The following is a 144,179-nucleotide window of genomic DNA, read 5'->3' as shown; positions in this document are numbered from 1 at the left end:
TAAACCTATCGCTGACCTCACTACCCTCAACCTCCTGTACACTGGAACTACAATTCAGGTTCCCATCCACCTGCTGCATTAGTTTAAGCCACCCCGTCGAATTTCCCCTCCAGGATATTGGTACCCTTCTGGTTCAGGTGAAGACCATCCTATTTGTAGAGGTCCCACCTTCCCCAGAAAAAACTCCAATTATCCAAGAATCTAAAACCCTCCTGCCTGCACCATCCTTGCAGCCATGTGTTCAGCTCCACTCTCTCCCTGTTCCTCGCTTCACTAGCGTGTGGCACGGGTAACAAACCAGAGATAACAACTCTGTTTGTTCTAACTCTAAGCTTCCACCCTAGCTCTCTGAATTTCTGTCTTACATTCCCACCTTTCTTCCTACCAATGTCGTTGGTGCCTATGTGGACTATGACTTGGGGATGCTCTCTCTCCCCCTCAAGGATTCTGAAAACATGATCAGAGACATCATGAGCCCTGGCATCTGGTAGGCGACACACCAATCTCTCTCGTTCCCACAGAGCCTCTTTTCTGTGCCCAATGACAAAAGCTTTGCTTCTCGTCCCCTTTCCCCTCTGAGCAACAGGGACAGATTCTGCACCACAGACCTGTGCCCCATTGCTTACCCCTGTTAAGTTGTCCCCCCTAACAGTATTCAGAATGGTATACTTGTTGTTGAGGGGAACCACCACAGGAGATCCCTGCATTGCCTGCCAGTTCCCTTTTGCTACCCTGACAGTAGTTGAAAAGTGTGGTGCTGGAAAAGCGCAGCAGGCCAGGCAGTATCCGAGAAACGTCAGTCGATTCTCCTGCTCTTCGGATGCTGCCTGGCCTGCTGTGCGTTTCCAGCACCACACTTTTCAACTCTGATCTCCAGCATCTGCGGTCCTCACTTTCTACCCTGACAGTAACCTATCTAAGATCTTCACAGGGCTGTGGGTTAACTACATCCCTGTATCTCCTCTCAATAACCTCCTCCACTTCCTGAATGATTAGATTACATTACAGTGTGGAAACAGGCCCTTCGGCCCAACAAGTCCACACCGACCTGCTGAAGCGCAACCCACCCATACCCCTACATTTACCCCTTACCTAACACTACGGGCAATTTAGCATGGCCAATTCACCTGACCTGCACATCTTTGGACTGTGGGAGGAAACCGGAGCACCCGGAAGAAACCCACGCAGACACGGGGAGAACGAGCAAACTCCACACAGTCAGTCACCTGAGGCGGTAATTGAACCCAGGTCTCCGGAGCTGTGAGGCAGCAGTGCTAACCACTGTGCCACCGTGCTCCAAAGTTCATCCAGCTCCAGCTCCACTTCCCTAACACAGTTCTTGAGGAGCTGGAGTTGGGTGCACTGCCCACAAATTAAGTCAGCAGGGACACTAGAGGTGACCCTTACCTCCCACATACTGCAGGAGGAACATTCAACTGCCCTAATGTCCATTCCTGCTATTCTAAATTTAAAAATAGACTGCCAGAAAAAAAATGATACATGAAAAAATACTCCTGTCACCTTACTAACTGACGCACAGAACTTGTATTTGGTCAGAGGAGTAGGATGGATGGGAAACACTACCTGAGTAGTTTTTTTGGGTAAAGCAACCACCCAAATATGTAACCTCGTGATCTCTCCGACAGCCTCCTGCTCGACACTGCTGCACTTCCTGCTGCTGGAACAACAACAACGGGCCAGTGTTGTTCCCTGGAGCTCATTATCCAGGAATGTTATGGATTTAATTTGCATTCTGGGAATCTAAGATGATTTTAAAAGAAAAAGGCATTTTGTTGGACGAATGGTACTGGACATGTTAGCTGAGTGAGTTTACCTCATGACCTTTTCCACATAATTTACACTAGTCTCTCATTATGATGTATTAGCCAAAACAATTGACCATTTGGGCCTGGCTTGATCAAGGTTTCCCATGTTGATGTGCATGTAGCTTAATTAGTCAAGGCATACACAGACCTGTCAATGAGTTTCTTGGTCATTTTATTGCTGCTTATCTGATTAAGGACATATGGCATTTTTGTAATTTTAATACCAAATTCTGTATAAAGATAGCTTGTTTGTAGCAATAAGGGTCTTAGAGCTCTTCGGGGTAAGAGCTGGCACTGCTCTTAGAACCTTAGCTAAAACCTGGCTTGTAGATATTTAATGTTATCGTGTAACATTGATGCTGTTGGTAAATAAAGGTAATAATTTAAACTAAACTGTCTGTAAGAGTTTTATATTCCAGACTACCACAGAGTACAATCTCCGAGATGAACCAAGAGAGGCTTACAGGTCGAGTCCCTGAGCCATCTCGAACAGGTACTTTAACAGTTATATTTACACCAACATTACCACTACTGAATCATCCATCAACATCCAGTTAGATACCACTGACACAAAATAGATTAGACATAGACATACTGGCTACAGGATCAAGTCAGAGACTTGGACTTCTGCAGTGCTAACTAACCCTGTAACTCCCCAAGGCACAATTCGGGGTATAATGGAATATTCGAGGAGAAAGTGAGGACTGCAGATGCTGGAGATCAGAGCTGAAAATGTGTTGCTGGAAAAGCGCAGCAGGTCAGGCAGCATCCAAGGAGCAGGAGAATCGACGTTTCGGGCATAGGCCTTCCTGAAGAAGGGCTTATGCCTGAAACGTCGATTCTCATGTTCCTTGGATGCTGCCTGACCTGCTGCACTTTTCCAGCAACACATTTTCAGCTATAATGGAATATTCCCCAATTGCAATTGCAACCCATAACCAAACACTCTAACTTTGAACAGTCACTCTCTTCACCACCAGCTCACAGTGGGACTAGTCTGAATTGTTTTCCAGAGGCATTGTAGCAGCTTCCCAAAATTCCTTTGACAGGCCTTCCAAATCCTGGATCTCTACAATCTAGAAGAACACCACCACATGCAAGTTCCTTTCCAATCTACGCACAGAATATTGACTTCATAATGCTTCCTGCCTTCACTGTTGTTGGTTCAAAAGCCTGTAACTCCCTCCCAAACAGCACCGTGATGATTCCTGCACCACGAGGACAGTAGCAGCATGAGAGGATGTCTCAAAATTACTTTCTCAAGAAAAATTAGGAATGTGTAGTAAGTGCCAGTGACTTCACATTCCATGAATGAGAATTAAAAAATAACAGCCATTGTTGAATTAATTATTTTGTGTCTGACCATGAGACTTTAATGATATTTGTATCTGGACCCCCAAGTCTCTTTTTAACTTCATAGTTTCTAAGTTTTCACTGTTTCGAAAGGCTCCTCCTTGGGTTAAAGTGGATGACCTCACATTTGCCACTAACAAAATTAATTTGCCCCAGCTTTCTCATTCACCGAATTCATTAAAGTTACTTTGTAATTTTAAGCTTCTAACTACACTGTGGGTTCCTTCAAACCCAAAATGATTGAGTGAGGATGAGGATATGTGGTCTAATGAGACGTGGCTCATGGTGTAAACAGTATGAGGCCTATTGCATGAGTACAGTTATTTAGAGATGACATGAATATTGTTTTGTGTTTTACCTGCAACAGGGTATTGAATCCAACAGACTCTATTAAAACTAAATATTTTGTACAAACATTACATTCATGGTTACATAGGTAGCTAAGCTATTAAGTTACACATCATTCCAGTACCATGCCTCAAGTAATCCAAGGTCGGATGGAGTATGAAATCTTTATAGTTTTAAGTCACATACTATGACATGTGGGCATGTCTCCTAAAAGCACACTAAAAAAAACTGATTGTGTGACATAACAAAACAAATATGACTTACATTTCTACAGAAAATGTTAGGAGCTCATTATCCCTAGAATTGCCTTTCAACAAAATTCTTCTTTATTCTGACTGGGTGATGCTTACTGAATTTAATCAAGTGTTAACCCTTTCACATCCATATCCAACAACATGAATATGTGGCTTTCTAGCCTGTCATCTAAATCATTAGTGAATACAATGATTTGTTGAGATCCTAATATAATACCTTGTGAGATATCACTAGGGTCATACTGCCACTTACAGTCCCTGACCATTATCACTACCTTTTAACCTCCTTCTGTTCCTTCCAAGTAAATAACTGACCTTCAACTCCACAAGTGTAAACTAGAGCCAACAATCACTCATAGGATTTTACGATAGCCTTCCTGGAAGTCTATATAGAGAATATTCACAATGAAGGAAGTTATGGATAGAATTAAATAAAAGAATAGCTATATAAGATTGTCATAAAGAGTAATAATCCAGAGCATTGGCAAATTTTGAGGTGACAGCAATAATGACCAATAAATTGAGGTAAAAAGTGGATGAGAATAAATTAGAGAAACATGAAAACAGGTTCCAAAAGGAGTTGTGAAAATAAGCTTGGTTCCTTAGAGGCTGAGGCATTCAAATTTATAATGAAAAAGCAGGAAGTGGGAGAGAATTGAAGAAATATTTTGCATCTGTCTTCACAGCAGGTAACACAAGACACACACCAGAAATAGGAACAAACCAACAAGGTCATGAGAATGAGGAACCTAAAGTAACTGATGTTAGTAAAGAAAAGGTGATGGAGAAATGAATGAGTCTGGATGCCAGCAAAGCTCTCAGACCTGATAGCTGTCACTCTTAGGTTTTAAAGAACCAGCTACAGAGAGTGTGGATGCAATGGTTGTGATCTTCCAAAATTCCTTCACATATAGAATGCTGTGGATTTAAAGGCAGCAAACGTAATTCTGCCATTTCAGAAAGGAAGGAGAGAAAAAAACTAAGAACTACACACTAGTTAATGTGACCACAGTTGTAGGAAAACAGAATCCAATTTAGGAAGTGATAATAGGGCATTTTGAATTTCACTACCATTATACAGAATCTGTATCATTTTCAACTTTTGTTTGATTCTTTTGAGCATGAAATCAGTCATGCAGAAAAAGAGGAACTAGATAATATGGTAAAACTGCTTTTTTAAAAGTCACTCAATGGTGCTTTACGGGAAATGTTGTGATTCAAGATAAGGGTTCGTGGTTGAAGGGTAATACATTTAACATTAATCGAAAACAGACCAGGAAAAAGCAAGCTATTTTCAGATTGGCAGCATGTTAGTATTGGGGTGTTGTGAGGATCAATGCCTTGACCTCAAAATTAATAACTTAGATGAAATCACCAGTTCACCAAGTTTGATAATGATACAAATGGATTTAGGAAAGTTGTAGTGAGAACATAAAGATGTTGTAACGGATTGTGGACAGTTTAAGAGATTGGACAAGAAAACAAAAGAGTTTAATTTGGGGAAATTGGCAGTTATACACTTCAGCAGAAAAGGGAAATAGAATTTTTTTTAAATGGTGAGAAATATTGGTGTTCTTAAGCAAGAAACACAAAGTTAACATGCAGGTATGGCAATGAAGAAGGAAACTGCCTTTTTAGATTTTACTGCAATACACCAATGTACAGAGTAGGGAAGCCTTGTTGCAATTATACAGAACTTCAGGAGACTGCATTTAGAGTGTTGTGCATCATTTAGCTCTTCAACAAGCAGAAGAAATTGCAAGGTAACAAGGTAAAGCAAAAGTGCAATTCAACAAGTGAACAGATACAGGGAAAGCACAATCTGAAGTTGGAAATTTGGAGTCTCATTCAATGGCCAAACCATGGCCACAAGCTTGCTTATCTCTACCAGGACCAAAGCTGATCAAATGGTTGCTCCAACATAATACGAAGTGAAATAGGAGACACTTGCTAGTGAGCCTACCAGCATATTTCAGGGATAGTGATTGAGGATGCATATTATGTTTTGCTTAGTAACTGATGTTGATCATCTTCCTCATCAATGTGATCATGTGGAATAACAACCTCAAGTTCATAGATTATTGCACCATCAACAATACCTCAAAGACTATTTCTGTGCTTTGAAAGATGGACATTCTGAACCCTAAGAAATAATGATTTGCAGATGCCGGTGCTGGACTGGGGTGTACAAAGTTTAAAATCACACAACACCAGGGTTTGAGTCCAACAGATTTATTTGGAAGCATAAACTTTTGGAGCGCTGCACCTTCATCACGTGATGAACCTGATGAAGGAGTGGCACTCCAAAAGCTAGTGCTTCCAAATAAACCGTTTGGACCATAAACTGGTGTTGCGTGATTTTTATCTAAGAAATAACTCAGTGTACATTTGTGGTTGAGGTTGGCACAGTTGCCAACTCATAGTGCCAGGGACTGGGGTTCGATTCCAGCCTCGGGCGAATGTCTGTGTGGAGTTTGAATAAGAAGGGTTTAGAGAGACATGAGCAAAATGCTGGTAAATGGGACTAGATTAATTGAGGATATCTGGTCAGCATGGACAAGTTGAACCAAAGCATCAATCATCGCTATGACTCTAAGTCTGTAGGGATTTAAGTGTATAGTTTTAATCGCAAAGTAATAAACTAATAATTCAATTTTTGCCATTTGATAAAGAATGAATTCACAGAAAATTAACTCTGTTTATGGTAATGATGAAACCTGGAATGAATTACTATTGGAGAGAAAGGACCAAAACGCCCTGAACACCACTCGACCTTAAACATTAACTCAGATTTCTCTCCATAGATGCTGCCAAACCTGCTGAGCTTTTTCAGCTATTTCCGTTTCTGTTTATGAATTACTGTTGTTTTCAACAACAGTTAGTCAGGCAAATTGATCATCCTGGTGGCTTAATTGGGTATTTACCAATTTATTTGAAGTAGCGTGTGGAGTTGCTGTTAAAAAATTTGTTACATTGAGGGGAAAATACAAAGAAAATTAAGTAATAATGTTAACCATAGCCTAACATACTAGTTATGCAAACACAGAAGCATAGTTTTGTCTTTTCTCTTCCAATCTCTACCATTCATGCTGCCAAGACATGCTGTCCATTATCTCACATTACATCATTGCAATGCTTTCATAATGTATGAATACTCTGACACTGTATGCATTTCATGTCAACTTCCTCCAAAGAGCCTGGAAACTTGTCACACTGCAATTACATTCTCCTTCCAGTGGAGGCATGAATACACTAGAAGAAAGTAATTGCAGTACGGCAGGTTAATAGGTAGTATTTTATAAATTATGAATGTCGAGATCAGATTTAACAATGGTGATACAACAATAAGGGCAAAAAAATAGGTTTAAGACATGAACTGGATTAGTCTGGGTACTTGGTCCAATTATCCCCCTGCCGTTTAATCACAACTGTCCGAAAGAGGGCATTTAGTCCAGACCCTGGTGTGCCACAATGAAATCCCAGTTAGGTGACAATGGTTTTGTGCTTTGTTTTAGAGGCGACAAGAAATTGATTGGTAGTATATTAAAGGCTTTTCTTAGTACACATTTTCTGTGTGATGGTAATTTCATACATTCTGTCACACCTTGATGATAATACAGCTATTGTTAGAAAACAAAATCTCTGATATACTCAGAGCAGCATGGGTGGGAGACCAGCTGGTGTAAAAATTCTGCCAGGCAGTGTGCTCGTGCTCTTTCAGCACCAGTTACTAGTCAGACAGAACAATAAATAACTCATTCCATTTCAAATACAGCAGACAATAGTTAATTCATAATTAAGCTGTTGGGCTGTGGTCATATCCGTTGACTCATCTTTTAATCAGTTTTTCCAAATGAATTATGTCCATGCAGACCACTGTTAGACAATAACTATCTTATGCTTCTGTCTGCCTTGAAAAAGCTTTGTGCAAGTCATCTAGTTTTCCAATATTTCAGAATATTTATATTGTAGATAATAGAAAAAGAATTGAAGTTTGATGTTGGGAATGTGAACCCAGTTTATGATTTCATGTTGAATTATATTGTCAGATGTGCTTAGTAACAATATGATTGAAGATAAATTGTATATGGTTAATTTCCCTTCTCCTGTCAGACAGAAATGTGTCATCAGGACTAACGAAAGCACAGGAAGTATAGTGAGAAAAATGAGGTAAGCCCGAAAGAAGGATGGATAGTCTCAGCAATGCAATTGTGCAGAATGGAGAGCGCCTACATGTAACCTAACTCAACAGGTGGGAATGGAGTGTGTTTGAGTGTGATTTGTTTTTAGGCATTGTTTGATTTTAACGTGCTGATAAAGTCAATGGAAGGTGTTACAACTCACTTGGGAAGAGTCCATCAGTAAATGAGCACCAATCAACCACACCGCCCCGTGGCCCAACATTTCAACTCCCCCTCCCACTCTGCTGAGGACATGGAGGTCCTGGGCCTCCTTTACCGCCGCTCCCTCACCACCAGACGCCTGGAGGAAGAACGCCTCATCTTCCGCCTCGGAACACTTCAACCCCAGGGCATCAATGTGGACTTCAACAGTTTCCTCATTTCCCCTTCCCCCACCTCACCCTAGTTCTAAACTTCCAGCTCAGTAACTGTCCCCATGACTTGTCCGGACTTGTCCTACCTGCCTATCTACTTTTCCACCTATCCACTCCACCTTCATCCCCTCCCTCACTCACCCATTGTACCCTATGCTACTCTCTCCCCACCCCCACCCTCCTCTAGCTTATCTCTCCACGCTTCAGTCTCACTGCCTTTATTCCTGATGAAGGGCTTTTGTCCGAAAAGTCGATTTTGAAGCTACTGTGATGTCTCTCTACTGATGCTGCCAGACCTGCTGAGTGTTTCTAACAATGTCTGATTTTGTTTCTGATTTCCAGCATCTGCAGTTCTTACTGTTTTTATAAAATGAAAGCTCTGGATTATCTGAATTTATAAAATCAAAGGCTTGGTGGAGGTGGCAATGTAACATGAACGTATGTGTAACAGTGATAGTTATCAGTAGAAAAAAAGTTTGGGAAAGACGAATATGGGTCTGTGAGAGTTCATATTTGATTGAGCGCAAGAACTTACGCCTCCCCACCATCATTGTGATAAGGTCAAGAAGATGGTGGGAGAGTGAAGGATCTTGTGGGAGACAGACCTAAGGCTAGATCCTCTCAACAGTCTTTGCAGGAATATAGAGCTTAGTCTGATGACCTGTGAATAGTTGCAGAGAAGGAATCAGCTCTACCTTATTTACTCTATTAAAATGCTTCTCGCTAGATCAGAAGCTGGCTAGCCTCACACATACTGGACCACATAAGCTCCCAAACAACCCACACATTTAGAAAATTTAAAAAATGATAGCAAACACAAGAAGATCTGCGACGACTTGGCATCCATGTTTAAGGTATAAAGCAAATTACTAAGTGGCTGGCATGTTCCTGGGAGTTAACGATCCAAGCCTAACACCACAGCAGCATCTTGAAAAAAGTGAATCTGAAATCTCTTTCTAATCTAAAAAAATCACATTTCAAGACAATAAGTTTTCACCATGTGGGCAGTAAAAAAGGGACACATTCTTTGGGTACTATGCAGCTTATTTCTCCCGTCAGAAACCTTGTGGGTGCAGTGGAAGAGAGCACGATACTTTCCTCATGCTTAACATTTTAAGCTTTGAAATACCCTTCAAATGACACTTCTGTCTCCAGTAAAGCTTTGATATTTTTTTTCTGCAACGTACATTCATTGTGACTCCTAATTAGGGCCATTATTCTTTTTGAAACATAATTCTCAGGGAAGTGATCGATCAATATGGCTCACGTGGCAAGTTTGCGTTCAAAGTTCTTTTCCCAAGACTTTGCTGAGCTGCTTTATTGATATTCTCAATATCTAACACACTGCATGAATCCAAACCATCTTGTTCAGGCTCTCTAAACCATCTAACTGTACATGTTTGAAGGTCAGAACTAGTCACGGATTGATTTTTCTCTGACTCTCTGCAGCTGTTATATATAACTAGGAGAAGCATTATGTTTGAAATAAATGCTGACTGGATCATGTTGCAATTTTACAAGCGAATCAATATTCCTAGGAGCCAGATAATGGAACGTTGAAAAAATTGTAGTGGGTAATCTGCAAGCATTCAGCAGGGCTAGGTAGACAACAGGAGAAACCCTTTTGTTGGACATTCTTCATCAGTGTCCCTCTACTCACAATCAGCACTATGATAATGTTATCATTATATTTTTGCTGTTTTAGGATCTTGCTATTGTTATGGACCAGACAAGTCCCACCTCCCCTCCCCACCATTAAGAAGACAGTATAGACCCTAACTTTTTCTTATTTTAAAGCAAATGTTACACATGGAACTTAACTGGTCAAATTACTCGACATGAAGCAAAACACTATTTATTCAAAAGATGTCGTTAAAATACAACAAAAGAAAGAAAAACTTAGAATAACGTAACTTTATAAGAAAACTAAACAGAAAAATTGATACAGTAGCTATGAGTAATTAACTGTTCCAATACAGTAACACCCCATAAACACGCTTCCTGATAGAAAGAAAATTGAGAAGTCAGATTTTGTCACATGCAACACCCGCAGGAGGAAGAGGAGCCCCAGGTTCTAGCTGTCACTGACAGAGGGGAAAAAATAGCTTCTACTTCTTCAAACTCCAGCAGCTTCTGCTTAATCTAAAAGCTAAAAGAAAAACTAGAAACTCTGGTCTCTGAGAGCTGGCCACACATATCCAGGCTGCTTCTACTGTTCCAACATTAAAAAACAGACCCAAGGCCTCACAAGCTGTTTACATTGACACAAACCACTCTACACCTCTCATTCAATTTCCCTATTAAAAGAATCCAGGACAAAATACACCTCTTAAAGCCACAGCATTGTCACACTATGCATCATTTGGTTGCTGCATTTCCTACTTTACCACATGCTTGGATGATGTTACAAGGAGGAATTAAACCTTGGGCTATGTGTGTGTTAGGTGGAACGGTAACTTCAGGGGTAAAGGGACGTGGGTGGGAACAGCATCTGGAGATTCCATGGTTAATACAGGAATTGAGGGCTGGAGCCCCAATCAGAGTGAGATTTTAAAAATGGATGGCAGATCAACTGTGTCAAGGGCGGAGGTAGTTCCTGAAGGTTGACAGATTTCAGGTGGACAAGCAGATTTGTGAAATAGGTAGGTTCGTGGCAACCGAAACTTAACTGTGCAGTGATACATTTTGGTAGGAAGGATGAAGTAAGGCAATATAAATTGAATTGTACAGAGTTCCAGGAGTGTATCTTAACACACCTTTGAATATGAAATGGCAAGGTGAGAAAGTTCTTAAAAATCATTCTAGATTTTTGATTTTAATGAATTGAGTCATTGATTACAACATCGAAGAAATTGTGTTATTTTTCTCCAGGTAGCAACCTTGATTATTCAAAAGTTGTCAAGTCACGGTTTATGCCATAATTTTACTATGGCACAGGGCAAAGTGCTTGCTCCAAAATCTAACTCAGTTAGAACATGGATTGAACAATTCATAGTTGGCATTATTCTGAACTACAGATTAGCTCTTTAGCTGAATGAATTAACTTGAATCTAAAGCCATGTTCAGCCTTACTGGTTTACTTAACTAGTACCAGTTAGGTCTCCGTTTCGCATATTGTGGCCAATTCTAGGCTTCATAATTTAGGAAGAAAATAAAGGTTTCGAAAAGATGCAAATGAGGTTTACTAGATTGGTATTCAGAAGTAGTCAAAGAGTTAGGCACTGGGAAAGCACCGGTGGTCAGGCAGCATCCGAGGAGCAGGAGAGTCGACGTTTCAAGCATAAGCTCTTCAACAGGAGTGTGCTTATGCTCAAAATGTTGACTCTCCTGCTTCTCGGATGCTGCCTGACCTGCTATGCCTTTCCAGTGCCACACTTTTTGACTCTGATCTCCAGCATCTGCAGTCCTCACTATCTCCTGGTATCCAGAAGTAATTGTTTTGTTATTCACAATTGAATGACAATAGAGTAAAAGCAGTAAATGAATTTCATGGAGACAATGAAATAATTGAAGATAGTATTACTTGTTTATTAATCTATTTGTACGTAGGTAGTTACCTCATATTATTGGGGATTCGCTTGTATCCTTATAAAAGAGGAACAGATTGAAAATACATGTGCTGTATATGTGTTGGATGAGGTACATTAAAATGTGAATCTCTGTAAATAAATACTTAAAAGAGTAAGGATTGGCTTCAATTATATCCATCAGCATCTAGCTTTCTGGACTGATGTGTGAGCAGAATAGTTCATCAAAATAATGGTTAGAAACGTAAAAAATATCCAAAAAGGAAACTAAATCCTAATGGCTATTGCGTAAAGAAAAAGTATTAAAATCAAATGTAAATTGATAAGACATCATCACAATCCAATGTATTTGGAACCTGTGGAAGAATGAATTAGTTCCGTGGGCATGATATGTCCCCACCAAAGCAAAAACAAGTTATATTCTTAGTATTATCACTCTGTACAAGGAGTAGAATCAGAAACACAGGTATTTTATGAGATTGATTTCTCGTAAATAGATTTGATGAATGTTTTGATCTCTGTTAGAGCTCATGGATGAAATCCACAAGGATGATGATCAATTAAATACAAATGAGGCTTGATCAACTATCAGGTCACAGAGTTTTTATAGCATGGAAAGAGGCCGTTCAGCTCATGTCTGCACCGATCATCAAGCCTCCATCTATTCTAATCCCATTTGCCAGCACTTGGCTTTTAGGGCAAAGTGAGGACTGCAGATGCTGAAGATCAGAGTCAAGAGTGTGGTGTTGGAAAAACACATCAAGGATATGAAGGACTTATGCCCGAAACATTGATCTTCCTGCTCCTCGGATATTGCCTGACCTGCTGTGCTTTTCCAGCACCAAACTCTTGAGCACTTGGCCTGTAGCCTTGTAGATTAGTGTGGTGCTGGAAAAGCACAGCAGTTCAGGCAGCATCCGAGGAGCAGGAAAATCGACGTTTCGGGCAAAAGCCTTTCATCAGGAATGGGCTTTTGCCCGAAACGTTGATTTTCCTGCTCCTCGGATGCTGCCTGAACTGCTGTGCTTTTCCAGCACCACTCTAATCTAGAATCTGGTTTCCAGCATCTGCAGCCCTTGTTTTTACCTATAGCCTTGTATGCTGTGGCATTTCAGGTATTAATCTAAATAGTTCTTAAATGTCTTGAGGGTTCCTGCCTCTAGCACTCTTTTAGGAAGTTAGTTCCAGATACCTACACCCCTCAGGGAAGAAAAATATTTTCCTCAAATCCCCTTGAACCCTCCTGCTCCCTATCTTAAAACTGTTTCCTGGTTATCGACCCCTCTACTAAGGGGAAAAGTTTCTTCCTATGTATCCTGTTGATGCCCCTCAGAATTTCACACACCTCAGTCAAATTCCTCCTTTGTCTTTGCTGTTCTAAGGAAAACAACTCCAGCTATAGGTGAATCGCTCTAGCCCAGGCGACATCCTGGTAAATCTCTTTTGCACTTTCTCCAGTGCCATGATGTCCTTTCTATTGTGAAGTGAACAAAACTGTACGCAGCCCTCCAGCTTAACAAACATTATATACAGCTCCACCATAGTTTCCTTGCTCTTGTATTCAATGTCTTGACTAATAAAGCCAAGTATTCCAAATACCTTCTTAATTACCTATCTACCTGCCATGCTGCCTTCAAGAATCTATGGACATATCCAACAATGTCCCTCTGATCCTTTACATTTCTTAGGGTCCTACCATAAAGTACTCTCTTGCCTTGTTAGCCGTTAAAAATCACATCACCTCATATTTTTCAGGATTAAATTTAATTTGCTGTCGTTCAGCCCATGAGGCAGGCTCATTTGGATTCTTGCCTCCTTGCTATTTGGAACACCAATTTTCATGTCATCTGCATAATTACTGATCTTACCTGATACATTCACGTCTAGATCATTAACATACACAACAAGCATCAAGGGATCTAGCAGCAAACCCTGTGGTATGCCAGTAGATGCAGGCTTCGGGATGCAGTTACAAAAGTACTCTGTCACCAGCACTTTCCACTTTCTGCATCCAAACCAATTTGGATTCAATTTGTCAAATTGCTCTGGATCCTATAGATTCTTAGCTTCTTAACAGTTTGCCATATAAAAAAAAGCACCATTGCGCTGTTGTCTTATTAAAGAATGACTGATGTTGAGTTTAACCTGAAGGTCACCAAACGCCCAGGCAAGATAAAGATTAAGAAGGTGGGACCTTCATGGTAACATAATTTTTCTGCCGTGTAAGACCTTGTGAAAAGCCTTACTGAAGTCGATATATACTTCATCAACTGCATGCTTAATCACCTCCTCAAAAAATTTCAATCAAATTTGTTAGACATGATCTTCCCTTTACAAAGCCATGATGACTATCCTTGATTAATCCTTCCCTCTCCAAGTGGAGATTAAGTCTGTCCATCTGAATTTTCGCAATACTTTCCCTGTCACTGATGTTAGGCTCACCTACCATTCTTCTTGAATAATGATCCCATGTCTTCTGTCACTTGTCCTGTGGCCTGACAGGAGTGAAATTAATATCAGTAACCCTGCAAGCTCTTTCTTTACCTTTCACAACAGCTTGGGATACATCTCACCTGGGCCTGCAAAAACCACTACCACGTCCTCCCTCTCAATACAAATGTATTCAAGTGTATCACAGTCTCCTCCCTGATTTCTACACTTTCATTATCCTTCTTTACAATAAATGCAGATACAAAGTACACATTTAAAACCAAAGCTATGTCTTCCTTCTCCACATGCAGATTTTCATTTTGATCTCAAATGTGCCCTAACTTTTCTCAGGTCATTCTTTTGTCTCTAGTATACTTACAAAATACTTGTCAATTTTCCTTAATTTTACCTGTTTCTTCTCTTAATTTATTTTTCATACAAACTTCCTATACTTTCAATAATCCTCAAAGGCATCCACTGTTTTGAGTTGTTGTACTTACCATAAGCTTCCTTTGCTTTCCTTATCTAATCCTGTACCACCGTTGATATCCAGATTTCTCTGGACATGTTGGTCCCACCCTTCACCTTTACACAAACATGTTGGCCCTTTGAGACCATAAGACCAAAAAACATTGGAGCAAAAGTTAGGCCATTTGACCCATCAAGTCTGCTCTGTCATTTAACCATGGCAGATATGTTTCTCAACTCCATTGTCCCACTTTCTTCCCATAACTCTTGATCCCCTTGACAATCAAGAACCTATCTATCTCTCTCTTAAATATACTCAATGATCTGGCCTCCACAGCCTTCTCTAGCAATGAATTCCATAGGTTCACTACTCTCTGGCTGAAGAGGTTTCTGCTTGTCCCCATTGTAAAGGATCTTCCCTTTACTCGAAGGCTGTGCCCTTGGGTCCTAGTCTGTCTGACTAATCAAAGCAGCTTCCACTCTGTCGAGGCCTTTCAGTGTTCTGTAAGTTTCAATTAGTTCCCTACTCATCCTTCTAAACTCCATCGAGTATTGTCCCTGAGTCCACAAACATTTCTCATCTGTTCAGCCTTTTATTCCTGGGATCATTTTCATGAACCTCCTCTGGACCCAGTCTAGGGCCAGTACATCCTTCCTAAGATATGGGGACCAAAATTGCACACAATATTCCAAATGTGGTTTAACCAAAGCTTTATAAAGTGTCAGAACTACAACCCGCTTTTATATTCCAATCCTATTGAAATAAATGCCAACATTGTAGTTGCCTTCCTAACTATGGACTCAACCTGCAAGTTTACTTTCAGAGAATCCTGGACTAGAACTCTCAAGTCTCTCTGCACTTCAGATTTCTGAATTTTCTCCCCATTTAGAAAATAGTCCATGCCTCTATTCTTCCTATCAAAGTGCATGACCTCACACTTTCCCATGTTATACTCCATCTGCCACTTCCTTGCCCACTCTCCTAACCTGTCCAAATCCTTCTGCAGCCTCCCTGCCTCCTCAGTGCTACCTATCCCTCTACCTATCTTTGTATCATCTGCAAACCTATCCAGAATGCCCTCAGTTCCTTCATCTAGATCATTAATGCATACAGTGAAAAGCTGTGGTCCCAACATTTACCCTTGGGGAACACCACTAGTCACTGGCTGCCACCCTAAGAAGGACCCTTTTATCCCCACTCTCTGCTTCCTGCCAGACAGCTAATCTTCTATCTATGCTAACATCTTGCCTCTAACACCATGGGCCCTTATCTTACTCAGCAGCCTCCTGTGCGGAACTTCGTTAAAGGCCTTCTGGATGTCCAAGTAGATAACATCCTTTGGCTCTCCTTGGTCTAACCTGCTTGTTACTTCCACAAAGAATTCTAACCGATTTGTCAGGCATAACCTCCCCTTGATGAAACCATGCATTTCCAAGCATTCAGAAATCTCATCCTTCATAATGGACTCCAAAATCTTAGCAACGATGGAGGTCAGGCTAATCAGCTTGTAATTCCCCATCTTTTACCTTACCCCCTTCCTAAACAGGTGGATACATTAGCAATTTCTAGTCCTCTGGGACCCTCCTAACTCCACAGTGATTACTGAAAGATCACCAATAACACCTTCACTATCTCTTCAGTTATCTCCTTCAGAACTCTGGGGTGCAGTCCATTTGGTCCAGGTGATTTATCCACCTTCCTGATCTTTCAGTTTTTCTAGCACCTTCTCCTTGGTGGTGGCCACCAGCTCTGCCCCTCATTCTCTTGAATTTTTGGGATATTACTCAAGTCTTTCACTGTGAAGACTGATGCAAAGAATGTTTCACACTGCACTGATTTGGATTTTCTTAAGTAGCTACTCTATGTCCTGCCTTATCTTTTTTTAAAAAAATCAGCCTGGGCCAAATCAGAATCTTTATTTCTGGTCCATTTATGTTCTTATCCATAATTTCATTAAATCTTACTGAATTATGGTCATATCACTGAAATGCTTCCCTACTGCCACATCAACCAGTTGCCTGATGCTGTTCCCTAAAATTAGGTGCAGTGCCATCCCTTTCTTGAAGGATTTTCTACACACCAACTTAAAAAGTACTCCAGCACAAATTTTAAGAATTCTGCACCTCCCACCCACTAAACCTTTCACTTTGTCTATTCCAGTTCATTTGGGAAAGTTGAAATCCCCTATCATTATACTATTGTTTTTACACTTCTCTGAGATTTGCTGACATATTAACATTTTTATCACCTCCTGACTGTATGGAGATGTATAGCACACCTGAATTGTCACACAATACCAGTTGGCTTATTTTTTTCATTTTCCAATAATAACTATACCATCCTCCGGCATTGTTCCTCTGGAGAGAGAAGCATCCTTGCTGTCAGTTTCTAAGGAAACCAGTTGCTAAAACTACTTGTAAAGGATTTGTCATTGTGGCTTCCTTACAGATTGAGCACAACATTATGTTAATTTCCAGTTTGGGAAGTATACTTTCATTAAAATGAGATTTCTTTTTAACTGATCCTTTGACTTAGCACAAATCAGTTATATCTGAACCAGGGTTGTGAAGAAGAGCCATACCAGACTTGAAACATTTACTATCTCCATAGATGCTGCCAGATCTGCTGAGTTTCTCCAGCATTATCTGTTCAGTTCAGATTTCCAGCATCCTTAGAATTTTGCTATATTCAATTTCTCATGATTTCAGTTCTAACTTTCCTTCCACAATCTATAACTTGATCTGACAACAAAGTCACTGTCTGGTTCATTTTTGATTTATGTATACTTAATTAATTCATTACAAGACTGATCATCAAACATTACTTCTGGCTCACTGAAGTAAACAATTGAATTGCTAGAGTGCGCTCAACATATGTTCAACAAGCCACGAAAAGTACAATGCCTGTGGGCAACAAGCAATGACCTACACAGTTTCAAAGTTACAAATAGTTATCATCAGCTGGTTCAATTGAACCTTTTTTATGTTGTAATTTGAAAGATATTATTTGTTTCCCACAGTGCAGTTTTAGTCCTTTATGAAATTCAGAGCGTTTGTTCATTCTTAGGAATAAATTCAAACTTAGCCAGTGCTCACAAATAGGGATTCATATTGATGATCTAAGTGTGTGGGTAGGTCCAGATGTAAATTTTAAAAATGTATTGTTCCTTTCAAATAGATACTGGCAAGATCAAAGCCATTCCGTTCGATTCCCACCGCAAACTTAATTCGTGAGCCAATAGCTCCATCTTCCACTTGGCCACAGACTGGAACAAAGTATCTTGCACTCTCCACAAAATGATACTCATCCAAAACTCTGGTGTTTGGTTCCTATTGTAGTAATTTTAATGAGGTCAGCCAGGTTATCAGCCCCAATCAGGGAGTTCTGGCTGACAGAACCAGGAGTGTCACAGGTTCTGTTCACTCCAGGAGCCAGCCCTGAGCTAGCTGGCTCTAGTTTATCTCTCCACACTTCAGTCTCTCTGCCTTTATTCCTGATGAAGGGCTTTTGCCCGAAATGTCGATTTTGCTGCTCCTCAGATGCTGCCTGAACTACTGTGCTATTCCAGCACCACTAATCCAAAAAAAAGTTGGGTCAGTGTCACGTGCTACTAACATTAAAGAAAGGGTGACTTGGTGATGGGATACTGGCCTTCATGGAGTTATTTCATCTATCTCTCCAAGCCTACTCACCTATCAGTTCAGTACTCAGTGATCTACATTCTTGATTTTAAAAGTCTCATCCTTGCTTTCAAACTACCTAAAGATTCATCCTTCCCCTTTCTGTAATATCCACCAGGCCTGAGGAATCTCTGCTCTCCTCCAACTTTAACGTCTTAAGCATCTCCAATTTTAATTGGTTCATCACTGATAAACATGCTTTCAGCTTCACAGCTTTCGAGTTCCTTCCTTAAACCTCTCGGGCTCTTTACCATGCTCTCCTCCTCCATCGTTATAACAATTATAGGATTTTATTCAACGAATGTTTTCACAGCCCGAAGGCTAAATAGCAGTGTGAATTACATCAAAAACTCACATTTAGTCTAAATAATCAGATTTAAAGGTATGCAAACATATAGAAATATACAAAAAAACCAAATCTTCCAGCTAACACAGAATTGGTGGATGGGATGTGTAAGAAATTAATTTTGGCTGAAATTCACATTAGAATTACAAATTGTTATTTAATTTCTAAGCTACAGGCATTGACATGCCCAAAAAAACCCAATAATTTAAGTATGTTATTGAGAATGCAAACCATTAAAACAATGGAGCTACTTCAGAACATTTTCCCCTGTATCTTATTAGGCTGAATTTAGGCCAACTGCTGAATTGCCCTAATTGTTCGGTTCATTGTCTGTTCTGAAATTATATAAACTGCAAAAGGATCTTGTTGAACTTAGTACTTGTCCTAATAAAAACCTTTGTCTTATTCTCTGTCCTAATATCTGTTATGTGGCTGAGAGGTTTTAACCTTTGTTTGATAATGCTTCTGTGCCTTCAGCTGTTTCGCTTTATTAAAGACACTATATAAATATTTTTGTTGCTGACAAGGGGCTGTTCACTTCATCAGTACAAAGTGTCAATTTTATTTATTACTTTAGCAGGTCTGTTCTTACCAACCGCAAAGACAACTTGTTTTCCTATCATGGGATCCAACTATGTGTAAATAATTCCAGGGTACTCATCTGTATTATCCTTCCCTGAAAGCAATCTCATACACACTCACTCCAAGTCAGCACCTCACAGAATCTGGAACACACTGCCAGAGATTGTGGTAGAAGCAGATTCATTTGTTGCTTTCACAAGGGAGTTGGAATATTATCTGAAGATTCTACGCAGCTCCAGGAGAAAGGCATGGGCATGGCATTAACGGAATTGCTCTTGCCAAAAGACAGTAGAGTGGTGATGGGCTAACTGGTCTTCTATGATATTTTATGACATCAATCCCAAATTTATCTTCCAGTCTGAACCCATGTCTTCTTTTTTGCTTTAAGAGTTTAATTGAAGCAATATTCTTGACCTATCATGCGCAATTTTGACTTTACGGTGGTCTAAAACTGGAAATAATCAATGGTATAATAAAATAAAAAACTGTAGATGCTGGAAATTGGAAAGAAACACAAGAATTGTTGGAGAAACGCAGCAGGTCTGGCAGCATCTGTACAGAGTAAAAACAGTTTTGAGTCCGGTATGACCCTTCTTCATGAGTATGAGTAGATTTTTATTTGTCATTTCTACCATTTACAACTGATACAGTAAAAACGAGACAGCGTTCCTCCAGGACTGAGGGTGCTACATGGACAGCACAAACTATACAATTGTACATAGGTCAGCAGAAAGTGCATAAGAAGTGCAAAACGCGCAAGTTATAGTGAAGTAGAATGATAAATAATAGACATTTTTCGAGCGGCAATTCAAAGTTGTGCAAAGAATTTCAGATGGGAAAGTCTGATCATACTGTGTTATGGAGCCTGGTGGCTTGGGGGAGGAAACTGTTGCATAGTCTGACCACGAGAGACTGAATGCTTTGATATCTTCTGCCAGATGGCAGGAGGGAGGAAAGTTTGATTGAGGGTTGTGTGGGGTCTTCCATAATGCTTTTAGCTTTCAGATGCAGTGTGTGGTGTAAATATCTGTAGTAAAGGGAAGAGAGACCCCGAGGATCTTCTCAGCTGTCCTCACTATCTGTTGTAGGATCTTACAATCCAAGACGGTGCAATTCCCGAGCCAGGCAGTGATGCACCAGCTCAGAGTACTCTCAATGACCCCTTTGTAAAATGTGGTGAGGATGGGGGATGGTCTTTCCTCAGCCTGTGCAGAAAGCAAAGACGCTATTGGGCTTTCTTGGCTATGGAGCTGGTGTTAAAGGTCCAGGTGAGATTGTCCGCCAGGTGTATGCCAAGAAATTTGGTGGTTTTTATGATCTCCATGGGGGAGCCGTCGATGTCCAGCAGAATGTGGTTACTTCATGCCCTCCTGAAGTCAACAACCATCTCTTTCACCTTGTCAACGTTCAGAAACAGGTTGTTGGCTCTGTACCAGTCCATTAGCCACTGCACCTCCTCTCTGTATGCTGACTCATTGTTTGTGCTGTTGAAACCCACTACAGTCGTACCACCAGTGAACTTGATGACATGATTCAACCTGTGCATCAACGGGGGAATAGCAGTGGACTGAGTTCACAGCCCTGAGGGCCCCCATGCTCAGTGTAATGGTGTTGGGAGACGCTGTTCCCAATCCAGACTGACTGGAGTCTCCCAGTCAGGAAGTCCAGGATCCAGTTACAGAGGGAGGTATTTAGGCCCAGCAGACTCAGTTTTCCAATCAGGTGCTCAGGAATGATAGTGTTAAATGCAGAGCTGAAATCTATGAACAGTAGAGTGGTGTGGGTGTCCTTCTTCTCTAGGTGGGTGAGGGCTAGATGGAGGGTGGTGGAAATGGCATCATCTGTTGAGTGGTTTGGTTGATACACAAACTACAGGGTGTCCAGTGAAGGGGGGAGGCACCAGGATCTTAATATGCCTTATTACGAAGCTCTCGAAGCACTTCATGAGGATGGGTGTAAGCGTAACAGGGTGGTAGTCGCTGAGACGGGACGCTGAAGACTTCTTCAGCTCGGGGACAGTGGTCTCAGCCTTCAAGCACATTGAAACTATTTGTAGCTCAGAGAGATGTTAAAGATGTCCATGAGAACGTCTGCCAATATGTCAGAGCATCCTCTGAGCATTCTGCCAGGGATGTTATCTGGTCCAGCAGCCTTACGTGGGTTGACGCTGCATAGGGGTTTCCCAGTCATTTTGGGAGGGGGGGGGAATGGACTTCCTCACTGCTACGTCATTTCATTCCTCAAACCGTGCATAGAAGTTGTTCAACACATCTGTGAGGGAGGCATTACCAGCACAAGCAGGCAATCCTGTTCTGTGGTTGGTGGTGGCCTGAATGCCCTTCCACATGCTCCGCATATTGCCGCTGTCCTGAAAGTGGCTGCGTATTTCCTGTGTGCATGCACGCTTTGCCACCAAACACATTGAGAAACTTTATTGGCAATTGCCAGTGTTAAAATTGAGGGATTAGAGGGAATTGCACAATCCCCTAAACAACTCATGTGGCCAACCCGACACAGGTGCTCAGATGTGCACCTTGCAACAGGTGCCTTATACTCTGGAGAATTGTCATCACTGATATCCTCGCAAGATCCCCCAAGCAACAAAGACAGTGTCCTCTCACAAGCTAACTAGCCCAACAGTGAAACAAGATCACACAAAACCAGTTCTACTGGATAGATAGTTTGTTTGTATTTCTAATAGTCAACTCCTGAAGCAGGTGCTCTACTAAGAACTCAATGACAGCAAGATAGTCCCAGATGGAGAAATATTTACCGAATTAAATCACAGGCGATCCTGACTTGTAAGTGACCAAAATGGAGAAGGTACATTCAGGAAGACACCAAACACATTGAGAAACTTTATTGGGAATTTGCAGTGTTAAAGTTGAGGGATTAGAGGGAATCAAACAAACCCTTAAACAATGCATGTGCCCAACCCCACACAGAGTACCTGCCTCGCATGTGGGAGAGCCAGCAAATTGCTCACTGGACTTATCAGTCACCTCATCATCTATTAAACCAGACGGGAAGCAAGCCATTCTATTATCTGAAGGACCGCCTAAGAAAAAGATGGCTGCCCATTTTATATCTTCCTCCATTTTCATTTACAGCATCATCAAAATAGAAGATACTTCCAAACTGATGGAGCACAAATTTCAGCTCAATGTCATTTAAGGCAGAGGAATTAGAACACAGTGGGGAGGGGGGATTGCTGTTAGGAAAGAGGAGGAAGATCCTGAAATAATTTAGAAACAGTCAGAAATGGAGATGGGGAGACAGTACCTTTTGAAAGCAATCTGTATAGATAGCCTCAGATGGTTCAGGCAAAGCCATGAAGAATGTTTACATTCTGTATAGATTAACAGCTTCTCATTTTAAGTGCCAAAGTCATATTGTTATGGTTTGTGTTCAAATTTTCCCCATCTTCTTTGAAATGTTATGCTACCTTACATATCCCTGCGAGTTCCCTTCTCATCCACACCATTTTGATGATCAGTAAGCTACATTTCAATAGTCCTTTTCTGACTATACAATCCTCTTTCACCAGGGACCTCCTCCTTCACTCTTCTCTGAGAAATCACACAATTAATATTTCATTCCCTGATACTCAAGTACATTAAAGGCTGGCCTAGTCAAAGTCCTTTTTTGACTTATATTCTCTTTCCAGGCTGTAAAGATCCAGTGTACTGATTTACTGATTGTGTATCCATACACTCAGAGGGAAACAATAATGTCAAACAAGAGACCTGCAAATTCCCATGAGACAGAAGGTTGTCTCAATTGCCTTAACATGGGAGAAATAAAGTTTGTACGTGAGTTCAGTCCACATTTCTACGTCCACATCACAATTGAATCTAGTAATGGAGGTAAAGGTTACCACCTGTCTCTCAAAGCAGATTTGGACTAGTTCCCAGTTGATTTCAATAAACAGAATGAATGTTGAGTGCTAAATTCAAGCCAAGTGTTATTTAGTTAACAAACCTTAGCTGAGAAATGAAATAAATTACAACACCATCACCATCCTCCTCCACCCTGCGTTCTGAAGACTTCAAGATTCACTTTTTTGTTCTCTTAATCTCTTCTATCAAAGATGTTTTTGAATGTCATGTTGATAACATCGAGTGCCTGTTAGAACAAAAACCTGCACATTTTTATAGAAGTTTAAATATCGACACCATCGTCAACATGCTTTGCCAAGAAATTGTGACATCATGCAAAATATGTGTGTATTTCATTTTTTTAAAATTCTGAAGGGTTTTGACAAGGAAGTACTATTCTGTTTGATCTAGCCAGTGATGAGGGTCCATCATTTTATAGCTGTAGATAAGAGCAAGGAGAGGGCTCAGCAGGAATTTCTTTTATCAAGTGGTTTATTGGAATATGGCACGTTTGGGGACTGGCTGAGGTACTGATCATTTCACCTGTCAGGAAGGAGCTGACTAAGTATTTATTACTATAGAAAATACAGGGCTATAAGGCAAACACAACGCAAGAGAATTACTATGAACATTTGCTTGCACGAAGTTGGCAGAGATGTGATGGGCTGTGTAGTAAACCTTTAGAGTTCTGTATATAAATTTTCTGTATTTAATAGACTCCTTTTTTTAAACATGCCAGGCAATAACAATTTTAAAAACACAACAGGCTGTAAGTTATGGCCAGAGATGTTATTTTATGAATGCTTAATGTGTTTGTATCAAATTCCTTTGCTCAATATGCTAGGAGAAGTGCTTATCCATTAATTTTAAATAGATTGATGACTGAATTAAAAATGGAAGGCGGCATTTGTTACAGACATATTATGCCGTCATGCTGCAGTGCTCACAGTAATTTTCATGCTAATGTTTCAAACTCATTAGTAGAATTTCTAATGAGCCTTAGTTCCTCTTTTGAAATTCTGTTCTACTTCGATTTTCAAATACATTGCTGTTCTCTTTAAATAGCTTATTTATTTAACAAGAAAAAAACCCAAGGGTGCATTTCCAAATCTGTGTTATACTTTTATGTAAATGTTTATTGAATTAACTTCTGCCTAGATTACCTTTATAAGGGATTAACCAATTTAATATGAATAGCATATAGAAATTAAATTTGGAAAGAAAACACTTCTAATAGAGCAAACAATACCGAGGTGCTTCACAGAGGCATTATTAGAAACAAAATAGGCACTAAGTAAAAGGAAAAAATTAGGATGAGTGATCAGAAACTTGGTCAAGGAGTTAGGTATTTAAAGATACATTGCAACATCAGGCTGAGAATAAGTTTATAACAGCTGGAAATAAGATAAAGCCATCTGAATTAAAAATGCAGGAGAAACATGAGCAACATTTGGCACTGCAGGTAGAAACAGGGCTCAATTAATGATGAAATATAGGGTCAGAATGCTTTGACAGAGAGTGGAACAGCTGAATGCAGTGCTGACTCAATTAAGCTATGAGCAAGGATACTGGAACACAATTTAACATTTTAAGTGACGAAGAATGCACTATTGCTAGAAAGAAATGAGACAAAGCTCAACTCAATAAGTAGATAAAAAGCAAAAAGAAATGCTATAAAAATTGGAAATGTATTAAAACATTCTTGGCTGAACATTAAAATTTGTGTTAAACTGAAAGTATAAAAAAAAGGTAATATTAGTGGTTAGCATTGTTGCCTCACAGCCAAGGACCCAGATTTGATTCCAGCCTTGAGGCAATGTGTGGAGTTTGCATGTTCTGCCCGTGTATGAGTGGGTTTCCTCCCACAGTACATAGATGTGCAAGCTAAGTAGATTGGCCATGGGAAATGCAGGGTTACAGAGGTAGGGGAGTGAGTTTTGGTGGGATGCTCTTCAGAGGTTTAGTGTGGACTCAATGGGCTGAATGGCCTGCTTCCATACTGTCGGAATTCCATGAATCCAGCATCTCCTGGAAAAGAACAACAGAGAATTCCATCACAAAAACTGAAAGATAAAGGTGATTCTGAGTTTAAACATGACGAGATACATTCTAATGTAATGAATGATAATTCAAATGTTCAACTGGTTCAGACTTTCTTCATAGATTTAAGCATGAGAACCTGCAAACCTGGAAGAAAATGGAGGAGTTAAAAACTGAACAGAGTGCTTTAGGAATAAAAACAGAAAGCATTGCAGAAACTTGGCAGGTCTAGTTGCATCTGTACAGACAGAAATAAAGATAACATTTTGAGTCTGATATAATTTCTTCAGAGCTGAAGGGACTGGAAAGGGAAGGGTAATAAAGGTACTATAGATTGAAAGGAAGGAGAGTGCTAATAGTAGTAAAAAGGAACTATAATAGGCGTTAGTAGTAGAAACTAGGTCAATTCCACTGACAGAAACCCTTGTTGCCTCTGCTTCTAAGAATAATTCCCAATGCCTCTTCCACATCCAACATGGCACTTCTGCATGTAATCACAGAAGGTGTAACATTTGTGCCATTATCTCCTTCCTCCGTACTTTTCAAGAGTCCAAGCAGACCTTCCAAGTGAAACTGTAATATACTTCTACTTGTACTTATTTCAAAGTGGTCTGCTGTATTCGTTGCTCACAATGTGGTCTCCTTTACACTGACGGGACCAAACACAGACTGTGGCAACTTTCTAGAACACGAGAATGTGGTGCTGGCAAAGCACAGCAGGTCAGGCATCATCAGAGGAGCAGGAGAATCGACATTTCGGGCAAAAGCCCTTCATCAGAAATCCTGATGAAAGGCTTTTGCCCGAAACATTAATTCTTCTGCTCCTCGGATGCTGCCTGACCTGCTGTGCTTTTCCAGCACCACACTCTGGACTCTAATCTTCAGCATCTGCAGTCATCACTTTCGCCTACTTTCTGGAGCACCTTCATTCTGTATGTAAGGATCACTTTAACTTTGCAGTTCCTTGCCATTTCAATACACTAGCTTGTTTTCATATCAAACTTCCTGTTCAAATCTGCTGCAAGTATTCCTGTGATGTGCAAGCTGAAGGAATAGAACCTTATATTTTAGCTTAGGTATTTTATAGCCTCCAGGATTCAAAATTGAGGTCAATAATTTCAAATTATGGGCTTTGTTCTCCATTTTGATTACCTCTCATTCCTAACCCTGTATCAACCTCACCTCCAATGTGTCTCATTTGTATGGGTTTGCTCTCAGAAGAGCTGACCTATTTTCTGAAAACCACTGATACTAATTGTTTTCCATATCACTTCTTTATAACCATGACCACTACCTTTGCGTTTTTTTGCTGTAAGGCATCTTCACTATCAATTACACTTGCTTCCCCTTCCCCTCTTTACTTCAGCATAAAACTCTTCAATTCTCCAGTCCCTTTCAGTTTCAAAGAAGTGGTAGAGAGTTTCAAAGTTGGTTTTCTAAAGTGAAAAGCTGATGACAATTTACTGCCTGGCTTTTGAGGGGGACAAAGAAAATTCTTGAACACACAGAGTGAGAAATAATATGTAATGATATTCCTCTCTTGATGCCAATTCTCAATACCAGAAGCCACATGATTTGGCAGCACTCAACAGTAATGTTCCCGACAAAGATAATTACACCAAGCAAATTATGAAATCTTTGGAAACAAAAACAAAAATTGCTGGAAAAGCTGAGCAGGCCTGGCAGCATCTGTGGAGAGAAAGCAGAGTTAATGCTTCAGGTCCAGTGACCCTTCTTCACAACAATGAAATCTTTGGGCCCACCAATCCTGTCTCTCAGAATCCTCTCCAATAATTTGCCCACCACCAAAAGACGACTGACTGGTCTGTAATTCCTAAGATTATATTTTTCTTGAACAAGGGAATAACATTTGCCACCCTCCAACCATCTGGCACTACTCCAGTGGACAGTGAAGATGCAAAGATTATCACCAAAGGAGCAGCAATCTCTTCCCTCACTTCCTAAGTAACATTGGATATATCCTGTCTGGCCCAGGGGACTTATCTATTCTTATGTTTTTTTCAAAATTTTCAGCATCAACCTGTTTGAACATATCAGCCTGATTCATGCTGTTCTCACAAATGTCAAGGTCCCTTTCAGTAGTGGTGAGCGTATCACAGACATGTCTCTGCAGCTGATCAAACAAGCAACAGCCCAGCTCTCTGACACGGAAAAGACTGCGGAAGGCCAGGAATCTACTCAGCTCAAGCCAGAATATGGTCACATGGACTTGGATATTAGTGACTTTATCAAATATAGAAAACAGGAGCAAGAGTAGACCATTTCACTCTGAGTCTGTTCCATCTGATCATGGCTGATCATTTAAGTCAATTCCTTGTTCCACCTTTCTCTCTATATTCTTTGATCCTAATAATTATATCTATGTTTTTTTCTTGAAAATTTTCAATGTTTTGGCCTGAACAGTTTCTTCCGGTAGGGAAACACTGCAACAACTTGCAGATTTGCCAGTTGCAGTCAATAAATTGGATCATAAGATGGAGAAGTTTGCCAATGTAAGTACTGTGATGGTTCTAGCATTAATGTATCATGTTGCTTTCATGGACAGGTTGGCTATCTCTGTGGAGACCGAATTGCAGCATCCTGTGTTTGCTGGGTATGTGCATATATGTGCACTCCAATACTGTAACCACTGGTGTTCAATATCAATGGTGAGGCAAGAGAAATACAATCAATGTTCCCTCTAAGTGGCTGCACAGCCAAGTGAGAGGCTCCGCATATATCAACTGATGTAGGAACATACTGACTTTGGTTTTGGAAGTTGCTGCTGGACACAGACCTCAAAGGTTTACTCAGTGGCAGGAAACATGACAGGGAATATAGACATCAGCTTTGAAAATGGCACTGGGCACTAGATTTGCATCTCTGTCTGGATATTATACTCATTTCTCTGGAGTAAAACTTGAAACCACAATCTTTTGACTCCGAGAGAAGAGTGCCACCACCAAACCACAGACTGAGAGAAGTTTAGATGACTCATCTAAGAACACTGAAGCAAGGGTAGGCTATGCAACTCTTTCAGCCTGCTCCACTTTCTAGATCTTGTCTGATTATCTTCAGTACATGCTCTGACTTGCTGTATGGCACTTAGAGGGAACATTAATTGGATCTCTCTCGTCTTGGCAGATGTGAAGATTAGGTGCATTAGTCAGAGGTAGATGTAGAGTGATGGGGAACAGGTCTGCATGGAATACTCTTCCGATGGTTGGTGTGGACTTGCTGGACTGAAGGGCCTGTTTCCACACAGTGGGGATTCTATGATAACACTGCTGGTTACAGTGATGGAGTGTACATCCAAGTATTTACCCAGTAGACACAGAGTGCTGCACCTTGGTGTTATGGTGGTAGCTAACTTGCCCATGGAAGCAGCCAGATACATTAACGCCAGAGCCATCACTGTACTTATAATATTGGTGAACTCCTCATTCCAGTTTACTGACTGCAAGTGACAAACCTACAAGATTAGTTTTTGAATTTAAGTATAATCTAAAACTACACCTCAGAAAATATAGAACTATTTGTTGTGTGATATAAATACAAAAACTAAGTATGTATAATTTTGTCCTCCATTCAACCAAGTATCAGTGTGACACCCGTGACTGCACATTATATGCCAGTGCCTTGAAGTCTGAAACAAAAACAGAAATTACTGGAAAATCTCAGCAAGTCTGGCAGCATCTGTGGACAGAAAGCAGAGTTAACATTTCCAGTCCAGTGATCCTTCTTCAGGACTGATGGCAGTTAAGAAAAGGTTGGCAGTTATTCACAAGATTAGGTGGGGGGAGTTTAGCTTTTAATTACCTGCCACTTCAACACACTACAGTATTACCATGCGACCATCTCTATCTTGGGTTTGCTGCAATGTTCCAATGAAGGTCAATGCAATCTGGAAGAAAAGCACCTCATATTCCAATCGGGTACTCTGCAGCCTTCTGGATTCAATATTTAGTTCAACAATTTTAGGGCTTGAGCAATTTCTCCCATGTCCTTACCCCAACCTCCACATACCAGAACTTGGCATTATATTGGCTGCTTTTGCCCGAAACATTGATTTTCCTACTCCCCGGATGCTGCCTGACCTGCTGTGCTTTTCCAGCACCACTCTCATTTAGACTCTGATTTCCAGCATCTGCAGAGTTCACTTTTGCCTATTATATAGGCTGCTACCACACTCAACTCATTGTCAGCTACTAATAGTCTCTATTAGCAAATATTCATTTTCCTAGTCTAACCTTTACCTACTACTTTGCCTGTCCAACTGTGTTTATCTCTCTGAGTCCCACCTCCACCTAACCTTTACTCCTCTCCTTTTTCCCACCCCATATGGCATAAATAATAACTTTTTCCTAGCTACCATCAGATACTGCCAGACCTGCTGAGATTTTCTAGCAATTTCCAGCAACAATTACTTTTGTTTCTGATTTGCAACATCCACAGTTCTTTCAGTCCCTTGAACTCTGAGTTGGAAGACTGCTACTCTTTTATAGTCCGCTAAGTGGGGATCTGTGAGGTAGATGTGAAACAAACTTGATTACCTTAATTTGGGAGAATGCTGTCTCACAGAGGTATATGGAGCCAAAGTAAGTTTTCACTTTAAAAAAATGATAAAATGTGCTCTTTCTTTACTCTCCATTTACAAGTCGCCAAAAGCCAATGTCTCTTGATTTGACTTTTAGCTCAATATCATTTACTATAGTTGTTACCTCCACTTCAACTCAATCACTTTGTAAACCAACACCTGATGGGTAAGAAATAAAATTCCATTCACTTGTCCTTGAAGGAATGGACTTGAAAGACGCATGATGATTTCTTCCATCGCATCTAATTCCTGAAATCGCTAGCTGAATTCCACTGCTAACTTCCTCAGACATTAGCTAGGAGGAACCAGTTTTTATCCAAAGACACCTGGCTAAGTTCAAAGTAATTGGGCAAAGTCAAGATATTTTTGTCAAAGGGAAGTCATGTTTAATTAATCTAGTGGAGTTCTTTGAAGAAGCTATTTGTGCTGTAGATAAAAGGGAACCAGTAGATGTAGAAGATGCCACATTAAAAGCTACTGCAGAAAATAAAAGCTTGTGGTTTTTAGGGGTAAACAGTTTGGCATAGACTAAAGATTGGCATGCTAATAGGAAGCAAAGAATAGAAAAGCATGGATCATTTTTAGACTAGTAGAACATGGCAAAGCCTGAACTCTTTGCAATTTACATAAATGACTTGGATAAAAGGAACAAAGATATGACAGCTAAAGATATGCAGCTAATTTTTTTGATGACACAAAGGTAGGTGGAAAAGTTAGTTGTGAGAAGGACATAAGGAGATTACAAAGGGATATAGATGGGTTATGTGTGTGGGCAGAAATCTGGAAGAGTACAGTGGGGAAAGTTTGAAATTGTCCAATTTGGCGGGAAAAAAAAAGCTTACTGTACTCTGAGATGCACAAAGATATAGGTGTCCCTATGCACGAATACCAGAAGGTTAGTGTGCAGGTACAGCAAGTAATCAGGAAAGCTAAGAGAATGTAACAGTTTATTATGAGGGGAACTGAATGCAAGAGTAGGGAGTTGTTGTAAAGGGCATTCACGAGACATCTGGAATATTGTACAGTACAGGTCAACATATAGACAGGTCAATGTATTGGACTCAGGTCAGAAAAAGTTTACTAGGCTAATAGAAAAATGAATGGATTGCCTTATGAGGAAAGGTTAGAGTTTAGAAGAATCATAAGTGATTTAATTGAAAGAGATAAATTCTGAGGGGATTTAATCAGGTGGATGGTGAAAGGATGTTTCCTCTTACAGGACAAGTGGAAGTCATTTCAAATAAGGGGTCACCTTTTTAAGACAGTAATGAGGAAACTTTTGTTTCTCTCAAGGAGTTGTGGGGTTTTGAATTTCCCTTCCTCAAACGGCAGAGGATGCAGAATCTATAAATATTTTAAGTCAGAGTAATATAGATTCTTGATTACCATGGAGATGAAAGATCACTAGGGATGTGTAGGATTGTAGAGTTGAGGGTAAAATCATTTCAGTTACAATCTAATGAATGTCAGAGCAGGTTCGAAGGGCTGAGCGGTCTATCCCTGTTCCTTGTTTCTATGCTATACTGTTCTTCCCATAGTTTGCTATAACTTGCTGTTTCTTAGCTCCACTCTGATTCCGCACAGTTTTAAAATTCCTTTAAGGCAATGTGGGCGTGGGTGCGGTTGGTGAGGCCAATATTTATTGTCCATTCCTAATTGCCATGGAGAGAGTGGAGGTGGCGGCGAGCTGCCTTCTTGAACTTGTAGGAACACCTACACTGCTGTCAGGAGGAGTGTACCAGGTGCCTGGTGACCTTTCTCGTTTCATTCTTTTGTTTAGACTGAGTAGCAATTTTGTGCAATTTCTGATTTAAGATTCTTGTTAATTTAAAGGGATTAGTTTAAGGCATTCTCTCTCATTAATGTTCTGATTCCATCTCTTATTAACAGCATCACCCCACCTCCTTTTCCTTTTTGCTTGTCCCTCCTAAATGTCAAATATGTTTGAGTATTCAGTTCCCAGTTTGGTCACTGTTCAGCCAGGTCTCTGGATTGGCTACTGGATCACATCTACCTTCTGCCTGAGGAAAGAGCGGGTGCTCTGAAAGCTTGCAGTTTCAAATATACCTATATCAGGGGCACCAATTCATCTACCTTGTTGCAAATTTTGTGTGCACTCAAAGAATGTCTGTTATTTGTGTATGCTGTGGTACAGAAATGCAATTACACTACACAATGCCTCAATTGATAATCTGGCAGAGATTTCTCGCCTATTCTGTCTGGAATCATGGGTGCAAGTTCTTGTGCTGTCAAACTTTTGTGAAGGACTAGATTATTTAGCTTCTTGTTACCCGCTCAATTAACAGGCACATTTTTACATTACATAACTGTCCACAAATGCTTCTGAATACAAAGGAAATCAACAGCAGCCAACAATTTTATTTAGCGGTCAACATTGTGTCTTGACCCTTCATTACGAAAATGCCACAAATCCTGTGTCACTTTATAGTTGCTAGCTTTGCACCACAAAATAGCTCTCTGTCAAGTTATTGTCATATATTTCCCCCTGTGCAGAAAGCATTCATGTGATGAAATTTAGTTTTGAAAGAGGCATTATTTTTCAGACAAAGTGTATTGTTTGGAGTAGCCATAACAAAGTACTCTACTCAGATGCCAGAGTATACTCACTGCAATATTGAATAGTAAATAGTGACTTAAATCACTGTATGTTTAATTGTACTCTATGGTCCTGATACATGTTGAAATTTTATTCCAGAATTAACACCATTATTAGGTGATGAAACAGCTTTTATGAGTTAAGACCAATATATGGCCTTACAAAGTCCAAATAAGTTACAGAAAATCATTAACATCACAATGATCTCATTGTTAACATAATACAGTGCCTGAAAAGATAATGAAGGAGGATTCAATCATGGCTTACAAAAGAAATTGGATATCTACTTGTAAAGGAAACATTTGCAGTGCTTTCAGGCAAAAGGAGGGGAGAGATATTACTTGGTTTGTGCTTTCAAAAAGCCAGCACAGGCATGATGATCAGAATGCTTATCTATGCTATCTGGCTCAGTGAATTCACATAGGGGAAAAAAAAACTTGTTCAGTGTTAGATACACAAAAGAAAATCAGAAAGTACTCAGCTAGCTCTGTGCAAAATGTTAACATTTTGGATCAATCCCCTTTTCAGAGTGCACAAGCAAAATTAATAACAAACAGCTTTCTAAAAGTTTCAAAACAAATGCAATTGAGAAAATCATAAGAGTTTGCAGATAACACCAAGGAGTAAACAATTAAAGTCAGAATGTTCACAGACAGGCTTTCAGGCAAATTCAAAGTATGCCTCAGAAATAACTAATTAATTTAAATATTGGCAAACACAAAATAACGAGCTTGGGAAAGAAGCAAAAAACAGACATAAAATTACAGGGAATACAGCAGTAAGTTTGTGCAATCTCGCCTCATTACTGAACGCTTGGAATTCAGGTATCATTGTAGCAAATTGTCACTGTGCAACCTGAAAGGTTAGTAAGGGGTCGTGCCTAGAATAGCTCCCAATGACTCCAAGGGCGGGCCAACCAGCACTTTGTACAGTTGAAACTCAATTTTAATTCTTGTACCTTCTAGTTCATGAGTAATCCATTTGCCTTTTAGATTATTTTCATATTCATTCATAAGATATTAATGACCAATTTAAGATAGACCCTCATATCACCAGGGACAACCACGATGTCTTATTTTTCACTGTTTTGAAAGTAGCTCTGTTTATCCTTTATTGGTCCAAAATGGACGATGTCATATTTGTCTATATTGAAATCCATCTGTCACAATTTTGCCCATTAAAATAAGCTATCATTTTTTTTGTATGCTTCTATCTAGAATGCTTACAATGCCACTTACCTTAGTTTCATTGAGAAATTTTGATTTTTTAAAATCCAGTCATCTAAATTACAATGTGGTGAACATTTGCAGTTCTAGTGGAGATCGTCACACATCATCATTAGTCATATTCTGCCAGTTAAAATACTCCTCCGGTGTCTCTCTCTCTCCACTATCACCCCTCTCTGCCAACCTGTTTCCTTCTGCTCAGCCATGGTAATTCTGGAAAAATAGGAACCTGAAGTACACCAAAAATCCACAGGTGCTGATTTTTAAAAAAAATAAGATAAAGAACACAAGTTTTAAAGTTGAATGTCACTGAAGGAAACCAGGGAAAATAATTACCTCAATTTTAAGAGTGACAGTAAATGAGGTAAAATCCGTAAGACCATAAGACATGAGTAGAAGTAAGGCCATTCGGCCCATCAAGTTCACACCGCCATTTAATCTTGGCTGATGGACATTTGAACTCCACTTACCCACACTCTCCCCGGAGCCCTTAATTCCTTGCAAAATTAAGAATTTATCAATCATTGCCTTGAAGACATTTAATGTCGCAGCCTCCACTGCCCTCCGTGGCAATGAATTCCACAGGCCCACCACTCTCTGGTTGAAGAAATGTCTCCTCATTTCCATTCTAAATTGACCCCCTCCAATTCTAAGGCTGTGCCCATGGGTCCTAGTCTCCCTGCCAAATGGAAACAAATTCCCAGCATCTGCCCTTTGTAAGCCACGCATTATCTCGTAAGTTTCTATTAGATCTCCTCTCAACCTTCTAAACTCTAATGAATACAATCCCAGGATCTTCAGCCATTCATTGTATGTTAGGCCTACCATGCCATGGATCATCCATGTGAATCTCTGCTGGACATGCTCCAGTGCCAGTCTGTCCTTCCTGAGGTGTGGAGCCCAAAATTGGACACTGTATTCTAAATGGGGCCTAACCAGAGCTTTATAAAGTCTCAGAAGCACATCGCTGCTTTTATATTCCAACCCTCCTGAGATAAATGACAACATTACATTTGTTTCCTTAATCACATAGTCAAACTGTAAGTCAACCTTTAGAGAATCCTGGACGAGCACTCCCAGATCCCTTTGTACTTTGGCTTTATGAATTTTCTCACTGTTTAGAAAATAGTCCATGCCTGTGGGCGGCACGGTGGCGCAGTGGTTAGCACTGCTGCCTCACAGCGCCAGAAACCCGGGTTCATTTCCCGCCTCAGGCGACTGACTGTGTGGAGTTTGCACATTCTCCCCGTGTCTGCGTGGGTTTCCTCCGGGTGCTCCGGTTTCCTCCCACATTCCAAAGATGTGCAGGGCAGGTGAATTGGCTATGCTAAATTGTCCGTAGTGTTAGGTATGGGGCAGATGTAGGGGTATGGGTGGGTTGCGCTTCAGCGGGGCGGTGTGGACTTGTTGGGCCGAAGGGCCTGTTTCCACACTGTAAGTAATCTAATCTAATCTGTATTCTTTTTTCCAAAATGCAAGACCTTGCATTTGCTCACGTTGAATTTCATCAGCCATTTCCTGGACTACTCTGCTAAACTGATCCCAGCTGATGTTAATTCTGGATATGTTAATACGATCTCGCAACATTCTCATTCAAAGGATCATTAGCTACCACTTCTGTCACCTTCAATGGTATGCTACCACCAGACAACTTTCCCCTTCCCTCCTCTGTCAGCCTTCAACTGGGATTGTGCACACTCGAATGGTAATCTTCCTTTCCAATTGCGGAAGGTGTAACACCAATTTATTTCCTCTCTCCTTACTATCCAAGGCCCGAGACACACTTTCCAGATGAAGCAGCGGTTTACCTGCACCTCACTCCATCTACTCTATTCTTGGGATGTCATGCTGCTGTTGTACAGGACTTTGGTAAGGACTTTTGGAATACTGTGTACAGTTCTGGTTGCCCTGCTCTATGAAGGATATTGTTAAATTGGAGAGGGTACAATAGAGATATACAAGGATGCCACCAGTACGAGAGGTTTTGAGTTATAAGGTGAGGCTGGATAGTGTGGGGCACAATAGGTACCTTGTAGAGGTTTATAAAATCATGAGGGGCATAGATAAGGTGAATAGCAAAGGTCTTATCCCTAGGATAGGAGAATTCAAAACTAGAGAGCATAATTTTAAGGTGAGAAGAGAAAGAGAAAAAACACGAGTGGCCACTTTCTCACAAAGTATGTGGAATGAACTGCCAGAGGAAGTGATAGATACGGATACAGTTACAACATTTAAAAGATGTTTGGACAGGTACACGAATAGGAAAGTTTTGAAGGAATATGAACCAAATGTAAGCAAATGGGACTAGTTTAATTTGGTCAACAAGGATGAAAGGTCTGTTTCCGTGTTGTATGACTGCATATCAGATCCCCAAAATCAAACCGTCAACTTACTATAGCTGAAAGGGTTAACTAACATCACAAGATAAACTCCACCCAACATGATATAAAGGAGTGCTACTGGGAGGACCCAACACATTCTGAGTGTCCAGTTCCACAGTAGCTAACAGCAATGTGTAATTACTGTTATGAAACACAGATACAGTGTAAATAGCTATTATTATCAGGTAATAAAATCACTCTACTCAATAAGACCAATTCTCTCTTCTGCCAAAGATATGGGCATTCTTCCTGAAGCTCATATGGATCAGTTAACTTTCCACACAGGGTCTCTGGATTGCCCTTTGATTAACAGTAAGCAATTGGAAACCAACTGTATGAGTGTTATTTTGGAAAAAGAGAGGTCTGCTCACACAACACAGTCGGGACAAGAGTACACCATTCCCACAGCCTTACCTGGTTAACAGCGTCCCCCACCCACTCCCACAGCCCAGCAGGGTCAACATCACCCTCCACCAGCTTCCACAGCCCAGCAGGGTCACCAGCACTCTTCCCCCCCCCCCCGCAGCCCAGCAGGGTCAACAACACCCCCCACCCGCTCTTACAGCCCAGCAGGGTCAAACCACCCTCCAAAATCCCAACAAGCTAAGCGCATGCCCACCCTCGGGAGCTAGGTCTGCGCATGCTCCCTCCCCGCCACGGCCGCGAGTCCTGCGTATGCTGGGGGCTGGCAGCAGTGGTGGGTAGTGCGCATGCTCCAGGCCTCGCCTGTCTCCGACTCAGGTCTCGCTCCTGCTGTCCCGAGCCAGTGGCTCGAGCACGGGGCCGGTTGGACAAAACTGCTCTGTCTCATGTAAATGGCGTCCGATACTAGTGACGCTGAAGAGTTTTACGATGCGGCGGAAGACGTCCAGTCGGTGCCATCTCCGGCCGCGTAAGTAGCAAGTGTTAGAGCCTGAGGGAGGGGAGGCCCAGCCCGACCTGGGACAGTTCCCGGTCCCACTGGGCGTCTAACCCCAGCCTGAGGAACCGCCTCTGCCGACTCGCTGTAATCTCTGATACTCACCACCCCATAAACGTCGTCTCCAGTCCCACTGTCCGCAAACACAACCTCCCCACACCCCACCCCCCACCACTCCCCACCCCCCACCACCCCCCACCACTCCCCACCCCCCACCACTCCCCACACCCACCACTCCCCACACCCACCACTCCCCACACCCACCACTCCCCACACTCCCCACACCCACACTCCCCACACCCACACTCCCCACACCCACACTCCCCACACTCCCCACACCCACACACCCACACACCCACACACACCCACACCCCTAACATCCCCAAACTCACACCCACCGCATCCCCCCCAACCCACACCCCCCACCCACACAACCCACAACCCCCAAACCCACACCCACCACATCCCACACCCACCACACCCCCCACCCCCCACCCCACCCACATCCCCCCCACCCCCACATCCCCCCCACCCCCACCCCCACATCCCCCCCACCCCCACACCCACATCCCCCCCACCCCCACACCCACATCCCCCCCCACTCCCAAGCCCACATCCCCCCCCACTCCCAAACCCACATCCCCCCCCACTCCCAAACCCACATCCCCCCCACTCCCAAACCCACATCCCCCCCCCACATCTCCCCCCCCACCCCCCACATCTCCCCCCCCACCCCCCACATCTCCCCCCCCACCCCCCACATCTCTCCCCCCCCCCATCTCTCCCCCCCCCACCCCCCACATCTCTCCCCCCCACCCCCCACATCTCTCCCCCCCCACCCCCCACATCTCTCCCCCCCCACCCCCCACATCTCTCCCCCCCCCACATCTCTCCCCCCCCCACCCCCCACATCTCCCCCCCCCCACCCCCCACATCTCCCCCCCCCACCCCCCACATCTCCCCCCCCACCCCCCACATCTCCCCCCCCACCCCCCACATCTCCCCCCCCCCACCCCCCACATCTCCCCCCCCCACCCCCCACATCTCCCCCCCCACCCCCCACATCTCCCCCCCCACCCCCCACATCTCCCCCCCCACCCCCCACATCTCCCCCCCCACCCCCCACATCTCCCCCCCCACCCCCCACATCTCCCCCCCCACCCCCCACATCTCCCCCCCCACCCCCCACATCTCCCCCCCCACCCCCCACATCTCCCCCCCCACCCCCCACATCTCCCCCCCCACCCCCCACATCTCCCCCCCCACCCCCCACATCTCCCCCCCCCACCCCCCACATCTCCCCCCCCACCCCCCACATCTCCCCCCCCCCCCCCCCACCCCCCACATCTCCCCCCCACCCCCCACATCTCCCCCCCCACCCCCCACATCTCCCCCCCCATCCCCACATCTCCCCCCCCACCCCCCACATCTCCCCCCCCACCCCCCACATCTCCCCCCCCCACCCCCCACATCTCCCCCCCCACCCCCCACATCTCCCCCCCCACCCCCCACATCTCCCCCCCATCCCCACATCTCCCCCCCCACCCCCCACATCTCCCCCCCCCACCCCCCACATCTCCCCCCCCCACCCTCTTCCCCCCCCAACCCTCTTCCCCCCCCCAACCCTCTTCCCCCCCCCAACCCTCTTCCCCCCCCCAACCCTCTTTCCCCCCCCCAACCCTCTTCCCCCCCCAACCCTCTTCCCCCCCCCAACCCTCTTCCCCCCCCCAACCCTCTTCCCCCCCCAACCCTCTTCCCCCCCCCAACCCTCTTCCCCCCCCCAACCCTCTTCCCCCCCCCAACCCTCTTCCCCCCCCAACCCTCTTCCCCCCCCCAACCCTCTTCCCCCCCCCAACCCTCTTCCCCCCCCCAACCCTCTTCCCCCCCCCAACCCTCTTCCCCCCCCCAACCCTCTTCCCCCCCCCAACCCTCTTCCCCTCCCCCCCAACCCTCTTCCCCTCCCCCCCCCAACCCTCTTCCCCTCCCCCCCCAACCCTCTTCCCCTCCCCCCCCAACCCTCTTCCCCTCCCCCCCCAACCCTCTTCCCCTCCCCCCCCAACCCTCTTCCCCTCCCCCCCCAACCCTCTTCCCCTCCCCCCCCAACCCTCTTCCCCTCCCCCCCCAACCCTCTTCCCCTCCCCCCCCAACCCTCTTCCCCTCCCCCCCCAACCCTCTTCCCCTCCCCCCCCCAACCCTCTTCCCCTCCCCCCCCCAACCCTCTTCCCCTCCCCCCCCCAACCCTCTTCCCCTCCCCCCCCCAACCCTCTTCCCCTCCCCCCCCCAACCCTCTTCCCCTCCCCCCCCAACCCTCTTCCCTTCCCCCCCCAACCCTCTTCCCTTCCCCCCCCAACCCTCTTCCCTTCCCCCCCCAACCCTCTTCCCTTCCCCCCCCAACCCTCTTCCCTCCCCTCCCCTCGCTCGCTCCCCCTTCCCCCTCCCCCCCCCCCCCCCCCCCCCCCCCCCTCCCCCCCCCCCTCCCCCCCCCCTCCCCCCCCCCCTCCCCCCCCCCTCCCCTATGTAGGTATCATGCAACCCATTAACCTTCTCTGTTTTGTAAATTGATTTGAATTGTGGTATGGGTCAATAATTTGATTGTCTACTGCTGCCTTTTCGGAGTTTCATCACTACTTAAATTTTGAGTGTCAGCCTGATGTTTTGTTTGTTACTGTAGCAGTAGTTGAAGTTGTCTTAGCAGGCAAAATGCATGTATTTTGGAGAGGCACTTGATAACAAACTGGATTAGAAGCTCTTCGTATTGATTTCTTGCTGTCAAGTATAGATTTACAGCCGAATACTGCTTGGACTTGTATGCTGCACAAAATACATGGTTTCTATACTTGAAGTGCTTTAGTAAATATGAGGAATTTCAGCTAATTTCGGGTATTTATTTCACTAACAGGGAAGGAAATCTGACATTCTACCTGGTCCGGCCTTCATTGAGTTCAGACCCTTGACAATGTGGTTGACTCTTAACTGACCTCTGAGCATTTAAGGATAGGCAAAAGGTACTGTCTTTAAGGGCTGTGTCCTTGCCACTGGGCCAGAAGGCTCCAGTTCGAGTCCCAGTTGCTCCAGAAGTGTATCATATGGTCTTGAATTGTAGAGTTGTCACTCTATCTGGACATAGTTTAAAAAAAGTCCTACAACACCTGGTTATAGTCCAACACGTTTATTTGAAAGTACAGGCTTTCAGAGCGCTGCTCCTTTGTCAGGTATCTCGTGGGGTAGGATACATAAGACACAGAATTTATAAGTAAAAGACAAACAAACCAAGATGGCTGTTAAGTCTTTAATCACACTGGCACCTCCTCATCATGTGGGGATGGTATTGTACTCCATCAACAACTTAGGAAGAGAACTTTACGGTGACAACAATTGAATTTCTCTTCCTTGTTTTTGAAAGTAACATATTTTAGTAATTGTGATAATTTGACCTTAATTCAGGGAGCTTTTGTTCCTAGCTGATATGATGGAAGAGTCTATTTTAACAATGTCAGATATTCCCTTTCCATTTCAGTGACTTTACGTTATACACATTATTCAAGCTTAACGTTTTTAGCCCTTCAGTCTGAGAATTGTGCTCAGGAAGCAAGAACTCTGCAGAAGATGGACATTTCTTGACATGCACAGGGATAGATAGGATAATGATACAGGAATTTCTAAGGCCTAAATCAGTACCTTCAATCCTAGCCTTCACAATTCTCTTTTGAGATTTATATTTAGATTGCGAGCTTGTACTATTGGGAGCTGCAAGTTGTTGTGATTTAGTTTTTGCTCTGCCTGACCATGCTGTCAACTTAAGAATTCTAGTTTGAAATTCTATTCCATTGCTTTGTTTATGCAGAGCATTATTGAGGCCACCATTTCAAATATTGTGCAGTTTTGGTCTCTTTATGGAACAAAGGATGCAAATGTTTTGGAACCTTTTCAGAGGACATGTACTGGATTGATATGTGGAATGAGCAGACTGTTTTATGAGGATAGGTTGGACAGGCTGAGTTAATTTCCATTGAATTTAGAAGAGTGACTTGATTTTGATAAGGTAGATGTGAAAAGTATGTTTTCTCTTGTAGATCAGTCCAAAACACTTTTAAAAGTAAGGGTCACCCTTTCAGGACAGATTTTTTTTTGAGGTTTGTGAGACCTGGGATCTCTGTCTGTCTTTGAAGACAGTGGAGGTAGAGTCATTGAATATTTGTAAGTCAGGAGCAAGGTTATCTTAGCCGGGGAGTCCAAGGTTATTGGAGATAGATGAAATTGTGGACTTCAACACAAACAAATCAACCGTGATCTTACTGAATGGCAAAGCAGGCTTAAGCCAACTGTTTTATATGCAATTCCATATGTTTGCATGTCTCCTTGCATGCAGTTACTTAATTTCCATGAAATTACAAGATGAATGTGTATTAGACAATCAAATTTAGCTGACATCTTTTAGGTTCTGTCATGTAGATCCAGCCAAAGAAAAGAAGATGCATGTTCCTTTCAGCTGAACATGCAGGAAATCATCTTTGTTTGGGATACCCTGAGGTTGTACAAGGCACTGCATAAAGCAGATATGATCACATTAAACTGCAGGAAAATGTTACTCACATTTGTAAAGAAATTCTGACCAGTAAAATCAATAGGTATTTCAGTGGAGGAAATGAGAGAGAAAGGTGGCTGAAATCAAAGTGGAGAGATTTACAGGGGTATTCAAAGGCTTTGGCACAGAGAGTATTCAGCCTGGAGCCCAGTTACAATTGGAGTTCTGCAGGGATCAGTTCTGGGTCCTCTGCTGTTTGTAATTTTTATTAGTGACTTGGAAGAGGGAGTCGAAGGGTGGGTCGGTAAATTTGCAGATGATACAAAGATTGGTGGAGTTGTGGATAGTGAGGAGGCTGCAAAGAGACTTAGATATGATGCAGAGCTGAGCTGAGGAGTGGCAGATGGAGTTCAACCCTGTCAAGTGTGAAGTTGTCCATTTTGGAAGGACAAATAAGAATGCGGAATACAGGGTTAATGGTAGGGTTCTTTGTAAGGTGGAGGAGCAGAGGGATCTTGGGGTCTATGTTCATAGATCTTTGAAAGTTGCCACTCAGGTGGATAGAGCTTGTAAGAAGGCCTATGGTGTATTCGCGTTCATTAGCAGAGGGATTGAATTCAAGAGTCGTGAGGTGATGTTGCAGCTGTACAGGACCTTGGTTAGGCCACATTTGGAGTACTGTGTGCAGTTCTTGTCGCCTCACTTTAGGAAAGATGTGGAAGCTTTGGAGAGGGTGCAGAGGAGATTTACCAGGATGTTGCCTGGAATGGAGAATAGGTCGTATGAGGATAGGTTGAGAGTGCTAGGCCTTTTCTCATTGGAACGGCGAAGGATGAGGGGTGACTTGATAGAGGTTTATAAGACGATCAGAGGAATAGATAGAGTAGACAGAGACTTTTTCCCCGGGTACAACAGAGTGTTACAAGGAGACATAAATTTAAGGTGAAGGGTGGAAGGTATAGCGGGGATGTCAGGGGTAGGTTCTTTACCCAGAGAGTGGTGGGGGCATGGAATGCGCTGCTTGTGGGAATGGCAGAGTCAGAACCATTGGCGACCTTTAAGCGGCAATTGGATAGGTACGTGGACAAGTGTTCGGCACAACATCGTAGGCCAAAGGGCCTGTTCTGTGCTGTATTGTTCTATGTTCTATTTTGAAGTTGAGTTGGAGGACTTAGAATGGCATTTCCTGAGTGAGAACTGAAGGTCTGACCACTGGAGGTTGAATAAAGAGAAGATTTTGGGGATGAGAAGGATACTGGGATAGAAGAGATTCCACTATTTGGAATGGAGTAACCACATTGATGGAATAGTCAGTGCCTGAGTAATATTTGGGATGGAGTTGAAGAACATTTTATTTTCCCCAGCTGAAGGAATTTGTAGTCTCTCCCAAGATTGCATTATTTGAGGAGGTAACAAATAGGATAGATAAAGGAGAAGCAGTGGATGTAATATTTTTGAATTTCAGAAGGCATTTGGTGAGGTATTATACTTTAGGCTAGCGAGTTTTGAGAAGATTTGTAGCTAATGAACTTGAAAGACCCTATACAGACGACAAGCAAAACTAATCACATCTAAAAAATACCTTGCAAGAACTGCAACAAACATTATTTTGGACAAATATGCATGGACATCAACTGACTACAACATGACATGACCCTCTCACTAGTATCCTTACATACGGATGAGGAAGGGCACCACTTCGACTAGAACAACACATCCATCCTTGGACAAGCCAAACAGAGAGAGACAGAATTCCTAGAAGCATGGCATTCCAACCAGAACTCTATCAACAAATATGTTGACTTGGATCCCATTTACCACCCTGTGAGAAAAAGAACAGGAAATGATATCACCATAGGAAATGATGCCACCAAGGAAACTCAAACATAAAAACAGAAAGTGGGCTCCACCACCAATGCTTCATTTGGAGGCTCACTGAAGTTGTTTCCTAGTATGGTGACGAAATGTCTGAAAATGAACCTTCCAGCTCAGCGAGCAAACCTACATCCAGAACACTTTAGGCTACTTAATAAGATGAGCACTTGATATTGCAGGTAGTTTTATAGCATGGATAGAGGATTGGTAAACTAAAAGAAGAGTTAGGATAAGAAGTACATTTCCAGGATGGCACCTAACTAGTTACATCTTGGCAACCAGGAAAAGACCTGTTTATTCCAACTCTCTTTCTTTGGTTAGCAGTTCCTCTATCCAAGTGATAAATTTACCCCAGCAGTTATCCATAGTTTTTCTTTCATTGAGGCATGTTGATTTTCAGCCATGTTTTGATTTCAAGTGCTGTGGTGTCCCAATAGAATTTAGTATTTTCCTCTCTAATTTCAAATTTACTGGATAAAAGTTGCCTGTGTTTTTTAACCTTGCTTTCTTGAATACTGAGGCTACATTTACTAACTTCCAATCTAAATAAACTAGTCTAGAATCTAAACAGTTCTGGAAGTTTAAAACCAATGCATTCACTACTTCTGAAATTGTCTTTTAAAAAACCTGAGGATGTGGGTAATCAGGTTTTGGGGACTGTTATTTTAATTAATTTGGATACTGCCAGGGCAGTTTGGAGTTGAACAAGATATTCTGGCTGATTGGTAGGAATGCTATGACTGTGCCACAAGAGGCCCTCAGTTCAGGAGATTTATCTTTTTAAGTCCAAAATACTGTTTATTGACTAATATCCAAAGTTCATCATTTCACTCGACCCTGAGCTTGCCATTGTCTAAGAAATGTTTTTCTTTCTTCCACGATGAAAATGTGAATAGCTCTGCCTTTACAATTACAATTTGTCCTGTCTTTGTCTCTCAGAAACTGTATTTACCTTTGGCTAACTGCTCGCTTGTTTTTTGCGCAAGATCTAACAAATGTTTTCATACCTCCTGTTGATTTTCATTCACACTTCTCTTTCATCATCATTTACTTGGTCATCCTTTATTTTCTAAAATCCTCTTGAAACGAAGTCCTGTTACATTGTAAGCCTCTTCCTTTAACCTAGCATTAATAACATGCAGTAAATTCTTTATCTGCAAAATCACAAATTCAGCTGCACACATCACAAATTAAGTAACAAAAATAAATATATATGATTTTTAATCTTTTTTACCGAGCTCTACAGTCATGAATTTCATCATTTGCAGGGGTTCCCAGCAGTGGGAATAACTGAATCATTTAGAAGTGGCGTAATGAAGATACTACAGTGGTCTTCACTGAAACTTGTGATGTAAGAAAACACTCAGCAGATTAACTTGGAAGAATTTGGAAAACAAATGTATCTACAGTCAAGAGGCAGTAAATTTAAGTCTTATTTCTGAGAATTCGAATCAAGGCAAATTAAATAGTTATCAGAGGACGGTGGCATTCTTTTGAGTGCCCTCCAGAAGTGAATCTCATGCAGGCTATCAGAAGAATGAGGGAGTTCTTGGGGTTGGTGAGGAACAAAGCTGAGTATAATGTATGAAGTTAAAAACCATATTGTTAAGCTAATAGTATATGTTTAGTCTCTTTATCTGTATGGATCAACAACATTTTGAAATTAATTCCAAGAAAAAAGGCTTCGTACAAAGTGGAAAACTACAAGTTTAGGCTTACTATCAGGGTTTGGCGAACACTAAATCCCAAGAATAACTTTTTCAGAACAACAGTCATGGCAAAATGGAATTAAAAAAAAATAACTGACTTGAGCACAATGATAGAAACGATAGTTTTCATGAAAGCACAAACGCTCTCTCCTCATGTTAGGTTTCTGAAGTATATCACTTTCTTTGCGAAGATTTTTGATAAAAATATCTGTTGTAAGGAATCACTGATGACCTGTCTGCTGACAACATGTGACTTGCATACCTTCTTGACTGAATCCAAACTGAAGCACAATTTGAATCCATGCATTCGTGTGTGTCCTTACTTAGCTAATCCTGAAATCATTTTGAGAGTTCTCATTTGTAAGCTTTCAATAATTCAGTTCCTTTGCAATTTGTGAAATTAATGTTATTTGCAAACATTCACATCAATTTCAAGTGCCAGTTTTGTTTGATGTGATTCCTACTGCTGTAGCTCTTCCAATGTACCTGTCTGTGTAACGTTAGAAATATTTCTAATACAGAAGTATTCTTTCTGTTTTGTAGAGTCAAAGTAATATGTGCTAGCCATTGCTACCATTAATACTATAGCTAGTCTTAAAATGTCTCTTGATAGCCTAACAGAATAACATCTCTCTCCTCTTTTTCCTCCGTTCTAGGTCACCCAAAAAGGTCATTACCTCTGCTAAGGTGGGTATTGTACATCAGCAAAATATGATGGGAGGATCATGATGGGAGGATTAGCATTCAGTACCTGCCTCTGTTACACAAATTAAGGCGTTTGGGAGTGAAGGAAAAAGCACATCTATACTCATTGAGTTAATCTGTGGTTCTGCATTCCAGTCTAATTGAACTTTTGTTCTAAGTACAGTTGCTGTTGATGAACTGTGGAGAGATTTGTGGTGTTTCAATGGCAGTTATAATTTGGACATGTCAACTTGGTAATGAAGATGATGTTCTACAGGAAACCCAGTCTTGGATTCTTAGTGTACTTCTATTGAAGTAGTGGCTTATTTAGTAGGAGCCTGTTCATGCTAAGGAGTGGGAGCTGAGCATGTAATTGTGGGTAGTTCAATGCAATAGGAAGCGTATCCTGCATTGTTGTTAGTACAATCCTTGATGTAGCCTGTTTGATTGATGTACTGTCTTCCTGTTCATGTTAAAGATCCTATTACATTGTTAAAACAGTCAACAGTTTTATAGATGCCCTGACCAACTTTCATCCTTCAACTACCACCAAAATCATTGTTGCATTTTTATGTTGTTGTTGTTGCTGCAAACTAACTATCACACCTGCCAATATAAATCTTGCATTCGAAACGGCAGTTCGTTCTCTGAGGCATTTGAAGATTTCTCGAGCTTTGCTTTGTAATTTCAAACTTACTGTTTGTGTTGCGCAATGCTTTTACAATGTGATGCTGGATGCTGTGAAGTGACAAATTTAGCAGTGCTAGGTATTACTGAAGCTGTAGCTATCTAAATCTTGTGTTTTAGATAAAAATAAAAAGATCATAGATGACTGGCTTCTAATTACTTAAGCTAGCTTTCAAATTACAAGATGAAAATATGAAATTAATTATTTGAGGTTGCTTTATTCAAGAAATTTTATTTGTCAAACTGTGGCTTTCGTGGAAATATTTATTATGAATAGTTTATTTTTAAAAGAAGAAAGTAAAATGCATGTGTTGAACACAAAATTAATGGTGATGGACTTTACTATAGGAGAAAACTTGGCATTTCATCTGCCCTGCATAAAGTTATGATTGCGCTGTTAATGTTCAAGCCACTAGAATGGTTCTAGACTAGCTGTTTAAAATATCTAGCTATTTAAGCCCACTTTCGACAGATTCCTCATAGCTTTACACGTCTTTCTATGCAAATGCTTGTTATTTTAAAAGCAATGAATCTGTCTCAGGTGTCATATTTCTGAGCACAACTTTATGAAGTGAAAATCGGCTATGTTGAGCATTGAGAAATCCAAGAATAGATTCAGCAGTAAGTGCTATAACTTTTCACAGTATGTTCTTTGACTTCAAGCTGAATGGTTGTGTAAATTGGTTCATTTAAATATATTCTGCTCCAAAAGGAGAGCTTTTGTTTCAAATGATGGTAAATCATAACTTGTTATAATGTCAAGTAATTTCACTTACTTGACATTATAACAAGTAATTACAAATCAGCAGTTAGTACCTGAACTGGTTTGAAAGCAAAGTTCATTGTGAATTCTAAGAGTCTCTATGATGCTGAAATTTTAGTGTAAAGCAGAATCATTTCACACCATGTTCAATTTAGGTACACTAATGTGTTGTATTTCACATGGTTAAAAGCTAAGAAACCTTGGAGTTGTAGGGGTAGCTATAAAGGAAGGCAGTAGTAATTAAGTTTTGCTACTGTTAAGCAGCTAGGATTAATTTGAATCTGTATTTAACCTGACAATATATCAGCATTACCATTTCCCTCGTTTTTAAAATGTTTTTAAAATGTTTTTAAAATGTTTGTTTTTAAAATATATAATTAATGTATAACCAAATAATTGCAGAGTTTTGATAAATAGTATTACAAGCATCAAGCTGGATATGTTTATTGACCATAAACCACAATTTAATCTCTTTGTTATGATCTAATATATAATCAGAAGGAAAAGAAAGGATTCTTGCTTTAGGGAGAAGACAGAAGGTGTCCGGGTCACTAAAAATAAAGTCATGCAAGATAAAAGTCACATAAAAATTAGATTCCCTACAGTATGGAAATAGGCCATTTGGCCCAATAAGTTCACACCGACCCTCCAAGAGTAACCCACCCAGACCCATTCCCCTACCCTATATTTACCCTGATTAATGCACCAAACACGATGGGCAATTTAGCCTGGCCAATTCACTTGATCTGCATACCTTTGTGTTGTGAGAGGAAACCGTAGCACCTGGAGGAAACCCAGGGGACAGAGGGAGAATGTGCAAACTCCTCATAGACAGTTGCCTGAGGCAGGAATTGAACCTGGGTCCCTGGCGGTGAGAGCCAGCAGTGCTAACCACTGAGTCCCCATGCCACAAATATATTGTATGATAGGGCATATACTGACACATTTTTACAAATTTATCTCTCAGCTGATGATTCATTACTCTTCCATGTTGAACAACAGTTGGATGAAGGACTGAGGTTGGCAAGGGCACAAAATACACGCCTCCAAGAGTGGTTCAACAGTAAGACGACTGCTTGAGCTGGTCAGGTTCAAAAGAGCATAGCTCCTCAACTGGTCTGCAGCAGATGGTGAAGGGACCAGCAAGAGTGAAAATTATAGTTAATCTAATCCTCACCAATCTGCTTGCTTCAGATGCATCTGTCCTTGACTGTTTTGGTAAGTGTGACCACTGCACAGTCCTTTATGGAGATGAAGTCTCATCTTCACATTGAGAATATCTTTCCATGTATTGTGTCACCATACTAAATTGGACAGACCTCAGATCCAGCAACTCAGGACTGGACATCTGTGAGGCACCGTAGGCCATCACCAGCAGGACATTCATACACCACAGTCTGCAACTTCGTGACCTGCATATCCTCCACTCCAACATGATCAAGCCTGGCTCAATGGAAAGTGCAGGAGGGAATGCCAGGAGCATCACCAGGTATACCTAAAAATGAGGTATCATCAAGTCAGTCATAGTTGTACAGCATGGAAACGGAACCTTTGGTGTAACTCGTCTGTGCTGACTAGGTATCCTAAATTGATTTTGTCCCATTTGCTAGCATTTAGCCCATATCCCCCATAACCCTTCCTATTCATATACCCATCCAGATGCCTTTTAAATGTTGTATTTGTACCTGCCTCCTCCACTTCCCCAGGCAGCTCATTCCATACACACGCCACCCTATGCATGAAAAGTTGCCCCTTAGATCCTTTTTATGTCTTTCTCCTCTCACATTAAACCTGTGCCCTCCGGTTTTGACTACCCTGGGCAAAAGACCTGGGCCCTTCACCTTATCCATGGCCCTCTTGATTTTATAAACCTCTGAGGTCCTCCCTCAGCCTCCAATACTCCAGGGAAAATAGCTCTAGTTTATTCAGCCACTCCCAATAGCTCAAACCCTGGCAATATCTTGTAAATCTTTTCTAAATCCTTTCAAATTTAACAGCATCTTTCCTATAGCAGGGTGACCAGAATTGAATACAGTATTCCAAAAGTGACCTAACAAATATCTTGTACAGTTGCAACATAATGCCCCAACTCTGATACTCAATGCACTAGGACAATAAATGCTTGACTAGCCAGTGATGCCCTCATCCAGTGAATGAATGAATTTCAAAAAGGGCATCTGGCACATAGCACGGTGGTTGTGATTGTTGGAGGTCAGGCATCTCTACTCCATCTTTGCAGGTGTTCATCACAGCAGTGTCCTCGTCCCAGCCATCTTCAGCTGCTTCGTCAATGACGTTCCCTTTATTACAAGGTCAGAAGTGGGGATGTTTGCTGATGCTTGCACAATGTTCAAATGCAACAAGATGGAGAGAGTATCCAGGTTTAGGCTGGCAAATGGCAAATAATATTTGTGTCACTTAATGACCATCTCCAGGAAGAGATTATCTAACCACCTGATGAAGGGCTTATGCCCAAAACATCGATTCTCCTGCTCCTCAGATGCTGTATGACTGGCTGTGCTTTTCCAGCACCAAACTCTCGACTCTGATCTCCAGCATCTGCAGTCGTCATTTTCTCTTCATCTACTCTGATACTCGGTGGTGTTACAATGACTGAATTCCCCATGGTCAGAGGCTAGGAACACAGCAGCAAGTATCCCACTTTCTGACTCCCCAAAGTCTGACCACCATCTACGATGTACAAGTCAGGAATTTGATGGAATAATTCCCCACTTGCCTGGGTGAGTGCAACTCCAATATCACTCAAGCATCCACACACTCCTCCACCGATGCTCAATAGTAGCAGGTGTGTACTATGTCCAAGATGCAGTGCAGAAATTCACCCAAGATCCTCGGGCAGCACCTTACAAATCCAAGACCACTTAAATCTTGGAGGTCAGTGCAGGAAATAGATGGGAGTGCCACCACTTGCAAACTTCCCTCCAAGCACTTTCCATCCTGACTTGGAAATATATTGCCATTCTTTCAATGTTGTTGGGTCAACATCCTAGAACTCCCCTATCCAATGGAATTGTAGATCTGCCTAGAGCACATGGACTGCAGCAGTTCAAGAAGATAGCTGATCATTTTGTTCTCTAGGGCAACTGGGGTGGGCAATAAATGCTGGCCGACCAGTGACACGCATGTCCCACGAGAGAATTAAAAAAGTGTTCTACTATTGACATTAGTTGGAACACCAAAGGACTAAATGAAGAAGTGTTGGCAATAGTATAATTGCAAAGCATTCTCTCGGAACTAACTAGAATAGTGGATATAGCTCAGCATAGCTGAGGCAGTTCTTTAGATATTGAAGAACTAAGTTAGATTTTCGGAGTTATGTCTGCAAGGGGGAGAAAATGAACAGAATAAATAAATTTCTATTTTGAGATACTGAGATTGTGGCTGATCAGATTTGCTTTCCAGATCATTAGATGAAAGAAAAGGTAAATAGGGACATTATTGGGATGTTCCTTTGCGTATCTTTAATTCACAAAGAAACTTTAATGTGGGAATACTTTCTCATTTACCTTTACAATGTGTAGATTTTAGTTAATGATTTAAACGTCTTAAAATTTTTGAGAGTTTCAAGAGTGCCAGTTGAGGTGTGAGGAACTGAGATCTTGCAAGAGGAGTATTCTGGGTTGTTTCTAGATTATGTGGAGACTTGAGTCAATGCTGAGTATTAGCAGTTTGAGTCCAGTGATGCAAACCTGCCCAGACTGAGGAAGGCTGAGTCCAGATCTTTAAGTTAAGAGGTTACTGCAATTATTTCTGTTATTGGAAAATGATATTGATGGGTGGTCCCCATCCAGTCATGTGTGCATAGGTGCTGCAGATGTGCACCAGGTAAGAAGACCATGCCTCTGAGACTCTGGCACATTGTGTGCTGTTATCAGCTGAGGATTAGGCTACATTCTAGAGGAATTAAAGCTAACATTTTTTTGAGAGGAAGGTGGAGTTTGAAGGACTGTCTAACTGAATGTGACCATTCGGACGTGCCATTAGAGGAACAAATCCTAAGTTATTCCCAGCTCTACTACAGGCTGATTGCTCCATAACTTAATAGCTTAGAACTTCAGCAGTCTTTTGAACGTAGTTACAATAATCCTGTCTTTTCCTTGTCTGATGCTACCAGCAAGGTCCACTTCAGCAACTCCTTAAATCCCCAAAGCACCTATTGGTACTGTTCCCTTTTCAGACAGAAAACAACTTTAGCATGCATCCTTCTCCATACAGTAGCTGCTTATTTCTCCACAGCAGAATCTGAATTTTTTTATCACTTTCTTGTGTGAAAGAAGTTGACTCCTTTCTGTGGCTGACAGCAGACATGTGTGAAAGCTATCACTTGATTTCACGAGGTTTCTCTTTAAGTTTCACCCCATGTTAACCAGACTACATTGGCCAAACTCTAAGTTGGGGTGCTTAAAAATTCCCAATTTTACCTTTAAGTGTACACTATCTATGTTACTGATTTGGGTTTGGGGGACTAAATGTAATACTCCCAAGTTTTTTGAAGACACATTAGGTGGGAATGTGGGTTGTGAAGCAGGTGCAAGGAGGCTTCCAGGGGCCCTCGACATGCTCAGTGGGTAGACAAGAGCATTGCAGATGGAATATATGTGGAGGAGGAATTTCTTCAGAGGGCGGTAACTCTTTGGAGTTTCCTACATGAGGACTGTGAAAGATTAGCCATTTAGTATATCTAAGACAGATAATTGATTTCTAGAAATTAAAGATATTGAGGGGTATGGGAATAGTGTGGGAAAAGCTGGTGTGATATAAAATCAGCCATGATCTAGTTGAATAGCTGAGCAGACTCAACTTACCCAGATCCTATATCTTATGTTCCTAAGTGAAGGGTGACATTTTAATCATCATTGGCTTGTCAATTTCAGTATTCATAATGCTTAAGTCATTATTAATCAACAAAACACAAATAATTGACATTATTTCAGGAGCAGAGACCAGTTTTTGCTGATGAACGTTCTTCTGACCTGGCAGCTGATTATACCTTGTTTTTGTTCTCAGGTTCTGGAGGAGCCAGAAGAGGAATACCCATTGAAGAGTCAGCTAACAGCTGAACCCTCAGACACTAGTGAAGAGGAAAACAATTTTAAAAAAGACCAGGTTGTAGTTTGTGCCTCAGCTGAAGCTGATCCGCTCAGCAACATATCTGGGCTATTAACCATTGATCAGCCATTGTGTAAAAAGCCAAAGGACTTGACAGAGCAAAGCAGTTCAAATGTACAGACTGAGCAGAAAAACCTGTCAGATACTCTGCCATCTTCAGAAACTGTCACAGCAGTGTCACTAGGTGATGGGAATGAAACACCATCAGCGTTTGTGAGTAGTTTGTGTTTGGATAAGTGCAGTGAAGAGTCTTTTATGTCATTGCAACAAGAAGTGGATAAAGCTGAGGACGTCAAAGAGGTCAAGAAAGCAGACATCTTGGAGCACGTTTCTGCAGATTGTTTCCCCCTCCATGATGTGTCCTCTGAGGAGCTGCAGCCTTCGGAATTACCGCAGCAGATGAATGTAGAACCTGACATAGTAGCTAGCACAAAGAAACCCACACCAATGCGCCCACCTCCACCAGCTTCAAGTGTCCCTCCTCCGAGGCCGCCACCACCTGCACGGCCTGCTCCTCCTCCTCGAAAGAAGAAAAGTGAAACTGCCTTGGATGTGCATGGTTCTTTAGGTCTAGAAGGTTAGTGGAACATCTGTTGCCTTTTGTAAGTTGACAATTGAATCTATGATTACCAAAAATTGAAGATGTTCTCAGAAAAAGGTAAATGTTAGTAAAAACTGCCAAAATAATAATGCAGAAAATAATCCAGCCAATTAATTCAAATCACTTTTATAGTTGATTGTTCTAATTTTGGCTGAGACATCCAGATTGTTATTCATGAGCTTATACTTGGATGTTTTGTTGTGTTGTAATGTATACTCCTGTGTTCTGCTGGGAGAGAATTTTGGAAAATTTCACACAGCATATCCAAGTAACACCCTCTTGTATTTGCTGAAGGACTGAGGTTACATGTATGCTACCATATGTTTCCAACTGCATTATGAGATGCAAATGATGCTGATGTTGCTGCAGGGTTTGTGTTATCAGAACAAATAGTCTTCTATTTTTATTATCCTTGCATTTTTAATCCTCTCGACATCAATGTTTAAATTATCTTCTTGAAGAGTGCAATTTTTGAAGTAGCTAGTATTGAGTTGCATGTAATACCAGATCTTCCAATCACAAACCTATTTCCGATCCTAATCAGGGAAAAGAAATGGACACTTGCCTTTCAGAGAGATCTCTTTGTGAATTTCTGTGCCAGAAGGGCAGCATGGTGGCTCAGTGGTTAACACTGCTGCCTCACAGCACCAGGGTCCCACGTTCGATTCCAGCCTTAAGCGATTGCCTGTGTGGAATTTGCACTTTCTCCCTGTGTCTGCATGGGTTTCCTCCTGGTGCTCCGGTTTCCTCCCACAATCCAAAGGTGTGCAGGTGAGGTGAATTGGCCATATTAAATTGCCCATAGTGTTAGGTGCATTAATCAGAGGGAAAAGGTCTGGGTGCGTTGCTGTTTGTAGGGTCAGTGTGGACTGGTTGGGCCAAAGGGCCTGTTTCTGCACTGTAGGGAATCTAAACAGGAGCCTTCTCATTTGCACCTGTCCAGCATAATCCAGGATTCCATGAAACCAGCAGTGCAGTGAATCAGTGTTGAAGGCACACCCCCTTTTCACAGCAATCCTGCAGTATTCCAACATTTGATAGTCCTCTAACCAGTTACATAGCTACTGAGAGATCTTAAATGTTTTAAGTACACTAAGAAACAGGGTGCCAAGGTGGGGTGGAGGGAAGAGGGTACGTACTGAGTGGGTGAAGGTTTTGTGGTGGTGGGGGATAAAGGGGTTGGTGCAATAGGTAAGTGGGTCAGTACTTGGTATATTAGTCTGTGGGGCATTTGTGGATGGTGTGTTCTTGTCAGGAGTGGTTCAGATCTCTGTGTGGGTAGACTCATCACGGTTGGATCATGCTGGGAGGTTCCCAACCAGCAAGTCACTGGGTATTGGAAGGGTTTGTTGGATCTGGTCTGGTGTCTGGGCTGTCAGTGTACAGTGAGTTGAATAGTTACCTAGTAGGTTTTCAATTTCTCTAACTTTTCCTAGGTAACTATTCTGCTCAGTCAGAATCTTTTAAGATCTCCAACTTTATCTCAAGAGTTGGGGCATTTTTTTCAGAGGGCTCCAGACACCAGTGTCCATTGGATTTTTACCTTTACTCGGGAATTCACACAGTCAGGTGCGTTGGAATTTCTACATGTTCCCAACGCCCAATCTAGTTCATGCTGTTACAATGTCTATCTCCACATTGGAAGATCTGAGCCAAAATGTGTGACCAGCAAGTTTAAATAAGTTCATACGTTCTAATAGCAATATTCACTGCCAATATTTAATTATAATCTGAAGTTTCTGTCTGTCCTGTTCTCAAATTCATATATTTATCATGTATGCATTACAATGCTGATTTCACCTTGTAATTCCCATGCTCCAAGTGCTTGATTGGTGACATTTGTTTTTTGTAAAATGAAAGGATAATATTGTAATTAACTGTATTCAGAGAAGATCAGTCAGTATAATTTAGCTAAATTGGGTATTTTTCAATCACCGTCTCGGACATTAATGCCGGTTAAATATGTCTGGAGTTCTGAAGTTATGTTAACGTTCCCAAAGCTTTGTTTGTCACACTTGAATTAATTTTGTAGATGGTTTTCTCCCTAACAACAGAAAAGCAGACTTGAGCACTTCGCAAAGCTGAAGTCTGTATTGGTTTGGAACTTTAGACAGCAGAACTATCTTATGTTTATGGAGCTAGCTCAATAAACATTCCTTTGCTTCTAATTTCAATGGAGTTTGTTTAGAAAAGTTAGTATAGGATTTTACTCAAATTTGCTTTAAAAATGTTTCTTATTCCTGTACATAATCTGGCCTTTGCAATTACTGTGACTTTGGTTAGCGCTCTCAAAGCAGTTGCGTATCTATGAGCAGCAAACAGAAACCTTGCTGCATACTAAAACTGAGTAATTGGCCTGAATGTAAAGATAACTAAAATGGCCACTTGCAAATGTAAAAATGGACCTGGTGACAGACATCCCTCAGCTAAAATGCATATGTGCGTGCGGGGTCGATGTTATTGCATTTCATGCTAATGATGTCACCATCTCTATCTGTGGCCTTATTGAGGATGGTTTTCTGAAGAGTCTGAGACTGAGCCCAGGGAGCGGGGCAAAGACTAGGAAGGGAGCAGGGACAGTCAGGTAGTGCAAGGCCATTGAGCAGTGCGGCCAGGCTACCCACGTGTCGTGATGTGGCTGCGAAGGGGGCCCTTCACAGACCATTGTTCCAAATATGTGTAGTTTAATTGGAAGTTTTGTCAGGATTTACGTCTCCAACCAAACAGTTCCTGCATGTTTGCTGCTGTTAGGTTTACATATCAACGAAAATCACAGGAAAGAAATGGCCTTAAGTGGGAAGAGCAAGGACTTATACAAGCATTCAATCTGAGGGCTGTGCATCAGGTGCTGGTCAGTCTGCTGGACTAGTGTGAGGGAGAGACTGCTGTAAATGGGATGTCAGCAAGGTGAGTGTGTTGGGAGGGGATTTGTATGTGTGAGAGGTGGCAAAGGTGGAGAGCATGAGAGAGGGAGAGCTAGGCTTGTGTGGGAGTTGGTGATTGAAGGAGGAATGGGCACATTAGTTGGGATGTTGATGAGGGAGGGACAATGTGTGTTGGGGAAGATAGAGGATTGGAGGATGTGTGTGGGACGAGGGAGGGTGGGTCAGTGTACGAAAGAAAGTGAGGAACAGGTATGTATGTTGGGAGCATGTAAGGGATAGTGCTGGAGTGGGGGTGAGGTGTTTGTGAGAGAGGGAGACGTGGAGCAGGAATGTGTCATTTTCCGGGATGGAGGATTCAAAGTGACAAGGGTGACTGAGTGAGAACCGGCAGTGCGTACACCCTCCTTTTTCTTCCCTTCTGAACCATCTTTCTCTGAAACAAGCTGGGCGAAGAGAAAATGTCAACCTCCAAGGCAACTTTTTCCTGACCTACCCTTTTGTCTGGTTTCCACTACATGTCTGGTGAATTGTCAGAGGTTTATCAAACGTGGATCTTGTGTTTTCCCAACACCTTGGCTGTGCTGCTATTCCCATGCCTTTTTCCTAATTGTGAATCTGGGGCCTTGAGACTTTTTCCAGCTGTGCTTCATAACTGCAAGGACAAACCAATTAGTTAGCTTTTCTGCTTAGTACTTTTAGTAATCATTTTATTAATTATTAAGATATTGGTTCATAATTTTTATTTTGTTAAACCCTATGTTTCTAAAATTTGCTCACTGAGAGAGAAATTGAAATACACCACCAGCCTCCATGTGAAAAATATTCAACAACCATGATTGGAATCATTTGAAGACTTATCAAACCTCATCTCAGAGAAGTAAACTAGATAATTTGTCTGCTCAACTGCTGTGCTCCCCGTTGCGTTCTTCTCTTCCCCCCCCCCCCCGTGCTCGTCTGCCCCCCCCCCCCCCGCGCACTCTCTCTCTACCCCCCCCCCCGCGCTCTGTCTCTCTCCCCCCCGCCCGCCCCCCCCCCCCCCCCCCCCCCCCTCACAGGGGGGGGTTGGTGGGGGGAAACACCTCTTTATACAGCAGAAGAGGAGGATATAGAAAATAAAAAAGATTGCTTGCAAAAAAATGTGGTTTTTGGTTTAGAGGACAATAGATTTTATTAAAATAAAACTTGTGTGTAAAACTTCAGAACAGTTGGAGGCGTTCAAAATGAATTGAGGCGCATACAAGCCCAACATGTTCTCTTTAGGATGAAGTGTAGGAGCAACAAAGCCAGGCACCTTGGATGTCTTGGAATATTTGGAACTGGTTAAGAAAGGAGCATAACCTTACAAAGGGAGCAAATCAATGGAGGCCACGGTGGAGTGCAGAGGGGAACTTAAGAAAGCTATGAGGAAAGGAAAGAGGGGCATGAAGAAATGGTGGTGGGCAAGGTTAGAGAGTTCTGTGAGTCCATCAAGGGGAAGAAAATAATCAAGGCAAGAGTTGGGTATGTAAAGATAAGGGGGATACCTGTGTGTGGAACGAGAACACATTGGTAGAGTATTAAATGAATATTTCACCTTTGTCTTGGGCAGAGGAAGATGTTAGTACAGAGCTCAAAGATGGGCTGAGAGGTACTTGAGCACATTAGAACATAGAACATAGAACATAGAACAATACAGCGCAATACAGGCCCTTCGGCCCTCGATGTTGCGCCGATCAAAGCCCACCTAACCTACACTAACCCACTATCCTCCATATACCTATCCAATGCCCGCTTAAATACCCATAAAGAGGGAGAGTCCACTACTGCTACTGGCAGGGCATTCCATGATCTTACGACTCGCTGAGTGAAGAACCTACCCCTAACATCAGTCCTATATCTACCCCCCCTTAATTTAAAGCTATGCCCCCTTGTAATAGCTGACTCCATACGCGGAAAAAGGTTCTCACTGTCAACCCTATCTAACCCCCTAATCATCTTGTACACCTCTATCAAATCACCCCTAAACCTTCTTTTCTCCAAAGAAAACAACCCCAAGTGCCTCAGCCTTTCCTCATAGGATCTTCCTACCATACCAGGCAACATCCTGGTAAACCTCCTCTGCACCCGTTCCAGTGCCTCCACATCCTTCCTATAGTATGGCGACCAAAACTGCACACAATATTCCAGAAGCGGCCGCACCAGAGTCTTATACAACTGCAGCATGACCTCAGGACTCCGGAACTCAATTCCTCTACCAATAAAAGCCAGTACGCCATATGCCTTCTTCACTGCACTATTTACCTGGGTGGCAACTTTCAGAGATCTGTGTACATGGACACCAAGATCCCTCTGCTCTTCCACACTACCAAGTAGTCTACCATTAGCCCAGTAATCCATCTTTTTATTACTCTTACCAAAGTGAATCACTTCACACTTAGCTACATTGAACTCCATTTGCCACCTTTCTGCCCAGCTCTGCAGCTTCTCTATATCCCGCTGTAACCTGCCATATCCTTCCTCACTGTCTACAACTCCTCCGACTTTCGTATCATCCGCAAACTTGCTCACCCAACCTTCTAACCCTTCCTCCAGGTCATTTATAAAAATGACAAACAGCAATGGTCCCAAAACAGATCCTTGCGGAACACCACTAGTGACGGCACTCCAAGATGAATCTTTGCCATCAACTACTACCCTCTGTCTTCTTCCAGAGAGCCAATTCCTAATCCAAACCTCCAACTCACCCTCAATGCCATATCTCTGTATTTTCTGCAGTAGCCTACCATGGGGGACCTTATCAAACGCCTTACTAAAATCCATATATACTACATCTACCGCTTTCCCCTCATCTACCTCCTTCGTCACCTTCTCAAAGAATTCAATAAGGTTTGTGAGGCACGACCTGCCCTTCACAAAACCATGCTGACTATCCTTGATCACATCATTCTTATCCAGATGTGCATAAATCCTATCCCTTATAATTCTCTCTAAGACTTTGCCCACAACAGAAGTGAGACTCACTGGCCTATAGTTACTAGGATTATCCCTACTCCCCTTCTTGAACAAGGGAACCACGTTTGCTAGCCTCCAGTCCTCTGGCACTACTCCTGTAGACAAAGAGGACACAAAAATCAAGGCCAATGGCTCTGCAATCTCCTCCCTTGCTTCCCAGAGAATCCTAGGATAAATGCAATCAGGCCCAGGGGACTTATCTATTTTCACCCTTGCCAGAATTTCCAACACCTCTTCTCTACATATCTCAAAGCCATCCATTCTACTTATTCGTGCCGCAGTATTCATATCAACAACAATGTCCTGTTCCTGAGTGAATACTGACGAAAAGTATTCATTCAGCGCCTCCCCAATCTCTTCAGCCTCCACACGCAACTTCCCATTACTATCCTTGATTGGACCTATTCCTTCCCTAGTCATTCTTTTATTCCTAACATACCTATAGAAAGCCTTAGGGTTTTCCCTAATCCTACCAACTAAGGACCTTTCATGTCCCCTCCTTGCTGCTCTTAGCTCTCTCTTCAGGTCCTTCCGGGCTACCTTATAACTCTCAATCGCCCCTATTGAACCATCATGCCTCATCTTTACAAAGGCCGCCCTCTTCCATTTAACAAGGGATTCCAACTCCTTATTAAACCACGGCTCCTTCACACGACCCTTTCCTCCCTGCCTGATAGGTACGTACTTATCAAGGACACTCAATAGTTGCTCCTTGAACAAGTTCCACATATCAATTACGCTCTTGCCTTGGAATCTACTTTTCCAATCCACACATCCTAAGTCATGCCTCAACGCATCATAATTTCCCTGCCCCCAGCTATAACTCTTGCCCTGTAGTACACACTTATCCCTCTCCATCACTAGAGTAAAAATCACCGAATTGTGGTCACTGTCCCCAAAGTGCTCACCTACCTCTAGTTCTAATACCTGGCCTGGTTCGTTACCCAGAACCAAATCCAGTATGGCCTCACCTCTTGTTGGCTTATCTACATATTGTGTCAGGAAACTCTCCTGCACACATTGCACAAACACTGACCCATCTAACGAACTTGAGCTATAGCTTTCCCAATCAATATCAGGAAAGTTAAAGTCTCCCATAACAATCACCCTATTACTGTCACTCTTCTCCTGAATCATCTTCGCAATCCTTTCTTCAACGATTCTAGGACTATTAGGAGGCCTGTAAAAGACTCCTAACAGGGTGACCTCACCTCTCCTATTCCTAACCTCAACCCAAACTACCTCAGATGGCAAATCTTCATCCATCTTCCTTTCCACCGCTGTAATACTATCTTTGACAAGCAAAGCCACACCCCCCCCTCTTTTACCCCCACCTCTGACCCTACTAAAACATTTAAACCCTGGAACCTGCAACAGCCAATCCTGTCCCTGATCTAGCCATGTCTCCGTAATAGCCACAACATCGAAGTCCCAGGTACCAACCCACGCTGCGAGTTCACCTACCTTATTTCGTATACTTCTGGCATTAAAGTATACACACTTCAAGCCACTCTTCTGTTTACAGGCACGATCCTTTAAGATTGATACCATATTCCTACCCTCCCTACACTCCAGGTCCTGCACCCTAAAGTTACAGTCTGGGTTCCCATGCCCCTGCAGAGTTAGTTTAAACCCCCCCCAAGAGCACTAGCAAACCTCCCCCCAAGGATACTGGTGCCCCTCAGGTTCAGGTGCAGACCATCCTGTCTATAGAGGTCCCACCTTCCCCAGAAAGAACCCCAGTTATCCAAATACCGAAATCCCTCCCTCCTGCACCATCCCTGTAGCCACGCATTTAACTCTTCTCTCTCCCTATTCCTCGACTCTCTATCACGTGGCACGGGTAACAAACCAGAGACAACAACTCTGTTCGTTCTAACTCTGAGCTTCCAACCTAGCTCCCTAAAAGCCTGTCTAACATCCTCAGCACTCCTACCTATGTCATTGGTGCCAATATGGACCACGACTTCAGGCTGCTCCCCCTCCCCCTTAAGGACCCGGAAAACACGAAATATTGGAGGTTTTAGCGAATTTAAAACTCCAGATGAGTTGTATTCTGTGGGAAATTACAAGGGCCCCGAACCAATTTTTAATTCCTCTCTTGGCACAGGCTAAGTGCTGGAAGACCGCTTATGGTGTTCGTTTTTGTAAGAAGAGTGGTAAAGATAAACCCAGGAATTACAGACCAGCGAGTTTCACATCAGTGGTAGGGAAACAATTGGCAAAAGTTCTGGAGGAGAGAAGTAATCTCCATGTAGACAAACAAGGTTTGATGAGGCATAGTCAGCATGGCTTTGTCAGAGAGAGGTCATTCCAAACAAATCTGGTGGTTTGTATGGATTTCATCAAAGTCTGTGACAAGGTCCCACGCGGAATCCAAGGTAACTTGGCAAGTTGGATCCAAAATTAGTTGAGTAGTAGGCGACAAAGTGGTGGGAGAAGGCTGTTGTCTGTCTGCAGTTGAGCATCCAGTGGCATATCAAAGGGATTGGTGCTGGGTCCCTTATTTTTCATGAGATACATATGATGTAGATGAGAGTGGTGGGAGTGTTGTATGATGAGTTTACAGATGACACAAAGATAGGCTGGGTGATTGACTATGTGGAAGGAGCTCTTAGATTTCAAGAGGCTATAGACAGGTTGGTCAAATGGACAAATCAGTGGCAGGTGAAATTTAACTTGAGGTGATGCTCTTAGAAGGAGCAATACAGGTGGTGACTGAATCAATGGCAGGACACTAGAAAGTTTAGAAGTATCCTGGGTTGCTTGTCTGCAGAATCCTGAAGGTCGCAAGGCAGATTAATACGGTAGTTCAGGCTACAGAATGCTTGTCTTTATCAGTTGTGGCATAGATTATAAGATCAGGAAGGTTACATTGGAGTAAGGCAGGACTTTGGTTAGGGCACAGCTGGAATGCTGTGTGCAGTTCTAGTCTCCTGACTAAAGGATGTGATTGCACTGGATAGGTTGCAGGGAAATTCGCCAGGATGTTTCCTGGAATTGAGTACTTCAGCGATGGAGAGAGGCTGAATAAGCTTGAGTTGTTTTCTTTGGAGCAGAGATGGTTTAGGGTGACCTGGTAGAGGTGCATTGGATGATAAAGATACAGAAAGCAGCTGTTCCTCTTTGTTTGAAAGGTAAGTAACAAGAGGGCATACTTTCAAGATGAAAGACTAGAGGTTTAGAGGCAGTAAAGTAAAGGTGTCTTCACTGAGGTTGATGGGAGTCTGGAATGCAATGCCTGGCGGTAGCCTGTCAATGTTTCAAAAGTAATTGGACGAGTGCTTAAAGTATCATAACGTTCAAGGCTATGGGCTGAGTACTAGAAAGCGAGAGTAGTGTAGATTTAGTGTAGCTTGAAGGGCCAAAGAGCCTCTTCTGTACTTTGAATCGAGGATGCTGTCTGTATACCACCGTGCCAGTGATGGCTCAACCAGTCAGGGCCCTCATGTTATATACATTCATGTCTTGTTTTTCACGTCTGCTTCTTGCATCTTAGTCCTAATGACTGCAAGTTGAAAAGCTTTGACTACTGCCTCTACGTAGCAGTTTTCAAGTATAGTTAGGCCCGTTTGTAGCCAAACTTTATATTTCTTCCTTTACCAATTAAAAGCTGATTAAGTAAAATTGAGAGTGCGCATTAATTTATGTTATGGGCAGTATTACCAAATTTAAGCAGATGTCAGCTAGACATGAGCTCACCAAATATAGGCTGGTCAATGCCTTCACTTAAGGGATAGGCCTGGTAATTTTACTTCGTGCCTGATTCTGACAATTTATCATCAGTTGAATTGGAAAGGCACTGATAACAAGGTGGATGTAAAATCAACAGATTGGGCAGGTTATGACAAAAAATATGTTCTTAAAATAAATTGGTTCCAGGTTCTTTTGAAGATTTGTATTTCACATTGCATTGTGATATTCCACAAGTAACAAATCTTCATGGAACTATGAAAGATTGGAGTCAGGAATTATTAACTCTTGTTTATTTCTACCTTGAAAGGTTGATGCAGAGTGCATACTCATTGATGTTTTGACTTCCATTAACGATCTTGAATATCTCAACTGTGTTCAAAATACCTTATGAATGCTTTGAATGCATCGCATTCATATACCATGTACGGTTAGATAATTAATTTGTCTAAGGCTAGACTCTATATTGGACATTGTCAGGGATCCAAAATTTTATGCAAACAACTGTTGATCAAGTTAAAATCCAAAATGTTGCCTCCTTTCAGTGTTCTTCTGTCCTTATTTTGCATCTCTCCATAAATTTGCTTGTTTGTAAATCTTGCTAAAAAGTTATCCTTAATTGTAATATTTTGGATAACATAAATTCAAAGAGGGGTTGAATTTATTTACAGGTGCATAATTATTACACTCTGCTCCAAACATTTTGTCAGTTTGAGTGAAAATTTTCAGTTGAGAATTGGTATTTTGTTTCTATGCAGTTCCCACAGATTACGTTGCATCCAATGGATTAGTGAGTCCTAACACTGCTGTAGAGAATCTAGCTAAAGAACTGCAGCACTCATTAGATCTTGCAAGTGCAACCAGTGGAGACAAAGTTGTTACTGCACAGGTATGTAGAAAACAATCATATTCATTTGCTGGAACTAATTAATAAATGAAATCTGCTTTTGAAGTGTCAAGCTATTTAATAAATGAAATCTGTTTTTGAAGTGCCAGTATTTTAGACTTTGTGTTCCAATCATGGATTCTGTCTCTGATCAGAAGAGCTGAAGAGACAGAATCTGTGGTTGGAGGAGCAGCTCCTTACAGATTCAGTTTCCCACACTTACTACTCCACCAATCAAACCCTGCATGCTTTCCAGCCCTGAACAATCTACTGTTACTCAGGCCTGGACCTTGAAGGAACCGTAATATTGACTGATGTTAGTGGAAGGCTAGCCCACCTTTCCTGATTTTTCACCTTGTCTTTGAATTTGTTTTGGGCTACTTGTAACATTTCTTCTTTTTTTCAAAGGAAGGTAGATAGGGTTCTGATTAGAAAGCCAAGTCTCTAAGAATTCCCATGCATGTCTTTGTTTTGCCTGTCCTAGGATGTGTCTGTGCGAGACATACCGCCAGCACCTTGCCAGAGATTCTCACTGATGTTACCTAGCATGGTGACAAAATGTCTGAAAGCAAAATTTCAAGCTCAGCGAGCTAACTTAATTACAGAACAGTATTTCTCCCAACAATGTTAGTCGGTAGAAACCTGGTTTAATCCTTCTCCCAACGCAAACTCTGTCAATGTATATTTATTTGAAGCCAGTTCAGGGAGGTGGTGATACTTCTAAATACTTGTAATCTTAACCAGAAAATTTAGTTTATTTGCCATGTCCAGACTGTTTTCCAAGTCTTGCAGATGCAGGACAGTAGTTTTCTATCTTAGTAATGTCAAATTCATGAAGTCCTCTCATGTCAGTTTCATTGTTTTGTAGCATGAACACCTTAGAGACAATCTATTGTAACTCTGGGTCATATACTCAAACATTGGCCTTTTATTCTGAAGTGTTGTTAGGGAGTTGCGGGTTTTAACAACTTGCTCAAATGATTGCTAACCAATCATCAGAGGGGTTCATTAGGAGTCCTGGAAAGGGATTATTTAAGAGTTGCAACTGCACATACATTTTGCATCAAAAGTGGTGTCACTGGTGATCAGAAAGTAAGTTCGCCATTGATTGGAGTTGTACCAAGCACAGAGGAAGATGACTGTGATTACTTGGGGGTCAATCATCTCAGTCACAGGTACTCGCTATTGGAGTTGCTCAAGATAGTGTCCAATTATCTTAAGCTGCTTCATGGTGTAACTCAAATACCATCTCCAACAACAGGGAATCTAATCACTGCCCTTTGACATTCAATGGTTCTACTATCATTGAATCTCCTACTATCAACATTCTGAAGGTTACTATTGAGCTGAAAGTGAACTTGATCAGTCATGTAACCACTTAGGCTGCAAAAAGAGGTCAAAGGCTATGAATTCTGTGGCAGGTAACTCACTTTCTCTGTCCCCGATGGTTGTTTATGATTTCTCAAGACACCAGTCAGTATAACGGAACATTTTCCACTTGAATGATTCAAGCAACACTCAAAAAGCTCAACACCATCCAGGGCAAAGAATTATGAATGATTGGAGTCTGAAATGGTTAACTGTGTTATTTCTGATTTGTCAATGAAATATTAATCTTTGTAATCTGTTAAATAAGTGAAAGCCATTGGGGTCTAACACAAGGTTCTTAACTTTTCCAATTTCAGAAGGAAGATAGCTTGTCATATTGAATGTCCTTTCTAATTTAGGCAAAAATCAGTTTTGTTTGAAGTTTGAGAGTGAGATTATGATGCAGAATTTGAGTGGAAAGAATATGTAAATTCCAAAACTGCAGCATTTCTGATAATTTTATTTTCAGAAGAGGCAGGCAGTAATGGTGAAGCAGAGCAATTTCTCTTCTAGATTTAGAAAGTTAACTGTCAACTCTACAGGATAAGAAATAACTTCAGTGTTGTAATTGACTACAGAGGATTCTACCACCATTGTAAGGGTTTCAGGCGTTGACACTTAAACATTGTTTCATAGTTTCTTTCCGATTCCACAGACCTTGTCGCTACTGATTGAAGACATGTTGAAAAAGAAATCAAAATAATCAGCTTGAGTTTTGTACTGATGATTATAGAGAAGAGTGATAGGGTTACCAGGAATCATGGACTTCCTATTGTCTAACAAGTCTTAGGGAGAAGTTATTAAAATCTGTCATGAAGGATAAAGAGAGAGAGCTCTTAAAAAAAAACCTGAGCAGATTGGAGAAAGTATATGTGATTTTGTAAAAAGCTTTGCGTGATGAATCCAATTGATTTCTTTACGAAGTAATTGAAGCAGTTGACAGGGAAAAGTCTGTGGATGTGGTTTTATTCCACTATACAAAGCCCTGGTTGGGCCATGTCTGGAGGCCTGAGTAGAATTCAGAATACTGCACCTTATGATATCTTGGCCTTGGAAGAAGTACAGTGTGGATTCAGCAGACTATTACTGAAGTTCAAGGGTTAGATTAGTGATGATCGCTTTGGCAGAATAAACTTTCTTAAGATTTAATTTTACATTTTTAGCAGTGGTGGGACATTGAATACAATCATTTGATTTTGTGCTTGTAACATCTAAATTCTGTTTTGGGAAATGTGCAGAATCTTCCCTTCAAAAATGAATGATTTGGCAGAGCTCCAGTTCATACTCGAACAAATGAGAAATTGGATCTTGTGCATTAGAAAGCATTGACACAATCACCTCTCAGACCTTCTAAATTATTTAGTGTTCATTAAGTAAGAGCAAATCATAATAAACCAAACTGATAAAATAGCTGATATTTGTTTTAAGATTCAATTTACCTGGTTACTCATGTTTTGTCTAACTGAGCTTTTAAAATCTAACTTACAGGAAAATGGGAAAGGGGCTGGAGAATCAACATCTGGCATTCCTGAAACTGAGATAATAGGACCGCAAAGACCAAGATCAAACTCTGGAAGAGAGCTCACTGATGAGGTGAAGAATAGTCGTCCGTCAGGCAAAAATATGTTGGAAGTGCTGAGTTTTCCATCTTGTGGATTCTTTTCCTGATTGTTCTGAATGTAAAAGTTAATCTTAATATTAGTCAATTTCAAAACTGTTACAATCCTCATTCAAAGATGAGAATTTCCCAAATTATTTAATAGTTATTTTGTTTCTCAATTTCAGAATGTAAAAATGTTGTGATCCCACCTAGGTGTGTAAAATATACAGAACAAATGTATTTAGTGGTTTTCTGTAAACATTGAAACCTGTGGCCATTGGTGCAGCCACAAATTGTAGTATCCGATGTCTTATTTACAATAGCCCCGATCATCCAAACAGGGCAATAATATTGAAATTGCCACCAAGTTGCACAATTCTCTCGACTTGACAATGCTATGCATATCTTCTGAGGCTTCCAACCAGCTGTCAGAGTAATGTGCAGTGCAACATCCCTCAGGGAAATCTGTTGGAGTAGAGATGGGTAGAGTCAGAATGCAAGTACACGCGTTCCTCAGCATAAGCTGCAGTATGGTTGGTTTAAAGTTTTAATCTGAATGTTTGTCATTGGGTGAGGTAGCTGAGAAAGAGAGGGTGATCAGGTGGATGGCTAAATTATGTGGAGTTCCATAGATGTTAATCTGACAAATGTTTAATAGGTAACTACCCAAGTAAGTTCTGTGGAACTGTCCAAAATTTCGAACTCAGGCACAGAGTAAGAGATATTTGTAGAGAACCAGGGAGCAGGGGAAATCCCATTCCAAATTTAAACTTTCTGGCAATTCCCATGTATGTCAGTATGATGAGACTTCAACAGGGTACTATTGTGCATTTTCATTTGTATGTTTGGTCTCCAATAGTTAAGAGACCAGAAGTTTAAGGCCAAGAAGGAAACCGTGTACTGAAGATGAATGGTTACAAGAATTCAGTTAACAGCACGTTGTCTTTGTCTAATATACAGATTTTTTAAAAAAAATTTTCTTAAGTCTTAACAGTGATTATCTTTGAAGTGTTCAATCGTGAAAAGTGTTACACCAGAGTCTAGTGCTTCTTAACTTGACATCCTAAAATGTGCTGTCCCTCAGTAGTTTTCCTGAATTTAGAGATACTAAGGCTAATTGTAGCACACTGGTTATGTAGAAATTGAACTTTCATTTTCACCTTTGCTCCTACAAAGGGTATCTCCAATATATTGAACTGTTTTTTGAATGAATTCATTGATTTATTTAAATGGAGCTATTCCAGAATGAACCCCAGAAATTTCACAGTAAGATGATCTTTTGGTGGTTCTTGACTGCCCCAACTGGAAAAAAGCCACCCAACTAAGGCCCACAGTCCAGGATTTGGTCCATAACCCTACACATGGCAACATATGTGCACATCTAGACACTTCTTAAATGTATTGTTTGTTTCTCCCTGTAGCACCCGTTCAGACAATGAGTTCCAGACCTGTCGTGCACTCTGCGATAAATTGCTTCTGTTCCTCACCTTACTAATCTTTCCACCAATCACTTTAAATCTGTGCCCGCTCATCATTGACCACTCTGCTAAGGCCTCTCCTATCCACTTTTACTAAGCCTCCTTACATTCTCTTTTCAAAGAGAACTATCTTTTCTCATCACTTAGCTTTTTTCAGTCATGGAAACATCCTTTAACTTGCTGCTATAATCTCTCCAGTATAATTGCATCCTTACTATAATGAGGTGATTGGACCTGCATGCACTGCTCAAGTTGTGGCATAACAAATGATTTACACAGTTATAGCATAACCTGACTGCTCTCTCAGTTTATACCTTGACTAATAAGTTGAAGAATTCCATATGCCTTCATAACAGCCAAAAGTATGCTTTGACATACTTCTGATTAATTGTGTATTCCTTTGACTTCCTAAAATTCATGGCCTCGCATATAGAATCAGAGAGGTGGACAGCATGGAACAGACCCTTTGGTCCAACCTGTCCATGCCGACCAGATATCCCAACCCAATTTAATCCCACCTGCCAGCACCCGGCCCATATTCCTCCAAACCCTTCCTGTTCATATACCCATCCAAATGCCTTTTAAATGTTCCACCACTTCCTCTGGAAGCTCATTCCATACACGTACCACCCTCTGTGTGAAAAAGTTGCCTCTTGGGTCTCTTTTATATCTTTCCCCTCTCACACTAAACCTATGCCCTCTAGTTCTGGACTCCCCGACCCCAGGGAAAGACTTTGTCTATTTATCCTATCCATGCCCCTCATAATTTTGTAAACATCTAAGATTGCCCCTCAACATCCGACGGTCCAGGGAAAACAGCCCCAACCTGTTTAGCTTCTCCCTATAGCTCAAATCCTCCAACCCTGGCAACATCCTTGGAAATCTTTTCTGAACCCTTTCAAGTTTCACAACACCTTTCCGATAGGAAGGAGACCAGAATTGCACGCTGTATTCCAGCAGTGACCAAACCAATGTCCTGTATAGCCAATACATGACCTCCCAACTCCTGTACTCTACACTCTGACCAATAAAAGAAAGCATACTAAACGCCACCTTCACTATCCTATCTACCTGCGACTCCACTTTCAAGGAACTATGAACCTGCACACCGAGGTCTCTTTGTTTACCAACATTCCCTAGGACCTTACCATTTAAGTGTATAAGTCCTGCTAAGATTTGCTTTCCCAAAATGCAGCACCTCGCATTTATCTGAATTAAACTCCATCTGCCACTTCTCAGCCCTTTGGCCCATCTGGTCAAGATCTTGTTGTAATCTGAGGTAACCTTCTTCACTGTCCATTACACCTCCAATTTTGGTGTCATCTGCAAACTTGGTAACTGTACCTCTTATGCTCGCATCTAAATCATTTATATAAGTGACAAAAAGTAGAGGACCCAGCACCGATCCTTGTGGCACTCCACTGGTCACAGGCCCCCCCCCCCCGCCTGAAAAGCAACCCTCCATCACCATCCTCTGTCTTCTACCTTTGAGCCAGTTCTATATCCAAATGGCTAGTTCCCCCTGTATTCAGTGAAATCTAACCTTGCTAACTAGTCTCCCATGGGGAACCTTGTCAAACGCCTTACTGCTCTACCCTCATCAGTCCTATTTGTTACTTTAAAAAACTTAATCAAGTTTGTGAGACATGATTTCACACGCACGGAGCCATGTTGACTATCCCGAATCAGTCCTTGCCTTTCCAAATCCATGTCCGTTAGGGTTCCCTCCAACAACTTACCTACCACCAACGTCAGGCTCACTGGCTTGTCCTTACAACCCTTCTTAAACAGTGGCACCACGTGTGCCAACCTCAACTCTTCCGGCTCCTCACCTGTGACTATCGATGATCCAAATATCTTAGCAAGGGGCCCAGCAGTCAGAGTTCTAGGGTACACCTGATCAGGTCCTGGGGATTTATCCACTTTGATGTGTTTCAAGACATCCAGCACTCCCTCCTCTGTAATATGGACATTTTGTAAGGTGTCACCATCTATTTCCCTACATTGTATATCTTCCATATCCTTTTCCACAGTAAACACTGATGCAAAATACATTTCTGAGGCTCCACACAAAGGCTGCCTTGCTGATCTTTGAGGGATCCTATTCTCTCCCTAGTTACCCTTTGTCCTTAATATATTTGTAAAAACCCTTTGGATTCTCCTTAATTCTATTTGCCAAAGCTATCTCATGTCCCCTTTTTGCCCTCCTGATTTTCCTCTTAAGTATACTCCTACTGCCTTTAAACTCTTCTAAGGATTCACTCGACCTTACATATGCTTCCTTCTTTTTCTTAACCAAACCATCAATTTCTTTAGTCTTCCAGCATTCCCTATACCTCCCAGCCTTCCCTTTCACCCTGACAGGAATATACTTTCTCTGGATTCTCGTTATCTCATCCCTGAAGGCTTCCCATTTTCCAGCCGTCCTCTTACCTGCAAAAATCTGCCCCCAATCAGCTTTTGAAAGTTCTTGCCTAATACTGTCAAAATTGGTCTTTCTCCAATTTAGAACTTCAATTTTTAGATCTGGTCTATCCTTTTCCATCACTATTTTAAATCTAATGGAATTATGGTGGCTGGCCCCAAAGTGCTCCCCTACTGACACCTCCGTCACCTGCTCTGCCTTATTTCCCAAGACTAGGTCAGGTTTTGCACCTTTTCTGGTAGCTGCATCCACATACTGAATCAAAAAAATTCCTCTCCATCTAAACCCTTAACACAATGGCAGTCCCAGTCTATGTTTGGAAAGCTAAAATCTCCTACCATAACCACCCTATTATTCTTACAGATAGCTGAGATCTCCTTACAAGTTTGTTTCTCAATTTTACTCTGACTGTTCGGGGGTCGATAATACAATCCCAATAAGGTGATCATCCCTTTCTTATTTGTCCGTTTCACCCAAATAACCTCCCTGGATATATTTCCAGGAATATCCTTCCTCAGCATGGCTGTAATGCTATACCTTATCAAAAATGCCACTCCCCCTCCTCTCTCGCCTCCCTTCCTGTAGCATTTGTAACCTGGAACATTAAGCTGCCAGTCCTGCCCATCTCTTCAGCCAAGTTTCTGTAATTGCTATGATATCCCAGTTCCACGTTCCTAACCATGCCCTGGGTTCATCTACCTTCCCCGTTAGGCCCCATTGAAATAAATGCAGTTTAATTTATTAGTACTACCTTGTCCCTGCCTGCCCTGACTGTTTGACTCACTTCTGTTCTCAGCTGTGCTAGTCTCAAATTGATCTCTTTCCTCACTATCTCCCTGGGTCCCACCCCCCTTACCTTACTAGTTTAAATCCTCCCGAGCAGCTCCAGCAAATCTCCCTGCCAGTATATTAGTCCTCTTCCAATTTAGGTGCAATCTGTCCTGCTTGTACAGGTCAATTCTACCCCAAAAGAGATTCCAATGGTCCAGAAATATGATTCCTTGTCCCATACACCAGATCCTCAGCCATGCATTCATCTGCTCTATCCTCCTATTCCTGCCCTCACTAGCTTGTAGCACCGGGAGAATTCCAGATATTACTACTCTTGAGGACCCCCTTTTTAAATTCCTCCCTAAGACTCTAATCACCCTTCAGAATCTCAACCTTTTCCCTTCCTATGTTGTTGGTTCCAATGTGGACAATGACCTCTTGCTGCCCCCCCGAGAACATTCTGCACCTTCTGAGACATCCTTGATCCTGGCACCAGGGAAGCAACACACCATTCTGATTTTTCGCTGCTGGCCACAGAAATGTCTATCTGTACCTCTGACTAGAGAATCCCCTAACACAATTGCTCTCTTGGAACCCGACGTATCGCTCATTGCATTAGAGCCAACCTCAATACCAGAGACTTAGCTATTCATGCTATGTTCCCCTGAGAATCTATCACTCCCTACATTTCCCAAAACACATACTTGTTTGAAATGGATATAGCCACAGAACACACCTGTACTAGGCTGCCTACCTCTTATCTTTCCTGGAGTTAACCCATCTATGTGACTGTATCTGAGACTTCCCCCTTCCTGTAACTTTTCCTGAAGAAGGGCTTATGCCCAAAACGTCGATTCTCCTGCTCCTCAGATGCTGCCTGGCCTGCTGTGTTTTTCCAGCACCACATTTTTCAGCTCTGGTCTCCAGCATCTGCAGTCCTCACTTTTTCCCTTCCTATAACTGCCATCCATCACACACTGTTGCTGTTGCAAATTCCTCATTGCTTCTGACTGACTATCCGACCGATCCATTTGATCTGATGAGATTCGCAACTGAGCATTTATTGCAGATATAATCCGCAGTAACCCTTGAACTCTCTTTAAACTCCCATATCTGACAAGAAGCACATATCACTCTACTAAAGGCCATTTTTGCTCCTTCACAATCTACAGATCCAGAAACTAATGCCGTCTTATTCCTCTACAAAACTCCGCCCCAGGTTGGATTAATAGTTACGGATGATATTTTAAGTTTAATCAAGAGACATGTCTCAAAAATCATATAATCAAGAAAGAACCCACTCTCTTTCCTACTGCAGATTTTCTGTAGGCCACCTCAAACAATTAACTTATCTGATTCTGTGCTATGAACTTCACCCAAACAGTTCCTCCAAGGTCAATTGTGAATTTCACTGTTTGTTAATTTTCCCAGACACTCCGATGTCCAGCGATACATGAATTCAAATAGCAAAAGCAGTAACTGTGCAGGTTCACTCTGGTGTCAGTTTCTTTCTCTCTCTCCTTCACTGATCTCACCATGTGATTCCTTTGTCTGTGCTTCTCCCTTTCGAAACCGATGTTGTTTTGACTTTTTTTTTCTCCAAAATTCCAAAACAATGCAACAGCATATAAAACAGTAATTGCTGCTCCCAGAATTTGAGGAAATCACCTCCAGCATCTAAAATACCTCAAAAAAGGAGCAGCTGTTACAGCCAGAAATTTTTCCTATTCTCCATCTTGGATTACCCAGAATCATCTTTGAATTCACTTTGAATCCTGTCCCATCTGACCCATGCACGTGCCCTAATTTGAAAATGTTGTTTACAGGGTTACAGTGAATTGAATAATACTTAGTCATAGAGATGTACAACACGGAAATGGACCCTTTCATCTAACTCGTTCATGCTGACCAGATATCCTAACCTAATCTCGTCCCATTTGCCAGCACTTGGCTCATCTCACTCTAAACCCTTCTTATTCATTGGGATGACTATTAAATGCTGTAGTTGTACCGGCCTCCACCGCTTCCTCTGGCAACTCATTTCAGTCATGCACCATCTTCAGTGTGAAAATGTGGTCCCTTTTATATCTTTCCCCCTCACACTAAACCTATGTTCTCTAGTTCTGGACTCCCCCACCCCAGGGAAAAGGCCTTACCGATTTATCCTATCCATGCCCCCCATGAATTTACAAACCTCTATAAGGTCGCCCCTCCATCAGCTGACACTCCAGGAAAACAGCCCCAGCCTAGTCAGCCTCTCCCTGTAGCTCAAATATTCCAAACCTGGAAGTCTCCTTGTAAATCTTTTCTGAACCCTTTCAATTTTCACAAAATCCTTCTAATAGGAAGGAGACCAGAATTGCATGCAGTATTCCAAAAGTGGCCTAACCAATGTCCTGTATAACAGCAACATGATCTCCCAAGTCTACGCAATGCTCTGACCAATAAAGGAAAGAATACCAAATGCCACCTTCACTATCCAATCTACCTGCGACTGTACTTTCAAGGAACTATGAACCTGCACTCCAAGGTCTCTTTGTTCAACAATGCTCCCCAGGACCTTACCATTAAGCGTATAAGTCCTCCTCTGATTTGCTTTTCCAAAAAAAAGTACCTTGCGTTTAACTAAATTAAACTCTATCTGTCATTCCTCAGCCCATTGGCCCATCTGATTAAAATCCCATTGTACTCTGAGGTAATCTTTTTCGCTGTTCACTCACTTCCAGTTTTGGTGTCATCTACAAACTCACTGATTATACCTCCTATGTTCGTATCCAAATCATTTATATTAAAAAACGAAAAGCAGTGGACCCAGCACCGATCCTTGTGGCACACAACTAGTCACTGACCTCCAATCTGCAAAGTAACCCTCCACCACCACCCTTTCTCTTCTACCTTTGAGCCAGCTCTGCATCCAAGTGGCTAGATCTCACTTTATTTCATGAGATCTAACTTTGCTCACCAGTCTCCCTTGAGGAACCTTGTTGAACGCCTTACAGAAATCCATATAGATCACGTTTGCTTTCCACACAAAGCCATGCTGACTATCCCTAGTCAGTCCTTCCCTTTCCAAATACATCTAAATCCTCTCGCTCAGGATTCCCTCCAACAGCTTGTCCACCACCAATGTCAGGTTCACTGGTCTCTAGTTCCCTGGCTTTTCCTTACCACCTTTCTTAAATAGTGGCACCATGATACCCAACCTCCAGTCTTCTGGTGCCCCATCTGTGACTATCAATGATCCAACTATCTTAGCAAGGGGCCCAGCAGTCAGAGTTCGAGGGTACACCTGATCAGGTCCTGGGGATTTATCCACTTTTCTGTATTTCAAGATATCCAGCACCACTACCTCTGTAATATGGACATTTTTCAAAATGTCACCATCTATTTCCCCACGTTCTATGTCTTCCATGTTCCTCTCCACAGTAAACACTGATGCAAAATACTCTTTAATATCTTCCCCATCTTCTGCGGCTCCACATGTAGGCCACCTTGCTGATCTTTGAGGGGCCGAATTCTCTCCATAGTTATCCTTTTATCCTTAATGAATTTATAGAATCCCTTTGGATTCTCCTTAACCCTATTTGCCAAAGCTATCTCATGTCCTCTTTTTGCCCTCCGGTTTCCCACTTAAGTATACTCCTAATGTCTTGATAGTCTTCTCAGAATTCATTCAATCTATCCTGTCTATACCTGACACATGCTTCCTTTTTCTTAACCAAAACCTCAATTTCTCTCCAGCTTTCCCTATCCCTACCAGCCTTTCCTTTCACCCTAACAGGAATATACTATCCCTGGACTTACTTTATCTCATTTCTGAAGGCTTCACATTTTCCAGCCTTCCTTTTACCTGTGAACATCTGCCCTCAATCAGCTTTTGAAAGTTCTTGCCTAATACCGTGAAAATTAGCCTTCCTCCAATTTAGAACTTCAACTTTTCCATCACTATTTTTAAACTAATAGAATTATGGTTCCTGGCCCCAAAGTGCTCTCTTACTGACACCTAAATCACCTGCCCTGCCTTATTTCCCAAAAGTAGGTCAGGTTTTGCATCTTCTGTAGTAAGTATATCCACATACTGAATCAGGAAGTTTTCGTATACACACTTAACAAATTCCTCTCATTCAAACCCTTAACACTATGGCAGTCCCAGTCTCTGTTTGGAAAGTTAAAATCACCTACCATAACCACCCTATTATTTTGTTGACAATGACAATTAATTTAGCATTGTTGCAGAATTAATGAAATAGATTTCCCTATTGGTAGACAAATTGTGTCCAGTGTATTGATTCCCTATTCGCTTTATAAATTATAAAACAGAATAATAGAACACAGGAACAGGCCCTTCGGCAAACCATGTCTCTGGTGACCACTCTAAACTAATCCCGTCTGCCTGCAGTGGTCCATATCCCTCTGTTCCCTACCTATTTAAGTGTCTGTATAAATGCCTCTCAAATGTTACTATCGTACTTGCTTCTACCATTCCCCCAGGCAGTGCATTCCAGGTAACAACCACACTCTGTATAAAAAGAACTTGCCTCACATATCTTTCAACTTTCCCCTTTTCACCTTAAATCTATGGCCCCTAGTATTTAATATTTCTACCCTGGGAAAATGATTCTGACTATCCACCCTGTCCATGCCTCTCAATTTTATTCTTCTCTATCACGTCTCCCCTCAATCTCTGACACTTTGATGAAAGCAATCCAAGTTTGCCCAACCTCTCCTTACACTATAACACTCCAATCCAGGCAACATCCTGGGAAACCTTTTTTGCACTGTCTTGAAAACCTCCATTTCCTTCCTGGAGACCAGAAATGTGCACACTATTCCAAATGTGACCGAACTAAAGTTTTATACAGCTGCAAAATGACTGATCAACTATTATACTCAGTTCTCTGACCGATGATGCTAAATACACTGTATGACTTCTTTACCACTTTCTCTACTTGTGTTGCCACTTGGAGTGTTTTCTGGACTTTCACCCCAATATCCCTCCGTAGATTAGTGCACCTCAGGGTCTTGTCTTTTGCTGTATACTTTCCTTTTGCATTTGATCTCCCAAAATTCTTCACGTCACACTTGTGTGAATTAAACTCCAGCTGCCGTTTCTCCAGCCAGTTTTTCAACTGATCGATAACTTGCTGCATCATTTGGCAACTTTCCTCACTATCCACAACTCAACCAGTTTTCATGTTGGCGCAAGCTTACTAATCAAATCATCAATGTTTTCATCCAAATCATTTACATAAATTACAAACAGCAGAGGTCCCCCTGCACTGATCGTGATCCTTGTGGAACACCACTGGTCACAGATCTGCTGGTCAGAAAAGTATACCTCCACAACTACCCTCTGTCTTGTGTGACAATTCAATTGTGAGTTCAACTTATCAATATGCTGTAGATCCCATGTTGCTTAATCTTCAGGACAAGCCTATCGTGAGGGATGCTTTAGTAAAGTCCATATAGACAACATCCACTGTCCTACTCTTGCCAATCACCTTCATCACTTTCTTGAAAAACTCAATCAAATTTGTGAGACAAGACCTCCCCAGCACAGACATGCTGACTCTCCCTAATTCAACTTGTTTCCAACCTTGAGTCAATCCCGTCCTTAAGAGTTTTGAATTATTTACCTACCAATGTTGGCCTATAATTTTCTGGATTATCCCTGTTGTGCCCATTTTAAACAAATGAACAGTATTGGCTAATCTCCAGTCTTCTGAGACATTGCCTGTCACTAAAAAGTATGCAAAAATCTGTCAAGGCCATGTCCTCTCCTGCTTCCCTAAGTGTCATGGGTCGTATCCTACCAGGCCCTGGGGACCTACCTACTTTACTGTTTTTCAAGAAGCCTAACACCACCAACTTAATATCAGCACATCTTAGAATATCAACATACCCTTCCTTCATCTCTGTCCTTCTCCTTGGTGAATACTGATGCAAAGTACTAATTTTGGATCTCTCTCACCTCCTCTGACTTCACGCGCAACTTCCCTTTTATCCTTCTCCAAAAAGCTCAATCAAATTTAAGAGACAGAATCATCCCTGCACAAAACCGTGCTGACTCTCCCTAACAAGTCCACTGGAATGAACCTAGCCTTTGTCTAACCACCCTCTTGCTCCTCATGTATGAGCAAGATGCCTTGGGATTCTCTTTAATCCTACTTGCCAAGGACATTTCATGGCCCCTTGCAGCCCTTCTTGTTCCTTGTTTAAGTTCTTTCCTGTTTTCTTTATATTTCTTAAGAGCCTTGTCCAATTTCTGTTTCATAAACCTACTATATGCTTTGTTGTTCTTTTTGATTTAACATTCAATATCTCTTTTCATCCAAAGTTCCTAAATCCTGCTTTTCTTCTGTTTCATTGGAGTTAGCACGTTCTCCCCGTGTCTGCCTGGGTTTCCTCTGGGTGCTCCAGTTTCTTCCCACAGTCCAAAGATGTGCAGGTCAGGTGAATTGGCCATGCTAAATTGCCTGTAGTGTTAGGTAAGGGGTAAATGTAGGGGTATGGGTGGGTTACGCTTTGGTGGGTCGGTGTGGACTTGTTGGGCCGAAGGGCCTGTTTCCACTCTGTAATGTAATCTAATCTAATCCTCAAAGGAACATGCTGGTCCTGAACTCTGATCAACTGGCCTTTGAACTAAAACTCCCAAGTTTCAGATGTTGATTTACCCTCTAACAGCCACTTTCAATCTAATTTCTTCAGTTTCTGTCTAATATTGTTGTAATTAGCCTTCCCCCAGTTTAGCACTTTGACCAGAGGACCAGTCTTATTCTTATCCATAGCTATCTTAAAACTTGTGGTGTTATGATCACTGTTCTCAAAATTCTCCCTACTGAAACTTCAATCACTGGTCAGGCTCATTCCCAATATAAGGTCTAGTAGGGCCCCTTCTTGAGTTGGGTTATTTATATATTGTTTCAAGAAATATTCGTGGATACACCTCAGAAATCTTACCCCATCTAACTCATGGCAAACTGTCTTCAAATTGTTTGTAGAATGTTGTTGCAATGCACTCTTACACTTTCCTGTTCCCCCTATTATCTTATTATGTCCATTAAAGAATGAAATTGCCAGTACAAATTGTTTTGTACATTGCAACAGATTTGTTCTTGCTGCACATTGTCTGCTTTTGTGCTTTCATATCAAAAATCTGATTATGTGCACTTAACTGGTAGATTTATCTGGCTTTAGGAGTGTTACATAATTTGTTTCTTTCTTTACAAAAGGAAATTCTTGCAAGCGTGATGGTGAAGAACCTAGATACTGGAGAAGAGATCCCTTTGAATATGGCTGAGGAAAAACTTCCTAAAGGCCTGAACCCACTGACATTGCACATCATGCGCCGAACAAAGGAATACGTAAGGTATGTGGGGTGCTGATACCTGCCTCTGCTACTTTACTGAGGGTTGCACCTTTTGTCTATTTAGTCATGAAATTTATTTTATACTAAGTTTCATTCCACATTAAGTGGTGAATTCAGGTGTTCGTCGTCATTGCAGCTAAGATTTTTTCAGCTGTCCAATCATAAACAACTCCATACATACAATAAAGTAACTGGCAGAAATATGAAGCACTACACGTAACACGATACTGGTGACGTTTTCTTCTTGTTACAAATCAGGAGTTAAATCTTCCCAGAATTAAAATGACAGGATTGATTCCTTACTGAATTTATTAAGAAGCACATTTTTTTCCCTAGTCACCAAGCAGACTACCTTGTTTTTACTTTGATATTTGAACAGTCTGTTTTGTTATTGTTAACAAAATGAGCAAAAAACAATCATAGTTGTGTCAAAAGATGTTCAATGTCTATTCAGATGTATTTGCCTGGGTTGCTTGTTCATATTCATCAGTAGAGCAACTTCAGTTCGTAACTAATGTTCAGCATCAACTGAAATAATCAGGAAAAGTGCTTGGCATACAATGAATCAGCTGGTGCTTTATTTTTAAATGGGGTTGGTGTATTTGAGGAACTTAAACTGAGAACGCCGTATAAACTTTATATGTTAACAAGATGGCATGATTTAATCAAAATGCTTTTTCCCATTCTAGCAATGATGCTGCACAGTCAGATGATGAAGAAAAGATTCATTCAGCTCAATCTGAGCAAGATGGCCATAAAATCAAACAGAAAACGTAAGGTTTTTTACTCTTAAAAACTAGCTTTGTGTTTCAAATAGACTTGTTGAAAAGGAAACATTTGGCAACACTGAGCCATGTTATTTCTTACACTTAATTTGTATTCTGCCATTGGAACACGTTTTTATGTTACACAGGCTTACATAGAATTTTGAGGACAGAAATAAAGTATTCAGTGCAATTGGTCATCGATGTTTATATTTCAAATGGACTGCTCAATCCCCCCCCATCTTTCCTGATCATAATCCACAATCTATTTATTTTCTCTTCAAATGCCCATTCAGTTCCCCCTTAAATGCTATACTATTAAGTTCAACCAATCTCCATGCTCGAGTGTTTTCCGTTTCGCACCTCTCTTTGGGTACAAAAAGATGTTGTCAATTCCCTTGGATATTTCGGTGACTATCTTGTTCCAAGTTATGTTCTTAAGCACAAGAGAGAACCTTCTGTCTGCGTCCACGCAATCAAAATCTTCACAGGTTTAAAAATCTCCATTAGCTCACTCCTCCGCCTTCTCCTTTTAGACAAAACAGATCCAACGTGTCAAATCATTTTCTCTTTAATATTTCTACTTTCAACTCTGTAAATCTTCTCCACACCCTCCCTAGTACATCCATATTCTTGTTGTGTTTTTTAATATGCTGGCAAATTAGGAAGCACAATGAATAAGTATGGCTGGGTTTCTCCAACCTGGGGAATCCTCCTTTCAGGCACCAATCAAAGTTGTCTAAATACCACCCTGTTCTTGAATGATTGATACTACCAGCTGGATTGATGAACCTGGTATGCATCATGACCAAGGCATGAGGAATGCTCCCTAGGTGAGAAGACAGAGGAGTAATGAATGTTTTACTTCAGGGACAGTTAATCGAGCCCTGTGACAAACAGACACATGCACCCAAGGAGACCAGCAATAATTTAATGGAGTTTTCTCCCAAGCCGATAAGCCAGGTAACATTCCAGTTGAAGGGTAGATAGACTCAGGAATCGGACCTGACATTGCTTCCTGTGCAAAATAGTAATTGCATTCAAGTACTTCAATGGGGAGCTTTACTTACACATGAGAAAGCAAGGAACAGAGAATATCGTGCCATGATGGCAAGAGATTATTATACATTTAGGTGATTCATGTGGAGGCAGATACTGGCTTGAACTGGGTAGGTCAAACACTCCATTTTTGTTGTGTGTAACATATGTAATACATTCAGAGAGCTCTTTTGGAGCTCCGTGTTATATGATGTGACGTGTACTTGGTTCAAAACCTGGTTCTGTTTGCACCTGAAAACAAGAGCTATTACACTCCAGTGCAGAGCAACTTTGTGACAGTCTTGGAGAGGAAGCAGAGTTAACATTTCAAGTCCAGTGATCCATCTGCAGAACTTATTGTAGCTAGGAAAAGATTGGAATATATGTTGATGATAGGGTGGTGGGAGGAATAACTGATAGGTGGAGATGGAACACAGAGAGAAAGAACAGCAGTCGGGCAAGGAAATGGATGATGTTCACTCTTCAACTCCCAAAATCTCCCAGTATCCCCATGGCGTCTTCCCATGTGATTGCAGGTATAGCACCTGCCCAATTATTTATTCCCTCCTCGCTATCCAAGGCCCCAGAAACATCTTCAAGGTGAAATAATGATTTATCTGCACTTAAATGTGGTTCACTATATTCACTGCTCACAATGTGGTCTGATGTACGTTGCAAAGACAAAATGGAGACTGGGTGACTGCTTTACAGAGCACCTATCCTGTGTCTACAAAAATGAACGTGAGTTTCTGTTTGCTAACCACTTTGACACATTACCATGTTCCATGGCTAACATCTCTGTCTTGGGCTTGCTGCAGTGCTCCAGTGAAGCGCAGCACAAGCTGGAAGATCAGTAACTCATTTTATTCTTGAGGACCTTGCAGCCTTGAGGACTCAAATCAATAATTTTAGGGCCTGAGCATTCTCTTCCAAGTCTTCTGCAGCCCCTACAGAGCAGGTCTTGTAATCACATGGGCTTTTTGTGCAGCTATTGATTCTGAGGCTGACTTTTATCTAACTTTGCCCAATTGCTGTTCTGTCCCCATGCTCCATGTCCACCTACCTCCTGCCTCTTTCCAACCCCATTTCTATATATACCAATCTTATCCTTGCCACGATCACTTCTGAAGGTCACTGAACCCAAAGCATTAATTCTGTTTTCTTTCTACGGATGCTGCCAGACATGCTGAGTTTCTTCAACAATTTCTGTTTTTTGTTTTGGACTTCTGACATTTTCAATTCTTTGTTTTTGTAACATTCCCGGTTTACTTATTTTGTTGCATGTTTGCTGTCAGACTAAATGAAATTCATGCAGTTGTTTACAAGTCTTACACTGTTTTAATCCTCCGCAGTCCTTTCCTAAAGATGGTTCATCTTGATTCGAGGTATTGCAGTTTCCCTGCTAAAATGAGACATAATTTCCTCAGCACTCACGTTTCTGAAGCATTTTGTTCACTTGTTTATACAAGTGGCTGTGAGAATTCTTCTGGAGAGAAAATGATTTGAAATTAATAAACCAATTAATGCAAGGAAAAGTCATTTCTTTACTTACTTCCTGTTTGTCTTATCCTAAAGAGCCAACCCCTGCCTTGAGAAGCCATCAGACTTCAGATGGTTTATCCTGTGACATTCTCTGAAAACATGTTACGTCCTTAAATTGCATATTCCCCCAAAGAAGCTTCTTATCTCAAATGCTTTGTAACCATGGATTACCTTGACCTTCAGTTATGTTTATTCAAGAACAATATTAAAACCTCTTTTGTTGCTTTAACTGCTGGTTACTTTCTGGACCCCATTATCCTGTGGCAAGATACGGAAAGCATATTTTCATCCTGATAAATATCATTTTATTTTCCTAGAAATCAATTTAAGAAATTTTTGGGTAAATCAGTGAAGAGAGCCAAGCATCTTGCTGAAGAGTATGGTGAAAAAGCTGTAAATAAAGTTAAGAGTGTCCGAGATGAAGGTAAGTTTCTCAAATTAATAGCTTAATTTAGAAAAAAACTTACCAATAATTTAATACAATGCTTAATGAGCATACGTTGCTTCAGCAATCAGTTTGAATTATTCACCATATAAAGGATAGAAAGTATAGGTATGAAAGAAGCCTGTAATGAGACATGGAACAGGCAAGTGAGTCCAACATACTATTTAAATATGTCCAATGCTCAATTAGCCTCCAAGAAATAGGAATGGTCTACCTTTGCAGTTTTGAACTATGTAATATCATTTCTGCTGTAAAATTGTTTGTTGTTGCTGTCCTTAGTTTTCCATATGGATCAAGATGATGCTTCTTCTAGTGATGATGAAGGGATGCCTTACACAAGACCTGTCAAGTTTAAAGCAGCCCATGGTTTCAAGGGACCTTATGACTTTGATCAGATTAAAGTAGTTCAGGATCTAAGCGGAGAGCACATGGTGAGTTCTTTAATTTTTGGAAGCATCCTAATGCCGAGGACATCAGTACTTGGTCAGCTTCTATTCCTGAGTGACCCTGGCTCTTGTGTTTTAATGCTTTCTATTTCACTTTAGGTGTCATTCTGCAACCAACTAGGCTGATAGTCAGGAACCTCTCAGGCTTCTGTAAGTTCTGTTTAGCTTACAAGACCTGGAATTAAATGAGCACAGAACGCAGATTTACTATTGTTTTCTATGTACACGCTGCTTAAAATCTAGGCCAAAGTAGGAGTGGAATGTGAGAAAGGTTTGCCATTTTACTGTAACTTAGTAAATTAAAAAAGGCTCGTGCCAGGTTGCCTGCATAATTTAGCTGTCTGCATGTAGGATAGCAATATAAATTCCTCAATGATGGCCAATTATTGTGCAAGATGTGCTCAGTCACCTTCACAAAACTTAACCTTAAAATTTGGTCTGAAATGCTAGATACAGGCTCAAAGTTTGGGAGAAGATTTGTAGCTCGGGTGCTTGTTGTTGTGGTTCTGTTTGCTGAGCTTGGAATTTGTGTTGCTGACGTTTCGTCCCCTGTCCAGGTGACATCCTCAGTGCTTGGGAGCCTCCTGTGAAGCGCTTCTGTGATCTTTCCTCCACCATTTGTAGTGTTTTGAATCTGCCGCTTCCGGTTGTCAGTTCCAGCTGTCCGTTGCAGTGGTCGGTATGTTGGGTCCAGGTCCATGTGCTTATTGATTGAATCTATGGTTGAGTGCCATGCCTCGAGGAATTCCCTGGCTGTTCTCTGTTTGGCTTGTCCTATAATAGTAGTGTTGTCCCAGTTGAATTCATGTTGCTTGTCATCTGCGTGTGTGGCTACTAAGGATAGCTGGTCGTGTCGTTTCGTGGCTAGTTGGTGTTCATGGATGCGGATCGTTGGCTGTCTTCCTGTTTGTCCTGTGTAGTGTTTTGTGCAGTCCTTGCATGAGATTTTGTACACTACATTGGTTTTGCTCATGTTGGGTATCGGGTCCTTCATTCTGGTGAGTTGTTGCCTGAGAGTGGCTGTTGGTTTGTGTGCTATTATGAGTCCTACTGGTCGCAGTAGTCTGGCTGTCAGTTCGGAACTGCTCTTGATGTATGGTAGTGTGGCTAGTCCTTTGGGTTGCGGCATGTCCTCATTCCGTTGTCTTTCCCTTAGGCATCTGTTGATGAAATTGCACGGGTATCCGTTTTTGGCGAATACATTGTAAAGATGTTCTTCTTCCTCTTTTTGCAGTTCTGGTGTACTGCAGTGTATTGTGGCCCTTTTGAATAGTGTCTTGATGCAACTACTTTTGTGTGTGTTGGGGTGGTTGTTTTCGTAGTTCAGGACTTGGTCTGTGTGTGTGACTTTCCTGTATACCTTTGTGGTGAATTCTGTGTTCGGTGTTCACTGTACCATCACGTCAAGGAATGGGAGTTGGTTGTCCTTTTCTTCCTCTCTCGTGAATCGGATTCCTGTGAGTGTGGCATTGATGATCCGATGTGTGTTCTCTATTTCTGTGTTTTTAATGATTACAAAGGTGTCATCCACATATCTGACCCAGAGTTTGGGTTGAATTTGCGGTAAGACTGTTTGTTCTAATCTTTGCATTACCGCTTCTGCTAGGAGTCCAGAGATGGGTGAGCCCATGGGTGTGCCGTTGATTTGTTCATCTATTTGGTTGTTGAATGTGAATTGTGTTGTGAGGCACAGGTCCAGTAGTTTGAGTATGCAGTCTTTGTTGATAGGTTCAATGTCCTGTTGTCTGTTCTGTATGTCCAGCAGGTTGACTCTTGTTTCTGTGGCTAGGTACAGGCTGCCAAAATCAGTTGTTAAACATTGATCAAAACCATACAAAGGCCCACAAGATGGGCTAAATTTGTATTATAATTTTGGCCTTTGGAGGTCAATGTTGTGAAAAATATTTTTCAAATTTGAACCTATTCTCTACTCTTTTCCAAGATTTTTACCAAGTTTTATTTGCAAGTTATCAGGTAGTTAGAGTACTTTGTCCATTTTTCCTTTATTCTGGAGAGTTATTGTCTTGCTGTGGGAATCTGTTTAGCTCAGTTGGCTGGATCGTTGGTTTGCAGTACAGTATGATGCCAACAGCATGGATTCCATTCCCATCACTGGTTTGAGGTTACCATGAAGGACTTCCTTTCTCAACCTCTTCCCTCGCCTGAGGTCTGGTGGTCCTCTGGTTAAATCACCACCAGCAGCATCTCTCTAATAAGAGAGCAGCCCCTGTGGTCTGGTAAGAGTGTGGCGGCACAACGTAACATTGGCTTGATGTGCTTTCCATTGTTTTTTCTCCATATATCTGTTCTCTCTCGGCCTGCTGACTTTAAGTAATATAGAATGTAGTTAATGTATTTGGTCAGTGGTGCATATGTTAGAGTTCTACGTCCCTGCTTCAATAGCACTTTGGTGATTTAGCAGAGTGAACTTAAGGCATGGAAATATTTGAACTGAGACACAATCATGGCTTGAACATGCAGGTAATGGGGAACTGTCTTGGTACTTTGTTGGGTCAGAATTATAGACCTTCTAATCCATTTCAAATTCCTGAAAATTTTAGTTTATAACAATGCCACAACAAGATGAAATAGTTAACAGAATAAAGTGTCTCATTGTGAGAAATGCAATATATTGATCCTATCCAAGTCCACATCGAAGGTTCTTAATGCCTCAAGATGTTTGTTCTTTTTGGTGTGTCATTTGTTCTAAAATATTGCAACTGATGTTGTCACCCTTGTCTAATTTAACAAAGGCAGTGTCAGAATGTTAATAGCCTTTTTAGCCCTTTGAAGTCATAAAGTGGTGTTGAGTTCTCCTGTGTTTGTATTTAAGAAATAAATACTACAGCATTATTCATAAATTAATTGTCAGATTTTTGCAAAGATTTATTTCAAAACCTTCAGCTGAGTTCTTTCCTAGTTTGATATTTTGCATTTTGAAAATGTTTTTACCCTTGACACTTTTTTTCCCTTTTTCTTCTAACTGGTTTCTGAACCTGGAGTTCTGTTTCCCCAGTGAACAGTGATAGTCCTTTGTGACCTTACTGTTTTCTGTAAACAAGTCAAAATGATGTTAACAGATTCTTCAGTTCAAGAGGTTTTCACAGCTGATCTTGTCCTTTTCAATCTGCAAATGGTCACAGTATCCTGCAGGGATTTCTAGCTAATACTTGGGATCAGAAGTTAATTGGCATAAGATGAATGTGTGAGACTGAAAATTTGTTTTGCATCGTGAGTTATTATGACAAATGCAATGCTTGATCATGTGACTCAAACAAATTCAATAATAGTTTGCAAAATTTAATTGGTTATGCACTTGAAAAACAAGAAGAAAGTGCTGTGCAGAGGAGCAGAAGAGTGAGACAAATTGAATTGTTCTTTCATTGACTTGGCACAGGCATGTTGTGTGAATGACCTTGTGTTGTGATTCTTTTGCTAAATTGTCTGATCTTAGAGTGAGACTTCTGTGTTTCCAATACAATCACTATCATTATTACAACGTGTGCGTCTGAACTAATCAGCACATCAACAGTTTGTCCAAAAGGAAATTAAGTTTCCAAAGTATGATAGGCATCACTCCAGGAGCTGTTTTCTGATCTGCTAAATTGCAGGCATGTTTTCATTGATGATATGTTTGATGTTCTTTTAATTGGCTTTTTAGGACCTACTGCACATGCTAGGCACTTGCTGTTTCTCCACAGACCCACATCAATCATATCGTACAATTTTTAAAAATCTTGTGTTTTCAACTTAGTCTTAATAAGAGAAATTTAATTGCACGGTTTGTGAAGGTTTGTAGCTCAGGTTGAGGTTTAGGGTGTAGGTTTGCTCTCTGAGCTGTAGGTTTGACATCCAGATGTTTCATTACCTGGCTAGGTAACATCAGTGGCGACCTCAGAGTGAAGCGAAGCTGTTGTCTGCTGTTTTCTATTTATATGTTTGTCCTGGATGGGGTTCCTAGGGTTTGTGGTGATGTCATTTCCTGTTCATTTTCTGAGGGGTTGATAGATGGTATCTAGATCTTTGTGTTTGTTTGTTTATGGCGTTGTGGTTGGAATGCTAGGCCTCCAGGAATTCTCTGGCATGTCTTTGCTTAGCCTGTCCCAGGATAGATGTGTTGTCCCAGTCGAAATGATGGTTTTTTTCATCTGTGTGTAGGGCTACGAGGGAGGGAGGGTCGTGTCTTTTTGTGGCTAGCTGATGTTCGTGTATTCTGGTGGCTAACTTTCTTCCTGTTTGTCCTACGTAGTGTTTGTGGCAGTCCTTGCATGGAATTTTGTAGATGACGTTGGTTTTTTCCATGGGTTGTACTGGGTCTTTTAAGTTTGTTAGTTTTTCAGAAACTTCAGAAGTTTCAGAAATGACAGCCAGACTACTGAGACCCCTCGGAATCCTAGTAGCACACAAACCCACCAACACTCTCAAACAAAAACTAACAAACTTAAAACACCCAGTACAACCCATGGACAAAACCAAACGTCATCTACAAAATTCCATGCAAGGACTGCCACAAACACTACGTAGGACAAACAGGAAGAAATTTAGCCACCAGGATACACGAACACTAGCTAGCCACAAAAAGACACGACCCTCTCTCCCTCGTAGCCCTACACACGGATGAAAAAAAACACCATTTCGACTGGGACAACACATCTATCCTGGTTCAGGCTAAGCAAAGACATGCCAGAGAATTCCAAGAGGCCTGGCACTCCAACCACAATGCCATAAACAAACACATAGATCTAGATACCATCTATCAACCCCTCAGAAAACGAACAGGAAATGACATCACCAAGAACCCCATCCAGGACAAACATAGAAAGCAGGAGACAACAGCTTCACTTCACTTGGAGGTCGCCACTGATGATGTCACCTAGCCAGGTAATGAAAAGCCTGGATACCAAACCTACAGCTCAGCGAGCAAACCTACACCCCAGAAATTTAATTGTTTGGATACAAGATATGCTGGTGGCCTGATGGATGAAGCCTACAGTGTTGTTGCTCGCAGAGCTGCTGTATGAACAAGTCAAATCTGTACATTTCAAAAGATTCAGCATTCAGGGGAAAAAGCCAAGAACACAGTCACTGATTTCTGTCTATTGTCTAATTCGGTTTCAGTTTTGTGGATGTTTGTACATATGAAAATCTTGCTATAAAATTGCTGTGCAAGTCACTCCATTGAAATGTATAGGAGTATCCCCAAGCCTGTGATTTGTGCACTAATTTGAAACCTATTTTGCTGGTCAACTTTTGCAAGTGTGTAATGAGTAATTGTGGAATGTAATTTTTAGAGCTAAAATTTTGTAATGTCATATATTTGCTAACTATTTAATTGCTGGCTGTGTTGTAATAATGCTTGAGCAGATTATTCCTTATTCATTGTGCTGTAGAAGTTAAGAACAGTAGTTTTTATTTGATGTTTTAATGAATGAAATTTGAAGTAATGGACTTTTGCTTTTAGGGTGCTGTATGGACGATGAAATTTTCACACTGTGGCCGTTTACTTGCAACAGCTGGTCAAGACAATGTTGTACGAATATGGGTTTTAAAAAATGCTTGGGACTACTTCAATAACATGAGAATGAAATACAACACTGAAGGTAGGTTTTCCTGAAATGTGGTCGCTCGTACAATATGTTTGCACTTGCACCCTTTCAACAAGGGGGTGAAGGGGTGTCTCTCTCTGTTCCACAATCGGTCAATAAACACTAGCAATTCAGTCTGGTTCTGTAAGATTTCCCACTTTATTCAATCTCAGCCAGGCACACGTGGTCCAGTAACACAGGTTAAACACTTCAGTGTTCCTTGGAAAAACTGCGCACGTGGCTTAAAACAAAGACATTTTTATATCTTTTTTGCCAGAAGTACAGGCCATCATTATAGAGCACATTCAAACAATTACCAATCAATTTTAATGAAATGACTTTATTGACAGCAATTTAGCCCAATGATATTTCCTGGGAACTAACCTTGTTTTCCAACATCCATGTACTCCTATCTTGCGAACCTAGTCTCTGCATCTGCACTTGCAAGGTCAGTTAGGATAACCAGTAATGTCTTATCTAGTTTAGTTATTTCTACGCTGTAAAGGAAGCATTGTCTGCTAATCTTTCTTGAGACAGACTGTGGTTAGTTCAGCTTTTAGCAGGGTTAAAAGCCATTTTATGCAGCTTTAAGCAGAATTGTCAATTTGCAGCCTAGAAGCCATTTTGTCATATTATTTGCATTAAAAAGCCTTGTATTGCTGCCTATGTTAGTAAAACCATCTATTAAATAGTTGTTCCTGACTACAACTATTACTTCAGCCTATATTCAGATTTCAGATCCTCAGGTGGTGGGGTGGTAAGTGAGGTCCAGGGTCCCTATGTTATTGTGAGAGGGAAGAGAAGTGGTGAGGGTAGAAGTGAAGCAGATTGGCTGAACACAGCCAAGGCCCCTGTCCACCAGGGTAATGAAGAATCCTTGGCTGAGGAAAAAGGTGGATAATTCTGAAGCCAGAATGTGGAAGGTGGCATCTTGAGAACAGATGCCATGAAGATGGAGAAGCTGGGAGAATGGAATGGAGTCCTTATAGGAAACAGGTGTGAGGTTGTATAGTCAAGGTAACTGGATATTGGTGGCCAGCCTATTCCACGAAATGGAAATAGATGTCGAAGAAGGGAGGAGTCAAAGATGGACCAGATGGAGGTGAGAAAAGAGTGAAAATTGGAAGTAAAATTGATAAAGCTTCCCAATTTCGGACAAGAGAGGGAAGCAGCACCAATGATGTCATTGTACGAGAGAAGATCTTGTAGGGAGGGCCCTAAGTATGTGTGGAACAGAATGTTCCATGCATTCCTCAAAGAAACAGACTTAACTGGGTCTTTTTGGGTACCCATAGCCACACCTTTGACCTGAAGAAAATGAGAGGGGTGAAAGGAGAAAATTGACTGACAGTGCCTTTTCGTGTCCGTCCCCGTCAGGATGATCTCAGGGCTTTCCATTTTGCCTGTAAAGAAGGTCTGAACCAATCTCATCCACCACCATCTTCCTCTGCCTGCTGAACTCATCTTCACTTTGAACAACTTCTCATGAGTGTTCTATATGCAGTAAAATTCTCTAATCTGTGTCCACAGCCCTTCAAAATCTCTGATATTAACAACAAAGCAATAAGAATTAAAGGAACAATGAGGATTTAATGGTGAAAGTGGCAAACAGTTTAAATGTAAAGAATTGCATTGGACGATTTGCACAATAAGATTTCACAGCAGAAATAAATAAAATTCCAAGTTGGCAAAGTCTGTTCTTGTCCTGAACCTCTTAGCTATATAAGATAATTTTTGTAGATAAGTTGCTTTGCTATCTTCATGAAGTCAACATTTTGATTTGGAAAACAATGTTGAATTTTCTGTCCCATCAATTGTCTGTGGCTGCTGAGGAAGATACCTTTTGAAAGCTCCCAACGCAGACTGTATGTGCTTTTCATTTTTACAGTAAATTCTATGTATCAAAGCAGAAAGGAAGCTTCTAGTGTGTAAGTTAGCTAGGAAATTCAGTCAGGTTAGAACCAAAGTTTTAGTAATCGATTTGGAGTAAAATATCAGAGCCTTTTCAATCAGTACTCAAGCCAAGTCACTTTTTTATGTTGAGGTGGATGGATCATAGTCATTGTGACAGTCATGTGCATTAAGTAAATTATAGCTGTTGCAAGTTAAGAGTTGAAATTTGCATCAGGGTAGGAGGGAAGGGAAAATCATGACGTTGTATGGTTTGCTAGTTTTATTTAATACTGCGGGAGTGATAAACCTGACAATATATTCTTTCGTTACTATTGGTAACAGTATTCTAACTTTGTTAAGGTCGTGTGTCACCATCTCCATCACAAGAAAGCCTGAATTCTTCAAAGTCTGACACTGACACGGTATGTGAACAGATAAAAATTGTACTTATTAAATACAGAATAAATATGGGGATAAAATTGGGTTTTGGCAGAAGTAGAAAAAAGCCAGAAGAAATATGTCTACTGCATCCTGAGGGATTTTCTTTTTCAACTGACTTCTGTCAAAAAAAAAGGGAATTTGGTTGAAAGTTTAACTGACTGCTATTTTTCTGTCACCCATTTTACACAATCACAATAGATTAATTTCCCCTCTATTTGTGATAAGAGCACATTGACAATAGCTTTGTAATAGTTTTGAACATCCTGGAAGTGAATAAGCTTATCATAAACAGCAAATTAAACAAAACTCTCTTAGAATATTACTGATGGAAAGATTACAGTTATATGATTGTAACCAGCAGCAGGCCATTCATTATTTGGATCAGTACTATCAACGTTCCCACCTAGTCTCATTATTACATCTGATTATTCTAACTTGATATTAGAGAATTAATTTCTTATAAAAAAAACCTGCACCAATTTATCCATTCCAAAGTGAATTGTTTCATTTTTGGAACAGTCTATCTATCTTTATAGGTAATTCTGATATTAAAGTAATGTAAATTTGTAAATTATACTACAATTTTATACATCTGCATATAACTAAATGGTGACGTTACATCAATAAAATATGAGTGAATTTTGTAAAGCTTGTTTTCTAAGAATCCAAATGAGTTTGTATTTTCTTTGCTGTGGATTCTCAGGCATATAGCGGAACAGAAGAGTCTGATCCTGAAGACAAAAATGCACCATTTCGGCAGCACCCATTTTGTAAATACAAGGGACACACTGCTGATCTTTTAGACCTCTCGTGGTCAAAGGTAGAAGAATAGATCACATCTACAATATTCATGTACATTTAAAAGTAATGCATGTAACAAAGTCTTTATATGTCAGTGAATTGTGGGTGTAAGATTCCATCTGAGGGCCAAATCTAATAAGTTCATATTATAACAATTTGAATTTAACTTAGTAAACCATATTCCAAAGGATTTGAGACAGAGCAAGAAAAATTGATTCCCAAAGTCAGAAGGAATTTTAGACGGGTAACCTTGTGCATGGCTGAAGTTTTGGATCTTGAGTAAGTTTTCAAGGAGGGGAGAGAGATGAGAGGGAAAAATGGAAAGAAATTCTCAAGAATGGAGCTTCACTGTTTGAAAATATAACTACTTATAATGAGGCAAGCAAGGAGAATCGTGAACAAAGGCTGCTGTTAGACAAGCAATGTCTATGTAGGCTTAGGGAACGTTCTAAAAGATGAATAAAGAAAGCATGAAGGAATTAAATGTGAATGAGAATTTTAATTTGGAGGCCTTGGAGAGGACAGGAAACTGAAAGCAAAGGTGTAGCTTAGCATCCAGATAGCAACTGACCAGGGTACTGGTCAGCTAAAAGGTAGAAATTAGAACAGTTGAACCTTGAAGCAAGTAAAGAAATGGGTGAGTGTTTCAGCAGCAAATAGTTTGATGCTGAGGAGACAGCTGAACATGTGTTCTCTGCCATGTTGTCAAATGAGATAACCATCTTACGTCTGATCAAAGTTAGGAAGAGAGCTGGGAAAGGAAAGATGGGGAGGATTATTAATGAGGATGGTTGCTTCATTTTCTGATCTCTTAAATTTATATTCATTTGTTAAATGTAAACTGGGAGAAATAACCATTTATAAAAGACAGCAAACTCTGTATATGAAAATTTGCTTGGAATCTTTGGTATGATATACTAGCTTGGAGAATTGAAATGTTTTAAAGGATAAGAAAGACTATAGCAAAACCAAAAAACAGAACTTCTGTAAAGTATTCTCAAAAAGACCAGGTGATTACCCTTTTAAGTGCTGCAATTGTTTTTGTCTTCTCTTGCTACCCTTGCCTTTGTACCTGACAACATTTAATGCTTTTCGAAAAGAAATCTAAAATAAAGCAAATCTGCTTTATTGCTGTAGGTGATAGATGGTCTTTTTGAGAATTTTTATTGCGTGTCAGGTTACTCCTCACATTTTACCCTTTTCCCCTCGTTTTATCGTCTCCCTGGAAATATTCTCAACATCTTCATGTTTTAACCCTACAGAACTACTTTTTGCTGTCATCTTCAATGGACAAAACTGTGCGATTGTGGCATATTTCGAGGAGGGAATGTCTGTGCTGCTTTCAACATATAGACTTTGTCACAGCAATAGCTTTTCACCCAAGAGTAAGTAACATATATATTTAACTACAGGTAGAAGATCCTTTATCCGAAATGCTCATGACCAGCTGTTTTTCGGAATTCGGAATTTTTTGGTTTTCAGAATGAGAGCGTTTAAAGGTGAAAGCTTAACAAATCTAAACAGAAAAGCAGACTTCTAACTAGGAGCGTGCCTGACCATGCGCCCCTGTTGCATCTGAGTGATACGCATCGAGTAGGTGTCGACTTGGGGGCGTTCACAGAGAAACCCCAAGCCAAGCTTGGCCACGCCCTCCATGTTGCATCTGAGTGACATGCATCGAGTGGGTGTCGACTTGGGTTAATGAGAACCTTGTTAATGAGAAAAAAACTTCACAAAAAAAATCCTTTTGGATTTCAGAGCTTTTCGGTTTTTGAATGTTCAGATAAAGGATTTTCTACATGCATTTCCTTTTATTAATAATAGATTTTCTAAACCACAACATTCTGTAGAGAGTGCTGCTTTGGTTATTGAGCGTATTAGACAGGAGTTTGGGGAATACGAGTGAGGAAGAGTTACTCCTTTATTATTCTACTGTTTTCAGCCTCCTGCAGTTTGCTTCTACCTCAGTACAACAAAGAAGCATATTTGTGGATACTGGTATGCCTTCAATTATTCTAGTCGTAATAAGTAGTATTTAAAGTTATGGGATGGCAGATCAGCTTAGCAATGTGGAGTGTACATCCTGCATGTGAAGTCTTGAGCATGCCAAGTGTCCTAGAGAAATGCACTGTAGGAAATGTTGCTCGCTGCACACACTTGAGCTCTGTGTTTCAGAACTTGAGCAGCAGCTTCTGTCACTGCTCTGTATCTGAGAGGCAAAGTACTACACTTCATGTTTAGGGACATGGTCACATCATCACATAATGGATTGGATCAACAGTCTGAAGATCATTAAGTGCAAATTCAGAACCAGCTGCAAAATTCTATCCGTTAAACTGCAAGAATTAAGCACTGCTATCAAACCAGTTATCTCTTGGATAATTTGATGCAACTTACACTTTCCGGTTCATAAAACTACTTTGTTTAATGAAGATATCACACAGGACATTTGTACAAGATTTAGTATTTTAGTTAGAAAGTTTGAAGTGTGTAGGAAACAAGAGAATGGATGACTACCAGACAGGCATAAGAGCAAGGCAGGCGGTGAAGAGGTCCTTTGAGACTACCTTGCTTGCAAATTAGTTTTTGTCTGGATTACTGGTGGGGCTGATGCTTCATCAGGTGAGTGCAGCCAGTGTCAGGTAGGTAGTAGCACAGGTGTGTCAGCTATGCAAAGGGGAAGCAGAAGAATGGCTGTGCAATAGTAAAAGCAATTTCCGTTGTCAGGATTTGTTCACGTTGGCATGACTCTGGATGATATGTTGCTGATCTTGTGCCAAATTAAAGTATGTTATAGAGTGGCTGCAGGACCTGGGTGAAGATGATCAACTAGAGGTTCTGGTCCACATTAATGGCAATGAATTGAGTAGGAATGTGGATGAGGTCCTGAAAGATGATTTCAGGGAGTGAGTAGGAGATTGAAAGATAAGATCTCTAAAGCAGTACTCAAGATTACTGTCAAAAGGTGTGGCACAGGATAAGCACAGTAAGCTAGGAGGCATCCAAAGATCAGGCGAGTTGATGTTTCAGAGATAAGCCTTTCATCAGGAATGTGGAGGGGGAAGGAGGCTGAGAGATAAATAAAGTGGTGGGTGTGGGGTTGGGGGAGTGTAGGTGGGAAGGTGGATGCAGAGGGGATGTAATTGTGATTGGTTGGTGGGGGGGTGGAGAGGATAGGTGGGAAGGAAGATGGTCAGGTCAAGAGGGTGGTGGTGAGTTGGAGGGTTGGATCTAGAGTGAGGTGGGGGGTGGAGGGGAGGAGTGGTGATTCGGAAACTAGTAAAGTCGATGTTGATGCCGTGTGATTGTATGGTCCTGAGACGGAAGATGAGGCATCTTTCTAACCAAAATGTTACATGGTACTCCAGATTGATCTCACCAAAGCTCTGTATAATTGTAACAAGATCATCTTACAATCTGACACGGGTACAGAACAAGATTAGGATGAGTATAACCTTGTTCTTCTGAGCATTCCTAATTGAAACCGTCATGACTTATTAAAAAGTTCCACAAGGATCAGGATCAGTGCTGGGGGACCGCTGTTGTTTGTAATTTATGCAAATGATTTGGATGAAAATGTTAGTGGACTGATTAGTAAGTTTGGCAATAACATGGAAATTGGTTGAGTTGTGGATAGTGAAGAAAGTTGCAGCCGGATATAGATCAGTTGGAAGCTGGCTTGTGAAATGGCAGCTGGAGTTTAATTCAGACAAGTGTGACGTGATGAATTTTGGGAGATTAAATGCAAGAGGAATGTGTGCAGCAAAAGACAAGACCCTGAGATTCACTAATCTATGGAGGGATCTTGGGGTGCAAGTCCAGAACACACTCAAAGTGGCCACACAAGTACATAAGGTAGTAAAGAAGGCATACAGCATATTTACCCTCATCGGTCAGAGAACTGAATACGGAAGTTGGTAAGTCATTTTGCAGCTGTATAAAACTTTAGTTAGGTCACATTTGGAATAGTGTGTGCAGTTCTGGCCCCAAGGAAGAATGTAATGATTTTGGAGACTATGCAAGAAGAGGTTTCCCAGGATGTTACCTGGATTGGAGTGTTATAGTGTAAGGAGAGGTTGGACAAACTTGGATTGCTTTCAGCAAAGTGTCAGAGGTTGAGGGGCAACATGATAGAGAAGTATGAAATTGAGGGGCATGGACAGGGTGGATAATCAGAATCATTTCCTGGGGTGGAAATATTAAATACTAGGGGTCATAGATTTAAGGTGAAAAGAGGAAAGTTTAAACAGATGTGAGGCAAGTTTTTTTTTTATGCAGACTGTGGTTGTTTCCTGGAATGCACTGTCTGGGGAGATGGTAGAAGCAAGCATGATAGCAATGTTTTAAGAGGCATTTAAACAGACACAAATCAGTAGGGAACAGGGGGATATGGGCCAGTGTGGGCAGGGTTAGTTTAGACATGGCTTGCCCTTGTTCTACTAATCTATGTTCTAGAATTTATAAAGCAAACAGGGAATCAATTCTCTGGACTCAAATTTGTCATCTGATAGTGAAATCTATTTCATTAATTCTGTAACCGTGCTAAGATCATTGTGTACAAGCATACCAGCAAATTGTGAACATTATTCAATTCACTGTAACCCTGTAAATAACATTTTCAAATAAATATTTATTTTTCTAATCCACATTAAAATAGACAAACTCATGTCCTCTGCATTTTACTCTAACCTACTAGCTTGTTACTGACTCTTTTGGGGTCTTTATCTCTGCAGTCTGTCTTTTACTTCCTGAATACATGTTAGCTTAACCTTACCTACACCTGTTGACTCTGTTACTGTGAACAGCTATGCCAATGAATATTATTTGACAGGGTGGATGGTAACTTCTACAGGAGGAGAGTAATTTCATCTGTGCAATGAGTTTCATATTTTTCCTTCAAAGCACTGCTAATTGGAGTAAACATTCAATCTTTGTATATGCTACGACAAAGAGATTTGCAATTTTTAAAAAACTTATTTTTGAAGAAAGCCCTTTTGTCAATATAGCATTTATGAAATCTCAAAACATCTGAAAGCATTTTCACATAATATTTGTTCTTAAAATTAGTGATTTTTGCTATGTGCCAATTTGACAAACTTTGCAAAGGGCAAGATCTTTCTCACATCAGTTGGAAGAATGTCATGTTAGCTAATTACAGAGTTCTAATTGTTACATGCTTTAGGAATGGAGAATTCCTGCTGCTGTTCAGTAATGTTGGGGTGAACAGGCAAGTTTTAAAATTAATGTCATTTTGTTGGTTAATATGTCCTTTACTACTTTGACATTTCAGTTTGTATAATGTAATTAAGTCCTGTAGTTAGTGCAACTTGATTCTACAAGTACACTTAATATGTAAAAATGCTGAAGCCAGAAATGTAGTTTCCCCTCCTGGAAGAGGTTCCTTCCAGATTCGCTGTTGTCCAAATAAGAATGACAATAACTCTGAAATTTGTTCTTTTATCTTTGCTGGATTAGTGTTAAAAGCATGCCAGCATGGTATAGGTGACTTGTTTCTCTGATTTGCTTTTTCTGACCTGCTGAGTTTACTTTATACTTCTGCAACCACAGGGGAGCAGAACCTGAAGCCTAGTAAACTCAAGCCTTACATTTACCAATAAGATTAATTTTTTCTAACTATTTATGATTTTTTTTACTCAGGATGATAGGTACTTCTTAAGTGGATCACTTGATGGTAAACTCCGTTTGTGGAATATACCTGACAAGAAGGTAGCATTGTGGAATGAAATTGATGGGCAAACAAAACTAATAACAGCAGCAAACTTCTGCCAAAATGGCAAATACGCAGTGATTGGAACCTACGATGGCAGATGCATCTTCTATGATACAGAGGTAATGCAAGTTCATTGGACAAGTTGGATTTCGTTTCAGTCTTTGAATTGATTTCCATCCACAGCTGTATTACTGCCATGTGAGGGAAACTTGACAGCTTTATTTTGTATGCGAAACAGTTTAAAGGCTAATCTTGCTGCATAAATTCATAGTCAATTTCTGTTTTCATAATGTTATTTAAAAGCTGTAAGTGATGTATTACTTCCTTTCCCCAGCATTTGAAGTACCACACACAGATACATGTGCGCTCGACCAGGGGGAGAAATCGAGTTGGGAGAAAAATCACAGGCATTGAACCATTACCTGGTGAGAATAAGGTGGGTATATCTATTGGGAAGCAGGGTGCAACGACTTCTGTTTCTATAATAGTGTACATCTTAACATTTTGAACTCTTAAATTTAGATCCTTGTGACCTCCAATGATTCAAGAATTCGCCTGTATGACCTTAGAGATTTGTCCATTTCAATGAAATATAAAGGCTATGTCAATAGCAGTAGCCAAATCAAAGCAAGTTTTAGGTGAGTATGTGGACTTCTTTATCGGTTGGCATCACAGTTCTAGTTTCTGCTGCATCTCTGGGCAAGACAGTCCAGTTGTTATGTGGTTAACTATGCCGCTTTCTCAAAGTTAGTGTAAACTTAATGCTAATTATTAGTAAAACAAATTCCTATGGTCCTACTTGAATTGTTTGTTTTTATGTAATGCTTGTTCATGTTGCATAATACTATCCAAATGCAGTTTGTATTCTGTGGGACATTTATGCAGATTTGGGGCCGATTTTCTTACTGGTCTTGGAAAACATTAGCTTGAAAACGAGAGGAATAACCACTTGTATCTGAGTATGTATGCTCCCCTCCCAAAGTGAATGCTTTCTCCAGTTGTATTACATTTGTGTGGATTGATGATGAGTTACTTGATATATTGCATCACTAGGAGTGATGGCAGCTGTGCCTTTTTACATGTGGTATTCTGGAGTAAAATATGTACATGTATTTAAAATCCCAGGAATCTCAACTTGTTCAGTTGTGCAATAAAATGTCTAGTTCTACCAACAACTACTACTACTTTGAATTTGTCTGCTTCCGCTGATGCCTCAACCATGTACTGAAATGTTCCTTCATATATTAGTTTCCTCTGATCTCAATTGCTTCAATGATCTCCTTATCAACTGGATATCTTCACTGTCCAAAAATTTAACCATACTCAAAATGCCTAGCCTCAGCTGCCTCAAATCTAAAAGTAGAACATTGCATATTCTGGACATCGGAGATAGAAACGACACGGTGGCACAGTGGTTAGCACTGCTGCCTCACAGCGCCAGAGACCCGGGTTCAATTCCCGTCTCAGGCGACTGACTGTATGGAGTTTGCACATTCTCCCTGTGTCTGTGTGGGTTTCCTCCAGGTGCTCTGGTTTCCTCCTACAGTCCAAAGATGTGGAGGTCAGGTGAATTGGCCATACTAAATTGCCCGTAGTGTTAGGTGAAGGGGTGAATGTAGGGGTATGGGTGGGTTGTGCTTTGGTGGGTCAGTGTTGACTTGTTGGACTGAAGGGCCTGTTTCCACACACTAAGTAATCTAATCTAGAAATGCTGGAAATTTTCAATAAACCAAACAACATCTGCAGACAGAGAAGCATACTATTTCAATTCAATTTTTTTTACTCCAAGCACACCAGATGCTTGCCTATTATGCTCATTCTCATTGATAGGGGCTCCTAGTTTCTTAGCATCTCCAATTTTAAATTCTTATTACTGTCAAGTTTCATAACTGCCTTCACCTCACATGCCACATGCAATTGTACATTACCCACCAAATATGGACCCTCCATTCCTCTAGTCATAGTCATACAGCACAGAAACAGAGCCGTCGGTCCAACTCCTTCATGCTGTCCAGACATCCTAGTATGGCCTAGTCTCATTTGCCAGTATTTGACCCACACCCCTCAAAACCATTCCTATTCTGATGTCCTATGCATTCCTCCTCTTTTAGGTGCCCATGTCTCTCTTTCTGAAATTTTCTATTGAAAGCACCCCACTTCTTGTTCTAGAGTACCCAGCTATTGTGACTAAGATTTTAGTAACTGCTCTCTATCTTCCCTTTATCTTGACATCAGTTTTGTTCATGCCTGTCTGAAGTGGTTTGGGATGCCCTTCATTTAAGGGCTTTAGTGTAAGTAAAACTTAGGACTCAAAACAGAGAATAACTAGTTTGGACATGAGGTACATTTCCACTGAAACTGTTGACAACATTGTGAAGCTTTCACTCTGGAAGTTATTGTATTAATGGAGAGATGGGAAAAGGGATAAAATATTCTTGTGAAAACTGAAGTTTATTAAATAATCTTTGTTACTTTACTCAATGCCATGGATAGCTTGTATTTAGACAATATTCTTGTTCAGAAGCTCGCTTTGGACTGGAATGACCAATTGTTCCTTTTGTGTTTCACAGTCTGTGCAGAATAGAGCAACATTGCAGTTTAAGGTTTCCTAGTAGATTACATTCATAGTTGCAATTTTCAAAGGATGCCAAGAAGTTTTCCACTGATCAGATTGCTGCCCATTTGTAGGGCTGTAAAGAGCAGCCAACTTATTGTGCAATCATTTTTCTGGCACCTTTTTAGCTGATAGTGGGCCTTTTATGCTCTATTTTACCAAGTGGTGTTGACTTCCACCTGGGAGAGAGACATTATATCACTGATTGTATCTGACCTACAATGGGGGAAGGAAGGATTTCCTTACACATTTGCTGCTCCACTGAGCCTTCTCATTTTAGTCCAGTTATTTGTGGGCTTATACAGCCAGGAAATTGCAAGGAACCCAGCTGAAAGATGGGGACCTCAGAGTTCTGAGTAGCACAAATGTAAGTGAAATTCTGTTTCAGGTTAGTATTCTTTGAATTTCCTCCAATAGTTTACCTTGTTGGAACTGTGCTGATTAAACTAAGGTTAATGGAAACTATCTTTCCTAACCCGATTCTCATGTTTCACAGTCTTAAGTGCTACATTCGTAACATAATTTTAGATTATTCTTTCAGTAAGTTCTCCTCTAACCATAGATATTTGAGACTTTTTACATTCTTTGCGATCTTATTCTTTTAGTCATGATTACACGTATATAATAAGTGGATCTGAAGATCGATATTTATACATTTGGAGCACTTACCATGATGTCAGCAAGTTTACTTCAGTGCGAAGAGATCGCAATGATTTTTGGGAAGGGATTAAAGGTAACTCATCCGTTAAATTGATGATCCCATCATACTAAACAGTTTTGAATTTCTCCATTTAAAACTAAGAGTGGTTCATTCTCGAAAGAAATCAATGCTTTTTCAAATAATTTTTAAAGAAAAGCATTTTTAAAAATTATCTTGGGCTCAATAATTAAAACTTCTGCTTTAAATAATCAGCTCCAACTTTCAAAACCAAGAGATTTACAAAGGATTATGGTTGTCTTTTGGGTCAAATTTTAAAATTGTTCCTTTTAAACAATAATTGGCAATGACATTAAGCGACCTGGCTGAAGTATTATTAATGAGCAAAGTCATGAATTCAGTTCTGATGAAGAGTCGTCCTGGACTCAGTGGTAACTCTGCCTTCTTTCCACAGATGCTACCAGATGTACTGAGGTTCTCCAGCAATTTTTGTTTCAGATCTCCAGTTCTTTATTTTGCATGAATTCAGGGCTGCTATTCAGTTTAGAACATTACAAAGCTCTTTTGTTCCAAGACAGGTTCAGCATACCTTTCAAATCGCTGTTTTGATATAAGCACCCTTCATACATTAAAGCAGTAAAGCAAGCCAAATAAGCAGATACTGATCATCGATTGAGTTGGTATAAATGAAAAAGATGAAACTGAGTTAGAAACAATGTATGTAATTTTGTTTCTTTAAAGCATTAAGCTTGTGCAGATTATTTGTAGGTTGTTTCAGCAACATGTACAGGGGAACCTTGATTATCCGAAAGCCAGTTATCCGAACAAGTTCGCAAGCTCCTAAATGATGATATCCAAAAATTCGATTATCTGAATAAAATACTCCCTGCCCATGCTGTTCGCATAGTTGAGGTTCCACTATATTTATGAATTTGCCAGCTTTAGTTCTCTAGATTTTTGTGAATTTAGCCTGCTTCCTTTGGAACAATATTTGTGATATAACTGGGCTTCTTTGCTACTGAGTCTATATCATTTATCGAGGTTAACAGATCAGTAGAAGATTCTTCTTGGACAACCATGTAGAAGCTGCATTCTGAAACTTGACCAAACAACTGCAGACAGTGGAACTGAGCTCAGTGGCTATGGAACTGTCTGGTTCTGCTTAAAACAAACCCAGAAAATCCTGTCCTGTAGCGATGATTTTTGGGAAGGGTTTAAAGGTAACTCATCCGTTAAATTGATAATCCCATCATACTAAACAGTTTTGAATTTCTCCATTTAAAACTAAGAGTGGTTCATTCTCGAAAGAAATCAGTGCTTTTTAAAATAATTTTTAAAGAAAATCATTTTTAAAAATTATCTTGGGCGGATGTCTTTAGTAGATTGTGTCTACCTATTGGAAATCAGAAAGAAGTCTTGTTCGTTTCATGGGTTGATTTTATGCTTTAATTTGTACAGGTAGATCCCATCAATAATGGTTTGACCTTCATGTACACAATCTAGATAGGTCAAGTACATGAAAAAAAAATGGATTCCCTGCTTTGAGGATTATTAGCTCTCAATGCAACTAATGGTATTCGAGGCTTTAACGGTTCTTCCTTTGGCTTGATATATATTGCGATAATGTTTGTCTATTTATAGTTTTATTCAGAGAAAGTGATTCTAATTTCAGGAAGTTGGAAATGGCGTAAATGTTGAATTGCTGAAATGCAGAATGAAGCTATTTTACTTGTATTCAAACACACCTTTCATGTCTCTGCTCAGTATTCAAACTTTTTCAATTCTACACCTATTTAGTACCAGAGCTATTACAGCAACAACAGGGTCATTCTGTGTGCTATCTGTCTCTGAAGCAATTAAATCTGTCCTATCCCCTCACTCTGTGGATGTAGCCCTGCCCCTGGTGTCTCTATCTGTACTCAATTTCACATAGTAACAGCATCCCTGTATCACTTATTGTACTTGGTCACACGTTCATCTCCGTCTGAGGTCGCTTGAGTGCCTGTTGAAAACAATCCCAATGCAATAACAATTCTTATTAACCTCAGTTGATATCAAGCTGCTTTAGTTACTTAACTATATTTTGGGCATTGCCAAATATGAAACCTTGCTTATATAGGCTAATACCATTAATGCTACAGTTAATTCTAATCTGCTTTTTCTCTTGTGTAGCTCATAATGCAGTTGTCACTTCAGCAATATTTGCATCAAATCCAAGTCTGATGCTGTCTGATGCTCCACAGTCAGAAAAAACAGAGGGCAATAGTATGAGCATCGATACAGATCCTATACCTTCTGGTAAGTTATCTACTTGTTTATATTTTGTAAACTGTAGAGTGTTACAGATTAAATAATGCAGTCTCGTTTTGTAAGTATCATTGTCTAATTGGTGAATTTTGTAATGATATCACATGACACTGGAGAAAATAGGACCAACTGAGTAATAATTACACCTGCAGGACAAATTCATAGGGATTTGATTTCTGTTCTGAAGTAGGAGTCTAGTTCTTCATTCTGAGCTGGCTTCCTGACTAGATGAGTTCTGTTGGCATTTGGGCAGAATTGTGTGTTTTGTCCCATTTCTTAAAAATAGGTATGTGTATTTGCAGAGTAGGAGGAAGTCATGCCAATGGGTTCAGCTCCACTAAATCAACTGATTTAACAGATTTAAAGGCATCCACAAAAGACAGAGCTTCAAAGAGTTTACTTTAAAAAGGGTATTTAAGGTAGAATGCAGTCATAGACTGTCCTTGGTCCGAGGTAGAGTAGGGGTTGGAAGTTATGGAAGCTGTAAGGAAATCTCATTCTATTTTAAGGAACAACTTTTCCAGTTGTGCAATGGATGAGTAGCAGCTGGGGCATTATGTGAAGATTTGCACATACGAAATACTGTACACTATCTCTCACTAATCTCTCTTTCATATTAGGTGCATTGAAATCAGATATCACCGAAGTACTCTTGTCTGCTGATTTCACTGGAGCGATCAAAGTTTTCGTCTGTAAAAAGAAGAACTAATTGCTTTATAACAACGTGTTGAAACCCAATTTGAATGTTTTACCTTATCTGTTGAAAGCACCTGGGTTTTTAATTGCCATTGGATTGAAGCAGGAATCAAAGAATTCAAATGGCCAACAATGTTGTTCACTTTATGAACCTCAGTATTTAACATGGAGTTGGATGTTGGGGAATTGTTTTGGTAGCAAGCCATATGGTTGTTAATGGTGGAATCTGCAGAAATAATTGTAAATATCCTTATGTTTGGGAGTTAAAGGAGAAAACTAGTCTATTAAGTTCCTCTTTGTCCAAGTACAGTATTGTAATGTTTATGCATTGAAGTTGTAGGTGTGTACAGGTTCTGGTCTGGGAATCTGTTATTAGGTTTCCTGCTTCAAAGGAATGTAAATTTATTCCATAGCTCATAGTGTGTGTTGTAAGAGCTGATTAAAAATGATTCTGACAACCCTACTGATAGCACATACTAATACTGAAAGCTGTAGAAGGCCATTTTGTTCCTTGGGGTTGAACTGGTTGAAAATAAAATATATGCATTCATATAACTAGAACTGGGGAGTTCCATTTTAGAAATTGATGCCAAGTCAAACTAATCAACTTTAATCTATTTGTCCACGAATGGAAATGGGCACTTGACTTAGGAGTGGGAGGGTGGGGAGAAGTTTGGACAAGCTGTTGCAAAAATTAAATTGCATTCTTTTCAGAGTGCAGAGACACTGATAATCTGGCTATATTCTGTCCTTCATTTTGTATGTTCAATTATTGCAGTTTCCCTTTTTAAATTTCATGTTCCACTTTACAGGTGTCAAATTTACTTTTGTTTTTGCCAAATGTTGTTTTACCAGAACTGGGCGGAATTAATCTTTGATTGATCTTTTACTATATTGCGTTGTATTTTGATCATTTGATGTTAAACTAGTGTGTATATTGAAGTCTTGAGTTGGATTTTTTGTGGTAAATATTGTAGAGAAAATGTGTACTATTGCAACACAAGGCTGTCAAATAGGAAAGTGTGTAAATAAGACAATTCTATACCAATGAAATAACATTTCTGGATCTATGGTGCTAGAAAATGTTGTTGATGGTTTTAAAGGTCTGAAATAAGCAAAATGTATGAATAAAGGTTGCTCCAAAAATTGTGTTCTTTAAATGTTTTAGTAATCTCCAATCACGATGAGACCTAGGGTTAGAATGCATTTGGGTTACTTCCTTAAACTCCTTGCCACGTGCATATATATATGAAACTAAATTATGATGATGTAGGAGAAACTGGAAGATGAAGACCATGTTAAAAATTTGTTTATGGTTTTTCAGATCCTTACTGAGAAAGGATTGGTACATGATGTATGACAGATTAAATCATATGTTCTAGGAGCAGAAACCCATCGAGGCTGCTCCAACATTCAATCATGGCTGATATGTTTCTCACCCTCATTCTCCTGCCTTCTTCCTGTAACCCTAGAATCTCTTAATAATCAAGAACTAATTTTTCTCTGTCTTAAATATATTCAATGACTTGGCTTCCACATTATCTCTGTGGCAATGAGTTCCACAGCCCTTTGGCTGAAGAAATTCCACCTCATCTCAGTTATAAAGGCTTGTCCCCTCATTCTGAGGCTTTCCCTTCCAGTCCTAATCTCTCCTAGTGGAAAAAGCATCGCCGCATCCACGTTATTCGAGCCTCTTTGTATCTTTTTAAGGTTCAATCAGATCCCACCTCATCCATCTAAACTCCATTGAGTACAGACCCAGAGTCCTCATGTGATGAACATTTAATCTCTAGGATCACTCTTATAAAATTCTGCAGCTCCTCCAAACCAAAGCATTCTTCCTTAGGGGCCCAAAACCGGTCTCAACATTCCTAATGCGTCTCAGCAGAGCCTTATACAATCTCAGCAGTACATATCTGTTCTTGTATTCATCCCTCTTGAAATGTATGCTAACATTTCATTTACTTTCTGAACTACCAACTGAACGTGCATGCTAACCTTCAGAGAAATCTGAACTAGGACTTCCCAAATCCCTTTGTGCTTCAGATTTTCAAAGCCTTTCCCCATTTAGAAAATAGTCTGTGCCTGTATTCTTCAGAATAAAGTATATAACCTCACATTTGGCCACCCTGTATTCCATCTGTTGCTACTTAGTCCACTTGCTACCATGTCTAGGTCTTAGGCAGCCTCTCTGCTTCCTCTAAGCTACTGCCCCGCCACCTATTTTTGTGTTATCTGCAAACTTAGCAACAATGTTCTCGGTTCCCTCATCCAGGTGGTTAATGTGAATAGTCATGGTTCCAACACTGACCCCTGCAGAACTCCACTTGTCACAGGTTGCCATCCAGAAAAAGACCCCTTTATCTCAACACTGCCTTTGCCAGTCAGCTAGTCATCTATCTCTGACAGAGCCTTGCCACTAAGGCCATAGGCTCATCTTATTTAGCTGCTGCCTGTGTGGCACCTTGTCAAAGGCCTTCTGGAAATCCAAATAGATCACTTCCACCAGCTTTCCTTTGTCTAACTTGCTCAGTCTCTCCTCAAAACATTCTAACATTTGTCAGATATGACCACTCCTTCAGAAAGTAATGATGATTCAATGCTATTTAACTCCGCAATCTCATCCTTAATAATGGAATCTAAAATCTTACCATTGACTGAGATCAGGTAAATGGCTTATAGTTTCCTATCTTCTGCCTCCTGCCCTTCTTAAACAAGAGCATTACATCAGCCAATTTTGAGACCTCTGGACCTTCCCAGACTCCAGTGATTTCCTGAAAGACCACCATCAATGCCTTTACAATCTCCTCAGCTATCTCCTTCAGATCTCTGTGGTGTATCCATCCAGTCTTGGGTGACTTATTAGCCTTCAGACTTTTCAACTTCTCCAGCACCTTCTCCTTAGTGATGGCCTCTATGCTCACATCAACCCCTTGATTCTCTTGAAGTACTGATATGTTTCCAGTTTCTTCCACTGAAAACTGATGCAAAGTATTCAGTCCCTCTGCCATTTCTTTTTTCCCCATTAATTTTTCTAGAGCTTCATTTTCCAGCAGGCCATTGTCCAATTTTACCTCTCTTCTAGATATCTTTTTTAAAAAAAGTTTGCAATCGTCTTTTATATTAGAAGCTTGCTTACTCTTAGTAGGGTGGTACTGGATTCAATTCTACCATTGGGTGATTCTGGAACTCCACACAGTTATTCTCCCTGTGTCTGGGTGGGTTTCCTCCCACAGTCCTAAGGTGTACAGGTTAGGTGGATTGGCCATGCTAAATTGCCTGTAGTTTCCAGGAATGTGCAGGCTTGGTTGATTAGCTAAGCAAAATGCAGGGCTACAGGGATTGGATGTAGGTGTCACTCTGGATTGGATGCTATTCAGAGAGGTAGCGTGGACTCGATGGACCAAATGCCCTACTTTAAAATTGTAGGGATTCTGATTTCATCTTCTCTCCCCTTTATTACTTTCTTAACATTTTGTTTTATAGGCTTCCTAATCTTCTGGTTTCCCACTAATCTTCGTCACATTGTATGCTTTTGTTTTTAAACTATTCTTAACTTCCCTTGTCAGCCATGCTTGCCTCATCCTCCCCTTAATGTTTCTTCTTCCTTGGGATAAATTTCTGCTGTGCCTCCTAAATTATCCCCAGAAACCCTTGCCATTGTTGCTCCACCATCTTCCCTGATAGACACCACTTGCAAATAACTCTGGCCAGCTCCTCCCTCTTTGTCACTTCTATTCAATTGTAATACTGTTGTATCTGATTCAATTTTCTCCCTCTAAACTGCAGGTTGAATTCTATCATATTGTGGTCACTGCCCTGTAGTGGGGGATCCTTCATCTTCAGCTCACTAATCAAGTCTGTCCTAATGGACATCACCAAATCTAGAATTGCCTAGTCCTCAGTTCTTCCTGTACCAGAAGTTGCTCCCAAAAAATCATCATGCAGACATTCCACAAATTCATTATCTTGAGATCCACGATCAACCTGATTTTCCCAGTCCACCTGAACGTTGAAGTTCCCCGTGATTATTCTCCATAATAGTGCCTTTCTTATATTCCTTTTTCATCTCCTGATTCATTTTGTTTCCCACATGTTAACTACAACTTGGAAGCCTGTACATAACTCTTATGATGGTGTTATTCCTTTAAAGATCCTCAACTGTACCCACACAGCCTTCTGATTCTATTAGTACTTGCTATCCATTTCATTCACAACAAGGCAACCTGTGGCCTTTTCCCACCATTTCGATTGGTCGTGTATCCTTGGATACTTAGTTCTCAGCCCTTATCTCCTTGCAGCTGTGTTGTTGTGATACCCACAACATCATACCTGTCAACTTCAATTTTCACTACAAGCTTATTTACCTTGTTTTGGTTCCTCAGTGCATTTCAGTGCAAAACCCTCAGTCCTGTGTTGACTGCCCGCTTTCTCATAGCTGACCTCTTATTAGCTGTGCGTGAAGTCAGATTGTGCTTGAACCTTTCCATACTCTCTGTCATAGAGTTAGAAAGCATGGAAACAAACCCTTTGGTTCAACACATCCATGCCAACCAGATATCCTAAATTAATCTAGTCCCATTTGCCAGCATTTGGCCCATATCCCTATAAACCCTTCCTATCTGTGTACCCATTCAAATGTCTTTTAAATGTAATTGTCCCAGCCTCCAACACTTCAGCAGGCACCTCATTCCATACAAGTACCATCCTCTGTGAGGAAATGTTGCCCCTTTAAATCTTTCCCTTTCAACTTAAGCCCAGTAGTTTTAGACTCCTCTACCCTGGGGGGAAAAAGATCTTGCCAAATTACCTATCCATGCCCCTCATTATTTTATAAACTCAATAAGATCATCCCTCAGCTTCTGACACTCCCAGGGAAAAAAAGCCTGATAACATCCTTATAAATCTTTTCTGTACCCCTTCAAGTTCTAAAACAGCTTTCCATTAGCAGGGGACCAGAATTGAATATAGTATTCCAAAAGTGGCCTAATCAATGTGTTCAGCTGCAATGTGATATCTCAACCTGTATGCTCAATGCACTGAACAATAAAGGTAAGCGTACTGAATGCCACGTTCACTACCCTGTTTACCTGAGACTCCACCTACAAGGATTGATGAAACTGTACCCCAAATTGCAACACCTCATATTCATCTAAATTAAACTCCATCTGCTGCTCCTCGACCCATCTGATGACTATCATATTGTAATATGAAATAACCTACTTCATTGTCAGCTACACCATCCATTTTGGTGTGATCTGCAAACTTACCATATGTCATACATTCACATCATTTATATAAGTGACAAAAAGCAATGGACCCAGCACCGATCCTTGCAGCACACTGCTCGTTCTAGCCTCCAATTTGGAATAACAACCTTCCACTACACACACTCTCCTATCTTCAATTTTGTATCCATATGGCTAGCTCTCCCTGGATTCCATGTGATCTAATCTTGAAACCAGTCTACCACACACAAATTTGTCAAACGCTTTGCTAAAGTCCACATAGACAACATCCACCACTCTGCATTCATCGATTTTTGTCACTTCAAGAAACTAAATCAAGTTAGTGAGATACGGTGCTGAGTATCCCTAACCTGTCTTACCTTTCCAAACACATGTAAATCCTGTCCCTCAGAATGCCTTCTGGCAGCTCACCCATTGCTATTAATGATACAAGTATCTCAGCAAGAGTCCAGCGATCACTTCCCTAGTTTGCCTCAAAGTTCTAGGGTGCACCTAATCTGGTCCTGGGATTTATCCACGTTTATGCCTTTTAAGATGTCCAGCGCCACCTGCTCTGTGATCTGGACACTTTTTTAATGCTGTCAGTATTTATTTCTCCAAATGCTCTTGCTTCTATATCTTTCTCCACACTAAATACTGACACAAAATACTCATTTAGTATTTCACCCATTTCCTGCAGTTCCACACATAGATAGCCATATTGATCTCGAAGGGGCCCTTTTCTCTCTCAAATTACTCTTTTGCCCTTAATATATTTGTATAAAGTCTTTGGATTCTCCTTAACCCTATTTGCCAAAGCTATCTTTGTCCCCTTTTTGTCTTCCTGATTTCCTTTTTTTTTCATTTTTGTGGGATGTGGGTGTAGCTGGCTGGCCAGCACTTATTGCACATCTTTAGTTGCCCTTGAGAAGGTGGTGATGAGCTGCCTTCTTGATCTGCTGCAGTCCACCTGTTACGGGGTGATCTACACTGTCATTAGGAATTCCTGGATTTTGACCCAGTGACAGTGAAGAAATATTTCCAAGTCAGGATGGTGAGTGATTTGGAGGGGAGTTTGAAAGTGGTGGTGTTCCCATATTATCTGCTGCCCTTGTCCTTCTAGATGGAAGTGGTCATGGGTTTAGAAAGTGCAGTTTGAACATCTTTGGTGAATTTCTGCAATGCATCTTGCAGACAATGCACGCTGCTGTGACTGAGCATCAGTGGTGGTGGGAGTGGATGTAGTGCCAATGAAGCTGGCTGCTTTGTCCTGGATGGTGTCAAGCTTCATGAGTGCTGTTGGGGCTGCACTCATCCAGGCAAAGGGGGGTGTATTCCATCACACTCCTGACTTGTGTCTTGTAGATGGTGGACAGGCTTTCAGGAGTCAGGAGGTGAGTTACTCACTGCAGTATTCCTAGCCTCTGACCTGCTCTTGTAAACACTGTTTATGTTGTGAATCCATTTGAGTTTCTGGTCAATGGTAACATCATTGAATGCCAAGGACCATTGGTTAGATTGTCTCTTATTGGTGATGGTCATAGCCTGGCATTTTTGTGGCTTGAATGTTACTTGTCAACCCAAGCCTGGATATTTTCTAGATCTTATTGCATTTGAACATGCACTGCTTCAGTATCTGAATAATCTGTGCAATCATCAGTGAACATCCCCACTTCTGACCTTACGGTGGAAGGAAGGTCATTGATGAAGCAGATGAAGATAGTTGGGTCAAGGGCACTCCCCCGAGGAACTCCTGCAGAGATGTCCTGGAGCTGAGATGACTGACCTCTAACAACCACGACCATTTTCCTACATGTCAAGTATGACTAGTATGACTCCAATGACCCCCCGATACCCATTTATTCTAGTTTTGCTAGGGTTCCTTGATGTGAAGGGCTGTCACTCTCACCTCACCTCTGAAATTCAGCTCTTTTGTCCATGTTTGAACCAAGGACATGATGAGGTCAGGAGCTGAGTGATCCTGGCTGAATCAAACTGGGCGCCACTGAAGAGGTGCTGTTTGATAGCACTGTCGATAACACCTTTCATCACTTTTCTGATCATCGAGAGGAGACGATCGGGTGATAATTGGCCGGGTTGGATTTGTCCTGCTTTTTATGTACAGGGCATACCTGGGCAGTTTTCCACATTGTTGGGTAGATACCAGTATTGTAACTGTAGAGGAACAGCTTGGCTAGGGGAACCTAATGAAAGGTCTTACTGAAATCCATATAGACTATGTTTACCACCCTGGCCTCGTCAACCTTCCTGGTTACTTCAATAAAGAATGCTAACAAATTTGTGAGGCATGATCTCCCACATACAAAGCCATGCTGACTATTCCTAATCAAACCCTATCTTTCCAAGAGCATGTATATTTTATCTCTCAGTATCTTTTCAAGTAGCTTACCCATCAAAAATGTTAGGCTGACTGGGTTTTTACTGGTCTTTTTACAGGTTTTTCTTTGCAGCCCTTCTTGAATAAGGACACAGTATTCGCTACCTTCCAGTCTTCGGGACCTCACCTGTGGCTAGCGATGATGCAAAAATATCAGCCAGGGCCCCCGCAATTTCTTCTCTAGCCTCTTGCAGTGTTTTTGTCTGGTCAGGATTAGGAGATTTATCAACCTTCATACATTCTAATATATGCAACAGCTCTTTGAGACTTCATAGCGATTGGTACAACTGAATGGCTTGGTAGGTCATTTCAAAGGGCAATTGAGAGTCAACCACATTGCTGTGGGTTTGGAGTCACACGTAGACCAGACCAGGTGAAGATGGCAGATTTCCTTCCCTGAAGGACATTAGTAAACCAGATGGTTTTTTCTGACAATCGACTATGATTTCATAGTGATCAGTAGATTCTTAATTCCAGATTATATTTTATTGAATTCAAATTTCACCATCTGCCGTAGCAGGATGCGAGTCCAGGTCCCCAGAACATTAGCTGAATTTCTGGATTAATAATCTAACCATGATACCACAAGGCCATCTTGAGTATACTCCTGCTGCCCTCACACTCTTCGAGGAGTTCTCTCGATCCCAACTATCTGTTCCTGCCATATGCTTCCTTTTTTTGACCAGAACCTGAATTTCTCTAGTCATCCAGCATTCCATACATCTAACAGCCTTGACCTTCACACCAACAGGAACATACTGCCTCTAGACTCTCATCTCATTTTTGAAGGCCTTTACTTCCTTTACTTATGAATAGCCTCTCCCAATCAACTTTTGTAACTTTTGCCTAATACCATCAAAATTGACCTTACTCCAATTTAGAAATTTGATCACTGGCTTCAAAGTGCTCCTCCACTGACACCTCAGTCACTTGCTCTGCCTTATTTCCTAAGAGAAGGTGTTTGATGTTTTGATCTTTATGTGGTATGTACAACCACATACTGGATAAGAACATTTCCCTGTACATACTTAACAAATTCCTCTCCATCCAAGTCTTACTAAGGCATTCCCAACCTATGTTTGGAAAGTTAAAATCCCCTGTCTTTTTTAGAGATATCTGAGATCACCTTAAACAGTTGCTTCTCAATGAGGGAGGGGGGGGGGGGGGGTGGGGAAAGAAGGGGGTTAGCTTATAACACAATACCAATAAGGTGATCATCCCTTTCTTATTTCTGAGTTCCACCCAAATACCTTCACTGGATGTACTCCTAGGAATAACCTCCCTAAGTACAGCTGTAATATTATCCCTAATCAAAACACCACTCCCCTTTCTCTCTTCTCCCGCCCCTTTCCTCTCCTTCCTGTACCATCTATACCCTGGAACATTAAGCTGCTAGTTCTGTCCATCCTTGAGGCTTCATCTCTGTTAAGATATCCCAGTCCCACCTTCCCAACCATACATGAGTTCATCTGTCTTACCTGTCAGGCCACTTGCATTGAAATAAATGCAGTTTAATTTATCAGTCTTACCTTGTTTTCTGCCAGCCTTGACTGTTTGACTTGCTCCTTTTCTCAGCTGTACAGCCTCAGACTGATCTCTTTTCTCTCTTTGGGCCCCCCTTCAAATTCAAGGGTAATCCGTCCTTCTTGTACAGGTCACTTCTACCCCAGAAGAGATTCCAATGATCCAAAAATGCAAATCTCTGCTCCCTGCAATAGCTCCTCAAACACGCATTCATCTGCTCTATCCTCCTATTCCTACTCTCACTAGCATACAACACCGGGAGTAATCCAGATATTACTACCCTCGAGAACCTAGCTTTTAACCTCCTGCCTAATTTCCTATATTCTCTCTTAGTCTGTTTCTCTTCCTATGTTGTTGGTACAAACATTTACAATGACCACCTGCTGCACCCTTGCCAAGACATCCTTTACCTTGGCACCAGGGAGGCAACACTCAATTCTGATGGCTGCAGAAATGTCAATCTGTGCCCGTTTCTAGTGCGCCATGTCACCATCGATCGCTTGGAACCTGACCTACCCCTCACTACAGCAGAGCCAGTCTCGGTATCAAAAACCTGGCTGTCAATGTTCCATTCTGAAAGTTCATCACCCTCCATATTTTCCAAAACAACATACTTGTTGAGGTGAGCATAGCCAAAGGAGATTCCTGTACTTTCTGCCTAGCTCTCCTGCCTTTCTGAGAGGTAACCCACCTACATGACTCCTATTACTTGTTCTCGAAACTTTAATCTTTGCTGAGCCCAATCTCCCCATCCTCCCTTCATTTAAATCTTTCCATAACTTTCCATGCAACTAAATTCAGCCCCAGATGACTATTTAATTTAAAGCCCTATTCACACTCCTAGCTTTGCAAATCACAAAGAATCTAGTCCCAGCAACAGAAAAGGTGAGTGCTTTCAAGCAAACAGAAACCTTCATCTGAAGAAGGAACAGAGCTCCAAAAGCTTGTGATTTCAAATAAATCTGGTGGACTATAATCTGGTGTCCTGTGAGTTCTGACTTTGTTCATTCAAGTCCAACACCAGCACCTCCACATCAAACAGAAACCCAGCATCTTTACTGAGACATCTGCCAAAACAGTGATTGCTCTGTTTCTTTTTTTTTGGATGTATTTGTTTCATGCTGTTGTAAGACATTTACAACATGCTGGAGTCCTTCTGCTTTATCCAGATGGCTGTTATTCATCCGTATTGTAAGTGATGTCAATTGGCTGATTGACCATAAGGAGTACGAAAGCTGCTGCTTGCCCTGTCCTAGCTCCATGCTCTCATTCACACACTGCCTAAGGCTTTCTACTGATCTCTCTTTCCCCTTCCTTATAGTTTTCACCCCCGTCCCCCCTTGCCTTGTCATTCTCTGTTAAAACTAGGGGATTGGTTGAGTTGGCTAGGGATTCTGATACTACAGCTATAACAGCTGAAGCCCAGCATCCTCTCAACAACAGCTTGCATGTATGTAGTGTCTTCAATGTATTAAAATGTGCAAAGCTGTTTTGCAGGACCATTATTAAATAACATAAAATAAGTCATTTGAGAACTAGGAACGGCTGACTAAAAGCTTCGTCAAAGAGGTAGGATTTCAGAAACATCTTGAAAGTAGAAAAAGAGGTGGAGAGGCTTTAGGCAATTTCACACCTTTCAAACCAGGTTGGCTGCCAATGTTAGAACAGTAATATTTCGGGTTCCTAAGATGGCCAGAATTTGAGTGTTGGGATCTCCAATGGGTTTTAGAGCTGAAAGAAATTTAAGATAAGGAGGAATGACATAAAACATAAATTTGAACACATGGATGACAACATCAATGTCTAGAATCCAATGTTGGCCAGTGAGTTTGGCTGATGAGCAAATGGAGCTGTCAATTTGGAATTGGGCAATATTTTGGCGAGTTCAGGTTTATGAAGTTTAAGCTGGGGAGCTACCAAGGAGAACAGTGGAATGGCCAAAACTAGAGCTAACATGGGTTAAATATGACAAAACTAGAGCTAACATTTTTTAGCAAAATGTTAAATTTAGAAATTTTAACAGAAGGAGATGTTAAATGATGATGTTAAATTTTGATTAAGATCTTATCATGATGAAGGAAGAAGGTAAGATTCTGAGCTGTCCATTTCAAACCATGATGGAGAGGGAGCTGTGTTTGATCAGACAATTGTGTTTGTGGAAGGGACTGAGAAAATAAACAGTCTTATAAATATTTAGAGAAACCTTGCTCCTTTGGAGCTGGGACCAATTGGTCTGTGGAGAGGTGGAGCTAGATGTTAACAGATGGAACCTGAAGTGTTTTGGGTTGATTTTGCTGAGGAGCACACTATAAATGGAAGATGACAGGGATAGATCCTTAAAGAAAAAGAAGTCATTAGGAATGTAGATCACTTCATAGCCTGTCAAGCCAGCTCCACCATTCAAATAAATTGTAGACGATCAACCAATCAATGCCACTTCCCCCCACACTCTCTATATTAGTCATTAGTTTCCAGAAATCAATCAATTTTTGTCTTCAACATATTCACTGATGGCACTTCCATTTTGGAGTAGAGAATACCGAAGATCCACCACCCTCTTTTCTTCCTAAGCTCAGTCTTAAATGACTTGCCTCTTATCCCAAGATTGTGTTCACTTGTTTTAGCCTCACCACCTGGGGGAAATATTGACATCCACCTGTCATTCACTGGAAGAATTTTGTACATTTCAATGAGTCTTGCTTTGTTCTTTGAGATTCAATGGAATAGATCAGAATCCTTGAAAGGAATTCCAATATCCCAAGGATTAGTCTCATGTTGCACTCCTTCTCTGGCAAGTCTATCTGTCCTTGGATAAGGGGACCACAATTGTATACAATATTCCAGATTAGGTCTCACTAAAGCTCTCTACAGCGGGAGCAACTCATTTTACTCCTGTACTCTTATGCCCTTTCAATGGAGGTCAATATCTTCTTTGGCTTCTATCTTGCTTTCTACACCTGCATGCTGGTTTTGGTGCTCATGAACAAAAACAGCCAACTCTTCTGGATACCTTCAATTCCCAATTTCTCATCATTCAAATCTCGATATCTGATTTTTGTACCAAAAGTGAATAAATTCACACTTCATGTTCCATCTGCTATGTCCAAGGCCATTCACCTGGCCTGTCCAATTCTTTTTGAAACCATTTTGTGTACTCTTCTAAACTTGGTTTGCTATAATCAGCAAATTGGAAATAATAGAATTTGTCCCCACATCCAAATCATTTATACAGATTGTGAAGAGCTGTGGGTCTCGCGTTAATCCTTGTTATCATGCTACTAACTGCCTGCCATCCTGAAAAGAATCCATTTCAAAGTTTGTGAGAAGATTTGTACCCGCGCAATTTCATCAACAGATGCCTAAGGGAAAGACAACGGAACGAGGACATGCTGCAACCCAAAGGACTAGCCACACTACCATACATCAAGAGCATTTCTGAACTGACAGCCAGATTACTGCGACCACTGGGACTCATAACAGCACACAAACCAACAGCCACTCTCAGACAACAACTCACCAGAACGAAGGACCCGATACCCAGCATGAGCAAAACCAATGTAGTGTACAAAATCCCATGCAAGGAATGCACAAAACACTATATAGAACAAACAGGAAGACAGCTAATGATCTGCATCCATGAACACCAACTAGCCATGAAACGACACGACCAGCTATCCTTAGTAGCCACACACGCAGATGACAAGCAACATGAATTTGACTGGGACAACACTACCATTATAGGACAAGCCAAACAGAGAACAGCTAGGGAATTCCTAGAGGCATGGCACTCATCCACAGATTCAATCAAAAAGCACATCGATCTGGACCCAATATACCGACCACTGCAACGGACAGCTGGAACTGACAACCGGAAGCGGCAGATGCAAACCACTACAAATGGCGGAGGAAAGATCACAGAAGTGCTTCAGAGGAGGCTCCCAAGCACTGAGGGTGTCACCTGGACAGGGGACGTAACGTCAGCAACATAAATTCCCAGCTCGGCGAACAGAACCACAACAAGAATCCATTTATTTATTCTCTCTGCTTTCTGTCTGTTGACCAATTCTCAATCCATACTAGCATTGTTTGATGGAGAATATGATGTAAGGGTAAGTAAATGCAGTTTTGATTCAGGTAATCCATTACTTAATTAATTCAAGATGTAGGGTTGAGGGATTGAATAGGATACTCATGTTTGTAATATTCTATTACCCACAGACTCCCTGTAAGGTTCCCCAATTTGTTACAGTTCCAGACATGATACTGTCATTACCTGAGTGAGAAGGGATTAACTATCTCCCGTTCTTTATTACTATAAGTGCACCCCCTTAGTTTGTTGCACTAACATTAATTTAAAAACTGATCCCTCCGCTTGTGGATACCTCTCTCCCAGACACAAATGAAATTATATTTTAAAGGAGAAAATTTAACCAGACCTTCTGGAGTTTAAAAAGTGTGAGAATATTAGTTACTAAGTATGAGAATAATCAGTAGCACAACACATACATACAGATTAGAAACTAGAGGTAAGTCCAAAGAATACAAGTTTAAAAAATGCATTGATGGATCAGAATTGCAGATTCAGTCATGAAGTGCAGGGAGTTGAATGTTATGGCTGCTGCAGCATACGTTCCAGGTAGGAATGACATTGGTAGTTGAACAGTTGATTTCAAGAATCTTAGTTTTGCAGGTTGGTTGAGATTGTGATGTTCTAATTCCTCTCAACCGTGAACAAATTTCAGCATTCAGTGCTGGAGAGAGTTCTTTTGTTATCCTCTTCCCTTTTGTCTGGCTCACTAGCTAGCTGGCATCTAACACTCAAAGTTGGAGGATCCCTTTACCTGAAATACTGAGGGGACTAGAGGATAGTTCTTCGAATTTAGCTTTCACAGCATGCCTGAATCCAGATTGCTGCACAAGAGTACCATGGCCAGCCAGCACATAAGGAGTTGTTCATCTCACTAACATGTTCTAGCAGAAGGGAGCTAATGGTTTAGTAGTAATGCCATAGGACTAGTAATCTAGATCCCTGGGTTAATATGGGGATATAGGTTTGAATTTAAGTGTAGGTGGTGAAATCTGAATTCAATAAAAATCAGGAAGAAAACAACCTAGTGGTAATCATGTAAACACTACTGATTGTCATAAAAACCTATCTGGTTCATTAATATCCTTTGGGGAAGGAAATCTGCCAGCCTTACCTGGTCTTGTTCACATGCAATTCCAGATCCACAGCAATATGGTTGACTGCTATCTGCCATCGGGACAATAAGGAATGGGCAATAAATGCTAACCCAGCCAATGATGCCCAAATCCTTTGAATGAATTTTTAAAATTAGAACTGTAACTGGCATTTTAGTTATGCCCCTGTGCATTCTTCAAAAGGAAAGCCATCAAATATGCCTGCAGCTTGGGATCAAATATGCCTGCTGTGTTCTCTTAATTTGTACTCCAGGAGGGGGAGGGGGAGGGGGGGGAGGTGAAGGGGGAGGGGGGGGGAGGTGAAGGGGGAGGGGGGGGGGAGGGGTGGGGAGGGGAGGGGGAGGGGGGGGGAGGGGGGGGGAGGGGGGGGAGGGGGGGGGAGGAGGGGGGGAGGAGAGGGGGGGGAGGAGGGTGGGGGAGGGGGGGGAGGGAGGGTGGGGGGAGGGGGGGGGGAGGGGGGGAGGTGGAGGGGGAGGGGGGGAGGGGGGGGAGGTGAAGGGGGAGGGGGGGAGGGGGAGGAGGGGGGGGGGAGGAGGGGTGGGAGGGGGAGGAGGGGGGGGAGCTGGGTGGGGAGGGGGGGAGGAGGGTGGGGATGGGGGGAGGGGGGGAGGGGGGGGGAGGAGAGTGGGGAGGGGGGGGGAGGAGAGTGGGGAGGGGGAGGGGGAGGGGGGGAGGAGGGTGGGGGAGGGAGGGGGGAGGAGGGGTGGGGGGTGGGGGGGGCGGAGGGGGAGGGGGGGGAGGAGGGGGGAGGGGCGGGGGGGGAGGAGGGGGGGGGGAGGGAGGGGGTGAGGGGAGGGGGAGGGGGGGGATGGGGAGGAGGGGGGGAGGGGGGGGGATGGGGAGGAGGGGGGGAGGGGGGGGATGGGGAGGAGGGGGGGAGGGGGAGGGGGGGGAGGGGGGGAGGTGAAGGGGGAGGGGGGGGAGGGGGGGGGAGGGGGGGAGGGGGGGAGGAGGGGGGGAGGGGGGGGGAGGGGGGGAGGGGAGGGGGGGGGAGGAGGGAGGGGGGGGAGGGGGACTGGGGGGGAGGAGGGGGGGGGACGGGGGGGGAGGAGGGGGGGGGAGGGGGGGGAGGGGGGGGGAGAGGGGAGGAGGAGGGGGGGAGGGGGGGAGGAGGGAGGGGGGGAGGGGGGGGGGAGGGAGGGGGTGAGGGGAGGGGGAGGGGGGGATGGGGAGGAGGGGGGGAGGGGGGGGATGGGGGAGGGGGGGAGGGGTGAGGGGAGGGGGGGGAGGAGGGAGGGGGGGAGGGGGACTGGGGGGGGAGGAGGGGGGGGGAGGAGGGGGGGGAGGGGGGGGAGGAGGGGGGGAGGGGGGGAGGGGGGGAGGAGGGGGGGGAGGGGAGGAGGAGGGGGGGAGGGGGGGAGGAGGGAGAGGGAGGGGGGAGGAGGGGAAGGAGGGGGGGGGAGGGGGGGGGAGGAGGGGGGGAGGGGGAGGAAGAGGGTGGGGAGGAGGGGGGGGAGGGGGGGGAGGGGGAGGTGAAGGGGGAGGGGGGAGGGGGAGGGGGGAGGGGGGGAGGGGGAGGGGGGGAGGAGGGGGGAGGGGGGGGAGGGGAGGGGGGGAGGAGGGGGGGGAGGGGAGGAGGGGGGGAGGGGGGGAGGAGGGAGAGGGAGGGAGGAGGGGGGGGGAGAGGGGGGGGAGGGGGGGGGAGGGGGAGGAGGAGGGTGGGGAGGAGGGGGGGGAGGGGGGGGAGGGGGAGGGGGGGAGGGGGGAGGTGAAGGGGGAGGGGGAGGGGGGGAGGGGAGGGGGGAGGGGAGGGGGGGAGGGGGGGGAGGGGGAGGGGGGGAGGAGGGGGGAGGGGGGGAGGGGAGGGGGGGGAGGAGGGAGGGGGGGAGATGGACTGGGGGGGAGGAGGGGGGGAGGGGGGGAGAGGGGAGGAGGAGGGGGGGAGGGGGGAGGAGGGAGGGGGGGAGGAGGGGGGTGGAGGGGGGGGAGGAGGGGGGGGGAGGGGGGGGGAGGAGGGGGGGAGGGTGGGGAGGGGGGGAGGGGGGGGGAGGAGGAGGGTGGGGAGGGGGGGAGGGGGAGGAGGGGGGGGGAGGAGGGGGGGAGGAGGGTGGGGAGGGGGGGGAGGAGGGTGGGCAGGGGGGGGGAGGACGGGGGAGGGGAGGGGGAAGAGGGGGAGGGGGGGGAGGTGGGGGGGGGGGAGGGGAGGGGGGGAGGGGAGGGGGGGATGGGGGGGGGGGAGGGGGAGGGGGGAGGGGGGGAGGGGGAGGGGGGAGGGGGGGAGGGGGAGGGGGGAGGGGGGGGGAGGGGGAGGCGGGGTAGGGGGAGGGGGGAGGGGGGGGAGGGGGAGGGGGGAGGGGGGGGAGGAGGGGGAGGGGGGAGGGAGGGGGGGGGAGGGGGGAGGGAGGGGGGGGGGAGGGGGGAGGGGGAGGGGGGGAGGGGGGGAGGAGGAGGGGGGGGAGAGGGAGGGAGGGGGGGGAGGGGGGGGAGGAGGGGGAGGGGGGGAGGGGGGGGGAGGAGGGGGGGGAGGGGGGGGGAGGGCGGGGTGGAGGAGGGGGGGGAGGAGGGGGGGAGGGGGGGGAGGAGGGGGGGAGGGGGGGGAGGAGGGGGAGGAGGGGGGGAGGGGGGGGAGGAGGGGGAGGGGGAGGACTATTTTGTCTGGTGCTGTATTTCTGCCCTACCCTACCTGACACAGACCCACTCCATATGGAGGAAGTTGTGACTTCTTTTACTCACAATTGGGATATGTGCACTGTTGGCTAAGCCACTATTTATTGCCCATTCCTAGCTGATGGTGAGCTGCCTTCTTGATCTGGTGCAGTCCATGTGCTGTAAGTAGACCCACAATGCCATTAAGGAGGGGATTCCAGAATTTTGACTCAGTGACAGGGAAGGAACAATGATATATTTCCAAGTCAGGATGGTGAATGGCTTAGAAGGGAACTTAACAGGTGGTGGTTTTCCCATGTATCTGATGTCCTTCTCCTCAGACAGTAATGGTCGTGGTTTTAAATTTGGGACCAGAACAAACGTGTGAAGTTGTGAATACTTAAGGTTACAGGTCTCTGATGCTAATGCTACTTTTAGGCTGTCTAATCTATACAATTATTGTTAATCTTCCACCTTACTTTCAAAACACTGACCGAATTCAATTCACAAATGCCTCCCCATCTCAGTCACCTCCTGCAGCCCACAGCTTCCAAGATATCGTCCTGTCATACTTCTAATCTTTTGAGCATCCCCCATTTCCTTCAGTTGACCAGTTGCAGCCATGCATTTAGCTGTCCAGGCCCATTCACCTAATACGGTTCTCGTTCATCCAAAATTAGCAATAAATGTCTTGCTGAGTACCTCAAGTTCATTCAATAACAAACTGTACCAAACTCAGGAATTTGATTTTGAAACTTCTCTATCACTTCCGACTTTCAACATCTATCTGTTTGTCCAAGCCTTTCCTCTCTTGGATTTTAATGTTTTATTCATTGCCTCAGTTTCAGTTCTTGGTGGATTTATTTTTTGTGAAACGTCCTGGGGCATTGATAAATATACTACATCAATGGAAATTGTTAAGACAGATAGCTGTGTTAATGGGAGCCGTTGGTTGTAAACACCAAACCACGTAACGTGCTGTTAAATTATGCATTGTTTTATATCAGATGAAAATCAAATAAATTATTGTTTGGTAATTTCTAGTGTAGCTTACTCCAGCAAGATGGTGACAGAGTGTGCTCCACCTGTTATTTTTCTTCCTTTTTTTTCTTTCTTTGTAGCAGTCCAGATGCAGCACGAGGGGTAACGAATCCAGGTGCAGCGCGAGGGGAAATGAGTCCCGGTGCAGTGTGAGGGGAAACAAGTCTGGGTACAGCACAACTTACCTTGGTGCAGCTGAGTGCCCTATGGAGCAGACTGGAGGCTTGGACTGGAGTGGGACCATTGTTGGATTGGGGCCTGGTGTGGTAGGTCACACCACATGTTGAGCTACTGCTATTTGAAATTCTTTACTGGACTGTAATGTAATTTGTGTAACTGTGTTATAACTTTCTTGTTTCTAACATTTCTTTTAAGACACTGTAAGTAAAGCTACTACTTTTCCTTTTAGAACAAATAACAAAACAGGCTCTCCAAGCCTGTGCTGATCCAGATCCTCTATCTAAACCTGTTGCCTGTTATCTAAGGATCTGTATTCCTCTGCACCCTGCCCATTCATGTACCAGTCTACATACATCTTAAATGACACTACCATGCTGGCCTCTACCACCTCTGCTGGCAAACGTGTTCCAGGTACCCACCACCCTCTGCACAAAGAACTTTCCACACATATCTCCCCTAAACTTTTCCTCTCTTACCTTGAACTCATGATCCCTAGAAATTGAGTTCCTCACTCTAGGGAAAAAGCTTCTTACTTATCCAACCTGTCTATACCTCTCATGATTTTATAGACCTCAATCAGGCCCCTCAACCTCCATCTAAGTAATGAAAATAATCCTAATCTACTCAACTCTCTTTATAGCTAGCACCCTCCATACCAGGCAACACCCTGGTGAACCACCTCTGCACTGTCTTCAAAGCATCCACATCATTTTGATAATGTGGCGACCAGAACTGTATGCAATATTCCACATGTGGCCGAACCAAAGTCTTAAGCAACCATGACCAGGCAGCTCTTGTACTCATGAAGGAAAGCATGCCGTATGCCTTCTTGACCACTCTATTGACCTGCATTGCCACCTTCAGGGAACAATGGACCTGAACACCCAGATCTTTCTGTACATCAATTTTCCCCAGGACTTTTCCATTTACTGTGTAATTTGCTGTTGAATTGGATCTTCCAAAATGCATCACCTCACATTTTATGGATTGAACTCCATCTGCCATTTCTCCATTCAACTTTTCAATTTATCTATATTCAGCTGTATTCTCTGACAATCCCCTTCACTATCTGTTATTCCACCAATCTTAGTGTCATCTGCAAACTTGCTAATCAGGCAACCTATACCTTCCTCCAGATCATTTATGTATATCACAAATAACAGTGGTCCCAGCACGGATCCCTGTGGAACACCACTGGTCACAGTTCTCCATTTTGAGAAACTCCCTTCCACTCATACTCTCTGTCTCCTATTGCCCAGCCAGATCTCCATTCATCGAGCTAGTACACCTTACACCTCATGCCACCTCACTTTCTCCATCAGCCTACCATGGGGAGTCTTATCAAACGCCTTACTGAAATCGATGTATATGATATTTGCAGTCCTTCCCTCATTAATCAACTTTGTCACTTCCTCAAAGAATCATATTAAGTTGGTAAGACATGACCTTCCCCCCACAAAATCATGTTGCCTATCACTGATGAGCCCACTTTCTTCCAAATGGGTATAGATCCTATCCTTCAGTACATTCTCCAGTAGCTTCCCATCAGGCTCACTGGTCTATAATTACCTGGATTATCCCTGCTACCCTTCTTAAACAAGGGGACAGCATTAGCAATTCTCCATTCCTCCAGGACCTCACCCGTGTTCAAGGATGCTGCAAACATATCTGTTCAAGCCCAAGCTATTTCCTCTCTCCCTTCCCTTAGTAACCTGGGAAAGATCCCATCCGGACCTGGGTTCGTGCCTTTTAGAATACCCAGCACTTCCTCCCTCCTTATGCTAACTTGACCTAGAGTAATCAAACATCTATCCCTAACCTCAACATCTATCATGTCCTTCTCTTCAGTGAATACTTACGCAAAGTACTCATTAAGAATCTCACCCATCTTCTCTGACTCCACGCATAACTTTCCTCCTTTGTCCTTGACTGGGCCAACCCTTTCTCTAGTTACCCTCCTGCTCCTTATTTATGAGTAAAAGGCTTTGGAGTTTTCCTGAACACTGATCACTAAGGATATCTCATGATCCTTTTTTAGCTCTCTTAATTCCTCAGTTCAGATTGATCCTACATTCCCGATATTCTTCCAAAGCTTTGTCTGTCTTCAGTCAACTAGACCTTATGAATGCTTCCTTTTTCCTCTTTGCTAGTCTCACAAGTTCACCTGTCATCCATGGTTCCCTAATCTTGCCATTTCTGTCCCTCATTTTCACAGGGACATGTCTGTCCTGCACACTAATCAACCTCTGTTTAAAAGCCTCCCACATACCAAATGTGGATTTACCTTCAAATAGCTGCTCCCAAACTACATTTCCCAGCTCCTGCCGAATGTTGGTATAGTTGGCCTTCCCCCAATTTAGCGCTTTGCCTTTAGAACCACTCTCGTCTTTGTCCATGAGTATTCTAAAACTTATGGAATTGTGATCACTATTCCCAAAGTAATCCCCTATTGAAACTTCAACCATCTGGCCGGGCTCATTCCCCAAGACCTGGTCCAATATGGCCTCTTCCCAAGTTGGACTATTTACATACTGCTCTAGAAAGCCCTCCTGGGTGCTCCTTACAAATTCTCCTCCATCTAGACAACTAACACTAAGTGAATCCCAGTCAATGTCAGGAAAATTAAAATCTCCTGTCACCACCACCCTGTTGCTCCTACATCTTTCCATAACCTGTTTGTATATTTGGACCTCTATCTCATGCTCACTGTTGGGAGGCCTGTAGTACAGCCCCAACATTGTTACCACATCCTTCCTATTTCTGAGCTCTGCCCATGTTACCTCACTGCTTGATTCCTCCATAGTACCCTCTTTCAGCACAGCTGTGACATCCTCCCTGACCAGTAATACAGTTCTTCCACCCCTGTTACCTCCCTCTCTGTCCCACCTGAAGTTTCGATGTCCTGGGATATTTAGTTGCCAATCATTATTCCTCTTTTGTATCCAAGATTTGTATCTAAGTACTTGCACCTAAGATCGCGCCATTAGATTAGATTAGATTCCATACAGTTTGGAAACAGACCCTTCGGCTCAACAAGTCCACACCGACCCTCCAAAGAGTAACCCACCCGAACCCATTTCCCTCTGACTAATGCAGCCAACACTATGGACAATTTAGCATGGCCAATTCACCTGACCTGCACATCTTTGCACTGTGGGAGGAAACCGGAGCACCCGGAGGAAACCCACGCAGACACGGGCCCTGGCACTGTGAGGCAGCAGTGCTAACCACTAAGCCACCTGTAAAATCTTTTCACTGTACTCCTGTACTGGAATACATGTGACAATAAAGGATATTCTATTCTATTAATCCTCACACATTGACACTTTATGTTATAGTTTTAGACATACCACTTGATATGCGCATCAAATATAATCACTGCTTTGGACATTTCAATTGATATCAGCATCAATATAATCACTGTTGCTTCACTATAACTGGGTCAAAATCATGGAGCTCTCTTCCTAACAGAAGCATAAGTGTCCCTACACCCCAATAACTGCAGTGGTTCAAGAAGGCAGTTAACCACCACTTTCTCAAGGGCAACTAGGGAAGAACAATAAATGCTGGCCTAGCCAGCGATGCGCACATCCCATGTAAGAGTTACGCACAGATGTAATCGACCCAGAAAAGCATTGCTGTTAAATGAAGAAAAGCTGATCTGTTCCACTTCAAATGGCATGCTAACATCAGCCTCTTGCCTTTTGCACTTGAACTTTTGAAAAGTGGCTAGAAATAGAAAAGGAAATGAAATTATGTAAGATTTCCCTGAGCAGGACTGCTCCCTGAAGCCATCTTGAAATAACTGTATGCCTCAGGAAAATTGAAAAGAGAAGTGCACCTTGTACCTGGACAGTCTTCAAACTAATTTTGGAACATAACCAGTGGTTTGTTTATCTAGAATCAACACACTTCCTAAACACAAGGTTGATGCCATTTAATTGTTATGTTCTTAATTATCTTATTCACTTTCTTATAGTTTCATGCGCTGTTGTACCCTGTACTCTGGGTCCACATGACTACTTGAAAGTTTTTGCTCATCTGTGAAGAAAATATTTTTCTTTCTCTAAACTCAACACATAGTTCAATAAAACAAAGAGCTGCTGATGCTGGAGACCTGAAATAAATCCCTGGCAAAACTCATCAGGCCTGGCAGCATCTGTGGGGAGAAAGTAGAGTCAATGTTTCAAGTCTAGTGATTCTTCATCAGAACTGCAGTTCCAGCAGAGCAGTTCTGATGAAGAGTCACCGGACTCGAAACATGAACTCTGCTTTCTCCCACAGATGCTGCCAGACCTACTGAGTTTTGCCAGGGATTTATTTCAGGTCTCCAGCATCAGCAGCTCTTTGTTTTATTGAACTATGTGTTGAGTTTAGAGAAAGAAAAATATTTTCTTCACAGATGAGCAAAAACTTTCAAGTAGTCATGTGGACCCAGAGTACAGGGTACAACAGCGCATGAAACTATAAGAAAGTGAATAAGATAATTAAGAACATAACAATTAAATGGCATCAACCTTGTGTTTAGGAAGTGTGTTGATTCTAGATAAACAAACCACTGTCTCTTTTAAACATCGTATTCTCAGGACTGTTAATCCTATTGTGTGTTGCTACAATGTGGGGAAACAACAGGAAAAGATATATTTTTGGAAGGACTTTTCCCTGGAATGTACTTTTATTTTCCTGGCTGATACTTCTTAGCTGGTTTTTTTATACATAAGCCTTCAATATTGCTTGTTTCTTTAACTTTCTGTTGAGAGTTGGGGGAAGAGGGTGGGGGTGATGTATGATAACCCAGTAATGTCTGCATTGTGAACAATTTGCTAAACCTGCAGTATGTCTACCAGTTGAATAATCCAATTCAAGTCAGACCAAAAGTTGAAACTATGATATCCTGCTCGCTCTCCCTGTCCTAACTGTACACTGAATGTACTTGTTTTGACCATTTGGAAGTGCAGGGTGTGGGATTCAGATTGTGTGACTGCAGAATGAAATAATTTTGGGATGTTAGAACAGGAACATTATTTTCCGATAATCTAATGCATTCCTCTCATGGACCTCTCCCTCTCTCTGTGTTGGTGATACTGTGTCAGCTGCTTCTCAAAGTCGCCTGTTGCTCAGCTTTATACAACTTTAGTTAGGCCACACTTGGAATGTTGCATTCTGGTCATCTCACCACCAGAAAGATGTGGAAAATTTGGAAGAGTACAGAAAAGGTTTACCAGGATGTTGCCTGTTATGGGGGATTTTAGCCATGAAGCAAGGTTGAATAGACTGGACTTGCTTTCACTGGAACGCAGGAGGTTGAGTGGTGACCTGGTGGAAGTTTATAAGATTGTGAATGCCATGGATAAAGTGGAAAGTATGAGGCTTTTTTTTTGTAGGGTGGAGGAGTCAATTACTAGGGGACACAGTTTCAAGGTGCGGAGGAGGAAGTTTAAAAAAGGTGTGCAAAGCATGTTTTTCACATAAAGGGCGGTGGAGGGTCTGGAACACACTGCCAGAGGAGGTGGTGGAACCAGACACAATAGCAGCATTCAAGAAACACCTGGACGAATACATGAATAGGAAGGGAATAGAGGAAGATAGATCCTGTAAGTGAAGACAGTTTTAGTATGGAAAGGTAAAATATATTGACGCACAATTGGTGGGCCGAAGGGCCTGTTCCTGTGCTGTATTGTTCTTTGTTCTTGTTCTTTCTTTGTTCGAGCTGATCAGTTAGCAGGACTTTTGTTTCCATTCCTACCTCTGTCCCTGCAGAAATGTGACCTTTACTCAAAGCCTCAGTCTAACTACTGCAATGGGCCAAAATCTTTGGAAGAAAAGTGAAAATACAACAAAACTCCAAAATTTTGTAACACTCCTAAAACCTGGGAAGAAAAGTGATACCTTTTTATGCTTTCCATTTCTCAATCACCGTTATGTAGAACTCTACTTGATTGACCATCTTTGTGATCATTCCAGTTAGACAAAATACCAGCAGATCCAACCCCTTTCTATGTATTCATTCAGAATTCCAGAGGGCCAGGTTTTACTATACTTGTTCTCCCCATAGTTTTGGAGCCCAAGTGTAATGTTGACCATTAATTTCTCGTATTCATTTGCAGTCCTCAGTCATAAACAGACTTCACAGCTAAGTCTCACCAAGATTCCAAGTGGATTTATTTCAGGAAACACCAATGTAGTTTGTGAAGATTTAAGCCCATGTTTAAGTGTGATAGCTACATGGTGAGGTTAACATAACTGTCTTTAAAGAACAAGAGGAAAATGCTATAAAATAGGGATATAAGGATCAGGCCAAAGATGCAGTAGATGGATTATTAGATTGAGTGTAGAGAAGGGTGGGAATGTGGTGCAAATATTATGGCTGAAGACTTGGAGAAAGCAAGGAGTTCCAAGTATCTAGGGTCAGCGATGGCAGAGAATTGAAGTATGGGAATGCAAGTTAAGCAACGGATTGGCTCTGGTTGAAATAATTGTGGAAGAAGTACAGTGGAGTGTTATGTGATAGAAAAGTACCACAGAAATTGAAATCCTATTGGATAAAGTAGCTGAGAAGTGATTGTATAGTGTCTGTTCGATAGATTCAGAGTTTGATAGATTTGGGATCAGTTCCTGTGGATTGGAGGGTGGCTAATGTTGGAGGGTGGCTAATGGAGGTGGGAGAGAGAAAGCAGAAAATTATAGACCAGTTAGTCTGACCTCAGTGATGGGAAAGATGCTGGAGTCTATTATAAAGGATGAAATTATGACACATCTGGATAGTAGTAACAGGATAGGTCAGAGTCAGCATGGATTTATGAAGAGGAAATCATGCTTTACTAATCTTCTGGAATTTTTTGAGGATGTAATTCTGAAGATGGGTGAGGGAGATCCAGTAGATGTAGTGTACCTGGACTTTCAGAAAGCTTTTGATAAAGTCCCACATAGGAGGTTAGTGAGCAAAATTAGGGCGCATGGTATTGGGGGAAAAGTACTAACTTGGATTGAAAGTTGGTTGGCTGATAGGAAACAAAGAGTAGTGATAACCGACTCCATTTTGGAATGGCAGGCAGTGACCAGTAGGGTACCGCAGGGATCAGTGCTGGGACCGCAGCTTTTTACAATATATGTTAATGATATAGAAGATGGTATTAGTAATAACATTAGAAAATTTGCTGATGATACTAAGCTGGGTGGCAGAGTGAAATGTGAGGAGGATGTTAGGAGATTACAGGGTGACCTGGACAGGTTGGGTGAGTGGTCAGATGCATGGCAGATGCAGTTTAATGTGGATAAATGTATGGTTATCCACTTTACTGGCAAGAACAGGAAGGCAGATTACTACCTAAATGGAATCAATTTAGGTAAAGGGGCATACAAAGAGATCTGGGTGTTCTTGTACACCAGTCAATGAAGGCAAGCATGCAGATACAGCAGGTCGTGAAGAAGACTAATAGTATGCTGGCCTTCATAACAAGAGGGATTGAGTATAGAAGCAAAGAGGTTCTTCTGCAGCTGTACAGGGCCCTGGTGAGACCACACCTGGAGTACTGTGTGCAGTTCTGGTCTCCAAATTTGAGGAAAGACATTCTGGCTATTGAGGGAGTGCAGAAGCCACAGGGTCGTAGTCATGGGCGACTTCAACTTCCCAAATATTGATTGGAAGCTCTTTAGATCAAGTAGATTGGATGGGGCGGTGTTTGTGCAGTGTGTCCAGGAAGCTTTTCTAACGCAGTATGTAGATTGTCCAACCAGAGGGGAGGCCATATTGGATTTGGTACTCGGTAACGAACCGGGACAAGTGGTGGGCTTGTTAGTGGGTGAACATTTTGGTGATGGCGACCACAATTCTGTGACTTTCACCTTGGTTATGGAGAGAGATAGGTGCGCACAACAAGGAAGTTTCTACAATTGGGGGAAGGGAAATTACGATGCTGTAAGACAGGATTTGAGGAGCATACGTTGGGAGCATAGGCTGTCAGGGAAGGATGTGGTGGAAATGTGGGACTTTTTCAAGGAGCAGATACGACGTGTCCTTGATATGTATGTACCGATCAGGCAGGAAAGAAATGGTCGTGTGAGGGAGCCTTGGTTGACGAGGGAGGTTGAATGTCTAGTAAAGAGGAAGAAGGAGGCTTACATAAGGTTGAGGAAACAAGGTTCAGACAGAGCAGTGGAGGGATACAGGATAGCCAGAAGGGACCTGAAGAAAGGGATTAGGAGAGCTAAGAGAGGGCATGAAAAATCCCTGGCGGATAGGATCAAGGATAACCCCAAGGCATTCTATGCGTATGTGAGAAACCTGAGAATGACGAGAACGAGGGTAGGTCCGATCAAGGACAGTGGTGGGAGACTGTATTGAGTCGGAAGAGATAGGAGAGGTCTTGAACAAGTACTTCTCTTCAGTATTTACGAACGAGAGGGACCGTATTGTTGAAGAGGAGAGTGTGAAACGGACTGATAAGCTAGAAGAGATATCTGTTAGGAAGGAAGATGTGTTGGACATTTTGAACAACTTGAGGATAGACAAGTCCCCCGGGCCTGACGGGATATATCCTAGGATTATGTGGGAAGCAAGAGAGGAAATTGCAGTACCGTTGGCAATGATCTTCTCGTCTTCACTGGCAACGGGGGTGGTACCAGGGGACTGGAGAGTAGCGAATGTTGTGCCCCTGTTCAAAAAAGGGAATAGGGATAACCCCGGGAATTACAGGCCAGTTAGTCTTACTTCTGTGGTAGGCAAAGTAATGGAAAGGGTACTGAGGGATAGGATTTACGAGTATCTGGAACGGCACTGCTTGATTAGGGACAGCCAGCACGGATTTGTGAAGGGTAGGTCTTGCCTTACAAGTCTTATTGAATTCTTCGAGGAGGTGACCAAGCATGTGGATGAGGGTAGAGCAGTGGATGTAGTGTACATGGATTTTAGTAAGGCATTTGATAAGGTTCCCCATGGTAGGCTTATGCGGAAAGTCAGGAGGCATGGGATAGAGGGAAATTTGGCCAATTGGATAGAAAACTGGCTAACCGGTCGAAGTCAGAGAGTGGTAGTAGATGGTAAATATTCAGCATGGAGTCCAGTTACAAGTGGAGTTCCGCAGGGATCAGTTCTGGGTCCTCTGCTGTTTGTAATTTTTATTAATGACTTAGATGAGGGAGTCGAAGGGTGGGTCAGTAAATTTGCAGATGATACAAAGATAGGTGGAGTTGTGGACAGTGAGGAGGGCTGTTGTCGGCTGCAGAGGGACTTAGATATGATGCAGAGCTGGGCTGAGGAGTGGCAGATGGAGTTCAACCCTGCCAAGTGTGAAGTTGTCCATTTTGGAAGAACAAATAAGAATGCGGAATACAGGGTTAATGGTAGGGTTCTTGGTCAGGTGGAGGAACAGAGGGATCTTGGGGTCTATGTACATAGATCTTTGAAGGTTGCCACTCAGGTGGATAGAGTTTGTAAGAAGGCCTATGGAGTATTATCGTTCATTAGCAGAGGGATTGAATTCAAGAGTCGTGAGGTGATGTTGCAGCTGTACAGGACTTTGGTTAGGCCACATTTGGAGTACTGTGTGCAGTTCTGGTCGCCTCACTTTAGGAAAGATGTGGAAGCTTTGGAGAGGGTGCAGAGAAGATTTACCAGGATGTTGCCTGGAATGGAGAGTAGGTCGTACGAGGATAGGTTGAGAGTTCTCGGCCTTTTCTCGTTGGAACGGCGAAGGATGAGGGGTGACTTGATAGAGGTTTATAAGATGATCAGAGGAATAGATAGAGTAGACAGTCAGAAACTTTTTCCCCGGGTACAACAGAGTGTTACAAGGGGACATAAATTTAAGGTGAAGGGTGGAAGGTATAGGGGAGATGTCAGGGGTGGGTTCTTCACCCAGAGAGTGGTGGGGGCATGGAATGCGCTGCCCGTGGGAGTGGTAGAGTCAGATTCATTGGCGACCTTTAAGCGGCATTTGGATAGGTACATGGATGGGTGCTTAATCTAGGATAGAAGTTCGGCACAACATCGTGGGCCGAAGGGCCTGTTCTGTGCTGTATTGTTCTATGTTCTATCTATGTTCTATGTTCTATGTTCTAACGTAGGTTCATGAGGTCAATTCCTGGAATGGCGGACTACCTTACGCTGAAAGACTGGAGCGACTGGGCTTGTATACCCTTGAGTTTAGAAGACTGAGAGGGGATCTGATTGAGACATATAAGATTATTAAAGGATTGGACACTCTGAAGGCAGGAAACATGTTTCTGCTGATGGGTGAGTGCCGAACCAGAGGACACAGCTTAAAAATACGGGGTAGACCATTTAGGACAGAGATGAGGAGAAACTTCTTCACCCAGAGAGTGGTGGCTGTGTGGAATGTTCTGCCCCAGAGGCCAGTGGAGGCCCAGTCTCTGGATTCACTTAAGAAAGAGTTGGATAGAGCTCTCAAGGATAGTGGAATCAAGGGCTATGGAGATAAGGCAGGAACAGGATACTGATTAAGGATGATCAGCCATGATCATATTGAATAGTGGTGCAGGCTCGAAGGGCAGAATGGCCTTCTCCTGCACCTATTGTCTATTGTCTGTTGTGAGCAGAGCGTGAATATATGATAAGAAGATTAATAGAGGTAGGACTGCCAGGGAGATAGAGAAGATGAAGGGCTTAAATCAGATGGAAAGATGTTGAGATGAGAAACTCCACTGCCAAGGGATTGGAAGAGGACTGGGTGACTGACAGAAGGAGGTTTGAAAGGGTGCTCGAGCCAACATTGTAACAACCCCAAGAAAAATGGGAGAGACCATAAAAAAGGAATGTTGCAAGTTTTGCAGAGATGTGAGTTGGACTTTTCGTTCCTAGAGTACTTCACTGTGGGGAGTTTCCTCAGATCTGAGTCTGTTGTTGCATAACTGATAGGAATTAATCTGTCGACTTCTCCGTTATCCATAGATTGTTTTCTACTATTTGATAGTTTCACAATCTAGATGGACTTTGTGTCTATGGTCAGTGTTACTAAGTTTTCTTGGTCTGGCAGCATCTGTGGAGAAAGCAGTAAAGTTAATGTTTTGAATCTGATCTGACTCCTCTTCAGAACTGAAAGGAGTTACAAAATCCTGGCTTTTACAATTTGCACAGAGACAGAAGAGAAGCAAGGCAAAACGGTTGCTAATTGAGGTGAAGGAGATCTAGGGATGGGAATTGAGATGTAAAATGAATGTAAATTAAGGTGTGGTAGGGTGAAAACAGGCGCTCACAGCAGGAAGCAAAGTAAATAAGACACAGCCAGAGGCAGCAGGAGGAATGTAAGAGAAATGGAGGAAAAGATGACATGTGGTCAGTTTCTGAAGTTATGAAATTCAGTATTGAGATGTTGAGAATGTAAAGTGCCTAAACAGAAAATACGATGTGCGTGTGGTGCTTGCATTGTGCATCATTGAAACATTGCGATAGGGTTAGGAAAGAAATGTTAACATGAGAGCAAGGTGGTTTATTGAAATAGTACACAATGAGTAGATCAGAATCATTTTTATAGACAGAGTGGAGATGTTCTGCAAAGGGATTGCTCAGTCTGCATTTAGCGTCAGTGTAAAGGAGACCAAATTGTGAGTAGCAAATTGAGCAAATTACATTGAACAAAGTGCAAAATATAATGCTGCTTCACCCAGAAGTTGTAACCAAGGCCTTGGAGAGTGAGGGAAGAGGAGAGTTCCTTCCATTATTAGCATTCCGGAGGGAGAGTTCTCTCTGTGACATTTTAGCCCAATCTTTCATCACTGCTGACACTTCCTCACTCTCCTGAGGCACAGAAGATATACCACTTGCTCATTCACCAGGAACTTTAACTCTGTTTCTCTCTCCACAGTTCTGCAAGTACTGCAGAGTTTCTCTAGCATTTTCTGTGTTTTTTCAATTTCCAGCATCCACACTAGTTTGCTTTTGTCATTCTCAGTTGCTTCATTAGAGTGTGCAAACGTATGGGATTATAGCCAGCCATAAACAATTGATTCTGCCTGGTTCCTGATGAGCAATTGAGTGAGGCTAAAATTGACCCCATTCTATAAAATGGTTTTCGTCCTTCATCTTTTCTCTCTCAGGTTGGCTGATGCTGTGACCCCACTCTGAAGAATGAACTACGAGGAGCAGCTGCAGGTTTGTGAAGAGGTTGCAATGTCTATACAATCCTATTGATAAGAGGCTTTCAGGACACCTAAGTTCAAACACCAGGCAGAAGACTACCCAGATTCTCCTCCAGAGACACTGTGGGCTAGAGAACTTGTGCTCCAGTAAGTCTGGTTTCTGACACCCACACCTTGCAAGAAGGCTTTCCCTACAGTGTGGGGAGGGCTTTTTTGAGTTTACAGTCCTGACAAAAGATTCTGACCTGAAATGTCGACTCCTCCTCTCTGATGCTCCTTGACCTGCTGTGCATTCTCCAGCTCCACTTTTTATCCACTCTATTGCATGGTATTTTACAGGAAATGTTAGAAAGCCACAATCCAACTTCATTAGATTGTAATTTAATACTGTTTTAAGTGCAGCCATTGAGTTATTTGAAAGCAGACTGGCAATGTCCATGTGCTTGGTCAGTGCAGAATCTCTTAATCAGCTGGCTAGCGCCTTCCATTGTTCCTTTTACCATTTACCTTATAATTGTATCTTATGATTCTCAATCATTCCAACAGTGGGAACACTTCTTTCCTGATGCACTCTGTCCAAGCCCTTCATGATTTGGAACACTTCATCAAATCTCCACCCAGCCTTCTCTGGGAAGAACAGTCTGATCTATCAGTGTAGCCACAGGCGCCATCAAACGGAAATGAGTCTTTACCCCTCACTGTCTAATGCCTTCATATCCTCCCTAAAATGGGACATACTATTCCAGTTGAGCCAAATCAGTGTTTTACAAAGTGTTTTGTCATAACTTTCTTACTTTTGTATTCAGAGCCTCTGATTATCAAACATAGGGTTCTGGAAGGCTTTTCATCCTTTATTTTTACCTCAATCTGTTTTGCCACTTTCTTTATTCACATTTCTCTGCATTAAAGTTTACCAGCCTGCATCCACAGAGTGTTTGCGTTCTGTTGAAGTACCTCACTAACCTTCTCAAAGAGTTGGATTCTGGATTAGTGGTGCTGGAAGAGCACAGCAGTTTAGGCAGCATCCAAGGAGCAGCGAAATTGACGTTTCGGGCAAAAGCCCTACATCAGGAATAAAGGCAGTGAGCCTGAAGCGTGGAGAAATAAGCTAGAGGAGGGTGGGGGTGGGGAGAGAGTAGCATAGAGTACAATGGGTGAGTGGAGGAGAGGATGAAGGTGACAGGTCAGGGAGGAGAGGGTGGAGTGGATAGGTGGAAAAGGAGATAGGCAGGTAGGACAAGTCTGGACAAGTCATGGGGACAGTGCTGAGCTGGAAGTTTAGAACTAGGGTGAGGTGGGGGAAGGGGAAATGAGGAAACTGTTGAAGTCCACATTGATGCCCTGGGGTTGAAGTGTTCCGAGGTGGAAGGTGAGGCATTCTTCCTCCAGGCATCGGGTGGTGAGGGAGCGGCAGTGAAGGAGGCCCAGGACCTCCATGTCCTTAGCAGAGTGGGAGGGGGAGTTGAAATGTTGGGCCACGGGGCGGTGTGGTTGATTGGTGCGGGTGTCCCGGAGATGTTCCCTAAAGCGCTCTGCTAGGAGGCGCCCAGTCTCCCCAATGTAGATGAGACCGCATCGGGAGCAACGGATACAATAAATGATATTAGTGGATGTGCAAGTAAAACTTTGATGGATGTGGAAGGCTCCTTTAGGGCCTTGGATAGAGGTGAGGGAGGAGGTGTGGGCGCAGGTTTTACAGTTCCTGCGGTGGCAGGGGAAAATGCCAGGATGGGAGGGTGGGTTGTAGGGGGGCGTGGACCTGACCAGGTAGTCACGGAGGGAACGGTCTTTGCGGAAGGCTGAAAAGGGTGGGGAGGGAAATATATCCCTGGTGGTGGGGTCTGTTTGGAGGTGGCGGAAATGTCGGTGGATGATTTGGTTTATGCGAAGGTTGGTAGGGGGGAAGGTGAGCACCAGGGGCGTTCTGTCCTTGTTACAGTTGGAGGGGTGGGTCTGAGGGCAGAGGTGCGGGCTGTGGATGAGATATGTTGGAGGGCACCTTTAACCACATGGGAAGGGAAATTGCGGTCTCTAAAGAAGGAGGCCATCTGGTGTGTTCTGTGGTGGAACTGGTCCTCCTGGGAGCAGACACAGCGGAGGTGGAGAAATTGGGAATACGGGATGGCATTTTTGCAAGAGGTAGGGTGGGAAGAGGTGTAATCCAGGTAGCTGTAGGAGTCGGTGGGTTTGTAAAAAATGTCAGTGTCAAGTCGGTCGTCATTAATGGAGATGGAGAGGTCCAGGAAGGGGAGGGAGGTGTCAGAGATAGTCCAGGTAAATTTAAGGTCAGGGTGGAATGTGTTGGTGAAGTTGATGAATTGCTCAACCTCCTCGCGGGAGCACGAGGTGGCGCCATTGCAGTCATCAATATAGCGGAAGAAGAGGTGGGGAGTGGTGCCGGTGTAATTACGGAAGATCAACTGCTCTACGTAGCCAACATAGAGACAGGCATAGCTGGGGCCCATAAGTGTGCCCGTGGTTACCCCTTTGGTCTGGAGGAAGGGGGAGGATGACAGAGTTGTATCATCCTCAAGTTTTGAAATTGTGCCCTGTGTGCCCAGGTCTGTCAGATTATTAATATAAATGGAGACGAGTGATTGTGATGCCCATTTGTGGAAACATTTCTGGATTTCTTCCTTCAGTGTGAGAAGTAGCCAGCAGTGAGATGAGTGTCTGCATTGGTGAAGGTGTTTTGCTGGGTTAAGACAGCTTTCACCTGCTGTGGTCCAGTTCAAATCTGCAGGAAAAAAGCTGGCCAGGCTGAGGCTGTTCATTTGTGAAAAGAGAAAGTTATGGAGTCAAGGCTTTAAAAATTATGATCGGCTTGATGTAGAGAAGATGATTCTCTTTGTGGGTGAGATCAAACTAGAGATCATAAACATAAAATAGTCGCTATAAAACTAATAAGGAGTATCAAGAGAAACTTCTTAGCCAGGGAGTGTTTAGAATATAAGACCTTGCTACCACATTTGAGAGTTATTGTGAGTAGCAAAGATACGTTCAAAGGAAAGGTACGTGATGACCTCATTCTGTGCTGTAAATACTGTGCAAGTTTCTGCTCGAAAGGCAGTTGCTCAGTGCCATTGTAGGATTTTGTTTTGGTCCCTGATGGTGCTAGTGCCTCTTGTTAAAAGTCAGTCCTTCAGGAGGCTCTGACGACTCTAACAGCAAGATCATCCAGACAGCAACCGACTGTCAACTAAAGAGCCTAAACTATAGTTTGGAAATTGACCGAGTTTACCTTCTTCAAGAGGCTGTCTCCCCACTTTGATGGGAAGTAAAACCTCTCAATTCCACATCTTGTCATATGATTTGGCAGCATATCTGCTGTGTTTCATTGTAGTTTGGAATATCCTGAGAGCATGAGCGTATCAACCTGGGTATTCTCCTTCCTTCTAGGTTAAATATGAAACTCAGGTGAGGATTCTTCAGCCTGTTGCTCTGGGCTGCCCACTGCATTCAACTCTCCTCTTGGTCAGTATCCAATCACTCACTCCACACAGTTGGAGGGCAGGGGAGAGATTTTCCTTAACAAATAATATAGTTAAAATGGCTTTATTTATTCTACCTTTTCTCTGAGCAGCTGGAACCCATCAACACCTCAGCTGCAGAGTTGACGCTTTTCCACCAAGGAAGCAAGAACAGTTGCGGCTAACTTGTTCATTCTCATTGTCTCTTCTAGAAGGGCAATTCAATCCTTTGCAACCCTGTGCCATAAGCTGGGTAATGAATTGATGGATTGAATACCAGAGTCAATATTCTTTATGACCAGTAAACACATTTTTGAAGTGGAGCCTCTGTGGTGGAGAAATATGAGGCAGCATGAACTCTCTCTCACAAGATGTTCATGGGATGTTGGCATTGCTAACTTGGCCAACACTCATTGCCCATCCCTAATTGCCCAGAGGGCAGTTAAGAGTCAACCACATTGCCGTGGGGTCTGGAGTCACATGGCCAGACCACATAAGAATGACATATTTCATTCCCTCAAAGATATTAGTGAGTGAGGTGGGTTTTAACAATGAACAAGAGATTGCATGGTCACATCAGGTTAACTTTTTTTTTAAATTCCAGAATTGTATTGAATTCAAATGTCACTATCTTCCATAGTTTTTATTTCAAATACCTGTCACCAGAAGATTAACTCAGGGCTTGGGATTACTTGTCCCGTGATGTTGCCAATTCACAACCATCTCCTCTTAAAGAGATAACCTTCTCTGGATATTGGATCCGATCTTGATTATGTCTAACATCTCATCCAGGAGATGCTGCTGCAGGCGATGCAGAGGTCTTGCTGTTCTGCACTGTATTGGCAGCCTAGATCTTCTTCCCAAGCCCAGGGTGTGTCTCTAATTCAGTCTTAATGCTATTTACTCAGCTGAACTGCAAATGGGAGAGATGTGAGCTCCAAATGTGCAGGGAATTTTTACTTCTTGCGACAGAAACAGAATGTTCTACTGCTGGGACCTGACCTATGATGTCAAACTTGCATCTTTGAAAGTAGAGCAAGAGATAGGCCCTCCACATGTCCAAGCAGAATAACTTATTGTTAGCATTTTATGAAAATAGCTGCAAAGTATATTATATGTGTGATTTACAGATTATAAATGTAATTCTTGTCAATTCTGGCCAGTCAATTGTCTTAGTGGTGGGTTATGGTAGAAGCCATAAATGCACATGAATGAGTAGTACATTTAAAATGTTTACCAGGATATATAGCTTTAATCAAAGATCGGTTTTGGATTTGAAATAATTTATTTAATAAGATGATTAAACAGAAATGTTGGCGATATGAATTAATTGGATAACGTTCAATGGATGAAGAAGCTTTTTTCTGGGTTTTTGTAGTCCTATATTCTGGTAGTTCTGAAAACCTGGCCATAGTGAAGTGGGTCATCGCTAGAGGTAGAAATCTCCTGGACACCTGAGTTCTGTACACTGTGCCCCTCTTCTTTGCAGCAAGTTACTGTCAGATATTGCAACGTCAACTTTCTCCATGAACGGAGGGCCTGATGGCAATCCTGTAGAGAATGAGCATTACATTGGAATGGGCAAAAGTAAGCAACACCTGTGTTTGACAGTTTTTACCTCATAAGTATTCATGCTTCCTTCACTTGTCGGTTCCAGTGGAGTTGGACTTTGATAATTCAGTGCCTAAAGCTACTGGCTGGTGTGGGACTCAGTCCCTTAGTCCAAGAACATGCAGATTTGAGTTTTGGCCTGTGTTTATTTGAGCCAGGATAATGGTAATGGTACAACGAGGGTGCCAATAGTGACTACTGCTCATCCCGTCTGTGTGAGCTTGAAGGTATTAAATTAATCCCATTTCCTTCTTTTTCCTGCAGTCCTGTAAGTATTAGTGCTTCAGATATTTATCCAGTTTTCTTTTTCCAGGTCACTGTTCAATCTGCTTGCATTTTTTTAAGCAGAGTGTACCAGATCACAATTCACTGTGCAAAACCAGTACCACCACAGTTCTAAAGGACCCTGGACTGCTCTTTCATTCGAGAGGGGGATGACTGGTAGTGAGTTTAAACTAAGGGTCAGCACGCCTTAAGCAAAGAATGAGATTCAGAAGGCAGGGCCTGCAGAGTGACTTTGGTCAGTACAGGAATTGAATCCAGGCTGTTGTCATTATTGCGATCCAACCAACTGAGCTATTTCCTCCCAGAGAACTGGTTACTTACAGCCAAGTTGCAGTTGCCAAGTTGGCTTCCTGCCATTGTAGTTAACACCTTTTCAACTAATCACTTTCAATTGATTGGCCTGTGGCACAGGAGGAGGCCATTTAGCACATAGGGTCAGTACTGTCTTTCTGTCGAGCAGTCTGGTCAGTGACATTCATCTACTCGAGTTTTGCAGTCCTGTAAGTTGACTTTTCCATCCAGTTTCCTTCAGAAATCATTCATTGTTTCTGCTTCCACCAGCCTCGTAGACACTGAGTTCCAAAGTCAGTGCCACTTGCTGCATAAAAATCGTCTTCTCATCTCTCCTGCACCTCCTGGTCAAAACTTTAAATTCTGGTCTTTTAACCTGCCTGCCGTTAGCTATTGGGATCAACTTTTTTGATAATTTTGTGCAAATCTTTCCTAAATCTCTTGGCTGCAAGGGCAATGACACAGCTCCTTCCACCTAGCCTCATGTTTTTCTTTGTACCATTTCGATTAATTTCCTTTGCACCCTGTCAAGAACTTTCACACCCTTCCTAAAATATGGCAAGCAAAACAGGATACGATACTCTAGCTGTGGCCTAGATCAAGTTTTACAAAGGTTCACCCTAATTTACAGACTTTCTTTACTAAATACTTTTATTTATGAAACCACAAATCCTATATACACTTTGCAACTGTCTCAGTCTGTTTGGCCACCTTCAAAGGTAAATGTGCATGGGCCCCCAGACTCCACTGACCCTCTACGCTCTTTAGTATTGAATCACCCTGTACTTGTAATCTTTTCCAAACCTGCAACCTTCGGAGCTCTCTACATTCCTCTTATTCTCATTTCTTGCACTTTCCAATTTCCTTTGCCTCATCATTAATGGCTGCCTGGGCCCCAAGTTCCCTATCTAAAACTTATTCTCACATTTTGAGGGTTTTTTTTCAATAATATATTCTTATTAAGAAAAAATAGATTTTTAAATATTACAACAAATACAAAACAATGCAATTCAAAACAGTCAAAAATAGTACAAAACTAAACCCAATAAAAAAAAATTCCCCAACCCACCCTCCTATACGAATGTATAAACATATATAGAGAAATATAAAATTAAAAAAAACTAAACTAGCTATTTAACTAAAATAAATACTTAACAACAAACAAATAAATGGTAATAACTCAGCCCAGTCAAACAAAACACTCATACATTTACAGTTCCTCCTCCCTGGATATTGGACTCATGAAACACAATCATTATGGCTATATAAAAGCCCTTGTTAGTGTGGCAGATAAATCTATGTCCAGGTATTTCAAAAAGGGTTGCCATTTCTTGTAAAAATTCTCAGTTTTGTGGTCCATATTTGTGAGAAAATTCAGGGGAATATGCTCCATAACAATCTTCTGCCAACCCGACAAGCCTGGGGGTTTTTCAGATAAGAATATTGAAAGGTTTTTTCTTATGCGCGTCTGCAGGAAATACAATGGGTAGGCCCAAAAGGAGAGAAATAGGGTTCTTCTCCACCCCTACACCTAAAATCCTCTCCATTGCACCCACCACAGCACTCCAATATGTTTGAAATCTGTCACAAGACCAAAGACAATGGGTAAGAGTGCCCGTGCAGACCTTGCACTTGGGACATGCTGAAGATACCCCTGGTTTAAATTTTGACAAACGGTCTGGGGCGTTTCTTCAACTGTAGAATCTTCAACTGTAAATTATGGGTCCTATTGCAAACTGATATCTTCCTTGCATTCTCCCAAATATCCTCCCATGCCTCTGAAGAAATTTTAACACCAAATTCTCTTTCCCACATCTTGCAGAGTCGAACAGACTCAACTGAGGTGGCACCCCCTAATTGGTGATATAAAGTACTGACATAGAGTGTACTCTTGGCCCTTAGTACCCCTCTTTCTATGTCAGGTTTGTATGGATCAGTCAAAAGTGTGGTCTTTTTTTGAATGAAATCCCTAACTTGAAAAAAACGAAAGAGGTCTCTATTTGGTAATTCGTACTTCCGTACTAACTGATCAAAGGACATCATTATGTCTCCCTCAAACAAATCACCCATGCAAGATATACCTCTAGCTGCCCAACATTTAAATCCTGAATCTATCATACCCGGTTGAAAACCCGACATACCCACTGAAGGTGTAAACAAAGATGTTTTGCCAATATTACCTTCCCTATGCCAAATTGCCCTCCGTGCTTTAACAGTATTGATGACTATTGGGTTATGGCAATATCCCCTAACTGTCCTCACCTTGTCCTAAAACAGCAAACTGGTAAGGGGGCACCTTGCCTGGGAGACTTCGATATCTAGCCGTATTGAAAGAGGGTCCCCACAAACCCAATCACTTACATAGGTCAAAAGCGAGCTTAATTGGTAATTCTTAATGTCTGGAAGGTCTACTCCCCCCAGTCTGAGGCAACTGCAGTTTGGCTAATTTAATGAGTGGCCATTTATGGTGCCAGATAAAGGAGCTGAACCAACTGTTCAGTCTCCTGAGTGTTTGTTTAGTGAAAATCAGGGGGAGCATCTGTATAGGGTATAGCAAATGAGGGAGAATATTCACCTTAATAAGCGCTATCCCACCCAACCATGAGACTGGTAGTGCCTCCCATCTTTGGAGATCGTGTTTAATTTTTCCAAATAATTGAATAAAATTAGCTTTGAACAGCCAATCCAGAACTGGAGTAATGAATATGCCCAAATACACAAAACCCCCCTGTGACCACCTAAATGTGAATCTATAGTCACTCTCAAGAGCCAACTCTTTCGTAAGACCACCCATAGGCCTAGCCTCTGATTTAGCAAAATTAATCTTATACCCTGAAAAAGTGCCAAACGTGTGAATACATTGTATCAGGCAAGGCACTGAAACTGCTGGATTTGTCAAGAAAATTAGAACATCATCTGCATACAGCGAGATCTTATGTAATTTTGACCCCACTTCTGGAGCTGATATATTGGGATCCCCACGAATGGCCTCTGCCAACGGTTCAATCACCAACGTAAAAAGTAATGGTGAAAGGGGACAGCCCTGCCGGCTGCCCCTAGAAATATTAAAATTGCTTGATTGTACCCCGTTGGTAATGAGAGCGACACTGTAGAGAACCTTTACTCATCTTATGAAAACTTTGCCCAGACCAAACCAGTCTAGAATATAGATAAGGTACAGCCACTCAACTCAGTCAAATGCCTTCTCTGCATCTAAAGAAATCACCAATCCCTGGATTGACTGCTGTCGGCATGCTTGAATTACGTTAAGCAGCCTCCTAACGTTATTGGAGGATCTGCGACCCTTTATGAAACCCGTCTGATCCTCTTTAATAATAGAGGGTAACACAGTCTCCAGCCTTAAAGTCCACGTTTAAGAGCGAGATGGGCCTGTATGAAGCACAGTCTTCCGGATCCTTCCCTTTTTTAAGGATAAGTGAAATATTGGCCTCTCTGAGATGGTGGGAGACAGTCATGACTGTATGAATGATTAAACATATTCAGCATCGGGCCTGACAGTATACTTATAAATTCCTGATAGAATTCACTGGGAAGTCCATCAGGACCGGGCGCCTTTCCACTCTGAAGCTGCCTCACAGCTTCCTGCACTTCTTGCTCTGATAACGGGGCATTGAGAAAGGACTGTTGTTCGGGAGTCATACCTAGGAGCTTCAGATCTCTAAAAAAGGATTCCATTTTTGCTTGCCCCTCCTCACAATTCTCAGACTGACATAACTTAGAGTAGAATCTCTGGAACGCCACGTTAACCTTTGTAGAATCACATGTTAGGTTCCCAGACCCCTCCCTAATTGATGTAATGGTTTATAGGGCACTTCTCTTTCTGGCAAGGGATGCTAAGTATTCGCCTGGCTTGTCACCATGCTCGTACAACCTTTGCTTTGCAAAAGCCAGCTCCTTCTTTGCCGTTTGGGTGAGCACGGAGTTTAGAGTAGACTGCAATGCCGTAATCCTCTGTAGTTTGACCAACGAGGGTCTGTCAAAGTAGTCTCAGTAAAGGTCATCATGAAACTATCTTCGATGATAAAACCCCAGTTCACTAATGCCCTTAAAAGAAGGAAATTGGCTGACCTGTGACTCAGACCACAGCGGCGTGGTTAACAGTTTTCTGAAATGGCCGAGCGCGCCACTCAATTCCACTTGTTCATTACAGAAAAGTCAAATGGACTGCATTGTGCAAGATCACCATCTTGGCAGAAATTCAGGATAGGGCTGGCAATGCCCACATCCTATAAAAGAATCGTATTAAAAAGATTTCCTGTTCAATTCCTACTGTGCAGTCATTTAACAGGCTACGGCCTGTGTGTATGATTTGTTTTGGCACTCTGTGCCTGGATAGAAGTGAAGTGGAGAGGGTTTTTGTTTTGCAAAACCCATGTTAGGAGAAGAAGCTACAGATGTCAGGAACAGGAACTGATGGAGTTGAAAGCGTCAGTGAGGTTTAAGGTGACATTTACAGGAGATCAACATTTGGTCTTGGGAGACCCATGTGTCTGTGGAAGTATAATTCAACAAGGACACGACTCCTTGAGGAAGACCTGGAGAAAACTTTGTGAGAGTACTTTTGCTGGTTTAATTGGTTTGATTTTTTTGCTCCCCTGCCCCCACCACTCCAGAGTTATGAGCAGTTCATTCAGCTTTCTCCACTGAAGCCTTGCATCCTGTTACATGAAGGAGGACACTGGCGGGAAATCACCGTTCACACCAATAAGAAAGGAGATACGATGGCTATTGTCTACTTCCATCCTCGGCATCTAGAGAAGGTACTGCTCAGCCAGGATTGTTCACTGTCAGTGAGTAACTCCAGTACTATGGGTGCA

At 42.2% G+C, this 144,179-nt stretch overlaps 1 protein-coding gene across 2 annotated transcripts; it reads left to right on the top strand.

The window, feature by feature from the left end:
• The first annotated feature begins 36,810 nt into the window (after positions 1-36,810).
• wdr44 (WD repeat domain 44) lies at positions 36,811-104,575 on the top strand. 2 transcript variants are annotated; one of them, XM_072594807.1, is made up of 19 exons: positions 36,811-37,001; positions 45,794-45,824; positions 52,300-52,978; positions 63,330-63,460; positions 66,314-66,418; positions 78,332-78,468; positions 79,158-79,241; positions 82,130-82,236; positions 82,537-82,688; positions 88,165-88,303; positions 90,542-90,603; positions 91,326-91,442; positions 92,686-92,808; positions 97,082-97,273; positions 97,489-97,590; positions 97,677-97,792; positions 100,374-100,501; positions 102,599-102,724; positions 103,354-104,575. In XM_072594807.1, the coding sequence occupies exons 1-19, from the start codon at positions 36,925-36,927 to the stop codon at positions 103,440-103,442; spliced, it is 2,697 nt and encodes an 898-aa protein (XP_072450908.1). In that variant the 5' UTR covers positions 36,811-36,924; the 3' UTR covers positions 103,443-104,575. The 2 variants fall into 2 exon arrangements, with proteins under 2 accessions (XP_072450908.1, XP_072450909.1); XM_072594808.1 differs by lacking the exons at positions 36,811-37,001; positions 45,794-45,824 and adding an exon at positions 48,311-48,489.
• Positions 104,576-144,179: the final 39,604 nt, after the last annotated feature.

Source organism: Chiloscyllium punctatum, chromosome 25, assembly GCF_047496795.1.
Source record: "Chiloscyllium punctatum isolate Juve2018m chromosome 25, sChiPun1.3, whole genome shotgun sequence".
In the NCBI taxonomy this organism is placed as follows: Eukaryota; Metazoa; Chordata; class Chondrichthyes; order Orectolobiformes; family Hemiscylliidae; genus Chiloscyllium; species Chiloscyllium punctatum.
Note: the sequence above shows the minus strand (reverse complement) of the source record. Positions and strands in the feature narration are given on the sequence as shown.

Bases quoted from the DNA above. Each gene is read 5' to 3' on its own strand.
- wdr44 (XM_072594807.1), top strand. From the start codon at position 36,925: ATGGCGTCCGATACTAGTGACGCTGAAGAGTTTTACGATGCGGCGGAA. The intron at 52,979-63,329 runs GTTAGTGGAACA...GTTTCTATGCAG, and splicing joins TGGTTCTTTAGGTCTAGAAG to TTCCCACAGATTACGTTGCA. The intron at 102,725-103,353 runs GTAAGTTATCTA...CTTTCATATTAG, and splicing joins TACAGATCCTATACCTTCTG to GTGCATTGAAATCAGATATC.